This window comes from Triticum aestivum, chromosome 4D, assembly GCF_018294505.1.
Source record: "Triticum aestivum cultivar Chinese Spring chromosome 4D, IWGSC CS RefSeq v2.1, whole genome shotgun sequence".
Lineage (NCBI taxonomy): Eukaryota > Viridiplantae > Streptophyta > Magnoliopsida > Poales > Poaceae > Triticum > Triticum aestivum.
In genome coordinates this window covers 47,081,752-47,205,354 of record NC_057805.1, presented here as the reverse complement: position 1 = coordinate 47,205,354, position 123,603 = coordinate 47,081,752, and the positions used below count along the sequence as shown (strand labels likewise).

Genomic DNA, 123,603 nt, shown 5'->3' with positions numbered 1-123,603 from the left:
CGGGGGCACCACAATGGCTTATACAAAACATCCTGATATGCTTATTAATGAACCATCCAAATGGGTCTGGCGCCAAAGCAAATGTACTATGAAGATCAAGGTTTTTGCATGGTTGTTGCTCTTTGATGCGCTCGATAATAAGGACATATTGCTTAGGAGACATTGAAGATCACCTTAGGAGGACAATTTCCATGTTACGTGCTCTACACAATCTCATGAGGACACGGACCATCTCTTCTTCTCATGTAACTGCAGCGTAAGAATTTGAAACAATTTGCAAATTGAGTGGGGTCATGGGAATAATATCAGGCAATGTTGGTTGCTTCTACCAAGATCAAACTTTCTTTTTGGAGGTTGTCTTCACTTATGCTTGGAACATTTGGATCCTGAGAAATGGTAGAACCTTTAGAGGGATTAGACCATCTTTTTTTTTGCGAAACACTACCTTTTGTTTCTTGGAGATGTAATTTTGTACATGAATTTCTTTGCTTGCTAAAGTGAAGGACTATAATAGGCCAACGCTCTTGGCTTGGATCAATGGTTTGAGACTATATATGTTCTCTCTGTTTTTTCATTAAGGGCTGTGGGTTTGTTGCCCTACTAAATAGTAAAGGGTTGTGGGGTTGTTGCACGAACCGGACAAGCCCGCATGATGTAAGCTCACCAGAGCCGACAATTGTCATTGGGACGTTACTCAACCCAGGCCCGTCGTCGACCAACATGGAGCATCGATTATGCATGATAAACTATCCATCACAAGCGGGCACGAATGGCGCAAGAGAGGCCATGTTAAACGAATCCATTTCATGGACTCGCGCAAGACTGGTCAAAATGGTGGGCGAGAGAAGCAACCATAATGGCACACCTGCATATACAAACAACCCGTGGAGCACATAAGCTCGAATGATCAAAAACACATATAAAAAATGATGTAGCCAATGACAACTCAAACATAAAGGTAACACTGCAATAAATCATAGGGAAATAATCCGTAGCACAATACATCATTTTTGTCAAAGGATTACAAATGCTATGATCGAAGGATAAAGATGGAGATGCAGACGCCGGTGAAGTCATTGGAGGCGGTGGAGGCGACCGTGAAGGCACCCAACGGCGTCCTGGTAACCAGCGGAAGGGGTGGAAAAGGACCCCCAAAGCGACGGCAGAGAAAACACGAAGAGAGACATGACATGCCACGAGAAGCTAACGTGCCGCCGGCCGCCACCAACTGCAAACAAAGCAACATCGCCGAGCAAGCTTGAAGAAGTCATGAGGCAAAAAAGAGAGGGTGATGTGTGAGGCAAAGCAGGGGAGAAGAAGAAAGCCACCCCGTCATATACTAGAACAAACCGACAGACCACACCCTAAGGGCCTACCCGAACGACAGCACCAACCATCAAAAACCGAGCCGGCGCCACGTAAGTTCCTTGTGCCCGGATGGGCAAAGAGCCCTGGCAAGCGCCTCCCAAAAGCGCAAGGCGGCGCGCGTGGAGGGAGGCCGACACACCTATGCACAGCCGGGTTTGTCACCCTAGGCGTTTGGGTACCCTAACCCGCTACTCGAACCCGAACCGAATTCCCGAATTGTTGTGTAATTAGGGTTCGGTTCTCATTTCCTGGCTATTCGGTTTTTAGGTTAAGCTTCGGATTCCGGTCTGTAAAACCCAAAATACCCATATTACCTAAATTATTCAGGCTATCATTACACTGTCATGTTACCCATACTAACTAAAATACTCATACTGCCCGAATTATTCATACCAAAAGCTGATGTGTGCTCCGAATATTTCGGACTTTTTGGGTACCTGAATTACCAGAACCGAAATTTCAAGTAATTTGGGTTCAGGTTTTCTTTTTTTTTGGCCGAAAAAAAAATCGGTTCCCATTTTTTATACCCGAATTGCCCAAACAGAAATGACCTAAATACCCGATCACCCAGGGTGACGGGTATGAACCGAACCGAACCGACCAGCCGCCTCTCCCGACCCGAAGGGCGAACGCACGCACAGCCGGGCAAAGGCAAACTACACGAGGCTCGCGCTAGCGACGCAACACGGCCAGGGCCGAAGGACACCGTCAGCCGGACCCAGCCTGACGCGAGCAAGCCAGCCCCGTGGAGCACATGCCGCTCACAGCAACTTGGCAAATCTCCGCTTCTCCTTCCTTCACTTCTCCTCTCAATTCTTCCGAGCTTTTACCAGGGAGGTAGGGAACACCTACACTCAACCTGTACCTCGTTGGTGCGAACAATGCAAAGAAAATTTAAAGTGCAGATACCAAGGAAAATGCAAAAGAGGAATCTCATCCCAGGCAAAGAAACTAGTCGACTCAACTGAAATTCACCACGACTCGCCGGCGTTACTGGTTCAAATCACATAAGTCTGTTTCAGCAAACACCTGCGCGCGCCATTATGCGACCCCTAATTAACCAGCCAACAAGGACCTCCAACGAACTGACTAACAAAGGAACACACGCTAAACTGAGAGTAAACAGCACCTTCTTAAAGTCTTAACGGCGACACAAAGGATCGGTGGAAACAGAATGAACACTGTTGATCAACAGGCACGCTTTACGCGGCGGACGATGTGGACCTTCATCGTGCACTCCTTGCAGTGCCTCAGCCGCTCGAGGAGGCAGACATCGCCCGGCCGCAGCCCGTTCTCCTTGGCGAACTTTACCCATCCACCCACAACCCTGTTGTTCTGAGGCCCGCGTCCCAGCGTCACTTGGCACCTCTCCCCGTCTCGCTCCAGCCAGATGCTTCGCACCTCGTCCCCCAGATATCTGCGGACATATCTCTTGGAGATGCTCTGGTTGGTTACAGACAGGGAAAAGAAGAATGTCAGATGATGGTGTTCAAGGAAATCAAGAAGTGAAAATTATTACTCCTAGTCAAGTTGAAAAAGGAAGTGAAATAATCAACTACAGGTTATGAATCTGCAGCATTCACAATAGTGTTTTTATCTGTGAGCAAAAGTTCAACAAGGCATATGTTGGTATGAACACTGGATCGAGCATAGATTGATTGGAGTTTGTAGCCACGGCAGCCCGGAGCGTCGATTCTCAGGATAGGAGAATAGACTGGTAAGAGGTACATTGTTGCTTGGTTGATAATGAATTAGGGTCTAGGGTGGCATCATATAGCTATGTGCAAGAGTCTTATTAGATGAAAAACATCGACTTGGGGGCTAAGAAACCTAACAAAATGGAAATATATGTCTAAACTCCAGAAGGAAATAGCAAACCTAACATGGTTACACATCTAGGCAGAGGCTGCTCCTAAATAGCCTTAGCGCGACACTTCTTGTGGCTTTGGGCTAGTGGCCTGTGATGGTATGCGATCATCCCCACATAACAGCAAATGCACTACCTAGTTCTAAAAGAAACATAAGAAATGCACTACCGTAGCACTAGCAGATTATGCACAGAAGAATAAAACATTTGTTTCGAAGGAAATTATATAATAAAATATGGAACTCACTAGAGAGAATCTTCCTGTAACATTGGTCTTCTGCATCACGAGCACACAGATGGGAATTTCAGAACCAATAAGGTCGACCTTCTGCTTCACTACCTTCTTCTGAATTAAAGGTATGCGCCTCAAATGCACACCGATGCAACCAGTCAAAGTGACACTATCCTCTGACATCGAAGAATCTCCTGCACGAAGAAAAGAACAAAACAACTATTCAATATAGCTGTGGAAGATGACGATACCACATATGATTTGGAAGGAACGACTGTGTCTCTAGTAACATGAACTGCATGAATCAGAGAAGGAAGAACTCGTCATACCCTCGTTGCCCGGACTCGAGTTAACCGTTTCAACTCGTATCTTTCTTTCCTTTGAGGGTGATTGCATTTCCATGGGCTGAGGACGAGAATAAGAATCCTCTACACTTGCATTACGTAATTGCATTTGCACGAGCTGAGGACGAGAATGAGAAGGTTCCACAGTTTTAGTAGTAGCTTCTTTACACCGTCCTTCGACACTCCGCCCACCAATTTGGGAGGGTCTACCAAAATCCTTTGCATGGATGATATGGACCTCCATTGTGCACATCTCATCAATCTTCAACAATTCAAAGATGCAGATATCACCGGTCTCTACATCATTGTCTTTCACAAACTTCCGCCAGCCACTAACAATCCTTTTGACTTCACGGCTACTGCTGAATTGCACATCCCACCTCTTGCCAAATCGCTGAAGACATACCCTTCGCTCCTTATCACCCACATGCGTCTGAACATATTTCTTGGAGAAAGTCTAGTGACATAATTGGGGGAAGATAATTAGATAATGGCATTCATGTAAAGTGCAAAATAATAGGAGGTATAGAATCTGGAAGTTTAGTCATGGAAGGGTTAACGAGTGAAAGCATTCAAAACAGTACTTTCAACAGAAAACTATGGTTTACTAATAAGCTTGATGCACAGTTCTAGAAGAATGCTCCTTCAACAGTAAAAATTCAACACTCACTAAAGTGCACGTTCCTGTAACATTGAACCTCCTCATCACAGCCACAAAGATTGGATTGTCCTCATGAATAGATTTGACCTTCTCATCAACTTCCTCCTTCTGCACTGTATTTAGACTGGCATTATGTATGAGCGTGTATCTAGGTGAAGCACAACCTTCAATGTCATGTTCAGAGGACAAAGAATCTCCTGTGAACAAAATGAAAATAACTAATCAATATGTCAATAAAATATGGAAACATCAAGTTTGATTGGAATGGAATTGTATCTCCATAATAAAAAATTGCAAGAAATAACTCACTGGGAGTACCTGAAGGACTCGTCGCTGTCTTGTTGCCCATACTCGAGTAATCCCATTGAAGCTTTGTTTGTCTCAGCTTGGTAGGTCTACAAAACAGTTGCATTTGCATGGTCTGAGCATGACCATTAGAATGATCCACGACCTCGCTAGATGGTTGCATTTGCATGGTCTGAGCATGACCATTAGAATGATCCACAGCCTCGGTAGATGGTTGCATTTGCACAAAATGATCCACAGCCTCAGTAGATGGTTGCATTTGCGTAGGCTGACTATGGCCAAACAAATTGTTCACATTTTCAGTAGGCGGACTAAAACCAACAGGATCATCCAAATTTTCAGTAGGTGGTTGCATTCGCATGGGCTGAGGATGCGCATGAGAAGGGTTTGCATTTTCAGTAGGTGGTTGCATTCGCATGGGCTGAGGACGCCTGTCAGAATGGTTGGCAGTTGCAATAGGCGATTGCACTTCCATGGGCTGAGAATGACCATGAGAACGGTCCAAATTTTCAGTACCGCTGTTGTGACTTTCCTGTACAGGAGGAGCATTGTCTCTAATAACAGAGAATGGTTTCTCGCGACCAAATCGATCAAAAACTATGACATCAAACTGAGAGTTTCCTTTGTATCTGAATACCACACAGTCGTCCATATGTAGATCATAGGTTTTGACGAATGTTCCCCATCCCGCTTGAAGAACTAGTTTATCTGGATACTTGGCAACTCCAATGGTGTAACTGTGACCATTTCGTGTTTCTAGCTTGATCTCCGTTGGGATCTCACCCCTGAAACGTCTCAGAAATTCATCTGGGACGATCTGCAGAAAGAACCAGGATTAATAATACAGTTCAAACTTTAAGAGCATGGTTCTTGTGAGGTCAGTAAACAACGAGCAAGTGTGGCGTAAATAAGATATTTGATATCTCTCTTGAGAACATGACGAAAGAAAAGGCACTAGCTTACTTCTCTACCTTCACTCTCCGGGCATTTAGTGTTTATGCTATCACGCTAATCATTTTGATTCATGAAAAAATGTTGCAGAGGTAATGCATACTTTCACAGTCTGTTCATATCCCTACAATAGTACACTACTATATGGAGTTTCAGCTTCCAAGGTAACTGATTAAACAAAGAATACAATCAATAACATAGAAAGATCGCATGGTAACACAACCGATACTCAATCTCTACTCTCAGCCCTAGGTTAAATCTCAGTTATGAAGACCTTTCAATGCTAACACTGAAATGAACTTTTACAAGAATAAACGTGAGCAGAATATATATCCAAATTTCTAAAGTATTGCATCGCTTGGATTTTTTTTTTCAAGAACATGCATCACTTGGATACAATTCACTGGCATATGCAGTAGTGTACAGAACATATCAAACTTATTCCCCTAAAAAACTGCATTCGCACCATTTTTACTGTGAAACATTAGTTTTTCATTATCCAATCATAGAGATCATTATTATCTCGTAGATTCCAAGGCGTGCCAATTTTACTATAAGCCATTAGTTTCTCACGCGTATGTTTTCGACCCGAATAGTTCTCATGCATATCATTACATAAAGTTTTCGCAAGTGCACAGAGTATTCCAAATGTACAAGTCTGAATTTTTTATTCTCGAAATTATTGAAATGCGAGAAAAGGGGTAAAACTTGCAGACATGACGCAACAAATTATTTGTACAGGTATATACATGTAAAATCAAAGTTCAACAATCGACGAATGGGGTGGAAGTAAAACGGTTGAGAAAATATCATAATAAATAAGAAAGTATTCACCTTCCGATCTATTGTTAATATGTGCTAATTGGGAGCACAAAAGTACATTTTGTTATTTAAATGCTCATGTAGGTACAATTCTTGCAAACTGTATCAATGCCATACAAAAAGGTAGAGGAATTGAGGAAAGTTGTCTTTTCAGTGTTAATGTAGGTGAAATTGAGAAATTATTAATTGGAAAGGAACAATTAAGTACAAATTAAAATGTTCCATTTCTCTTTGCACGAAAGTCTTCCTTTTTTAGTCGGCCAATAGCTAACCATATGTACTCCCTCTGTCCCAAAATTCTTGTCTTAGATTTGTCTAAATACGCATGTATCACACACAAAAAAACAGCAAGTATGTATGGTCAAATGTACCCTTGACCGATGGATGGCTAGGACTAAAAACAGAGGAGGGTGTCTGTGGCTCTGCGCTACATCAAGCAGGTAACCGACCTAGTTATCATCGAACAATAGAATCTGACGGAAAAATCTGATAAACCAGCATGACTAATTTGATCAGAAGCAACAACTTTGTTCATCGACTCCATGACTCTAAACTCCACAGAATAATGGGGGGGAAAGAAGAAACACAAGGAAATGAAAAGAGTAGCGTGGTTGAATGTGATTTACCATCTCCTGACCACAGTCATCGACAATGAACATCAGGAAGTGTTTCTCCCGGTCATCCAAATTGCAGTAGTCGAGTTCATCCCTCCGCTCGCACCTTTCGCACCCCATCTTTCCACTGGACATGCATTGCACAGTCAAAGAAAAACCATCAGCGGCAAAGATTTGGCACTGGAACGCGAGAAATGATAACCCGTTGAGTATGATTAGATATGAATCTCCGCATTTGGGGGTATCCCGTATCCAATCCAACGAAACCGGATCGGAGGGGGGCTCACCTTGAGCGAGTCGACGGGCGAGCCTGGGATCCTGGCCAACGGGAACCTCGGGACGCGCGCCGATCCTAGATCAACAGAAAAACATCGTGAGCGGCGGGTGTCGTCGAGTGGCCGCGCATTGTGCGAGAATGTGCGGAGCTCGGCCTCGGATGCTGCTGGAACTCACTCAACAGTGTCAGCCTAGGAGGTGCCGACGGGGAAAGGGAGAGGGGGAGAATCTCAGCGGGGATGACGAGACCTGTGGACGCGGGGCGGGGCGGCGCGGAAGGACACTTGGCTCCCTCCTGCTGAACGTTGGGTGGGCGGAGACAAGAGGCGATGGAGTGAGTGCCTTTGGCTCTCGCGCCAACCACCGGAGCCACGGTTACTTGACTGCCTGCCAGCACGCGGCGGATCGCGGTAATTGATGGCGAGGATGGGGTAGTTTGGTGCGGCGATAAATTCCGAGACCACGGAGTTGTGGAGATTGATTGACCATGTCACCGCTCGCTAGAGCTACCTCGTTTTTCACGGAATTGTCAATAAAATAATTATTCATGTTTTAGTTTGAGAAACACTAAACACGCACATCATACAATTACGAGTACCTTCCGAGCCGACGAGTCTTGAGATCGATGAAGCCACCATATGCGTCTTGCTATCGACAGAAACATTCCCTAGTGAAAGAATATGGTGTGCATGGACTGTCAAATCTTGTGCAACTCGATCTATGAGGAACTGCAACCAAGATACTGGATTTTGCCTCCAAGTATGTTAACATTTGCCTTTCATTGAACCGACGAGACATCTGTTGACTGTTGTATTGCCTCCCATTATGCTAACATCATTGGGTTCTTGGTATCGAAATCACCATTAATCTAGGATATCGCGAGGTCAGAATCGCCTCGGACCTCGAGCCTCTGGATGTCCATGAACATACCATGCAAAGACCGTGTAGGAGGGCTTCGTACTCGGCAACGTTATTGGAGTCTGCATACATGATTTGCAGCACGTAGCACATCTTGTCGGCAGTTGGAGATATCAGGACTACCCCAGCCCCCAATCCGACCATTATTTTTGATCCATCAAAGAAAATAGTCCAATGCGTATAATCAATGCGTCCACTATGTTAGCCAGGACCTGTGACTTTATGGCCCGGCAAGGATGGTACATAATCTCAAAAGGTAGCAGCTCAATTGTGGCGTCTCTATTGTTGATAATATCTGACACAGGAACCTCGTTTCAACTATAATGGAGCATTCTTAAAAATAGTGCCAGAACTTTTGAGATGCCATGAATGTCGCGTAAGCGATCTTCTCGTAACGAGTGTACCTCGTCTTGCACGACCTAGTTACCATCGAACAATAGCATGATCTTCCTCCCCGCGCTCAAGCACCAGGACAACACTAGTCACTTGATAAGTGGCCGAGATGTATAATATCATTGACTCGCCAATCTAGGGTATTGCAAGGATAGGGTTAGTAGCCAGCAATGTCTTTATTTCCTCCAAGGTTGCTCCTGTTGGGGATCATAGCAGAAATTAAAATTTTCTACGCATCACCAAGATCAATCTATGGAGTTTACTAGCAACGAGAGGGGAGGAGTGCATCTACATACCCTTGTAGATCACGAGCGGAAGCGTTCAAGAGAACGGGGTTGATGGAGTCGTACTCGTCGTGATCCAAATCACCGATGATCCAAGCGCCGAACGGACGGCACCTCCGCGTTCAACACACGTACGGAGCGGTGACGTCTCCCACGCCTTGATCCAGCAAGGAGGAAGGAGAGGTTGAGAAAGAAGGCTCCAACAGCAGCACGACGGCGTGGTGGTGGTGGAGTGACAGTTCTCCGACAGGGCTTCGCCAAGCACACGCGGAGGAGGAGAGGTGTTGGGGAGGGGAGGGGTTGCGCCTTGGGAAAGGTATGGCTGCCCTCCCACCCCTCCACTATATATAGGGGCAAGGGAGAGGGGGGCCGGCCCCCTCAGATCCCATCTGGTGGGAGGGGTGGCGGCCAGGGGGAGGTGGTTTGCCCCCCAAGCAAGGGGGGCGCCCCCCTTTAGGGTTCCCCAAACCCTAGGCGCATGGGCCCTAGGGGGGTTGGCGCCCAGCCCACTTAGGGCTGGTTCCCTTCCACCTACAGCCCATAAGGCCCTCCGGGGCAGGTGGACCCTTCCGGTGGACCCCCGGAACCCCTTCGGTGGTCCCGGCACAATACCGGCATACCCCCGAACACTTCCGGTGACCGTATGGTGACTTCCCATATATAAATCTTTACCTCCAGACCATTCCGAAACTCCTCGTGACGTCCGGGATCTCATCCGGGACTCCGAACAACATTCGGTAATCACATACAAACCTTCCTTATAACCCTAGCGTCATCGAACCTTAAGTGTGTAGACCCTACGGGTTCGGGAATCATGCAGACATGACCGAGACACCTCTCTAGCCAATAACCAACAGCGGGATCTGGATACCCATGTTGGCTCCCACATGTTCCACGATGATCTCATCGGATGAACCACGATGTCGAGGATTCAAGCAATCCCGTATACAATTCCCTTTGTCAATCGGTACTTTACTTGCCCGAGATTCGATCGTCGGTATCCCAATACCTCGTTCAATCTCGTTACCGGCAAGTCACTTTACTCGTTCCGTAATGCATGATCCCGTGACTAACTACTTAGTCACATTGAGCTCATTATGATGATGCAATACCGAGTGGGCCCAGAGATACCTCTCCGTCATACGGAGTGACAAATCCCAGTCTCGATCCGAGCCAACCCAACAGACACTTTCGGAGATACCTGTAGTGCACCTTTATAGCCACCCAGTTACGTTGTGACGTTTGGTACACCCAAAGCATTCCTACGGTATCCGGGAGTTGCACGATCTCATGGTCTAAGGAGAAGATACTTGACATTGGAAAAGCTCTAGCAAACGAACTACACGATCTTTGAGCTATGCTTAGGACTGGGTCTTGTCCATCACATCATTCTCCTAATGATGTGATCCCGTTATCAATGACATCCAATGTCCATGGTCAGGAAACTGTAACCATCTATTGATCAACGAGCTAGTCAACTAGAGGCTCACTAGGGACATGTTATGGTCTATGTATTCACACATGTATTATGATTTCCGGATAACACAATTAAAGCATGAACAACAGACAATTATCATGAACAAGGAAATATAATAATAACCATTTTATTATTGCCTCTAGGGCATATTTCCAACAGTCTCCCACTTGCACTAGAGTCAATAATCTAGTTACATTGTGATGAATCGTACACCCATAGAGTTCTGGTGTTGATCATGTTTTGCTCGTGGAAGAGGTTTAGTCAACGGATCTGCGACATTCAAATCTGTATGCACTTTACAAATATCTATGTCTCCATTTTGAACATTTTCACGAATGGATTTGAAGCGACGCTTGATGTACCTGGTCTTCTTGTGAAACCTGGGCTCCTTGGCAAGGGTAATAGCTCCAGTGTTGTCACAGAAGAGAGTCATCGGCCCCAATGCATTGGGAATAACTCCTAGGTCGGCAATGAACTCCTTCATCCAGATTGCTTCATGTGCTGCCTCCGAGGCTGCCATGTACTCCGCTTCACATGTAGATCCCGCCACGATGCTTTGCTTGCAACTGCACCAGCTGACTGCCCCACCATTCAAAATATACACGTATCCGGTTTGTGACTTAGAGTCATCCAGATCTGTGTCGAAGCTAGCATCGACGTAACCCTTTACGACGAGCTCTTCGTCACCTCCATAAACGAGAAACATATCCTTAGTCCTTTTCAGGTACTTCAGGATGTTCATGACCGCTGTCCAGTGTTCCATGCCGGGATTACTTTGGTACCTTCCTACCAAACTTACGGCAAGGTTTACATCAGGTCTGGTACACAGCATGGCATACATAATAGACCCTATGGCCGAGGCATAGGGGACGACACTCATCTTTTCTCTATCTTCTGCCGTGGTCGGGCATTGAGCCGTGCTCAATCTCACCCCTTGCAATACAGGCAAGAACCCCTTCTTGGACTGATCCATATTGAACTTCTTCAATATCTTGTCAAGGTATGTGCTTTGTGAAAGACCTATGAGGCGTCTCGATCTATCTCTATAGATCTTGATGCCTAATATGTAAGCAGCTTCTCCAAGGTCCTTCATTGAAAAACACTTATTCAAGTAGGCCTTTATACTTTCCAAGAATTCTATATCATTTCCCATCAATAGTATGTCATCCACATATAATAAGAGAAATGCTACAGAGCTCCCACTCACTTTCTTGTAAACACAGCCTTCTCCATAAGTCTGCGTAAACCCAAACGCTTTGATCATCTCATCAAAGCGAATGTTCCAACTCCGAGATGCCTGCACCAGCCCATAGATTGAGCACTGGAGCTTGCATACTTTGTCAGCATTCTTAGGATCGACAAAACCTTCCGGCTGCATCATATACAATTCTTCCTTAAGGAAGCCATTAAGGAATGCCGTTTTGACGTCCATTTGCCATATTTCATAATCGTAGAATGTGGTAATTGCTAACATGATTCGGACGGACTTCAGCTTCGCTACGGGTGAGAAGGTCTCATCGTAGTCAACTCCTTGAACTTGTCGATAACCCTTAGCGACAAGTCGAGCTTTATAGATGGTAACATTTCCATCTGCGTCCGTCTTCTTCTTAAAGATCCATTTATTTTCTATCGCTCGCCGATCATCGGGCAAGTCTGTCAAAGTCCATACTTTGTTTTCATACATGGATCCTATCTCGGGTTGCATGGCTTCAAGCAATTTGTTGGAATCTGGACCCGCCATTGCTTCTTCATAGTTCGAAGGTTCACCGTTGTCCAACAACATGATTTCCAGGACAGGGTTGCCGTACCACTCTGGTGCGGAACGTGTCCTTGTGGACCTACGAAGTTCAGTGGTAACTTGATCATGATCGTCATCATTAACTTCCTCTCTAGTCGGTGCAGGCACCACAGAAACATTTTCTTGTGCTGCGCTACTTTCTGGTTCGAGAGGGGTCATCTCATCAAGTTCCACTTTCCTCCCACTTACTTCTTTCGAGAGAAACTCTTTCTCCAGAAAGGACCCGTTTTTGGCAACGAAGATCTTGCCTTCGGATCTGAGGTAGAAGGTATACCCAATGGTTTCCTTAGGGTATCCTATGAAGACGCATTTTTCCGACTTGGGTTCGAGCTTTTCAGGTTGAAGTTTCTTGACATAAGCATCGCATCCCCAAACTTTAAGAAACAACAGCTTAGGTTTCTTTCCAAACCATAATTCATACGGTGTCGTCTCAACGGATTTCGACGGAGCCCTATTTAAAGTGAATGCGGCAATCTCTAAAGCATAACCCCAGAATGATAGCGGTAGATCGGTAAGAGACATCATAGATCAGACCATATCCAATAGAGTGCGATTACGACGTTCGGACACACCATTACGCTGAGGTGTTCCAGGCGGCGTGAGTTGTGAAACAATTCCACATTTCCTTAAGTGTGTGCCAAATTCGTGACTCAAATATTTCCCTCCATGATCTGATCGTAAGAACTTTATTTTCCTGTCACGTTGATTCTCAACCTCACTCTAAAATTCCTTGAACTTTTCAAAAGTCTTAGACTTGTGTTTCATTAAGTAGACATACCCATATCTACTCAAGTCATCAGTGAGGGTGAGAACATAACGATAGCCACCGCGAGCCTCAACGCTCATTGGACCGCACACATCAGTATGTATGATTTCCAATAAGTTGGTTGCTCGCTCCACTGTTCCGGAGAACGGAGTCTTGGTCATTTTGCCCATGAGGCATGGTTCGCATGTGTCAAATGATTCATAATCAAGAGACTCCAAAAGTCCATCTGCATGGAGTTTCTTCATGCGTTTGACACCAATGTGACCAAGGCGGCAGTGCCACAAGTATGTGGGACTATCATTATCAACCTTACATTTCTTGGCATTCACACTATGAATATGTGTAACATCACGTTCGAGATTCATTAGGAATAAACCATTGACCAGCGGGGCATGACCATAAAACATATCTCTCATATAAATAGAACAACCATTATTCTCAGATTTAAATGAGTAGCCATCTCGCATTAAACGAGATCCAGATACAATGTTCATGCTCAAAGCTGGCACTAAATAACAATTATTGAGGTTTAAAACTAGTCCCGTAGGTAAATGTAGAGGTAGCGTGCCGACGGCTGCACACGCATGAGCTGAGGATGCCCTTGAGAAATATTCACATTTTCAGTAGGAGATTGCGTTTCATGGGGCTGAGAATGACCATGAGCATGGGTGAAAGTTTCAGGAGCACCTCTTTGCCTTTCCTGCACATAAGGATACAGAGGAGCACTGTCTGCAACAACCAACGACGCTTTCTCACGGCCAAATCGATCGAACACTATGACATTGAACTGCGAGTTTCCGTTGTATCTAAATACCACAGAGTCGTCGATCTGTAGATCGTAGGTTTCGGCAAAGGTCTCCCATCCTGCTCTAAGGACTAGTTTATCTGGATACTTGGCAACTGCAACAGTGTAAATATGACCATTCCATGTTTCTAGCTTGATCTCTTTTGGGATCTGTCGTGGAATTGTCACGGCAGATGTCCTCGAGCTAGGACTTAGTCGTGGAGCCATCACTACTAGGAAGCTTGAAGGGGTTAAGCGGGACAAGGAACACGAGGTTTTATACTGGTTCGGCCCCTTACGGTGAAGGTAAAAGCCTACGTCCAGTTTGCGGTGGTATTGATTAGGGTTTCGATGACCAGGGAGCTTAACTGCTATGCCTGGGTCTCGACGAGATTGTTCTTGTCCCTAAACCGCTGCCGGGTCGTCCCTTTATATAGGGAGGCTGACGCCCTGCAGCTCTCAGAGTCCCGGCCGGCTCATAAGAGTGTCCGGCTCGGACTCTTAACTATTCTTGCCTTACACTACAAGTTCTACCATAATAATGATTGTAACTACGGGCCTTAAGCCATATCCGGGTCTTAAGCCCATCTTCGGCCCACCGTCTTTAAGCTTGGCGTCGGGCTTCTGGCAATGACCATTAGAGTAACCCGGCCCCTCCTGGCGGGTGACTCTAAGGTCTATATCCTCAACATTAGGCCCCAGATTGATTTGAGCCGGCTCATGTCAATCTTCAATCCTTTCGACAGAAAATCACCGGCTTACAATTGTGTGAAGGCCATAACCCGGCGTGACGTCATCCTCTGGACTCCAGATAATCCGCCGTGACGTCATCTTCCATTAAGCCCGTTTTTTACTCCGCCAGATCCGCAACGGATCTTTACCTTTACTGTCATCCCGAAAATCGAGGCGTTTCGTGGGAAGATAACCACGCCGTGGTCTCCTTGATTCTCGCGCCCACTTATGAGCTCGCCCTTATAAATAGGCCGGCCCGACGGGCCTTCAGCCACGCTTCTTCCTCCTCGCGCCACTGTTCCTCTGCTCGAGCTCGAACTCCATTGGGCTGATCCACATTAGGGTTCCGTAGTTCATCCTCTGTTCTTCGTAGTTCGTTGCGGCCCTTGGTAGATTTGGTTTTTACTGCCCTTTTTTTGATCTTAGCTCTGTATAGAATCACTGCGGTAGATGTTTAAGACCCATTTCACATGCAAATAGCCCTCTTTTCACTGCATAAGAGCCTTGTTCGAGCTCAAGAACTTCCCCGCGTCTGTTTCTAGGTCTAGAAACTTTTCTTTTGCCCGACCATTTTGATCCAAAATAGTTACTGCAATGTGTGAAACTTGTTTTACCTCACTTAGTAAAAAACTGCAATTATTGAATCACGGCGGTTTATGTTTCCGGTTTAAAGAAACCACGCGCCGTAGAACCTTCCGGCTTAAAGAAAACCATGCGCCATAAAATTTTCCGGCTCAGCTGTGATAAGGCCGTAGACAATCAAATTACTCTCAATCCCTCGGCGGCTTAAATAACCCGATGCACTTAGGTGTATACCATTAGTCCCCTTCATAAGCCGCCACTTTGACATTGAACTGTAGATTTCCTCCGGCTTACAATTAATCCGGACGTTTTCCTTTTATCATAGACTGCCGACTTTCACCATGCCTCCCAAAGCTCCTAAAGCCTCCATCACTTGCAACTGGATGAGGTCCAACGTCACCAATGAGACCCTAGCAGATTTTGTCAAGTCTGGATATCTGCCCAAGAAGGACGTCATGTCCTACCGTGCCCCTGACCCGTCAGAAGAGAGACCACAGCCAAAGGACGGGGAGGTAGTGATTTTTGCGGATCATATGAGCCGGGGCTTCGCACCGCCCGGCTCAAAGTTTTTCAGAGACGTTCTAAATTTCTTCGATCTGCGGCCTCAGGACATAGGACCCAACTCAGTGTCCAATATCTGCAATTTCCAAGTGTTCTGCGAGGTTTACCTTGGAGAAGAACCTAGTCTGCTGCTCTTCAGAGAGATTTTTTACTGGAACCGTCAGAATGAGTGCGCCAATGGGCCAAGTCTGGAGTTAGGCGGCATCTCCATCCAGCGGCGAAGGGACTGCCTTTTCCCATATGCAGAGCCGCCAAGCCACCCCAAAGATTGGAATCTGACGTGGTTCTACTGCCAAGACACGTCGCCGGCTGATGAAAGTCCGTTGCCCGGCTTTCGCCCCTCTCGTCTGGAGTCAACACACCCACTGTCTGACAAACTGACGCAAGCGGAGCGCCAGCCTCTGCTCCCCACCATAAACAAGATCAAGGCTCTTTTAGGCAATGGTCTCAACGGAATTGATCTGGTCCGGGTCTGGATCTCCTGGCGGGTGATCCCATTAAGCCGCCGCCCCGGCTTAATGTGCGAGTACACGGGACGAAAGGATGACCCCCAGAGACATAGCCGCAACGATCTTCCGGAAGATGTTGCAAAGGAGATGACCAAGGCTCTCTTGAACGAGAGCCTGGCAGACTGCGGGAGGACCGGGTTAGCCCCCTTCTGCAAGACCAACCCAGCCCCAGCGGTAAGCCACTGATTTAAACATTTTATCTTTGTCCACAGATAACCTTCATCTGAATCTTTAAGAAATCATCATTGTATTTTTCAGGCTGACGACAAGTTCTGGCGGGTCAAGTATGACCATGACGCGGCCAAGAAGGCCAGAAAGGCGAAGAAAGCCGCCAAGAAAGCCGCTCCCCGTAAGAAGGGAAGTAGGCCCACTGCTTCGGAGCTGTTGCAGCTAAGTGACAGCTCCGAGTCTGAGGTAATTCCTAAACCTGTAAGCTCTTGTTATACTTGTTGTTCATTTCTGTCCGCCTTATCAATGTTGTTTATCAACAGGAGGACACCGGAGCCAGTAACCCGGTGGTTGAAGAGGTAACAATACTTTCCTCCGACTCGGAGCCCTTGCCAAGGCTGAAAACCCGAAGAGTAACCCGGAAAGTAAGTTTTTCCCATCCTTTAGCTTACCAAGATCCTCAATTTATTTTGAAGCGACAGGTTCATGAGAGCCGGCGGCATACCCGGACCAACAAGGACACTGACCTCTCCTCCGGGTTACCTGATGCATCAAGGAAATGCCGGACCGAGGTGATCGCAAAATTGTACCCTTTTCATCCTTTTGCGGGTGTTATACGCCAACCGCTTAATTCTTCTGACTCAAATTATCAGGAGACTTCCCCTTCTTCCGGCGATTCTATGCAGTCGAATCTGCCGGCTTTCAAGACCGTGCCCGGGTAATGATAATCATCTCATGTTGTTCTAATCTTTACTCATACTTTTTGTACTAACCTTTGTTGTTCTTTTAGTGCCCAGGCAAAGCTCACCAAGAGGGCGAAGAAAACCAAGTCGGCCGGAGAGCCGGATTTGCCTGAACCGGAGGTGGCGGTTCAAGAACCGCCAGCTGCCTCCGCCCCCGAAGCTACCGCTCCAATTGACAAGGCACCTGTAGAAGCTTCTGCTGACCCGGAGGCCTCCGGCTCGGCTCAGCCAGCAAATGACCCGGACGTGGAAATCACCCGGACGGAATTTGTTAAGCCGAGGAGGCCTACGGCACTGGCCAAGTGCTCTGCCAAGGGGGAATTACTGCAGCCCCGCCGGGTCAGTCTGGATCTAACTGACTATGCCAACCTGAGCATCGGAGAGCTCGTCTCCGGCTATGTCAGCCAAGTGCACAAGAGCCGGGACGCAGAGGTTGCCATGGTGACCCAGATCCAGCAGAAATCTGAGGTATTATCCTTCTGTCCTCTTACTTACTGCAGAGTTACCTTTACCATGCTAGCCCCCAAGTCGACGACTTATGATTGAATATGTTGTAGACTTAGATTCCGACTTGCTTCCATGAACCGGTAATTTGTAGATAGGAACAGTCGATACACATTAGCCCCCAAGTGCCAAGTGTCTTTGCTTGGAAAACACTTGGGACTTATCTTCCGGCTTACTCGCATGAACCGGAAATTGGTAAATAGAAAAATTGAACATGCATTAGCCCCCAAGTGCCAAGTGTCTTTGCTTGGAAAACACTTGGGACTTTAAATTTGTATAGTAACTGTTCATGCCATAACCCGGACATTTATACAGGCTGCTGGCAAGAAGCTTGAGGCTGACCTCGCTGATCTCAAGAACCGGCTGAAGATGCAAGAGATGGAGACCCGGAAGGCAAATGCCAAGTTCGTGTCCAGCATCGCCGCGCAAGAGAAGCTGAAGACGGAGTTTGACGTTGAGCGGAAGGCGTGGGCTGAAGAAAAGGCCGCATTGGTGAACCGGGCTGAACAGGCGGAGAAGGCTCTCTCCGAGAAGACCGCCGAGCTCTCCGGCCTAAAGCGCCAAGTGTCTCAAATGGTTGCTGCAATCTTCGATAAGTCATCCGCCGGCTTTCATCCAGTTTAAAATTTTGATGCCTCATAACTCACCCTTGTCGGCAGCTTATCCTGTTCTATGAAACAGGTTCCAGAAGTGCCAACCTCAACCAGAGTGTGGTAACCAAGCTAAAGGCCGTGTACACCCTGGTGGAGCAACTCTACACCGGGTCACAGCATGCCCTAGCCGTGGTGGCCTTATCCAACGAGGTGCCGACTCACCTGGCGGAGGTTCTTCGTCGGCTCGCCGTTCTGCCTCAACGTATCCAAGAACTGCGACGGGCCTCTGCAAGATCCGGAGCGATCGCCGCACTGAGCCGGGCCAAGGCTTTCTTGCCGGAGTTAGACCCGGCAGACATCGCCCTCGGCTATCCAAGTCTGAAGGAAGACGGCACGGCTTTCGACCAAAAAGACTTCGCCGCTTGCGTGAAGATCGTGCGCCCGGTGGCAACTCTTATTGGAAACGATACGGATCTGACCAAGTACCAGCCGGGTTATAATGCGGAAAATCAGAGGATCCCGACCCCTCGCTATGAAGCCCTGAGTTTAATCCCGCCGGCTCGTCAGCACACCTTCGCCCCGGAGATTGACCCGGCCGGGTTAATTGACGAGGAAGCCCAATTCGAAGCGCTGAGCGGCATCGACTGGAAGTCGTCGACCTTCCAGACCTTGGGAACAGCCGGAGGAGAAGAAAGAGATGAGCCGGAGACTTCCACCCAGCAGGCGTCTTAACTTCTGCAGCCGGCTTACCAAACAATGCTCCACCCTTTTGGACTCGATGAGTCTTGTAATAGAGTAGGTGCAACACTTTATCTTTGCCGTGCCATCGTGCACGTATTGAATGCTGAAGTCTATTGAAGTTGTCTCTTGATATTTCTCCGGGTCATTCATTCTCCCTAGTCTCAAATAATTGCCTTGAACTATCCTGCATAAAAAGACAAATCGCAAGTCCCTAGGCGGCTTACCGCGCTGAGAATCATAGGTTTTAGATATATAACCCGGATATGAATCAAAAAAGATTGACCCTTAATAATGTCCTTAATATATCCGTGATAACACACTTAGCGGCCTGCAAGCATATTTCCGGTTTAGATGACCCGGGTAATAAGGTTGGTACCTCAACTCCGGTGTACCTGTCTTAATGACACCCATTGTGTTCAACTAACACTGAAAATCAAAATTTAAACCGGCCAAGCGAGACCCGGCCGTACACACTTTGAAATGATCAGAAGAACTCTTTAATGAAGCAGAAGAACTTAGGGGCTTCCAGTTTGAATACAACCAGAGACCCGGCCCAAAGGGGTTAAGCTAAGATTCGGATACGATCATATAGCCCCCAGTGGGTGTGGCGATGCCAATCAAGAGGGTACCGACAGCTATGTTCTCTTTGGTTCGAATACGACCCATGTTTGAACAGGAAGCCCCCAAGTGATTTTAAGAATTGTTTAACGACGCTGATTAGAATACGATCCACGTCGGTTCTCAAAGGGGTTAAGCTATGATTCAAATATGATCAAAGAAAACCTCCCAATGAGCTCGGCACTTTGCCAATCAAATGGGTATCGACAGCTATGTTCTCTTTGGTTCGAATACGACCCATGTTTGAACAGGAAGCCCCCAAGTGACCTTATTACCTGCGGCTAGATTCGAATACGATCATAAGCCGGATCCTCCTTCAAGTTATCATGTTAATCTTGCAAAGAAAACAAACACGTGCACATTTGGAGGAGAAAAAGGACAGAGGTCCTGCTTTATTGCTTATCATAATATATACATGGCTGAGAGAAATATGTACATTATGAGAGCCGGTGGCTCAAGTGTAGTAAGGCCGAAGTTGAGCTATGTTCCACGGCCGACGGGTCTCTTCCTTCGACTTACGTGAATCTTTGTGCTCCCGAATGTCAATGAGGTAATACGACCCGTTGTGCAAGTTCTTGCTGACCACAAAGGGCCCTTCCCAAGGCGGGGATAGCTTGTGCGCATCAGTTTGATCTTGGATGAGCCGGAGCACGAGATCCCCTTCCTGAAAGACCCGGGATTTAACCCGGCGGCTATGATAACGGCGCAGGTCTTGTTGGTAAATCGCTGAACGGGCTGCTGCCACATCACGCTGTTCGTCCAACAAGTCAAGAGCATCTTGGCGCGCCTGTTCATTATCCGCCTCAACGTAAGCCGCCACTCGAGGTGAGTCATGACAGATGTCACTGGGGAGGACTGCTTCTGCCCCATAAACCATGAAGAAAGGTGTAAAACTTGTAGACCTGTTAGGAGTAGTGTTGATGCTCCATAACACGGAGGGCAACTCCTCCACCCAACAACCCGGCGTCCGTTGCAAAGGGACCAAAAGACGGGACTTGATGCCCTTCAGAATCTCCTGATTAGCTCTCTCAGCTTGACCATTGGATTGAGGATGAGCCACTGAGGAAACATCAAGTCGGATATGCTCTCGTTGACAGAACTCTTCCATGGCGCCTTTGGAGAGGTTGGTGCCATTGTCAGTGATAATGCTGTGCGGAAAACCAAAGCGAAAGATCATCTTTTTCATAAACTGAACCGCCGTGGCTGCATCGCACTTGCTAACTGGCTCCGCTTCAACCCACTTGGTAAACTTGTCAACTGCCACCAAAAGGTGGGTCTTCTTATCCTTGGACCTTTTGAAAGGCCCAACCATATCAAGTCCCCAGACCGCAAAGGGCCAAGTAATTGGGATCATCCTCAGCTCTTGAGCCGGTACATGAGCCCGTCGCGAGAACCTCTGGCAACCATCACACTTACTGACCAAGTCCTCTGCATCAGCATGAGCTGTCAACCAATAAAAACCATGACGAAAAGCCTTGGCCACAAGAGACTTTGAGCCGGCGTGATGGCCACAATCCCCTTCATGGATCTCACGCAAGATCTCTTGACCTTCCTCAGGGGAAACACAACGCTGAAACGCTCCCGTAACACTGCGGTGATGCAACTCACCATTGATAACAATCATTGACTTAGCCCGCCGGGTTATTTGCCTGGCCAAAGTTTCGTCCTCGGGCAACTCGCCCCGGGTCATGTAAGCCAGATAGGGCATTGTCCAGTCCGATATGATATGGAGCGCCGCCACCAGCCATGCCTCCGGGTCAGGGACAGCCAAGTCTTCCTCTGTAGGCAACTTAACAGAAGGGCTATACAGGACGTCCAGGAAAGTGTTGGGCGGCACCGGTTTTCGCTGAGAGCCCAGCCGGCTTAAAGCATCAGCCACCTCATTCTTCCTGCGATCGATGTGTTCCACTTGGTATCCCTGAAAGTGCCTAGCAATGGCATCAACTTCGCGGCGATAAGCCGCCATGAGAGGGTCCTTGGAATCCCACTTTCCTGATACTTGTTGAGCCACCAAGTCTGAGTCGCCGAAGCACCTTACCCGGCTTAAGCTCATCTCTTTAGCCAGCCGAAGACCATGGAGCAAGGCCTCGTACTCAGCCGCGTTGTTAGTGCAAGGAAACAGCAGCTGTAGCACATAATGGAATTTGTCACCTTTAGGGGAAGCCAACACGACTCCAGCCCCCGAGCCCTCCAACTGCCTGGACCCATCAAAGTGAATAGTCCAATATGTGTTATCCGGCTTTTGCTCGGGCACTTGTGACTCTGTCCAGTCATTGATGAAATCCACCAGGGCCTGAGATTTAACAGCAGTGCGTGGCACGTACATGAGACCATGAGGTCCAAGCTCTATAACCCACTTAGCCACTCTCCCTGTGGCCTCTCTGTTTTGAATGATATCACCAAGAGGGGCAGAACTGACCACAGTGATGGGATGACCCTGAAAATAATGCTTAAGTTTCCGGCTCGCCATGAACACACCATACACAAGCTTCTGCCAATGCGGATACCGCTGCTTGGACTCAATGAGCACTTCACTGACATAATAAACCGGCCGCTGAACCGGATGCTCCTTACCCTCCTCCTTGCGCTCCACCACCATAGCCACACTGACGGCTCGTGTGTTCGCCGCCACATATAATAATAAGGGCTCCTTATCAACCGGAGCAGCAAGGACTGGAGGCTCTGCTAGCTGTTTCTTCAAATCCTCAAAGGCAGTATTAGCTGCATCATTCCAGACAAAGCTATCAGTTTTCTTCATCAACTGGTATAATGGCATGGCCTTCTCACCCAAACGGCTTATAAACCGGCTTAAAGCAGCGATGCGACCCGCCAAGCGCTGAACATCATTTATACATGTCGGCTTAGCCAGGGAGGTGATGGCCTTGATCTTCTCTGGGTTAGCTTCAATGCCTCTGTCAGAAACCAAAAAACCCAAGAGTTTGCCTGCAGGAACACCAAAGACACACTTGGCCAGGTTAAGCATCATCTTGTAGACCCGGAGATTATCAAAGGTTTCTCTCAAATCATCTATCAGGGTTTCCTCCTTTATGGACTTAACCACAATATCATCTACATAAGCATGAACATTGCGCCCAATCTGTTTATGAAGGCAGTTCTGCACGCAACGCTGATAAGTCGCCTGTGCATACTTGAGTCCAAAGGGCATGGACACATAGCAGAAGGCTCCAAAGGGAGTGATGAACGTCGTCTTCTCCTGGTCCTTAACTGCCATCTTAATCTGATGATATCCGGAATAAGCGTCCAGGAAACTTAAACGCGCACAACCGGCCGTAGCATCAATAATTTGATCAATACAGGGAAGGGCAAAAGGATCAGCCGGACACGCTTTGTTCAAGTCCGTGTAGTCTACACACATCCGCCAAGTGCCGTTCTTCTTGAGTACGAGCACCGGGTTAGCTAACCACTCTGGGTGAAAGACTTCAACAATAAACCCGGCCGCCAAGAGTCGGGCCACCTCTTCACCAATAGCTTTCCGCCTCTCTTCATTAAACCGCCGAAGGAACTGCCTGACCGGCTTAAATTTCGGATCAACATTGAGAGTGTGCTCAGCGAGTTCCCTAGGTACACCTGGCATGTCAGAAGGTTTCCACGCGAAGATGTCCCTATTCTCACGGATGAACTCGATGAGCGCGCCTTCCTATTTTGGATCCAGATTTGCACTGATGCTAAACTGCTGAGATGAATCTCCTGGAACAAAATCAACAAGTTTAGTTTCATCAGCCGACTTAAATTTCATCGCCGGCTCATTTTCCGTAGTCGGCTTTTTCAGAGAGGTCATATCTGTTGGGTCAACATTGTCTTTGTAAAACTTCAACTCCTCTGTTGCACAAACAGATTCTGCATAAGCTGCATCGCCTTCCTCACATTCCAAGGCCACCTTCCAGCTGCCGTGAACCGTAATGGTCCCATTGTGACCTGGCATCTTGAGCTGTAAGTACACATAACACGGTCGTGCCATGAACTTGGCGTAAGCCGGCCGTCCAAATATAGCATGGTATGGGTTTCTTATCTTGACCACCTCAAAGGTCAATTTCTCCACCCTGTAGTTGTTCTCATCTCCAAAGGCCACTTCCAATTCAATCTTGCCGACTGGATAAGCCGACTTACCAGGTACCACACCGTGGAAAATAGTGTTGGACTGGCTGAGGTTTTTATCAATCAACCCCATACGACGGAAAGTCTCATAATAGAGGATGTTGATGCTGTTGCCTCCATCCATGAGCACCTTAGTGAACTTATATCCTCCCACCTGAGGAGCCACCACTAGGGCCAAGTGACCCGGATTATCCACCCGTGGAGGGTGATCCTCCCTACTCCACACTATAGGCTGCTCAGACCACCGCAAGTAGCGTGGAACCGCCGGCTCAACAGCATTCACGGCCCTCTTATGAAGCTTCTGATCTCGCTTACACAGACTGGTGGTAAACACATGATATTGTTCACCGCTAAGCTGCTTTGGATTGGTCTGATAACCCCCCTGCTGCTGTTGATGACCTTGGCCGGACTGTTGATGAAAGCCCCCTTGACCGTTCTGAGGACCAGGATTTGAGCCGCCGCCCGGGCCATGAAAGCCGTCGGCGCCTGAGCCGCCGCCCGGGCCATTGTAGTTCTTAAAGGCCTTCATGATTGCACAATCCTTCCATAGATGAGTCACTGGCTTCTCTCTAGAGCCATGTCTTGGACAAGGCTCATTCAACAGCTGCTCCAGTGTCGGTCCTGACCTGCCGCCTCGGAGAGGGGGCCTCCCCTTGCGTCGCTGGTTATTACCTTGTGCGCTGGCGTTGGCTACAAACTCTAGGCTGCCATCAGCCTTGCGCTTGCCTCCTCCTTGGTTCCCCGGGTTATGCTGAGGACCCTTGCCATTGCCATTCTTCTTTCGCTTCCCTGCCCTTTCATCATCTGAAGGGGATCCTTGGTACCATCAGAATCGGCGTACTTGACAAGAGCCGCCATTAGTGTACCCATATCACTGCAGTCGCGCTTAAGCCGCCCGAGTTTCATCTTCAGGGGCACAAAACGACAATTCTGCTCCAGCATTAAAACTGCTGAGCCGGCATCCATCTTGTCTGACGAGTGTATGATCTCCTTAACCCGGCGAACCCAATGTGTCGTAGACTCACCCTCCTGCTGCTTACAGTTAGTCAAATCCACAATTGACATAGACTGCCTACAGGTATCTTTGAAGTTTTGGATGAACCGGGCTTTCAGCTCAGCCCAAGACCCGATGGAATTCGGTGGTAGCCCTTTTAACCAAGTGCGGGCAGTCCCATCCAACATCATGGTGAAGTACTTGGCCATTGCCGCCTCACTGACCTCCAGTAGTTCCATGGCCATCTCATAACTCTCGATCCAGGCTGCGGGTTGTAAGTCAGCCGTGTAGTTGGGCACCTTCCTAGGGCCTTTGAAGTCCTTGGGTAAACGTTCATTGCGGATAGCTGGCACTAAACAGGGGACACCTCCCGTCCTGGTAGAGATACCCACGTCGACGGAAGTCGTCGGATAAGCCGGGGGGGTCTGGTAAGCCGTCAATTGAGGCACCTGCTCCGCCTCTTGCCGCGCTCTATCTTGGTCTGCTGCGTGACAGGCTCCGTTATAAACCAGGCCATGGCCAGGGGCGGGTCATTGCGTCGGACGTTACTTGAGCCGGTCGCTGAGACCATGTGCTTGCTGTAACTCGGGCTCCGGCCCGGACGAGGGGTCGAGTGGATCCTATCCCGGCTGTAGGAGTACACCTCTTGCTGCGCCAGTGCCATCTGAAGGAGTTCCCTGACCCGGCGGGTTTCAATAGCCGTCGGAGAGTCGCCGTCAACTGGGAGAGCCGCCAGCCGTGCTGCCGCAGCGACCATGTTTTCCAGCGGGTTATTATAATGACCCGGGGGTGTTGGGACATACTGAGGCAGGGCAGGGGGCACCTGGGGAGGCCCCATCACTCGTGGCTGAATAGGGGGCCCAGACCCGGGCGCTATGACCCCTGGTGGGTTACTAGACCCTGCACCTGGCGTGTTGAAGAGGTTGCGTGGATCGTAAACCGGCGGGAGCCGAGATTGGGTCTTTTGATGCCTCCTTCTCATGACCTCATTGGACGCGTTCTAATCCATCGTGAGTTGGAAGGACTGCGCCTGGATCAACTGAGTTTGGGCATCGAGAGTCGCCCTCTCCGCAGCCATCCTGATCCCTTCCGCTGCAAGGTCCTCCTTAGCTTTCACTAGATCCAATTTTAACTGTGCCACCTCCGCATCATGCTGAGCTTGATCCGCCGGGTCAACCGTGGCGGTTAACAGGGCCGTCATCTTGTCCGTGAGATCCATCAGTACCTGAGCCGGAGAAGGCACCGGGTTTCCCGCTCCAGCGGCGGGGTTCTGAACAGGCTGTGCACCGGCCATAAAGATTCCCACCCGGCTTGGCGGCTCAAATAGGTCCGGAATACTGTCACCATCGGAACAACCCATGAGCCTGCCATCTTGAAGTTGATACAACGAGTTTGACTCATCGGTGGCCGACTCGCCGTCAGAGCCGGCGGCCGTCTCATCACCAGATCCAGATCGATCAGAGAGTCCTCCGTGGATATACCCCACAAAAGCATGCCTTAAGGCAGGCCGGGCCCGGGCGGGTCGTGCACGCTGAGCCGTCTCGATGGGATCGGCGCAGAGATCCGGCTCAGGGCCCGGCTCACCAATCTTGCCAATCAAGACATGAATTCCGCCGAAGGGGACCCGGTACCCGTACTCAATTGAGCCGGCGTCGGGGCCCCAGTTTGCATCGTCGATGTAGAGCTTGCCGCGACGACTCTTGGTCATCCGGCCCACAGCGTATCCCTTGAGCCCTTCGAAGCTGCCCTTCAAGAACTCAAATCCACCGTGCGCTGGCCCCACGGTGGGCGCCAACTGTCGTGGAATTGTCACGGCAGATGTCCTCGAGTTAGGACTTAGTCGTGGAGCCATCGCTACTAGGAAGCTTGAAGGGGTTAAGCGGGACAAGGAACACGAGGGTTTATACTGGTTCGGCCCCTTACGGTGAAGGTAAAAGCCTACGTCCAGTTTGCGGTGGTATTGATTAGGGTTTCGATGACCAGGGAGCTTAACTGCTATGCCTGGCTCTCGACGAGATTGTTCTTGTCCCTAAACCGCTGCCGGGTCGTCCCTTTATATAGGGAGGCTGACGCCCTGCAGCTCCCAGAGTCTCGGCCGGCTCATAAGAGTGTCCGGCTCGGACTCTTAACTATTCTTGCCTTACACTACAAGTTCTACCATAATAATGATTGTAACTACGGGCCTTAAGCCATATCCGGGTCTTAAGCCCATTTTCGGCCCACCGTCTTTAAGCTTGGCGTCGGGCTTCTGGCAATGACCATTAGAGTAACCCGGCCCCTCCTGGCGGGTGACTCTAAGGTCTATATCCTCAACAGGATCTCACCCCTGAATCGTTTCAGAAAATCATCTGGGATGGTCTGCATTAACAAGAACCATGAACAAAACATGGTTAAAACCATAGGAACATACAAAGTATGAAGATGATGCAAAATATACTATTTGACATCTGATGTGAAAACAAACCAGGAGAAAGGCCCTAGCTTAATTTCTGTAAATCTACCAGTGTGGCATTTAGTCTCTGTGTTATCATGTTAATGCCTCTGATCCGGCGACCAAATCAACATGCCATAAAATATTTTCCACAGAATATATAGCAAGTTACAAATAAAGTGCTAAATGGAAATTCAAGTTCAACATTAACAGAGGCCAGCTCTAGCCACCAGACCATGATTAAAAGGGCACATTGACACAATTAACACTATAAATCTTTATTCGTCCCCAAGTAAAATCCAGGTAATTCGCAAAAAAAAAAAGTAAAATCCAGGTAAAGGTACTATTCCGTGCTGAAATCATGGGTTTCTTCTTGTAAATTACCACAGGGGCTAGTCCCTGTTGATCTCGTTTTCCTTTGTATTTTGTGCTACTAAAATTGAAAAGTAACAATACACCCTATTTGCAGAGTATCATAACCTCAACATGCAGTATTCTTAGGAACTTGGATCTACAGTAGTACGGATCAGATCCAACTTGGGGATATGCTTATTCTGGCACGAAAACATTAAATCAATAGTCTGCATGTCTGAAGAAAAATGTGGGTAGGTGCTGCATCAAGCAATCGACCTAGTTGCTTGCCATTCGACACAAGAAGGTGACAGAAAATAAACAAGAACCGCTCTAGCTGAACATGTGTTGGGGGCCTACCATCTCACGACCACAGCCATCCACCATAAACATCAGGAATTGCTTCTCCCGGTCATCCAGATTGCAGTAGTCGAGTTCATCCCTCCGCTTGCATCTTTCGCAGCCCATCTTCTCACCCGACATGCGTAGCAAAGGAAGCAGGCATCATTAGCAGTGAAGTTTAGTGCCAAAACGTGTGAAACGATGATGCCAATGCTGCCGAGTTGCGAGGTTCGACCGGGAGAGGCTTTACCTTGGGCCGGCTGAGATCCCGGCGAACGGAAACCTTGGCTAGGTCAAGCGGCGGAAAAAGAATCGGGAGCCCCGGGATTCTGCGAGAGCAGAGGATCTTAGCGGAGAAGACGAGAAGGGGTGAAATGAAGCCTCTCCCGAAGGACACTTGGCTCCCTCCTGCCTCTGGCCGACGATTGGGAGAGAAGAAAGCTCGGCGAGAAGACGGGATGGGCTACCTAGCTAGCTCTGCTCCTGCCACCACGGCATGGCGTGGTAAAGTTCATCGGTTCTCGCGCCTGCCATCATTCCAGCCGAGCCGCCACCGGTCACTTGCTTGCAACCCCGAACGCCGCACTCTGTTCACCCTAATGTCCAGTCGGCGTAAATAGCCTGCAGACCGCGGTGCAGTGCGTGGACTGTACCGCATTTCCCCATGATTCGAGTGTACTTCCGGTAGGTGTGGTTAATTACAGGCCTAGCTAATACGAAAATCCCCTTTGTGCCCGGGCGCAGACGAGCTCGATGAACAGTACAGCGATTAAAAATAGAAAAAATCAAGTAATTCCGAATTACTTTTTTAAGCAAGATGTTCATGCGTGTGTGTGATGTCCGTGCAAAATTTGATGAAATTTGAACATTCGAGGACCGCGCGGCAAAAAAGACAAATTCAAACATGAACAGTGCTGTTTGTAAATGTTTCTTCCTTACCAAAACTTCGCTAAGTTTGGCATGAGTATTACGCTCTGAACATCTTGCATAAAAAAATGATTTTTTTTTACGATTTATTGTTCATGCCCGACATCAAAACGCCGCTCTCTAGCTAATACTACTTTGACTGGCACGAGTTATTTCGGCCAACTCCAACCTCCCTTTGGTGCAAGTGAACAGAAACGGCGGCCCAACGCGCCCGATGCATCTCCAAATGATGTCTCCTTGGCATCTGTTTGAACACATTTTCGGCGCATATTTGGGCTAGGTTTGCATCCACATCGACACGAGACGGACGCACCGTGTGTGTCCTTTCAGTGTCCACTTGAGGCCCGCGTGTTGGCCACCCAACCACCCGCTCTGATTCTATTAAATGCCATGAACGCTCTCGGCCCCACGCGTCGGCCGCACATGCACTTCTGTTGTGGTCTTTTTAATGAGATGGTGGCGTGTTTGGAGGGGTCAGTCCACTTTCACACACATATTCTTCTCCGTCTACTCCCCACAAGCCCGACAAACCCTAGCCAGTGCCGCCGCTCGCTGCCCGCTAGCCACAATGGTGTGGGAGTGGATCTTGGGGAAGCACGACCGGGAGGCCGGGTCGTCACCTCGCTCGTCCGGGCCGAGGAGGGACGCGGCCAGCTTCTCAATCTCGTTGACCGCTATGCCGCGGTAGCGGCCCTACATCAACGTGGTCACCGTCCCCGCCGCGTCAGGCACTGCTGGAGCCACAACAGGTGCCACCCGCCCACCTGTGGTAGTCACTGCCCTTCGTCGGCCTCACCGGGGACGAAATCGACGACTAGGATGGCGGCAACAGCCGAGACTACAAGATCCAGGGATTTCTTGAGTTTAAGTTTTTTTTAATGTTTAAGTTTAATGTACAGCGGCGAGGACAGCCGGGACTTTTGGAATTAATGTAATATATTTTAATTAAGTTCAAGTTTAATTTGTTTTATGTGTTTGTAAGTTTAACTTTAAGTTTTTCTAGATGCACTGTTCGAAATGTGCTTGGCCGTTGGACGCACCTACTAGTGCAGAGGACACAAAACAGTAGCCTGACCGACTCAAACATACAAAAACAGACAAAATCCGCATCTGTTTTGCGTCAGCCGGTTGGAGTTGCCGTTAACATCGGCAAGAAAAACAAATTAGGGTCTCTTTGATTTGGAGGATTCTCGAAACTTAAGAATAGGAAAAAATATAGGTTATAGGGTTAGCAGAGTGTGTCTGATGGCATAAGGTGAATTGTAAAAAAAGGTTGGACATGCTAGATTTTCTATGAAATGTAGTACAAATGATTTCTTAAAAAAATTACAATAGGATCCAATCCTACGAATCAAACGACAAATGTAGAAAAAATTCCTTAGAATTATAGTCCCCCAAAAATCCTATAAAATTTATTTGAATCAAAGGAGCCCATAAAGTGGGTAAATAGCCATTAGAAGAGTTCAAATGAAATAGTTCTAGTTATGGACTTTCGCCCTCCACTTCTACTACCTTGCCTCCCCCAACTCGTCACCATCGGAGGCAATCGCCATGGGAGCCCAGTATACGATTTATGCACGAAGAACATCTAAAAGTACCGGTCACAAAGCATCTTCCGGAGTTGTTGGTTTTTCCAAGTGATAATTGGGAACGCCATGGATGGCGGCGGTTGACCGAGGGTGTCTACCACTTGAGATGATAGCGGAGTAGGAAACATAGAAGGAGTAACGGTCATACCCGTGATAGGGGTTGCCGCTGGCGACTCAAGGATTGCTGATGCCCCCCCAGGTGAGAAGCATCACACCATGGCTTGACTACCCTGTTGAGGTTGCCTTGCGTCGCGGTTGGCGGTGGGGTGTGAGGTGCTCCACCCGTATTCGATATGGCCATAGGGGATGCCACCTGCAATGCAGAGACCGAGAGATCCAGCTTGGCGAAGAGCGCTTTGAGCTCTGGTTTCCATGCGGTGAGGGAGTCGATCTGGGCCATCTGCATGTCAAGCGCCTTGAGAATGAAAGCGGGGATGTTGTCCTACTTGTTGGCATGGTTGATCGGGTTGGAGTTCATCTTGTCGAGGTAGGCACGAAGCTCGCGGTCCATGGACGCGACCAAAGCTTCACGGGCATGTTTCCGACGTCGTTTATCCAATGTTGGTAGTGGCGGAGGCGATGGAAGGGTAGTGGCTGATCTCTAATATCACAATGTTAAGATCTAGTTCCCTCTATTTTGCATTCACTTGATCGAATACAGTGGATGGTCCCTCTCATATACAACTATGCATTAAAGGTAAAAAAGAAATGCAAAATCTGCCTAGCCGCTGTCGTGATCCATTTGATTCCCTCCATCCTCTTGGCTTCTTCTTAAGTAGCATTGATCCAGTTGGGCCCACATAGTTGTGATCAAAATGCACGATCCAAGCTAGACATTGAATGACGCGACCTTCCCCCCTCAATTGGTCCCTACAGATGATGAGGTTGCCATGGTAGCATTTTTGGCTGCCATGGTAGTGTTTCCTTGAACCGGCTGTTTTGCCTTCATGGCAGTGTTTTTGTCTGGAGTTGTCGAGCTTTCAGTTGGGACAATGACACTGCCTTGTTCGTCCGGCAGCTGGAATTACGGTTGTCTTTGTCCACAGCCGCGACCACCTCAGCACACTTATTTTGACACAGGATCGGGATGTCGTCGATGGCCACCGCAGACGGCTCGGAGGCATCCATAGGCGCCTCCTACTCTGTCATCCTCTGCTCCTCACCGGGCACTGATCGTCTCCCCTGCCGTGATATATAGATTGATCTCCCTCCCTCCTCAAGCGCCTCATCCTCCTCCATCACACTCTACTCCTCACTAGGTACCAATCATTTTTCCTGCAGTGATATCTAGATTGATCTCCCCCCTCCTCAAGCGCCTCTTCCTCTGCCATCCTCTACTCCTCGTCAGGCATCAATCGTCTCCTACTACAGTGGATAAACAAATGGACGTAGAATGACCATTGAAAAAATACATAAAAAACATACTAGTCTTCTCCTTCCACCGATGGTACATTGACCGCCGGTGATTAAAAATTGCACTGATCCAACTGCAAAGAAAAGCGATACCTGCAAGCGCCGTCGTCATACCAAGCTTTGAAGACCGCAATAGCCACTCCCCCCTTGAGACAAGAATTATAAATCTCTGAAGCAACATCAGCTGGAGCATCACCCCACGTAAAACAGGTTTGCAATCCATCCCATCACTTCAAAGGGTTGGAGAACAGGTCAAGCCACACAACAACAAAGAAGAAGATGTTGAACTCACCTCACCAACAACCAACCGAAAACCTCTCCTCGAAAGACACATTAACTACCAAGATCTGAAGGAAACAACAAATCTGAAGACACAAACTCTCACAAGCCATTCGCCGGTGTCGGATCGGATGTCGTCGAGGTAGGGAGTGACCGAATAGACCCCAACACACCATCGTCACCACCCACCTCGTCGATGTCACCAGGGAAGCAAAAACCTAAGAAAAATAAAACATAACAGACGTGTCCCCACTTCTCTTGCCGCCGGCGAGTCCATCGGACGGGGAAGAGGAGGAGGACCGTGGAGCACAAGATTCTTTTTTACCAGGATGTCGCCGGGGAATACATATCCTTTTACCATTTCTTATGTTTTTTTAGAATTATCAGAAATTGTTATGTGACAGTGTAGGCCCCATTTTTTGTGCCTTTTGCGCACGTTACAGAACTCGGCCCAGTAGCGGCCCATATTGCCAGCCCGTCTCTCTCCCGAGCGCCACAAGTTTTCACGTACATTTCTAAAATCGCTAAAAAAAACGTACATTTCTAAAAAAATACAAGTTTTCACTTACGAAGATGCTGGCGACGCAGGTCATCCGAGCACTTACCAATTTCTTACTTGCTCAAAAAAAAAAACTAATTTCCTACGGTAAAAGGATATGTATTCGACTTGTTTGCGGTATAAAATACGCGTATTCGACTTGTTTTCGATATACTAGTATAAAGCCGTACCCTAACCCGTCGCCCAGATCGATAATTTGATTTCTCCGTCTTTGCCTCGGCTCAATTCTCTCCTTCCTCCCGCGCTCTCGCTGCTCCAAGCCAGATCTAGGTTTTCGATCGATTTCGACAGCCGTCGCTATGTCGTCCGTCGAGATCCCGCTGCGGGGCGCGAGCGCCATGCTCGTCATGAACGGGTCTTTCACCTTCGTGGATCCCGTCCAGCCGGCGCAGATGCGCGGCCCCGGCGGGAAGAAGAGAGATCGCTGCGGGGATCTCCTTCTCGCCGACGACTCCGAGGCTGCAGGTTGGTCGTCGGCGATCCTGGACCGCAGCCTCGCCCTCCGCCGTCGGCGAGGCCCATCCCCCTCTTCCTTCCACCGCGGCTGCCTCGTCGTGACTGAGGCGCAGAACAGCCGTGACCAGGAGACAGCTCCGGCAGTTGTGGCAGAAGAAATCCTGGATCGGCAAGGGAGTGAAAAGGAGCCGACTGTCGAGGAGCTGGTCTACTGGACAGTCATCTAGTCGTATCAACCAAATCCCCCTGGTCGTGCTGACCAAATCGCCTGAAGAAGGTTCAATCTTTTACCCTGTCCTTGTGTTTATTACAGAGTCTTTTTGAGGCCATATGAATGACTTGCTTTCTTTTGTTTTCCTGTCAATGTCGGAGCACATACAACCGAATTAAACTCACTGATGGCCTTCATGTTGCTGAGTGTTGAGGAGGCAACCAGAAGTAATCGGATTACAAGTCCGAAACATCTAGCAGGATAAGCTGGAAGGCAAAGGCTGGGAAGAGGAGTCGCTGATTGGTGGGGATGGCGAGGAGTTCTTCTACTTAGTTGTCATCTAGTCGGAGTTCTTCTACTTAGTTGTCATCTAGTCGAATCTTTCCTACTTTTGTAGCAAGAGTTCCTCCTATGGTTGTCTATCGATGTGTTTATACCAATTGATGGGCTCTGTTAGGCTGTTACAGAGTCCGGTTCATGTGTTCAAGTCGACAAGTTAGGATGTAATCCGCTTGTTTGATAAATAAATTGATCTACTTAAGCTGAGTTGTGATGTGCACTCACATCAGGCTACTGTTTTGTGTCCTCTGCAGCACTGGCATTGCCTCCACCGTCTCTGTTATCTTTCACTTTATTCCTCCTTCCTATTCCTCAGTAACTGTTTCACCCCGAGTAACTGCCCTTCATACCTCTGCAGCGGCTGTAGCCGCGAGGGATGGGATGCAGTGCCTATGTGCTTCTTGGCTAGTGATTCTGGCATATATGATTATCTCAATGTTTTAGATAAACCCACTGCCTTATTAGATTTATATTAATGTCAATTGGTAGGTCATGGTTATATAATGTTTATTTTCTGTATTTTCAGATTTAGAATTTTCAAAGCATTAGTTGTTTGAGACCTGCAATTTTCTGATGGTTGCAATTAAGATTTCTGTAGTGACAGGCTTGGTGGGTTTTATAAAGTGATCAATTTTTAACTGATTGCTGCGTGAGGTGCCATTAAGGTTCGATCTACTCTAGTATTGTGAACTGTGATGATTTGATGTTTTGTATGTTTTAATTGAAACTTATCCAAGCACTAGGCTGTATGTAGCCATGTGTTTTATATGATGCTGTGTGTTGACAAGGGCACTTCTCTATTTTGTAAGCAAATGCTAATTATTTTAGTCAATCCATGTTGTCTAAGCAAATGTTTCACTTTTCTGTTGGAGTTGGAGTTTTCTTTTTGTTGTTTAAAGTTTATGCACGGTCAAATGTATGAACTAATTAATGATTGCAGTACATATAGGTGCATGCAAAGTTCTAAATTCAGATTGAAAAAGCAGTGGAATGGCTTGATCTTTGCATACCTTTTTTGATGCAGGATGCCTAATTTTCACTAACAAAATCGGAATAAACCTCCCCAAATTCTTAGAGAGGTTTCAGAATTCAGAAATCCTTCATAAGTTGTCCAACATTTTCCGTCTTTTACATGTCTTAAGTCACGATTTGCGCTGTTATATTCATATGACTAAAGAATTACGAGCTTCATATTTCTATGATCCCTGATTTCTCTTCATTTTTTTTCCGGGAAAACACAAAGGACCTTTGCGTTTCATTTCATTGAAAGGGTAGAACTATGGTTACAATCCTCCTAGGAGGCATGGGTTACAGATAGATGGGGGGAAGGCAGTGGACATCCCAGGTTGAGGGTAAGACAGTTCTAGTCCTAGAGCGCCGGCCATTGCCCAAGAAGAAGTTTGGTCCTTGATCCTGCGTACAAGTGTAGCAATAGAAGGACTGGCATTGTCATGTCTTCATTTTGTCCCCGTACAGACTTTGAGCTGCTTTTAGTTATTTTAGTTTATTCCTTGATATGTTCTTTGATGCAACATAAGGTTGATGCTGCAAACTACGAAATTCATCGCCGCATGTAAAAAGATAAATGTATCTATAGTTCTGTCCTAAATGTTAGGTGACCTTATATATGTGAAGTGTATAAGCGTTTTGCTATATTAAGCAATGGCTACATAATATAATATCTTCCTACTGCGTAGATTTATAAACTATCACAGGAAACTTCCAAGTTCTATTTTTCTGAATTATTTTCTTAACCAAAGTATATAGTGGGTTGCGTGTGGTGTAATAACTTGCATTGCGTAGCCGTTTGCTGCTTGCACCATAAGGCTAGATTAGTGCAAGAGCTTTATTGCCTCTGTGAGTAAATTTGTCTGAATTAATCTCTAGTTCTTCCATTTTGTATTACTTTTATATCAAATTGCTCTGGTGAACCTGACGGGCAACATGGAGAGCTTAATGACTCAAGTATGATGAAATTACTTTAAGGTATGTGGCCCTTTTGCCATATTTGGCATACCATATAGTTCATCTGGTTGTAACAAATCTGAATTATTAGCAATACCTTCAGAAATAAAAAAGAGAAAAGGATTAAGATCTTCTAGTCTTTCCTATAAATGGTGCATTATATGAGGACCCAACATTTGAGGCGATTCTCATCCTCAAACTGTATATAATCTCTTGATCATGTACCACTGGTTTAAGGACATTTCAGTTTTACGGTACTGAACATTTCAAGGTGATTTTGAAACTCCTTTTGTGCGGGTCCAATCTACTCGTTAATTCCTCGGTGATCACACTTATAAAAATCATGGAAAAGAAAATATTTGAGTTATATGTGGAAAACCTGAATTGGAAATATTAGCTCATATTTGGAAGTATTTAATAGTCTTTCCTTGTTTACCAAAGGGAAGAAACAGAATTATATTCATAGAGCTAAGTAGTTTCTGCTAGACACATATTTTGTGCATGTCAGCTTCTCTAGTTGTTCTACATGGCTTGATGAGTAATATTATCCATATAAGTAATGTTTTACCCAAAGTTATTGTTTTTTTCATATTTGTACTGAGATATCTGATTCAAATATTAAATTATTATGTAAGATCGACATTTCAATACACACATGACTTATTTTAAATCATGTTTTATTCAGCATTTGTTCAATCCTCGTTGCAGTAGGTGTTCATATTTTGCATATTCTCCTATCCGTGTGTAACAATACAACAATATATGTAACTTCCTTTTCTTGTTTCTTTGTTAACACTGGAGACTTTACAACCATATAATCATAGTGACAGCAGTGGCCGCACCACCTTTGCCAACGTGCAGAACTGATGCGGTGATGGGGCGGTACAAGAAATAACCAGAGAGAATTTAAGATACAAAGCGGACGCAGAAGAGAAAGGCAGGGAAGAGGCACCGGTTGACGCCGACGGTAAATAATTCTTCTCTACCATGCCGTATTATGTTCAGTCAGAAGCCCTGTTCTACAGTTCTTGTGGAAACAAACAGTTAGACAGATCCTTTTTAAAGCAGAGTGATTATGGAATGACTGAATGTGGATTCCAACAGACCTCCACTTCATCCTTCAGACCTTCAAAGTTGCTGTAGCTATCTCTCTATGGAACCAATCCATCGAATCAAACTACATATAGTTTCATGAAGAATTATTTATTCATGTTTGATAGAAACACAGTGGAAGTTTGCGATAATGTGCATAGAAAACAATATTGGATTGATTCAATAACTCAACCTAAAATTAGATAACTCCCTGAATACCAGAAGGCCTCTCGAATAATTCCACAACATAAACATAGGTTTCTCCCTTAGTTTGGAAAGTAGCCACGCCACCACAGAGTTTACAGATAACAGAACTACCAAAAGCACACACAAAATACCAGCAGAACAGCCACCCGAGATTCACTCTCATGTGCTGGGAAGTTAAAACTAACGCTTCTCATTGTGACGAATGATGTCGACCATCATCGTAAGCTTCCTCTGGTCCATCATCAACTGGAACAGACATATGTCTTTGAGTTTCAGATGGTTGTCGTGGGCAAACTCGCGCCAACCTCCCCTGAGCATCTTCGCGTCGCCAATCCTCGGGTTCACCTTGACTTCCCATGTCTTGCTCTTCTCTGCCCTCAGGAGTGTCACAGTCTGCGCTCCAGCTGGTAGATACTCAGCAGCATACTTCCTGCAAATAGTCTGTTACACAAAATGTTGCATTAAAACAACAGGTTAGCTGAAATCTTACCAGGTTTAAGAACACAATGAATAATAACACATCCCATTGGCAGCTGAAATGTGTAAAGAATAGATCTCGATCGACTTACTACGGCGTACAGGCTGTTGTCACCAACACTGCTCTTGTTCATTACTGACGCATAAATGGGAACATCGGACTGAAGGGAGCGAGCTCTCTTGTCGACATTCATCTCCTGCTCCCTGGTCAGACATGCAGTGGACGATATTATGTAGGGACGTTTCCGAGGCCCTCTGGATTTATTAGACTCGACAGGCCCCTGACGTGCTTCGTGGCCATGGCTATGAACCGAAGAAGGCGCATTTCCTCCTGGAAACATTTCTAAAACGAATCAGAAAGGAGAGAACTGGAAGTGCACCAATTTGTTTCAGCCTACTGAGGGCATCTTGATGTACCATCACCTGGTTCTTTCCTAACACTGGCTGTCGAAGTTGCCTTTGCCCTGGTTCTACCATCAGTTGTGCGTGCTCCTTTAGGGGTTGCTGAATTAACCCTTGTTTTGCCATGAGTTAAGCTTACTCTTTTAGGACCAGTTCCGCTTCCACCGGAATGCAGCATTGATTTGCGAAGTAGATGTACTCTAAGTGATGAGAATGTTCTCCCAGTGCCCTTCTTCATCATTCTTTCAAAGATGCAGATATCTCCCACCTGTACTCGAGTGTCGCGAACAAAGTCGAACCAACCAGGCCCACAAAGGATGGACCCGTGTTTATCTTTCCTAATGTGAAATCTGGGATGCCACTTCTTGCTCTTGCCTGGGCGCTGCAGTGTCACAGTTTGACTTTTAGGTGGGAAGTGTTCAACTGCATAGCCCTTGGGAATGACCTAATTCCAGACGGCACAGTATCAGTGACAGATCAACAAATATGACTAGGATCAGTTCATACAGAGAGTAACTCCAGCCTGATGTAAAGTGTTCTATTTGCACAGAAATTTTCCATTGAAGCACATGATTTGTCAAGTAAGTTGACTGCATATCCTAGAGCATATATGCTCTCAGAAAAAAATGTGATGCTACTTCCAACAAATTACCAACTTTACAAGACAATCTGAACACATTGCTTACCTGTACATGATAACTTAAACATCTATCTTGTAGAACTTCGATAACTGCATTTCATGCATATCTAACTTAAAGATGCACAATGTTCCCCGGCTAGATGCTACAATGTACAATATATTTTAGTATCTGAAATAGAACTGTCTTCATTTTACTGAATTCAAATAATTACCAGTGATTCACACTTTCCTTTTTCTTCACGCAATCAATATAAAAGCACAATTATATCAAATATGCAATGGATTAAAATGCTCATGCAGAAATCTAAAAATTAAGCATTTAAACATTATGAACGACAACTTCGGCAAAAGAGAACAGTAAAACATACAAGAGCAGAAGTTTGTGACTTGACATTGCTCGGCTTCATGACAGCCACGAACACAGGAATTTCAGCTCCAACATCCTGGATAAGCGTAGTTACTTTCTCATCCTGTACTCTGGATAGAGTTCTTCCCCGAGCTAAGACATAATCTTGCCGTGAAGGTGTGTGGCCATCATCTAGCTCAAAGGATGATTCGTGTTCCGAAGGAATGTCCTCAGTGCCTTCTTCTGTACAGATGTCAACAGTGAAAACGTCAATAATAAAATCTAATAGAGAATGTATTTTGAACACGTAATTCAGAAAGTAATGCTAATGCAGAACAGAATCAAAATATAACCTGAATCCCTAGATGAGGAGTATTCTATGTCTGTATTTGCAGGCTCAGTGTCTTCTCCTGTACATAATCTCGATGGTGAAAACGGTGACAATAGGATATAATATAAATTCTATTGTGAACACATAATTCAGGAAGTAATGTTAATGCAGAAAAGGATCAGAATGTAACCTGAATCCTCAGACGATGAGTATATCGCGTCTGTATTTTCGTTCTCAGTGTCTTCTCCTGTACATAATCTCAACGGTGAAAACGACGGCAATATAGTTATAATATAAAATGTAATGTGAACAGATAACTGAGAGAACGTCAGTGCAGAAGAGAATCAAAAGGCAACCTGAATTCTCAGGTGAGTAGTAATTTAAGGCTGTCTTCGCTGATTTTCTGGGATGGCTTGAGTTACCCCTTCCACACGTAGCAAACCTTTTGCTTCCTGATGATCTTGTGGCATAATCACGGGAGCTATTTGAAATATTAACAGAATCCGCACCTCTTTCTTCAACATTACTAACAATGTTGATGCCAGGGCAGAAGAACACCTTTTCACAATCATCAGAATCAAGGACCAGAATCTCAAAACGGGATTTCTCAATGTGACGAAACAACAATGAATCATTCTCTTCTATGTGATGTTCATCTATAAATGCCTGCCATCCACGGTGGAGGACTGTATTACCCATGCGCTTGGAAACTTCAAAGACATACATATTACCATTAGAAGATTCTAGTTCGATGGTTCTTGAGATCATTCCTCCGAAATTATCTATGAACTTCTTTGGTATGATCTGAAGGAAAAAAATATGGAAACATGTTGGCATGAAGTATAAACACAACAATTTCATAGTTTCCGACAGTGATGACTGCAGCAAAAAATACGATATAGATGCATTGTGAGAACTATGTTCTAGTAGACAAGTCAGGAAATGATTAATGAATGGAGCTTGATTACATGATTAATATAAACCAAAATTCCATGATGACACAATGCACAATTATAACTACGAAATTAGAAAACACACAATGTTGATCGTCATCTTGAGCTTTGAAGTTTTTTTGCCACAATGTTTCAGCCTTACAGGAATAATAACTGCTGGACTGGAAACCATTAGTTTAACTACAGATTTTGCTCACTAGCAATGTGTTCAGAATCTATTCACTTCTTTCTATTTGTTTAATACCAGAACTATCATTAGTTCAACCAACTAGTAGGCAACTATCATCAGTGTGAAAAAAGGAAAGGCAACTATTCAGCACAAATCTGACTAACCCTGAATGATAACTTTAATATTAACGAAACACAATGGCACAGCGCGCGATTAGCTTCGGAATTAAAAAGCACCGCTCCAATTTTAATTTTCATCTTGAGCCTTGAAGTTCTTTTGCTACAATGTTTCAGCCTTACAGGAATAACTGCTGGACTGGAATCCATGAGTTTAGCTACAGACTTTGCTCACTATCAATGATGTTCAGAATCTATCCACTTCTTTCTGCCTGTTTAAGACCAACTGAACTGCCATCAAGTTTATCCAACTAGCAGGCAACTATCCATCACAAACCTAACCAACCCTGCATGTTAAACTGTGAACAGAAGATATCTGGGCACACTTGAGACACTGAAATTATAACAGGCTTACCATGCCATGTCTAAAATCAGCACCCATGTGCCTGCGGAAACACTTCATCTTTTCATCCAAATGGTCCGCGTATCTCTTGCAACAGTCACAAAGTTTCTCCATCTGGGATGCTGCTAATCCAGTCCCGTGAACTGAAATTTGCAGCTAATGTCAGTTGCACATTCAACAAAGCAATGAAAAATCAAACTCAAATGTCAGTCTCACGGGGGTAATTTCTCCCTCCTAGAGAGTAGAGATTGTTCTTGTGTTATGTCACTCTTCACACATTCTTGTTTATTCTACCTTCAAACCCCAAAAATATGCACAGAATCTTGCGACTGAAAATTTGTAAATAGTACAGAAGAGCTGCCAGCCAACTGAAAACTGTAAATATGCACAGAATGTTTCTGCAGCAAGGAGAGACAGCAAGCAGACTCAGGTGCGAAAGTAGACATACTAGTAGACGATCGAACAAATCAAAGCAAGTAAATATGCTTTTTATATGCTGACATTCAACAACCCGGATTCTTTCTCTCTTTTTTTTGCCAAAAAATAAATCAACAACTCAGATTTTAGTTTTAGAGTAAAAGTGATGAGTAGGACACAGGGCAGAGGAGGAAACACCTTACATTTGCAAAGAAGCTCCAAGAGCTAAAAATGGCGATCGAGAGAGGAAAGCTCAAAGCTACTGATTACTTATGCTGGTAATCATTCATATCGATCTTGAAGAAAGGCAAAAATAATAATCTTGAAATGGAGTACATGCTTTGGCGCAGCAGAGATGACCAATCTTGAAGAAGATCGCCAACAGGTTACCTGGATTATCAAAGATGCCTGCACCAGGATTGCAGTGCTGCTGCTCTAGAGCCAGAGTGCATCCGGCGTTCCAGTCACTCCGTTCAACAAGCCAACAATGTAGCAAGTCAAGTACCTGCACCCGGAGAATAAAAAGGAGCCCAAGCCAACAGTCAGAAGCAATTAAACCTCCAACTGCCCGCCTTCAACTTCCAAGAAGCAAAAGAGCTACTCCCAGCTATAGCTCTGCACTGCAGAGTGATGTCGAGTCACTTCAACTGGTCACTGCAACGGTGCATTAAACACTTGCGTGTATATATAGAGAAGAAAAGGGAGCCTCCGAAGGTCAAAACTCTCACAGGCAACTGAGCCTCCAACTTCCAAGAAGGGGGCAGACAATTAATGAGGGGATACACAAGCATTTGAACTCTGAAATTTCCAAACTGAAAAAGAAACCTCATGAAAACGTAGTATCTCACCTCACCTTAACATAGCACAAGCTCAGCTAAGCACGATGCAATCCCGGCAACCAAACTCGGTGAGATTTTGTTGCTGAAAACCTGAAACTCATCTTGGCAAGAAGCGCCTCCGAATTCCGTGTAATTGTACAATGAACCGCAGCTTCTGCTGAAATTTGAGATGGGCTCTAGGCCCATGTAGCAATTTCTGAAAAATCTCTAAGGGCCCATGTGGGTTATATGGCACTAGGTGTAGTGGGAAGTTTAGTCCCACCCCGGAAGTGGAAGAGGAGTTGGACCTCCTTATAAGGGTTTCTCTTCTACATGCTATTGGAGCTTGAGAAGAGAAGAGGCCCTCGCGCACTCCTCCTCCGCCGCCCGCCGCGCCGCGGGTTGCAGGATTGAGCCGAGCCGAGCTTACACCTACACGCTTATTTTTCCCACGTCTCTCCACGCGGCTGCGCCTATAAGTGTGCGGTGTCTCCTAACCCTAGCCGCCACGAACAGATCACATCTGCTCCACGCGCACGTCCACCATCGTTCCCTTGCTGCTGCCGCCGCCGGTGACTCCATCCCGTCCGCCGCGTACACGGTCGACGGGAGAGCAGGTCTCCGAAACCACGCCCTTCTGGTTCCTGTACGGGGTGAGGGGCGAATAGGTTTTTGGGCAGCGATTACGCGACTGCTCACTTCCGATCGTCTACTTCCTCTACGTCCGCGTCGCCTTCATCATCACCATGTCCACCGACGCCGAACGTGCCGCCGCCGAGAAAGCTGAAGCTGACAAGAAGGCCGCCGAGGACGCCGCTGCTGCCACCAAAGCCGCGGCCTCTGCATGGCCTACTGGAGGGTATAACTCGTTTATCCTGCTCCTACTGTTTTCGGTTTTAGCCATGCTAGCGTTATACGTAGATCTTTCTGCAATTAGCGTAGTATGTGCTACTTTGACTGAATATCAGTATGCGATCATATGTGTCAATGCCATGCTAGTGATTTACTCGTGGATTAATTTAATCGAGAAATTGCCTATTTAGTCAACAGCTTCCCCATGTTTCACAATGGTACACAGAACCTCCAACCGAACCCACTTCCGACGAGCCGTGCGCGCGTCGAATCCATCAACGGGGTCGCCACTGAAGTGCGGATGCCGGATCGCTGCCCCGTTCCCGGATCCATGTAAGATCCTCCTCGGCCATGGCCAGGGGCGCGCTATCCAGGAGCTGAGGCGACGGCGACGGCGACGTAGCGGAGGTTGGTGCAAAGAGAACCGTCGCACGGGAGCGGCGTCGAAGCCCGACGCCCGAGGGCGCCGCCGAGGCAGCAGAGGAACCCCTTCCCTTTCATTTTCTCGCGGGCTGCGACTGCGATACGGCGCGACGGCCGCTGCACGAGGCACGTTGGCCGTGTCTTACATCACGGCGTTATCACGGACACACACTGCTCGGCCTCCCGGCCATCCGACGGCTGCAAGCCCATCGCGAGACCAGGCTTTGCGCCCAACGTTAAGATTACCGTTTTTTCTGTTTTTTTTTTTTTAGGAAACGACTACCGTTTTCTTCAACCAAAGGGTAGCTCAATTATCTTGAGCTGGTGTATGCAACTTTTCTTCTTTTTCTCGGACAATGCCACTCCTTCGGTCCCATAATATCAAAAAATGTCTTGCTAGTGTCAAAAAAACGTCTTACACTATGGGATGGAGTAGTACACTATAGTCCAAGTGAGTTACACATACTCCCTCCGGTCTTTTTTAGTCTGCATATAAGTTTTGTTCGAAGTCAAAATATCTCTACTTCGACCAAGCTTATAGAAAAAAGTAACATTCACAATGCGAAATCTATATTGTTAGGTCCATTGCGCAATGTAGTTTCATAGTATATATATATTTTGTATTATAGATGTTGATATTTTTTAATATAAATTTGGTCAAACTTTGTAAAGTTTGACTTGACAAAAATTTAATACGCAGAGTAAAAAGGACCGAAAGGAGTACAAACAATAATTTTCCGCCTACCCTCCAACAATCCACCTTTATTATTTGCCAGCATTGTTGTAGGAGCATGTTTTGTCTTTTGTTTTTACATGATCATGGATTTTGGATATATATTTAAAAAACACAGTTATATTACACACTTCACATCCCACTATCATGTAAACACGACATAATAGATCTACCCCTGAGTGTGATTGGCTCGATGTAAATGGCCAATCCTCGCCACGAAAATAAAGGTTTTCTTAGGAAACATGGATATCCCACGCATTCACAACCCCCCTCCCCCTCTCCAAAGGATTTAGATGTTTTATTTAATTTCATTGTGTTTGGTGAGTATTTTAAAAAATGTTTGGAAAATAATTATTTTGATCCAATAGACATGTTCCTTTTGTGAATGGACATGGTTTGTTCTTATAGTACTCCCTCCATTTTTATATACAAGGCCACAAACTTAAATTACATGTACCAAAGTAAAATTTAATGCCTTCTTTGCAAGTCAGCTTTCCTTTTCATTTACTGAGATCATTAATACCCCACATGCATGCAAGAAAATTGAGAGGAGGAAGTAGCTGACTGTCATTATGACTGCATGCATGCAACTATTAAACAGGTTGCTAGTATGAGAAAATATCATTAATTTTGTCTCGATTACTGTTGGTGGCCTTGTATAGATGCAAAACGTATATTTCATAATGGCTTTGTATAAGTAAATGGAGGGCGTATTATTTTAATTGTTTTGGCATTCGGGGTAAGAAAATTAAAAGCACGCTCGTCATGTTTGTCTTTGGACTATGGAACAACTAATGAGTTAGGTGTAAACTTATGTGTAATACATGAGCATATTCATGGGCATTAGACATATTAAAATAGTACCTCTTTTACGTACAAATCATGTTTGTGATGTCAAAACATTTTCATGAGTTATTTAGTCATCAGATATACAACCTCTTATGATGTGAAGGCTTTTTACTAGCATGTATGATCATTACAACTATGCCCACCTCATAACAAAAGAGTCTCTTAGCATGCCCATCAGATAACTTAATCGAACTTATCAATTGATATGGGTGACCATAAAACATTTTTACTCAACATGTCTTAAAAAATACTTTCTCTGTATATTTGTTTACGGGAGTACATAATACTCCACTAAACACACTCAATCAATATGTGTTACTATAGAAAATCCCCACTAACATTCGTTAATAGCTATTTTCTACTACGAGGATGAGCCATATCACCCACAAGTATTAGCTATATGATCAAGTAACTCATGTACTTATATCATGTGATTTCTTTGTGTCGCGTTCCTCAGGTGTTATGTTGCATAACTGGAATCCCAGCTCTTACCCTCTACACCCCCCCTTCTAAATTGCTTCTCTCCATCCATAAAACAATGGAATTGCTTCCTATGGGGACCCAGACACCCAGTCCAACTAACTAAATCACCCTTGTGCCTACATTAATGATACCATGACAGTCTATCGATGAGCATAATAGAACTAATATCCTGATGGCATCGGCCGCGCGGTGCCGGATCTCGCCACTCCGGCCATCGTGGAGGAACCTGGACCTGGGGCGGCGGCCCCGTTAGGCATGGCGACGGTGCCCTCGGCTGGCGACGTTCACGGGGGGTGGATGGACGGCGTCTTGACCGCATGGGCGGTGAGTTGCCGGTGGATCGCCTCCGCGCTGCAGGCTCTCTCCCACTGCACTTGGTGGCTTCCGATCGCGGTCGTCGGCCTCGGTGCGTTCGCTGGGGCTGGTAGAGGCGACATCGGACCGGAGAGAACTCTGGATGACTCGTTCATCCCGACGGTGGCGATGACCAGGGTCACCGTTCTCCTCCTTGCAGGCGCCGTCGAGGTCCCTGCCCTCCACCCTGACCCCATGCCCGGGTGAAAACCCAAAATCTCCTTAGATTGGGCGGAGCGGCACTGCGTGTATCGTACCCTTCTTGGAGGCACCGCCTGGGGCATTTGGGTGCTCGATTAGAGGAACTGCAGGCGGAGGGGATGGGACCAGTGGCAACACGTGGTGTTCGCGACGGAGGAGTGGCGTGGCATTTGGCACGTCGACAATGGCGGGTCTCAGCGGCATGGAGCAGCGGGGTCTCGCCGGTGGGCGTGTGTTGATGGACGAGTGCGGGATGGTGGCGTTGTCTGGCATCATGGTGGCGTCAACGGCAGCTAGACCGGGCAAGGTAGATGCAGCAGTATAGCACTGAAGACGGATTGGTGGCAGGTGGCTGCGGCGGCCTCATACCCGGCAGGCATCCTGGTTGAGGAGTGCGACGGACTGGTGGGTGCCCCATACCCGGCAGGCGTCCTGATTGGGACCTCAGGTCTTAGATGTTAGGTTTGGCTGCGAGTTCTGTTTGGTATTAGGCCCAGACTATCAGCATCCCTTCATCAACTGCATAGGAATAGCGACAGATGTTGCCTAGACGGTGGCTTTAGTCTTACTGTTGTATGACTTTGTAAGGTCTTGTGTGAATAATTAATAAAGTGACAATTTGAACAAGTACTAACATAAGCTATATTGCCGATGTTTTCATGGATCAAATGGAAACGGAGGCTCGTTCTTCCTGGACTTTAGTGTGACCAGTCATTCCCGGGAGTCAAGGAGAGTATGCGTTTATTTGTAAGTATCTGAAAAAATGTGTTGCATCAGTCACTTCTCGTATAAACCATCAGATCTTCATCCAACAGCCCAAAATAGATCACATGTTGTTCATCTTCTTCCTCCCACACGTTCTTGCGTCTCCTTCATCGCGACGGTTCCTCCTCCTCCCCTGCGCTTACCAAGGCCTAACCGCCTGCCTCCACCCCCCGCGGCAAGCGGCTGTCGCCGTCTCGTCGTCCCGCCCTTCATCCACCACCGTGTTGGCTGCCGCTCTGGCCATCCCTCTAAGCACCGCACCATTGATGAACAACTCCGGCGATTCCCTGCACCCCTCATCCCTAAAATAGATAATGGAGTCGTGGCTTCCTCCTAAGATAGATAATGAAGCTATGCCTTCCCCGTAAGATATATAATGGCGGCTTCTAAAACGTGTGCATGTGATGTACTATTTATGTTTGCTGCATCGGCTGTAGGTTCTGATATGTTATGTGAATGGATCGGCAATGACACCGGTTTTAGATATGGGAGTAAGAGCACTCCACATTATCGAGTTTGTAGATGTGAGTGGTGGCTTCCGATGGCTTGATGTATGTTCTTATCATATCTTTGTTGAATAATGGCCGTATGCATCGATTGATGCAGAGGCCGGGGGTCTTAACCTCCTTTTCCAAAAAGAAAGATAATGGAGTTGATTCTCTGACGAGGTGCGTTCTGAAAAAAGGAAGGAAGAAGGAAAAAAATGGAGTATTTAACCAAAAACTACCACATTTCACGGAAACGTGACAGAAAACTACCACTTTACGATTTTGTGGGGAAAACTACCAGATTTGTCCTAATCCGTGGCAAAAAACTACCAAGTGTCGAAACTGGCCGCTTCACCCACGCTAAGCACCAAACTGACCAGCCAGTCCCACGTTTCAGGTGCCACGGTGGTCAACCGACGCCCGCCGCGCGTTAACGGCCGTTAACGGCGCGTCCGCGGTCGGAAACGGCTGTTGTCGGTCGGCCAGGTCAAGACCTGATCCAATCCATTCCTCTCTCGCGCTTCACTCTCTCCCTCCTCTCCCTCTGTCCTCTGTCTGACCTAGGTGGTGGCCGCCATGGCGTCGGTGAATCCGGACGGTGGCGGCGGCGATATGGGTGACGGAGACGTCGGCGCCGGTGGCACAAGTTTGGACGCTGTGGGCTCGTTCTCTGAAGTGGATAACTAGTTGGGGAGCAGCAGCTACGCGATGCAGGCAGGGTTTCAGCAGCCGGAGGCACCACTCACCCAGTCATCGCCGGCGCCTGGATGTTGTAAGGGTGGTAGGTATGGAGAATCTCTTGCTTAAATGCACATGTTTTGTTCAATCTGGCAACTTAGTGAGACTTGTTTATGTTTGTTGAACATGTTTAGTAAACTTTATTGCAACTCTAGTTCTGACAATTTCAATTCAATTGATGAGCACATATTTGTGCAATTTGGCTGACCAGAAGTGGGAGATTTGGTTTCATTTAGAAGGAAGAAACCCTGTGAAAAGGGGTATATATGAGTCAGATATATCTTTTCTTACTCTACAATTACTCATTGCTAGTGAAGGGTATGGGGAGAGTGATTACATATACGATGTGAAGGAGGAGGAAATTGGATCTGAAAGAGTAAAGTATTTAGGTAATGAAGCTAGTGCTCATGAAATGTTGGAGTTTTTTCATCATGTCAAGGTTGTGAACATAAAGGTTGTGAGAAATGTTGAACCTGGAATTAGTACACAGGCTAATGAGAATTACATGAACACTCAAGAGAGCTGCTGTGTGAAAAAGGTTGTGGAGCAATCTGAGCTTCAGAATCAGATAGATGATAGAAAGGCTCAGCTTGAGAGGAGCAGGATTCAAAGAGAGGCAGATTTGAACCACTTTGAAGGAGACACCGAAGTGTTTGAATTTTGTTCAAATGATTCAGTTCATTCAGATGGGAGTGCTGAAGCTGTTCAAATGGAAATAGAGTGTGCCTCTGAAGAGGACAGAGCATTGGAAAGTACTGCTATTGTGAAACATGTGAAGAGCCCTCGTCCAACTAGCAGATGTCACAATGAGGTAGAGAAAAAACGTTTTGAAGATTGGTTTCCTGAAGCAGATGAATTTTGTTTTGCTGGTGATGTAGGCATAAGTGATGAGGAAGAAGAAGATGAAGTTGAACTACCGTACCTCATGAAGAAGCCAAAGACAAAGAGTAGTAAGAAAAAGATGAAGGAAAGGGTATATTTTGACCCCAAAATTCCCAATTCACATTTACTGTTGTGCAAGAGCTTGTGTTTTGACAGTGTTTACCAGTTCAGAGAAGCATTAAGGAATTTTCACATAAGGACTTTGAGGTCTTTTCACTACCACAGGAACTCCCCAACAAGAATTATTGTTTGGTGTTCACAGAGAGAGCATGGATGTGAATTTTACATGTGTGCCTCCAGGATAGCTCATGAAAGAACTTTTTGCATTAAGAAGTGTAACATGGAGCACACTTGTTCAGCATCAGCAGAGAACACAAAGGTTACTACTAAGTGGCTTTCAAAAGCAGTTGAGCCTTCTCTTAGAGCAGATCCTAGAGCACCTGTAGATACACTTATTAAAAACAACAAAGTCAAGTTTTCAATTGATGTATCAAGGAGTGTGGCCTATAGGGCAAGGAGGAAGGCTATGAAGGTTGTGCAAGGTGACCAGAAGGAGCAGTACTATAGAATGAGGGCCTACCTGCAAGCAGTTATTGATACAAACCCTGGTAGCAGGTGTATAGTTACAACATTTGAGGACCCAGAAAACCCTACACCAATTCCTAGATTTAAGTACATGTTCTACTGCTTGCATGCATCAAAGCAAGGATTTCTTAATGGTTGCAGGCCCTTTATAGGTAAATCTACAACTGCATTTTGTTCAAAATATCTTGTTCATAAATTTATGCTAGCTAATTTGGGTATGGATGCAGGGCTTGATGGTTGCTTCATCAAGCTAACCACTGGACAGCAAATTCTTGCAGCCATAGGAAGAGATGGCAACAACAACATCTACCCCATAGCCTTTGGTGTGGTTGATAAGGAAGATTCAGAGAGTTGGACATGGTTCCTAACCCATCTTAGATGTTGCATTGGAAGTGGAAGCAAATTTGGAACCTACACCATTATTTCTGACAGGCAAAAGGTATGCACCCTATCTTAGCCAGTAGTTCAGATATATATTGTTATTACTGGCTATATTTCTTTTTGTTCATGACCATGGTTATTAATTTATAATCAGGGTCTTCTTAAGGCTATAAATGAGGTGTTCCCTGATTCCCCTCAGAGATACTGCCTGAGGCACATATATGCAAATTTTCAGTCAGCTGGTTTCAGAGGAGCAGAACTAAAGAAGCTAGTAGATCAGGCTAGCTACTCATTCACCAAACATGGCCATGAATTAGCAATGGCAGAGCTTAAAGCAGAGTGTGAGGATGCCTGGAAGTGGCTTAAAAAATTCCAAAGGAGACTTGGTGTAGGTCTGCAATGGATTACAAATGCAAAACTGATCTTGTTGTGAACAACCTTAGTGAGGTTTTCAACAAAATGATCCTTGATGTTAGGGCCAAACCAACTAGGACTATGTTTGAAGGAATTAGGACTAAGCAGATGATCAAAAGGCAGAAGACTAGGGAAAAGACAGAGACCAGCAGGTGGATGATCACACCCAACTATTCAAAGAAACTGGATGAGAATAAGAAGTATGTCAAATTTTGTGAGGCGCATAGGGCTGGTCCTGACATTTGGCAAGTGTCTAGTGGTGAAAATCAGTACTGTGTGAACATAGCTACTAACTCATGTGACTGCAGGAGGTGGGACATGACATGTGTGACATGCAGTCATGCAATAGCAGCAATGAGCAAGCTTCACATGCACCCAGAGAACTATGTGCATGAATTTCTCAAAAAACCACTATATGTTGAAGAATACAAAGACATAGTGTACCCTGTCCCTGGTCCTGAATCCTGGCCTGACACCCATACTCAGGATATTGAGCCCCCAGTGTTCAAAGAAAAACCAGTGAAGAAACAGACAGCTAGGAGAAAGGGCCAGTTTGAGGTGCCTGCACCAAAGGACACAAGCAGGATGGGAACAATTACATGCAGCAATTGTGGTCTACAGGGCCATAGATATACTAACTGTGGGAAAGCTCTAAAACCAAGTCTTGAGATGAGAAAGAACTTACACCAGGTCATTTAAAAATGTTGCATTCTTTGTTTAATTATTTTAGGTCTGGTCTATTTACTAACTGTTTTAATTTTGTCATGCAGGAGAATAGAGAAATTTTTAGGGGTTCCTCTAGTGCTACACATCCACCTCCACAACCACCACATCAACACCAAACTTCACAGATGCCAGCCTCATCTGCTCCACCTCCTAAAGCAACGAGGAATAGAAAAACAGCAGAAGATAAGAGAGGTTCAGCATCAACAGTTTCAGCGGGAGCAGTCAGGTCTTCACCAGCACCTCCAATAGGATCAACATCAACAAGAGCTCCAAGAGGATCAGCATCAACAAGAACATTCAATGCACCAAGAACATCCACTGGAGAACCAGGGAAATTAGCAGGCAAGAGGAAGAGGAAACCTCCTAGCAAGTTTGCAGCCTATTTCAATGCTAGTGGAAACAAATGAAACTCTATTACTAAGTTTGTGTTCTGCTACTAAGTTTGATTGTGTGCTACTAAGTTTGTGTTCTGCTATTAAGTGTGTGTTAAATTCAGACATGTGAACTTGTGGAGAATGTTGAATGTATGGTACTTAATTTGTGACTCTAATTTGTGATACTTTATTTGTTTTAATTTGCCATTTATACAGTTCATTTTACTTTGTGATACTAGCCTGGTTAAATTCAGATAGTTGAACCAGAAGTTACAGACAAATAGTCTGTGTGCTGCTACTAGCCTGGTTAAATTCAGACAGTTGAACCAGAAGTTAAATTCAGACTCCCAAAAAAACTCTGCAAAAAAATAGTTTGCCCTGGGGCTCGAACCCAGGACCTTAGGGTTGTAACCATGCGTTCAATACCAATGGGCTAGTGCTAGTGATTTGTTTGACCAGCATCAGCTAAACTAATTATATTTTGTTAGCCACGTCGTGTGTTCTGCGTGCGTTGCGGCCGTCAGCGTGGTGAGCGTGCGTTGAGTAACACTAGCCGTTTCGGATTCTCAGCCTTTAATACGTGTCCACCCACCACTCTCTCTGCTCACTCGCCCACTCGCCGCTCGCACCGCCCACTCCACTTCCCCTCTCTCCAGTCAAAATCGCTGCCGACAACCACCCCCGCCGCCGTCGCCATGGACTGGCAGCGGGCCATCGAAGATCTTGCCAGCAACAACCAGGAGGTGCGCGCGCAGTACAGGGAGATCGCGCGCTGGTTCCCCAGTCTGGCGATGATGAGGAACCACGCCCGCGGCCTGGTGAAGGTGATGACAGCTGCTGAAAGCAGCGTGCCTTCCCTGCCGGCCGCACCATCCCGTCGGCGACCATTCTCCTGTGGGCGATGCGCGAGGTGCAGCGCTCCCCTGACCCCAGGCAGCGCGCCCGTTGGTGTATGTACCGCTCGTCCACCACGCCGCCGGCCGCCGCGGATCACATCACCGACGCCGTCCTCGCTCTCCCAGCCCCCATTAACAACGCCTACTAGGAGAGGCGCAATCCATGGGTCCTTGGGCCATCAGACGACTCTGACGACGAGTCCTCTGACGATGATGAGGACGAATCCTCTGACGATGAGGTGGAGGAGGTCGTCGTACTCTCCGACAACGAGCCTGATGTGCAGCTGCTGGCTCCCGTCCTCGACGCCGTGGAGGGGGACAGGAACCTCCCAATCCACATGGATGTGCTGCTGGAGCGCCGATCTGCCAGAGGTCGTCGTCGTGAAGCAAGAAGAAGATGGCGGCGGTGAAGATGTGGTGGAGCCGGCGCCGGGCAAGAAGATGAGGGCGGCCGTGAAGATGACTGCGGTGCGCCGCTCCCAGCGCCTGAAGATGCTGAAGAAGGAGGGTTGAGATGCTGCCTTTAGTTTCGTCAGTGCAAAATATTTCAGTTTCGTCAGTCCTGAACTTTCGTAAGTTAAGTAAGTTCAAATGTTCAGTTTGGTCAGCTATATGTTCAGTTTGAAACCCTACTTGCTATCTATGTATGCCAGCATTATGTCAGACTATGAATGCCAGTACTATCTATGTATGCAGGCACTATGTTTAGTTCTACTTGCTATCTATGTTCAGTTCTAGTGATTATCTACTTGCTATCTATGTTCAGTTATTTGTCAGACTATCTAAGTTGGATATGGGCAACACTGTCTATGTATGTTATCATTTCCAACTATGTCACTACTGTCAGTTAGCCACACATAATATATGCAGAGTAAAACACCCTCATCATAGATAAAACATTCTTCTTATTAACTTAGCATGAGTACTCACTTAGCATAGTAGGTCTTAACATAAAAGTCATTACATCATAGATAAAACCAACTAGTTCTTGAACCATAATAGTACCTCCCTCCCTCATACCATCTTGATTCAGGTTCTGAAAGCACATGAAACTTTCCCAAAATATACACCTAACATGCATGACATTCCAAGGCCGGCTATATATATAGGCCTACTAATTACTTAACCCACACACCAAGCACTTCACTCATCATAATTGCCTTGATCCTCTCCAGCTTATCTTTGCTGGCATGCCCAGCATTGAGCAGATCAGCAATCAGATACTCCAACGTCTTCTTCTCTTGCTTAAGTAGGTCCTTGTCCCCCTCCACTTCCTTCATGGCCTTCCTCATGTTCTGAATGATATCTGCTTGGCTTTAAAGAATGCACCTTTGCTCCTTGGCAAGCTTCAGCTTTTCCATACTTAACTCAATCTTTGCCTGATCCTCAAGTTGTTTCTTCATCTTATTTAGTTCATTGATTGCCTGGCTGGTATAGTCCATGTCATGAGACATCTTGCCATCTTGATAGTCAAAAAGCTTGGATACATCTTCCACCAACTGGCTATAGTTGTTTGACAGGAAATCAATTTCCTTCTTTAGCTTGGCCACCTCTTTCTCATGGGCTTGTTTGTCCTTCACCCTCCCCAAGTTCTGCTCATGGTACATGTCCCAAATCCTTGTTAGGCACCTTTGTAGAATCTCTGGCCAAGGACCATCCACCCACTCCACAACCCCACAGTTGACACCTACATCCTATAGAAGCAATTATTTATAATTAAGCACAAAGCACTTAGTAACAAACTTAGTACATATAACTCAAGTCATAAAGTCATTTCATTTAACTGAAACCCTTTGTTTACATCAATATGCTCTCTGAATTATGCAAACATAATTCTTTGATACTAAGCACACAACACCATATTTAGCAGCAGAGATAAATTCAGTTAACAGCTATATTTAGCAGCAGAGATAAATTCATGTAACTCTGTTCTTTTTCAGTTAACAGCTATATTCAGTTAACAACTATATTCAGTTAACAGCTAACAAATATATTCAGTTCACAGTAGACATTTAACAGGTGTTCTCAGGTTCAGTCATTTATTGAATTCAAATAACTAAAGATCTACTTTCACATATAGGCTTCCATATGTATGGCACTTTCAAGTTTCAGTTCAAAACTAAAGCACACATCTCTGCACAGCACACATCTCTGCACAACTTAATATGCTGCACCACATCTCTGCACACAAAATTCAGTTAACATGCCGCACCACACATCTCCAGCAGCAAAACACATCACACACCACACATCTCCCCCAGCAAAACAAGTAAGCTTGCAAGATTTCATACCTGCTGCACAGGACAACCCAGATATCGCCTCCCAGTCAAGGCTCCTTCAAAAGCTATCATCTTCTTCGGCCTCTGATGATGCATCATGCAAGTCGGCAAAGATTCAGTGTAAGAACCACAGAAAGATGGATACACCACACTGCCAGGGGTTTCCTGCAAAAGAAACTTGGAATCAAACCAAAAGCAACTTTGAAATCTCCAATTTGGACGAACTAACCCTAACCCTAACTCTATTCCACCATTATGCACTTACAAAGATCTGAGGATCCATTGAAACCATGCAGGTGTCCTCGTCCGAGCTCTCCTCGTCATTCCAGGATGGCATCCTCAACTTCTACCGGCAGCAATGGCCGCGGCGGCGACGGCGATATGCTCAGAGCACCAGGGAGAGGGAGAGGATGAGGAGTGAGAGCAAGCGAGGAGGAAGAGGATGAGCGAGTGGTTGAGCTCGCTCTCACTTATTGGCCCACCGACAGCAGCCGTTTCCGACTGCGGATGTGCCATTAACGGCCGTTCACGCGCGGCGGGCGGCGGTTGGCCACCGTGGCACCCGAAACGTGGGACCGGCTGGTCAGTTTGGTGCTTAGCGCGAGCGAAGCGACCGGTTTCGACACTTGGTAGTTTTTTGCCACGGATTAGGACAAATCTGGTAGTTTTCCGCACAAAATCGTAAAGTGGTAGTTTTCTGTCACGTTTCCGTGAAATGTGGTAGTTTTTGGTTAAATACTTGAAAAAATGACTGACACGACAAAAAAAATCAGGGACCTGAGAAATAGCAAAACCGGAAGAGTATTTGATTCTAGTACCACCCCGCTGGCTTGTGCCTTGTGTCGACGGCCTCTTGCGGTCAACAGAGGATTTAATTCGGTTCGGGAGGCGTGCGGTTGATAGTACTCCTGTATTTATGCACCAGTACTTCTACAATGTGGTGGGGGTAGATATAACACTTGTTGCTCAAATTGAAGAGACGCCCATCGGCAGAGCATTTCTTCCTTCCTTCCTTACTGCCCACCGGTGGACTGTTGACAGATCGCCCGCCGACCTCGCTGTGTGTAAGCGCCTCCTTGTCTATTCGTGCCCCATCTTGCTTGCAATTTTAGTCTTGCTGCTCTGAGTTATTCTCTGTCTCCATTAGCGAGGGCATGTACAAATCTAGTACTAGTTGCAAGAGAGCAGGCCTTGGAGCAAGAGGGGTGACATTGCTGCTGCCGCAAATGAACAGGACAATCATTTCTTCAAGGTCATGATTGGTGATTTCCGTGACCGAATGGTAAGATATTTCGATCTGCACTGGGTTTCCTTTCTGCAACCCCATCTTCCTCCTTCTGTGTTCAGTGTCTCCAAAGCCCACTTTTATTTTTAATTAAAGACTCAAAAGCCCAGTTGGTAGAGCAGATTCAACCAGAAGACGAGTTCCTGGAATCTTGCCATGCTGCACTATATCAAGTTTTTCTTTCAGTAGCGTCAAAGAAGAAGTTTTCCTCTTAGTAAACCTGATCTACTCCCTCCATCCCACAATGTAAGACGTTTTTGCAAGCTAAAACAGTCTGCAAAAACACCTTAATATTATGGGACAGAGGGAGTAGTTATTAGGGTTAATATAACATGTACGTACATATGGATGGAACTGCATATAGATTCGAATGCTCCTAGTTTGTTATCTTAGATATGTTCTACACTTAATTGCAAAGAGAATGCACTTTCACCAAATCAACCATACTTGTGTTTATAAAGACAAGACCTTTCTTCCTCTGAGGATGAACACAGCCAAGTGTCGTCACCACCTTCTATGCAAGTCATATTAATGCTTTTATTTGCCTCATCTCCTCAGAACAGCTCTGTCCACACGGTATAAAATGTTCTGTCTATCTTTGCTGCTGCAGACAATACCAGACAAATTTGTGCAAAAATTTAGGGGTCAAATAACAAGAACTGTAAAGTTGGAATCGCGCAATGGAAATACCTTCGATGTCCATGTTACAGAGGACTTGCACAAAGTGGTTCTCCAGTCTGGATGGGAGGTGTTTGTAAGTGCTCATGGCATAAGCATGGGTGATTTCCTGGTATTCAACTATGACGGGAACTCTTGGTTCAAGGTTCTAATATTTGATCCGAGTGGTTGCGAGAGATTGTCGTCAAGCTGCCTCCCGATGAAAACTGCTCCCCATGATGGCCAAGAGTGTGGAGAAAAACTCACTGGAACCTTGAGCATGCGCCATGATCTTCCCATGATGGGATCACCACAAAGTGAAAGGGGGACTATGATACAATGGGATAACTCAAACCATGTGGAAAATAGTATCGTTCTTGGTTCATCAAGCGCTCCATCGTCCGACTCATCAGGTTTGAAGTTAAATATTTGGAGTAGCGTTGCCAATGTAAATTCTACTGGAAATGAGTGTACCTCTAGGCTTCACTTACATCACACTTTAAGTGTAATTTTGTACAGGGGACGGTCTATCTTTGGAAGATAACCAGGAATTGTCTTTTGTTCCAAGCCCAATTCTCCGAAACAGGGCTAATCTAACGGATATTCAGGAGAGGAAGATGAATGAAAAAGTCGATGCCATCCATTCCAAAATACCCATCTATGGGACTGTCATGACAAAGTGTAACATTTTTGGAAGCCCTTGTATTCTGGTGAGTTCTTGGACGATTATTTTTATGTTCAATGTGTAGTCTTTGAAAGTAGGTTACTTACCAGCTTTGCAGTTACTTTATAAACAATAATTTTATCTTCCTCGATTTGTTTGATTTTTTGCTCATTATTTTCTGAATGAGAACTCTAGTAGCATCATACATCCTTTTTGCTAGGCTATTTATTTAAATTAAATTTATGTCAGTGAAAAATGCAACTTTATCTAGTGCATATTAATGCGGCACATGTATGAGCAGCTAGAATTACATGTCTATTTTTAAGCTTATTTGGTTATTTAAGGCCTTCTTCCCTCTGTAATTAGGATTTATCTAGCAAATATGCTGATGAATATCTTCCGCGCGAGGACCAAACATTGATGCTCCAACGCCGCGACAAGAGTTGGAAAGTACAGTTCCATATAAACAAGAACAACACTAAGAGGCTTTTTCAAGGATGGGGAGAATTTGCAGACGACAACAATCTGAAGGTAGGAGACCTTTGTCTCTTCGAGCCCTTGCAAAAGAAAAATCGTGTGATGAATGTCCATATCATACGCAAAGCATGAAGTTTGATGGGGCATCTGCTCTACTAGTGACGACTTCACATTGGCAGCGCTAGAATTTCATCTTAATGTACACAGTACACTTATGATGATGATCTACTATTCCCTGATTAGTTGCTGGTTGTGTGAAAGTTCAGTTGCACCCTTGTTTGCGTTACTATGGAACTGGCTAGTGGAACATGTTTTGTAGTAGTAACCTATTTGTTTTGGTCCTTTATTATGTGGCTGGGACTTTGGCTCATTTGTTTCCACTTTCCTAATATGTTGGCACAAGGGAAGTTTACTTCTAATTGCTTTTGCGAAGTTACTTTTGTTTGTGTCCCATAAAAGTCGAAGCATAAGATAAGGATCATCTCCAGACTCCATAGTGTCTCGGGTAGTGGCATTTTCATCAGTGTCTCATGATTAATCTCTAATTAATTAACCGTTCTTGACCGACAAAAATAAAGCGCATGCATGACATAGGTCTGAACTCGGCTAGGCTCTTTCATGAAACATGACGCGCGGGGGGTGGGGGCAGCTCAGGAGGAGGAGCTCATGCACCACCCCTCTTCTGAAGCTTCAATAGCATGTAGAAGAAAATCCCTTATAAAAAAAGTCTCAACTCTCCTCCACTAACAGCATGGTACTAAACTTCCAGCCATGTCATGACACCCCATATGAGTCTTAGACATTAACCAGGAATTATTGTTTATATGGGCCCAAGGCCCATCTACAATTCAACAATCCCCCATCAGATCTCGGAGACAAATTATGTTGTCCTCTTCCAAACAGTATTTTGAATACCAGAATTTTCAGTGGAGACCTGTTAAGGTTAACATCCACCTAGAGGAAAGGGTTGCACTTCTCCACAACTAAACAATGGACTATGTCTTGAATTATCAGTTTGGTGTAAAGAAATTTCATTGATTATCTTACCAGTATTAGGCTACCTAAGGCTAGCTAACCCCATGGGGGAGCATATTAGTCACACTGGTTACATGTTCATGAGATCCTAGAGATTACCCTATCTCATAGACCGTGACCAACAGTTGGGCTCATATATGTGTGTTCTTAAGATCGCTCTATAGGGCAACATCTTACTTATACAAGCCTCAGAGCACATTTAAGACAAAAGTCAACCTGCCATACTGATTGTGAGAGTATTGCATCGCCAATGGAGTGGGTTAGTAAGATTACTCACCTCAGTTGACCAGTAGCTTGTTTTCCAATGTTCTATTTCACGGGATCTTAGATCACATAGATTGGGTTACCACCATGACAACTCATGTGGGTCTCATACCCATCTCCCTCGATGCATTCTTTATCACAATTCGCTACTGTAAACGGATCTACCAGATTCTTAGCGGATGGATATAATCCAAAGCTATTACTCCGGAGTTTCTTAAATGTCTAACATATTTCAATCTCCTTCTATATGCTTTCTGGATTGCATGTTCTGTTTTGAACTCTTTGCCTAGACAATTACTATCTGATTGTCATAGTTTGTAAGGATAGTCGGAATCAGTTTTTCAACCACTAGCAAGTCCATCAAAAGCTCTTGAAGTCATTCCGCTTCTATACATGATTTATCTAGTGCTGTGAGTTCTGTTTTCATTGTCGACTTTGTTAAGATAGCTTGCTTGCAAGACTTCCACGAAATAGCACCACCACCAAGTATGAACACATATCAACTTGTGGATTTCATCTCATCGGCATTAGAGATCATTCGCAACATTTAACCCTTCAACTACTGTTGGATATCCGATATAGTGAAGTCTATGGCTCACAGTACCTTGCAAATAGCGCATAACTATTCCAACATCATGCCAATGTACATCTCCCGGTTTGGAAACAAACCGGCTCAATTTGTTCAGAGCAAACGTGATGTCATGCCTAGTGAAAGTTAGGTAAATAAGTGAACCAACCAATTGAGAGTATCTCATCAGATCTATAGCGGTGCCTACAAACTTCCGAATTCACCCACTAGAATTATATGGTGTTGGAGAAGGTTTGCAATCTGAATACCCAAAGCGGCTCAGAATCTTCGCAACATAGTGAGATTGCAGAAGTGAAATCCCACCCTCATTATCGCTCAATAACTTGATGTTCAAGATAACATTAGCCACACCTAGGTCTTTCATCTCGAACTTATGATATAGAAAAGCCTTAACCTCCCATTGCTCATAGTCTTTGGTCCAAGCTTACGCTTTTTAGTTATCAGCACATTGACTTTCACCAAACAGCCCCAAGTACATAAGTAAGAGAGTGCAGTTCTTTTCTTCTCCCATTGCTCATAGGGAGTAATTTCATTATCCTTTGTGGGAACCTTATTCAGGAATCAGGCCATGAAATGATGTCGATATAGCCTCCTACACCATGCCTTGGATAAACCTCATGCATCTAACATTGGCATTGACCAAATCCGGAAGAGTGCGGTTTTTCCATTTGGCAACCCTGTTTGACTGGGTGAATATGGATGCATTTTCTCATGAATAATTCCATGGTCCACACATAATAAATTGAACTCATTAGAAAAGTACTCTCCACCATGATCAGACTGAACTTGTTTTTTTAAGTTGATTCTCAACTTCTGCCTTATAAATATTAAAGTAGTGTAGAGCCTCATCCTTAGTATTAAAAAATACACTTGAAAAAATATAGTGGAATCATCTATCAACATCATGAAAAGTTTCTTTCCATCTTTAGCTAACACACCATTCATCTCACAATGATCAGAATGTATGATCTCTAGTGGTGTCAAGGGGCTCTCCTCCGCGGTCTTGTGAGGCTTCAAGGTTGCTTAGCTTGCACACACGCATGACACTTAGAGCTTTTGGCTAAAGTGAAACTCAGGATTAAATATAACTTGGCTAGTAGCGTCATACAACCAAAATTAATGTGACAAAGACGTGAATGCCAAACCTTAGATTCGTTCACGCTTGAATGGATATGGTTCACGACTTTATTACATAAATCCATGAGGGAAAGGTGGAACAAACCCTCGCATTCATATCATTTTCCAACAAACAATCCATATCTTGATATGACTATTTTGTTGGACTCGAATACTAACTTAAATCCTTCTTTGCGTAGAAGGGATCCACTAACGACATTCTTTTTTTAATGGGGACATGTTGCACGTTCTCCAATTGCATGATATTTCACGAAGTAAACTTTAGTTCCACCGTGTCAACATCGTGAATAGAGGCATGTGAGACATTCCCCATCGGGACGGAACAATCTTGTCCGGCCTGGTAAGAAGAGAACAACAACACATCAGCACACACACACATGAATAATTGCACCTGTATCAACACACAAATCAGTGGACTGGCAAACTAAAAGTATAGTAAATCGATTTACAATACCCAGATGCCCCATTATCATTGTTGCTCATGGTCACATTGCAGACTTGGGAGTCCTGTCCTGACTTCTTAAACTTGTTCGGGCACCTGTTGGCCTAGTGACCATCTACACCACAAGTGAAGCAACCAACTTTCTTCTTGCCTTTCCTCTTACGCTTCTTCTTGAAGGTAGTATTCTGCTAGACCGTGTTCTTTCCCTTTAACTCATGGAAATTCTTCGGCACCATATTTGCGCTAGAAGGCCCATCATTCTCTTTCACGTGTAAGTCATTTGCTCTTGAATCTGCTCAACACTCAGATGATCGATGACATCCTCAATAGAGAATTCACGTCTCAAATGCTGAAGAGAAGTAGCAAAGTTCCTCCAAGAGGAAGAAGTTCACCAATTATGCATCCCATGACAAACTTGTCCGGTAACTCACACTTCAGGAGCTCGAGCACTGTATCCCATGAGCTTGTTCCAATACAAGACGGCTATCAACCATCCTATAATCGTGGAACTGCTCCATCGCATGCACCTCGCTTCCAGCATCGGTTGCGCTGAACTTAGCTTCGAGCGCACCCCACAAGTTCTTGGCAACACGCATATGCAGATATGTCATATGTGTCAACTAATATGTCTCCGATCACACTCAGAACGACTCCCACAAAGACGAGGGTGTCCTCCTTAAATGTCTTCTCCTGTTCAGAAGCAATCGTTCCAGCGGGAGTGCTACCAATGACCCAAAACACGTTCATCCCTGTGAGACACAAGATAGTCTTGGTCTGCAAACGCTTAAAATGTGTATCCGTAAACGGGCCCAATTTCAATGTAGCAGCAAATGCTTGAATCGAGAAAATCCTATGAAAGTAAGGTTTTAGATTGCTAAATATATTAGCACTTTTTTGATTAATTTAATCCACAAATAAACCATGAGGCTAGCAATAACAATATGGAGCTCATATCGATATCTAAACATGTGAGGACGTATCGAACATAGAACCAAAACATCTATGAACAAAGTAAATACATCTAGCACATGAACGAGTAAATAGGGGATGAAAGATCATACCCTTTAGTAGGCCAGGCTAAGGCCGCGGCAGTGGCTACCACTTCGTCTACACCTTGGCGGTGGCGGCAGCCATTGGGTCGGTGTTGGGGAAGTAGTCGAAGCAAAGGAGGAGGACGAAGACAAACAGGGAGCAATCGTATCAAGACTGACGCTCTCGAAAAACCTTATCGCCCTCCTATTGGTGCAGGATCGCAAGTACGAAGTTCCGGAGGCCTGCTCTCTCGAACGACAGTGCACGCGGGCGACGTGATGGGAAGAAATCAACAACAGTGAATGGAACAGTAAAGTGGTAGGGTTGAGTGCAAGAAGGAACCGAGTGTGCTAGGGGTAGAGAGTCTTGGGCCTGGGCTTAGGCCCACGACTAGTCCGCAAACAGCATACGGCCCAACATCTCGGACAATAGCAATTTCATTAGTGACTCATAATTAATCTCTAATTAATTAACCGTTCTTGACCGGCTAAAATAAAATGCACACATGACGTAGGTCTGAGCTCGGCTCGTCCACGGAACACAAAGCAAATGAGGCAAGCGGCGATAGGAGCGCACGTGTATCACTCCTCTTCTCAAGGTTTAATAGCATGCAGAAGAGAATTTCTTATAGAGGTCTCAACTCTCCTTCACTGACGGTATGGTACTGAACTTCCCACCATGGCATGACGGCCCACATGAGCCTTAGAGATTAACCAGAAATTATTGTTTATATGAGCCCAAGACACATCTATAATTCAACACAATTTGCCTAGGCATAAAATTTAATTTGACAGGCAAAAATACAGTATGGCAATGTGTGAAAACTCCATTTTTTTGTTCTAAAGCTCGTCTCAATACTGGTGTAAATGCTTCCAATAATTATTATTTTTAATAATCCGGGTTGCATTTCGTTTCCGATACGAAAAGACAGGTGAAGAAGCAACCTTCCGACAGTTGTTACCCTGCCTAGCAACGTGTCACCCTGTCAGCTGGTCTACACATCGCCACACACTGCCTAGACTGGAGTAGTGACTAGTGTGCCGACATGCCGTAGTGCATTCCAGAGTCCAGTGCCCATAGGAAGCACCTCCGACTGCACACCTCCATCCATCCATCCTCTGTGATCTTTCCCTGATATCCTCCCCGATGCAGAAGATGGGCAAGAACTGCGAGCGCTGCGCGGAGTGGCAAGAGCATTGCTACTGGAGCCACATGGCTGATGAGAAGAAGCACTTCTTCAAGCTCATGGTTGGGGACTTCACCGAAAGCATGGTCAGGAATCTTCCTTTTGCCTCCCAGCCTGCACTGCAGAGCTTTCTCTTTGCATTTGCTTACATTGCCTTTGTAAACTCAAGCGTGGATCTCGATTTATTTTATCGTTTTGTATTTATGTTCATGACACTACCTGTTCTTCCTGTAGAGCTTACCTGGTAGGTTTGCAAAGAACTTCAACGGGCACATCTCTGAGGTAATCAATCTGAAGCCCCCTACTGGCAAATCTTGGAGCATCAAAGTAGCCGGCGACACCGACGAAGTGGTCCTCCGGTCTGGGTGGAAGGAGTTTGTCGACGGTCACGGTATCGGGGAAGGAGACCGCCTTCTATTCAAATACAGTGGAGCGTCCTCCTTTGATGTCTTGATGTTCGACTCGACCGGCTGCCAGAAACCACCACCTCCTCGTCCCGTCAAACGTCGCGGCTGTGATGACGACATAACAGAGAACTCTGCCAGAGCTAAAGGACGGCGATGCGGCTACCAGGCTTCCAATAAAACTGAAGAACGCGCTCCGCATCCGCCACCGGCGGCGAAGGGCGATGGTGCTGGCCTGGAGCTGACGCTTTACAGAGGCACCGGCAAGAGCATTGCCCGAGCAGGTAAACATGATATAGGCATGCCATACAGTACTAATTCGAATGCACCAGTTGGAATTTTATGTGTAACTGATATTGTAGATGCATGTATGTAGGTCTTGAGATGGACCATGGTGAGGCGGCTGCCAAGAATAGGTACTACTTCTGCAAGAATGGGCCCGTCAGCGAGTTCCATCTGACAGAGGAAGACAAGGAGGAGATATCAAGCATCCCTGTCCCGGTCGAGCCAAGGAACCCGGTGTTCGTGAATGTGATGCACGTGAGCCATGTCCGCGGCACCACCCGGACCAGCATTGTGGTAAGTGACCTTCCTTCTGAAACCCCAAACCAAGGTTGCAGATTGCAATGCCAGTATATTCACCAAATATGGTGAACTTTGTAGGAACTTGAGAGCAGAATGCTAAGCTTTGTTCGGATCGCGCTATGTTGCTTCCTTCTGCAGGGCGTGTCCTCGGAATTTGCAGGTAAGTACCTGGGAGCGATCGGCAGAGAGATCGTTCTGCGGAGAGCCGGCAGGAAAGGGGGGTGGCACGTCCGCTACATAAGCGGAGACAACTGCCAGGGCTTCTGCGGACGCGGGTGGCGCGACTTCGCCCGCCACAATGGCCTCCTTGCACATGACATCTGCATTTTTGAGTTCATGGAGGATGCACGGCGACCGGCGGCCAACGTTCACGTACTGCGGAGGCTGCACGGCCGCTTCGTCCTGGTGCGCTGAACCTGATCTCTGCCTGTGTGAACTTATGTGCTCGCCTGTACCCGTAGAACTGGCAGCTGTGTCACTGGAATAATAATAGAGGTTGGTGGTACGAGCTTATCCCAGTAATCGTGATGTATTTCATACCTCCTACGGTGTATGTCCCAAGTTCAGTTTTATCTATGTAAAACGTTATCCAGGTGCACGGAAGAAGCTTGCTATTGAACCTATAGGACAAAGATGTCACTGAGTTCCCTTAACTGTTGAAACATGAGAAAACCATACTTGATAAGGGAAAAGGATATAGTTACAAGGAAAATGATTACAAACATGTCAAGCCCAGCTATTTATAAATTACAAACGAGAATTTTAGATTCATAAATTTAAACGGTTGAAGGCAGGCACAACACGATCTACAGTTTGGCCATCAATAACGATAATACTGACAGGTCACATGTGGGTTTTCTTTGATTACTGAACTCTCAGTTACAAATTCGCTGCGAGTGTGGACTCATGGATACCGATTATGAATTAAAGATTTCAACACGCATCGCAAACAAGAAGCATCCAATGAAACATGTGCTGATCAAAAGGACGTTATTCATCATATATAAATATCAAGTGGAATGTCCGTTTGTCTAGGAGACAAAAGCTAGCACCGGGAGTGGGGAGTTTCTTGTAACTTTGCAGAATCCAGGAAAAGGAACTTAACCCAGAAGAGCTTCCAGAGAGATGCACCCAAAAGAACTGTTGTATCCTTGCGAAGGGCAGCAACTCGTCCTTTAAGTACCTGCAAAATAAGGTTGCATGCCAAGAGGTTCGACATGAAAATCATAAAAGAAAACATTGGCAGTACAAGAGCAAAAGGGTAATGTTCAGATAGGTCAGTGCATTTTACAACATGCCAGGGAATGAAAACCATAGCACATACTAGCAGGACATAAATTCTAACTAACAATACTTGACAGTAAACATAAGCTGCATTCTTGGAATAAACAGAACTGGAAAACCTTGGCTTCAAAGATTATCGGTTTCCATTGTCAAATCGTCATATTTAAAAGATAGCACCCCCCTAATCATGAAAGTTATGATGCAGCTTTTCTAGGATATCCGACAATTTCAAGCCAGAATGAGGATAATAGAACGGATGATAATTAGGAAATGAATATGTGAAAACACAGAATGATTTTGAATTCCACATACTAGCAAATACTGCCGACAGCCCAGATGTCCCACATCATATACACAGAACATGAGGCAGTACATAAAGTTAAAAGCTATAATTTTCATGACCACGTCTAGTTATACAGCCATTTATTTCATCGCGGCTATTCAATTCGCATTAACCATTTCTTACAGACACAAGATTGACAAAATAACAGAAGTACACTGCTTCAACATCAGCACCTTCACCATGCTTTAAATTGGTCGCTCAACCGTCATTCATCATCTCCATTTCCTAACAGCCCAACCACTGAATCCTCAAATCAAAATTTTCACAATGCACTGTTATTTACTACTTTATGTGGAGATTAGTTAGAAAAAGAGTTTTTTGCACATTTTTTACAGTCTAACATAATCCGAAGAGCAGTGCGGAAGAATTGGGACCTGGCACACATTCATACTGTACATGAGGACATAGTTCAAAATGGAAGACGAAATAAAATTTAATGTGAGAATCAATGCACTAATAGAATGGTTAACATTTTGGCCCAGTGGACCACTTAAGTGATAATTTACATTCAGGATCTTGAGACATAAGCCAAACATCCATATGTACTGTCTGCAAGAATTTAAAACAGATTTCAGAAATTTATCAAACCAAGGCGCATGATTACCGGTCTATCCCGGTTTGCTATTTCCATTTTTTGTTATACATTTTCCATCATACTATAGTTTCTATTCGTGTTCTATGCGCATTAATACCAAGGTTCCATTTAAGAACCTCCCTCCCTTCCAAACAAACAATTTTCAGGGAAAAAGTGTGCCTAGGCACAACAGAACACCAAGTGCTTAATCGTGCTAGGTGTGCACTTAAGCATGCCTAGGCATGCGCTTAGGCGAGATGCACACTAGGCAGTGGCAAAATGCACAATTAACGCCTAGCGCTTTTTTCCTTGCTATTTTCTACAGGTCAGGTGCAAATTTCGTCTCCCTCGGAGAAGCCATTTGTGCTTGGCCATCCTCTCTGGGATGTTTACCCTGTAATTTAACAATCCTTACATGACTATAAACTATTTCATGGTTATCCTTAACAATGATTAAGAGTCGCTCAACTAAACATGATTAACCACGAGACTAGTCTATGAGTCTTTTTTGGCTTCCAAACCTCGACTAGTCGTGTTGCGACTAGTTCATGAGTCAGCACCCCAGCAACTAACTCAGATGTTTTCGACTCTTAATCTCTGATGATCCTTACTACACAATTCCTTTATTTTCTTGCTAACAAAAACAGTCATGGGAATAGAGAGACCTACATTATTTGACGCAATGGGTCCCAAAATTAATCTGCCTGCCCTCTGCGTCAACCATCTTTCCCATTTTTCCCTATCAAATCCCAATTTTGTATGCCCTTATATTAGTTGTATTGCTGCAATATAAATTCATCAAAGAACAAAAAATGGAGAGTTGGATATATCATCAGGCAAACACAATTCTCCACATCAATGCCAATTATGTCACTTAATAATAAATCTTTAGCGAGGAAAATCATTTTTCATCCTATAAGCCATCAGTAGATCATACCACTGTTCTAAAGGTGGACGCCTAGCCTGAGAACTCGGGTATTAGCTGGTTAGGTGCAAGGTGCCAACCCATCGTCCAGTCGAAAAACATCGTTGCGCACAAACAGCACCACGGAAAAACAAGGAAAACAATTTGGCACACTTCAGGGAACAAAAAGCACACACACGACCAACTGAAGTCTGTCTGATGAAAAAATGGATAAGCACAAATTTAAGATTAGTTCAGGTTTGTAACGGATTATGAGGTGGGGTTATGTGCTTACATCAACCCCGTCAAAGTCTTCTAATCACCCTAACCAAAGATTAAGCTATCCTAATGGGCAATAAGCTAATGCACATAATCCAGAAAAATACAATTTCGCATTTTAAAGTAAATAATGACCAAGGTTTATTATGATGTAAGATAGTTATTTACTTATGTCAACCTCGTCAAAGCCTTCTAATCGCCCCCAACCAAGGATTAAGATAGACTAATGTGCAATAAGCTAACCCACGTAATCCAGCCAAACAGCATTTTACATGTAAGGATATGCTTCTGATCAAGATTGCTCCTAGAGGTTAGTAATGACTAATGAGTGTCGAAACAACACTGCAACAGATACAATTCATTCATTATGTGGACAAACGCATCTTGCATTTTAACCCCTTGAATTCAGTAGGAAAAATCATTTCCAAATAATTCCAACACTGAACTATATTCTTACCATGACTATAGTCAGCAAGCAATTTCAACTCAACATGACTTAGTCAAATACAAATCACACTGTACATATACATACTTCCATATTAAAGCCTATTAGTACCAAAATGCACCATTGCAGTGATAGAGCGAAAACAATGGTCCGAAGACCACAACCCTCCAACCAGGAGAAATTTCAAGCCATGATAGCAATCCTCCCAATGCACACACATAACAAATCATCACGCAAATAATGATTGCATAAACATTATTTTCACATCTAGAACATTCCCCAAAAATAATTATGCATCTAGAATGTTAAAGGGGTAGCTTGTGATGCAGGCAGGTACGATGTTTTCATGATAACTAACTTGTTAGCGATCCTGACAAGTGCGGCAGAAGGGGGTACCCTGGGAGAGCTCACAGCACGCCCGCGCGCTCGACGCGCAGTGCCCCGTCAGCCTTGCGGCAACCAGCGCCGGCGACCCCATCAACGCCGCCAATGGCCTGCATCGGATTAAGACCACTTGTTACAGTCACATCACATCACCGATTTCTGGCGTATCGGGGAGGCATTTCGTCCCGACTACCTTGCGGCGGCGAGAGGGGAGGAGGGCGCCGAGGCAGGGATGCGACGGGGAGGGGCGGCGGGAATGGGGGCCGCGCGTACGCGCGGGGCAGTGGAAGCGGTGCGACCGCGGACGGCGGCGAGGAAGGAGCGGGAGGCTGCGCCGCGGAACGCCATCGCTAGGGTTTCGTCGGAGAAGGTGGGGACGGCGGTGGTGGCGTGGTGGGGAATTAGAAATGGCGAGGTTTAGGGTTTTAGAAAAATGCTGCAGTTCTGGGCTTCTGGCCCATCTACCCCTGCAATAATTTTACGAAGGGAAGCCTCGCGTCAGGGGGGGCGCCAAATGGCCCGCTAGGCGCGCGGGAGGCCACGGCCTCGTTTCTATGTTTTTTTCCAAGTTAAATGTGTATAGAGAAACTGTTTCTCATGTATACGAAAAAATGTATAAAAAAAATACAAAGGGTGTGAAAAAAAGTTGATCATGTATTTAAAAAATGTTAATAAAGCATTTGGAAAAACTTAAAAAAGCATTTGTAAAATGTTAATCAATCATTTGAGAAATGTTAATTATGTATAAGAAATCTTGACCATGTATTAAAAAAGTTAATCATGTATTGTTATTCAAAAATTTATTAAAATTCTATTTTAAAAATGTTAATCAAGCATTTGAACAATGTTAAATGTATATAGAAAAAATATTGACCATGTATTCAAAAAATAATAATCGTGCATTTAAAAAATATGTTAATCAAGCATTTGAAAGAATGTTAAATGTGTATAGAAAAAATGTTTATCATGTATAAAAATGTAATCTTGTATTTGAAAAATGTTACTAAAGAATTTGATTTTTTTAAATGTGTATAAAAAAATGTTGACCATGTATTAAAAAAATTGTTAATCTTGTATTTAATAAATGTTAATCAAGCATTTGAAAAAAATAAAAATGTGTGCAGAAAACATATTGACCTTGTATTCAAAAAATGATAACTTGTATTTGAAAAATGTTAAACTTGTATTAGAAAAATGTTCCTGGCCTATACGGAAGATGAAGAATGAATACCAAAAGAAACAAAGGAAAACGAAAAATTAATGGCAAACGAAAAGGAAAAAGAAAAGAAACCAAAGGAAAAAAGGAGAGAAAAAAAAACCCAAAGTAAGAAGAAACAAAAGCAACAAAATGAAAACCAACAAAAAAACAAATAAAAATGAAGAAAAACCCCAGTGAAATCTAATGAAAGAAAAAAAGAAAACTAATGAAAAAGCAAAGAAAACAAAGAAAATCGCGAAGAAAAAAGAAAGAAAAAATGGAAAAGGAAACGGAAAGGAAAATAACGAGCAAGACCCAACGAATTCAGAAAAAAGGAAAATGAAACCCAGTGAAGGGAAAAAAATATAACAGGCCATCCGAGTAGCTACAGCACGGGGGTAAAACCTTCAGCGACACCTATGCTAGTATTGCTATAAGAAAGATATAACCTCCGAGAATATAGGTCGCGTCTCTTTGGTAATAAGGGAGAAAATATGGATGCAGTTATATTCCATAAAAAATTATATTCCCTCTTGGCTAAAAATCTTGATATGATAACCTTATATGTCAAACTTTTTCTTTTCTAGTTTATTATTTTTCAGTCTATTCTTATTGATTCTTTTTTCCCTACTAATTTCTTCATATCATTTTGAGATGAGCACAATACAATATAACTGGTGTAAGGCCCGCACTTTGTTGCAGGTATTATTGGATGTTTTTAGTAAGTTTGTTTTAAACATTTATATAAAAATACCTTTATTAAGCATAGATTTGTAAATTTCATATATCTTTAAAGTGCATAAATGAAATGAAATCTTAAATTTATGTATATTGTGTTTTTTGGCATAGTTAATGTAATTTCAATGGTTGTGTCTTTTAGGGATAGACTGAATTCTGTAACTTATCAATCTAAAAATAAGTATGTTTTTATTCTTTTCAAATATGTTTTCCAGTAACGGACATCTTTTCACCAAGGAACATGTCTTTTTATGAAGAGACATCTTTTCATCAAGGGACATGTCTTTCCATGAAGAGATGTCTTTTTCATCAATGGGGTTTTGTTTTCCCATGAAGAGATGTCGTTTCACCAAGTTACATGTCTTTCCACGAAGAGATGTTTCTTTCAAATAAAAGGACGCGATTGTTCAGAGGCCCAAACTGACAATATCTAATGGACTTGATTGATCCTCGTACAATCCAACAGTTGTTCTTTTGAGGGTGATGTGCCTTAATGTAGATCTTTCATTAGGAGGGGGATTTAATTAGTAGTCATAAACAATCCTTAGTTGTTTTGTTTCGCACCGCCCGACAATTTTTGGCATCACATCGCCTAATGGATTGGCCCGAGCACACAAACACGTTTTAACCTCCACTTCTTCAATCTTCAAATGTTTTGCACTACTCTTGATCAAGCTAGTGTTGGGTTTCTGGTTCAGGTAAGGGGTTCTCGGCGGGGTTCACCAGCATCGGAGGAAAACAAGTTATCTTGGAATCGTAGTTGGATGGCCGTGGCAGTAGACATCCAGTAAGGGTGAGGCTGATCGGACGGAGACATGTGATTCCTAATCCCCTCTCATAGCGATAGGGAGCAGCACTCTGCGTGGTCTCTCCATGATGGTTTGCTCGCCCATCGAGCGTTTTTCTTTTAATTTTCCTTTATTTGTTTTTATGTCTCTTTTCCAAAAAAAAACATGTTTTTCTCTTTCCTTTACATTCCTTTTTTCCATTTTTATTTATTTTACTTCAATTTTCGTTTTTATATTAATATTTTTATTTTATATTCATTATCCCTAGTTCTTCATACTTATACCTTTTATTTTCTCTGTTGTATCTAAGTTTTAGTTATTATTAACATCATTTATGTTCCAATGTTTGTCTTATTTATATTTTCATGTTCCTTCTTGTTTTTTGTTCTCTTTCTTTATTTAGTTTTATTTATGTTCTTTATATATTTTAATATATTTTATGTTTACAAAATTGTTCAACTTGTAGTTATTTCTTTGTTCATTGGTATATTTTTCTGACCGTTTGTTTTTAAAAACTAACATGATGAAGTGTATCATCTATTGAAATACATAACATTTTGGACAAGTTACATGAATATTTAAAAACAAATTGTATGGCATACGTGATCAATTTATGAGTCTATTTTTTTTCATGGACGATAAAACATCTTTCAATAAAAAGTTTTTTGATGAAATAAATAATCTATATAGCTTTGAAGTTTCAAAGGAGTTCAAGGGAAGCACTTACAAGTATTTGTTTCATTTTTTACCTGCATTCTGAACAAATATATGAAACTTTTTTCTTCAGGCCAAGTCCTACAAATATCCCTTTATGATTTGTAAGAATAAGTGATAAATATTAGCTAATTCTTATTTAGTTGTTAACATAAAAAAATACTTGAATGCATGAACCTTTTTCGCTTTCGAGCAAAAATTATGATGAAATAAATAATAATTTTTAGCATGATTGAATCCTCATATTTGGCAGGAAGAAACCTATAAGAAGATGTCCATAGTTGAACAAGCACCGCGGAGGGGGGGGGGGAGGGAAGTGCACCGACCACTAACCACGGAATGCACCACGATGGAATTGATGTTGTTGGCAGATAGCTATGTGCATAATCATGATGTGCCTTCATGGTGTCATAGAGCATGAACAAGAAACAAAGAAAGAACACACAAAGAAGAAACCGAAATAATGAGCCCAAGTGCAAGAAGGGGCATGAGCGGGTACGCAAAGTTCTCATTCCCTCCCGCATAAGGCGAGAAACTGATGGAACTTCTGATGGAGACAAGTAGTGGTGTAGTGTGGTGGTGAGAATGCGATTTACAAGGGTGAGGGAGCGTGGCATGGTTACGTCGTCGGTCGCCCGAGGAAGATGCAAGAAGAGTATCAACGAGTAACTCATGTGGTAAAGGTGGGCAAGGGAGGGGAGGGGGGAGAAGGGGGAAGAGACGGCGGTGCACGTCGTGAATGAGGAGGCTAGGGTGCAACCAACCATTGCTCTCACTGAGAAACGGAAATTCGACAAACGAAAAGGTCAAACAAATAAATCATTATGCAGACCAGATCCCATAGACCTCATCACATGCTTGTCTATGGACTGTTTACCCCACATGAGGTTGAGACATCTTTTCTTCTTTTTGTCCCTGTTATTTTTGCAAAGAGCCAAATGCATGTAAGTCTTTGCAAAGAACCAAATGCATCAACAAATTTCTCAGTGTGATCATATTTAGTGCATTGAGTTGTTTGTTCCCTCCATCATATAAACCATGAGAAGCCATAGATTGGGCCTTGCCTATATATGACTCAGATGTAAATCTTGTGACGTGACAGATCTCCGTGCCCTCTAAAATTGCCCAGTAAATAATAATTTTGAGATCAGGTCAACTTTGATTCGTCGTCAGATGAAGTCTCTGAATATATGTATTTTGGTGTATTGCACATGTTTTACTAACCAAACTGAAGATCTAAAAACTCGTGTCCGACTTATATACCCAACGGAAGGAAGTATATATCAATGATTGAGATTTTCTTTTTGGCGAGAAAACAATTGAGAAAGTAAAAATGCAACTATATTGATTTTTTTGGGCGAGAAAACAATTGACGGACACGGATCTGCATGCACGCACGCTGCATGGCCCTCTACGCACGCGTGCGATCTCCTCGTTCGGGCTGCCGGCCGGCTCTTCCCTTTCTCTACCGGCTTCACACCACTTCTGTTGTTCCTCAGATAGTTTTCTCGAACTGAATCACTGAAGTAGACCCGTTTGCTCGATGTATGTAGGGACAGTTCGGGGGTGCATGGCATGCACGCGGTCGGCTTCGCGTGACTAGTAGGGTTCTCTGCCTGCCTTGCATATTTGTTTTCTCCTTTGAGGTTGCTTGCCTGTGGGGTGTGGGCTGTGTGGCTGGCCTTCTCTCGTTTGGAAAAGCTAATCAATCCCGGGTCGTCAATGATTGGCATATCAAGGAGACATCAACATATACACAATCTCCCTCTCTTTCTATGTAAACCATATATTTGAACTCTAGTACTGGAAATTGGAAATCAAACATAAACGACGATCTGATCCACTGTAAAAATAGACTATGCGGTGCTCTCCGTAATTCCACCACAATTTAGTTAAACCGCGACAGGTAAGACGAACTAAACCGTGATGAGTAACACAATCATATATTAACCCTTATTCGATCTTATTTAGGGCCAGTTCTTTTGGTGGCTTCTAGAATAAGCTGCAAAAAGCTGCCCCTATTCAGCTTATTCTAGAAGCCCAACCAAGTTTATTTTTTTAGAAGCCTAGTAGTTAAGACTTGACTAGTAGGCTTCTAAAAAGAAAATTTTGGTTGAGCTTCTAGAATAAGCTGGGTAGGGGGCAGCTTATTCTGGAAGCCCAAAAAAGCTAGCAAAAGAACTGGCCCTTAACCATGCCCTAACCGTGCCACCCTCACCTCCCTCCATGTCTTTCTACACTCATGTTCACAAGTCACAATAGCTCCCTTCCCCTCACTTGACCAATATCACGAATTGAACCGTGATGAGTTCCGCTAGTCTCCATACATTGATTCCAATCCTAGATAGTTTGATGCGTGGTGCTAAACGACCACCAGGTGGAGGTTGGCTCTGATCATCCAGCTCCCCTGCCGTCCGATCTCACTTAAGTATGAGAACTGGACCGTCCAACCACAGCAGCATAAACCTCATCATTGCAGCATTTTTTTATACATTTGCAACATCCCCACTTGTGGTCTCTAGCAAGAAGTCGTAGCATTTTCTTCGCAAAAAAAAGGAGTCATAGCATTTAAAATACACACATGCAATAAATAATTGTGTGTAAGCAAAAAATAATAATACCCCCATTGGCTGCGATAACTGTCATCGAGAAAATCATTGTATGCGTGTAGCAGGGAGGCCGACACTTGCTTTACCATGAAAAGACACCCACAATTATCGCATTATGTCTATGTTTTTGCAGCAAAACACACATGAGTTTGCAGCTTGCCAAATTAACATATGCAATACCGGTGATCACAATAGCACTAAACTTCATTTTGGAGCGTCGATCTCGCCTCATAGTCTGAGGGCCTTACTGGAGCTTGATGGTGTGAAGAGCTTTTGGTTGAGTGTCGGCGTTCTGAGAACCAGGGTACCCAGACTTGCCTGCCTGCGGCCCATGGCGTGGCTCCATCGACGCCCTGGTACGGCCCATCTGCAACACCTACAAGACCAGACCCTTGCGAGGCGGACAACAGCAAGACCTCCAGAGGGAGCGGCCACCCCTGGGCTGCTCCTGAGGAGCGGAGTTTCCTATGCAAGTGCCCAACTTCATGAGGTTGCGGTGACGCAAGCCATGACAACCAATGCCAGGCGGGCGCAGAGGAGCAGGTTTCCTCTTTGGTGCTAAGGAGGCAAGCGCATGCGCGGGGTCCCGAGGAATCAGCTAAAGGTTTTCATTCCCGTGCAACGAGACCAAGACCGCCAGGACGGCAGGACGGATGTCATCGCCGAGCCCACCGCAGCGTCACGACCAGGAGCTTTGCAGGAGAAGACCACCTTTTGTCAGGATAAGATGTACTACTTGTCCCCGTTCAAATTGGCCACTGTGGAATCCCTTCCCGCCTACGTTTCGGGGGAAGAGGACCAAGGTCACTATTAGTATAGGTTAGCCACCACCATGGACGGGGCCCGAGCCCGGTCGACTCATTCCCTCACCAGAGCAGACCTCGCAAGGTTGTTCTCCCCTTGCACTAGTTCATCCTCAGCCCCCCGCGAGGCAAATCCACCACAAAACAGGAGTAGGGTCTTACACCGCAAGGTGGCCCGAACCTGGGTACACTGCCGAGTCCATCTTCTTTCTTGTTCATCGAGCTAGGTCGTGGGGTGACGGGTTGGTTGGCCGGAGAGGTTGAGTTCTTCGCACACGCCCAAGAGTTCGAACCTTTCTCGGGTCTGCGGAGCCCTGAATCTGACATTGGGCGCGCCAACTAGGGGCGTGTCGAAGTCCTGCTTCCTCGTCAACCTCGCCTCGCCAGCGCCTCGTTGTCCCCATGGCGGATGCCGCTCTGCCCGCCGCACTGCCAGGCGCTTACGGAAGTGCTGCAGGCCTCCGCACGTTCACCCCTAGCTTGCGGCGTGTGTAGTGGTCGCCGAAGTTCAGGCCGGAGCTGCCCCCGCGGTACGACGGCGTGGCGGATCCCACAGAGTTCCTCCAGGCGGCGGGCGGCGACGACCAAGTCATGGCGAACTGGCTCCCAATGGCCTTTACGAGCTAGCCGTGCTCCTGGCTGCTCAACCTGCCAGAGTCCTCGGTGGCCTCTTGGGAGGGGTTGCGCGATCTGTTCATCGCGCGCTTCACGGCGCCGGCGCCCCACGCTGCCGCGGGCATTCTCGGCGGGTCAGAGGCGCCAGCCTCGCGCTGCCACATCAAGCAGCTCTTCTGGCAGGTCGGGGTCGCCCAGCCGTGGCAGGGGGCTCCCCTAGGTCGGGTAGCGCCTGAAGCCGACATCATCTTTGATTCCAGGGATCACCCCAAGACTATGGTCGGCGCCGACGCGCTCCCCATGCTCTGCACTCCCACCATCTAGAACGTTGCAGTCACCAGGACCCTCATCGACGGTGGTGCTGGCCTCAACGTCCTCTCTGTGGAAGCCTTCGATCAGCTTCATCTGCCTTGCGACCTGCTCACCCCACCAAACCCTTCTCAGGGGTGGTCGACGGCTCCACCATCCCTCTGGGGAAGATCAGCCTCCCCGTCACCTTGGGCACGCGCTACAACTACCGCACCGAACTCATCGACTTCGATGTCGCCCACATCAGCCTCCCGTACAACGCCATCCTTGGGTATCCAGCCCTTGCCAAGTTCATGGCGGCGACGCACCCGGGCTACAACATCATCAAGATGCCTGGGAGCAGCGGCGTCCTTACTGTGGCGGGAAACACCAAGGATGCACTCCTGGCCCTCAGGCTCGCCTTCAAGGCCTCGGCGGACGCACGGCCGGACGCGAAGGGCGCTCCGAAGACCCCAGAGGCCGCACCGCGAAGAAGAAGCAGTTGTTCTCCCAAGACCGGGCCGAGATGAAGCAGGTGCCAGTCGACGACGGGGGCTCAGGCCCCACCTTCACCGTAGGCGCCGGCCGGCCTTCCCCCAGGTCAAGAAGAGGCGTTAATCAACTTCCTGTGCAAACAAAGCTATATTTGCATGGGAGGCGATGGACCTAGTGGCGTCCCGCGGGGTGTAATTGAGCATCATTTGATAGTGTGCCCCAGCGCGCGCTTAGTGAAGCAAAAGGCACGGCGGCAAGCCCCGGAGAAGCAGTCATTCATCGCTCGGGAGGTCCACAAGCTGCAAGAAGTCGGCGTCATCCGGGAAGTATGGCACCCGGATTGGTTGGCTAACCCGGTCATCGTTCCCAAGAAGGGGGAAAGGAGTGCATGTGCGTCGACTTGATGAGCCTCAACAAGGCTTGCCCTCAGGACCCTTTCCCTCTTCCGCAGATTGACTAGATCGTCGACTCCACCGTTGAGTGCGATTTGTTGTGCTTTCTGGACGTCTTCTCGGGCTACCACCAAATCAAGATGGTGGTGCAGGACATCGAGAAGACAACCTTCCTGACCCCATGCGGGATGTATTGCTACAACTGCATGCCGTTCGGGCTGCGCAATGCCGGTGCAACCTTCCAGAGGCTGATGCATATCGCCCTAGGCCGACAGCTCGGGAGGAATGCCGAGGCGTACGTCGACGACATAGTGTTCAAGTCACGGGAAGGAAGGACCCTCATCGAGGACCTGGAAGAGGCGTTCGCCAACCTGCGCAAGGTAAACCCGCGCCTCAACCCGGAGAAGTGCGTGTTCGGCGTCCCGTCCGGCAAGCTGCTAGGTTTCCTGGTGTCACACAGAGGGATCGAGGCTAACCCAGAGAAGATCAAGGCAATAGAGAGGATGAGCCCGCCGTAGACCCTCAAGGAGATGTAGAATCTCGTGAGCTGCGTGACCTCGCTGGGGCGTTTCATCTCCAAGCTCAGCGAGCGCGCCCTTCCGTTCTTCAAGCTCATGAAAAAGAATGGCCCGTTCAAATGGACTCCGGAGGCCGAGGCTGCCTTTCAAGACCTCAAGAGGTACCTTACCAGCCCTCCGGTGATGGTGGCACCTCGACCTCGTGAGCCCCTGGTGCTTTACCTGGCCGCCACACCCCACTCGGCTAGCGCAGCACTCGTGGCGGTCCGGGAAGAGTGCGCAGGCGCGCAGCGCACCTTCTGCAGCCACACCATCACCACCTCAGGACAACGCTCCTGAGGTCACGACTACCTCATCAGATGGTAAGGCTCCTGAGGCCCCAGTGTCTTAGGAAGGGCTGGACTCCGTCAACAACTCTTCCGTCGTCGAGCACCCCGTGTACTTCATCAACATGGTGATGCGTGACACGCGCGCATGCTACCCCATGCAGCAGAAACTGCTGCTCGTGCTCCTCGTCGCCTCCAGGAAGCTGCGCTTCTACTTCCAAGGCCACCCCATCAAGGTCGTCTTGGCATACCCCCTGGAGAAGGTGCTCCGGAGCCCCAACGCCACGGGCAGGGTTGCTGAGTGGAACATCGAGCTACAGGCATTTCAGCTGGAGTTCAGCACCACCAGGGTCATCAAAGGAGCGGCCCTCACTGACTTTGTGGCGGAATGGACTGACGCCCCTGACCAAGGGGTGGGAGAAGACCGTTCCCTTGCGCCTGGAGACGAGGCACCGGATGGCTGGGTCATGTACTTCGATGGCGCGTTCGCACGACAGGGTGCAGGGGCTGGAGCCATGCTCATCTCACCTACTCAGGACAAGCTCTACTACGCTGTGCGGCTCTGTTTCTAGCATGGTGAGAAGGTCTCCAACAAGATCGCGGAATACGAGGGCCTGATCGCCGGCCTCAAAGGCACGGCGGCTCTTGGGGTCAGGCGGCTCACCATCAAGGGCGACTCTCAGCTCCTCGTCAAATTCTCCAACAAGGAGTACAAGCTGAAAGATGAGCACATGGAGGCATATCTAGAGGAGGTACGCAAAATTGAAAAATGATTCTTGGGCTTAGAATTGCAGCACGTACCATGCGGCACAAACAAGGAAGCGGACGACATCGCCAAGAGGGTGTCCCGGTGCGAATGCCAGAAACCTGGCATCTTCGAAGAGCGGCTCTTCAAGCCATCGGCGGCTCCCCCCCCACACTACGGGACCGGCGCTGCTTCGGGAGGAACCGCCCATGGCACCCACCTCGGGCGCCCCAGCCTACGGTCAGACCTCTGGAGCACGCCTGCTCCTCGCGTTCGAACCTCAGGAGGGGTGCTGGAACGAGGAGTTCAAGACGTACTTGCTTCGGGGCACCTTGCCAGAGAAGGAGGAAGATGCAGAACGCGTGGCCCGCCAGGCCACCGCCTACTGTATCCAGGACGACGAGCTTTACCGAAGGCGCCCGAACGACGTCTCTTTGTGGTGCATCTCCAAGGAGCAGGGGTGCATGCTGCTGGCTGACATTCACAGCGGGGATTGTGGGCATCACTCCTCATCGCGCACCCTCATGGGCAAGGTGTTTTGCAGCGGGTTCTACTGGCCCACGGCGCTCAGCGACGCCGCTGAGCTGGTGAGGTCCTGCGAGGCGTGCCAATTCCATGCCAAACAGATCCAACAGCCCGCTCAGGGCCTCCAAACCATCCCGCTCTCATGGCCGTTCATGGTCTGGGGGCTGGATATCATGGGTCCGTTCCCTCGAGCGGCCGGGGGCTACCGCTACCTCTTCGTCGCCATCGACAAGTTCACCAAGTGGACGGAGGTGGAGCCAATGCGCACCATCCAGCTGGCTCGACCGTCGAGTTCATCAAGGGCCTTGTGAGCTGCTTCGGGGTCCCCAACCATATCATCACTGACAATGGCTCTCAGTTCATGAGCAACCTCTTCAAAACATATTGTGCTAACCTTGGAACGCAGATATGCTACGCTTCGGTGGCGCACCAATGCGGAGGTCCTGAGGGGCCTCAAGGCGAGGAGCTTCAAGAAGAAACTCGAGGCCTGCGGCAGGGGTTGGCTCGATGAGCTTCAGTCCGTGTTGTGGTCCTTCCGCACCACCGCGACTAAGCCCACCGGTGAGACCCCGTTCTTCCTCGTCTACGGGGCTGAGGCGGTCCTCCCTCATGAGGTCAAACACCGCTCCCCGTGGGTCTTGGCGTTTGACGAGGCATGCCAGGACGCCTCACGGGGGATGGACCTTGTCCTCGGAGAGGAGAGCCACCGCCAAGCCTCGCTCCATGCCGTGAGGTACCAGCAGGCGCTGCGGCGGTATCACTGCCGTAGCGGCCGCTCCAGGACCCTCAAGGTTGGTGACCTCGTCCTGAGATAGGTGCTCTCCAGGGAGGGGCTTCACAAGCTCTCGCCCATGTGGGAGGGCCTGATGCAGCTTGAACTATGTCGATAGTTCCCCAAAGAGGAAGGGATGATGCAGCACAGCAACGGTAGGTATTTCCCTCAGTGATGAGACCAAGGTTATCGAACCAGTAGGAAAACCAAGCAACACTATGTAAACGGTACCTGCACACAAAGAACAAATACTTGCAACCCGACGTGTTAAAAGGGTTGTCAATCCCTATCGGGTAACGGCACCAGCACTTGGCACGTGGACGTGAGATTAATTATAGTAAATTGGATAGATAGATCTCGAACAAACGCAAAATAAAATAAAGTGCAGCAAGGTATTTTTGGGTTTTTGGAAATATAGCTCTGAAAATAAAAGCGAATAAAAGTATATCTCGAAGGCAAATATGATAAAGAAGAGACCCGGGGGTCGTAGATTTCACTAGTGGCTTCTCTCGAGAAAAATAGCATACGGTGGGTAAACAAATTACTGTCGGGCGATAGAACTTCAAATAATTATGACGATATCCAGGCAATGATCATTATATAGGCATCACATCCAAGATTAGTAGAACGACTCCTGCCTGCATCTACTACTATTACTCCACACATCAACCGCTATCCAGCATGCATCTAGTGTATTAAGTTCATGGAGAAACGGAGTAATGCAATAAGAACGATGACATGATGTAGACAAGATATATTCATGTAGGAATAGACCCCATCTTGTTATCCTTTATAGCAACGATACATACGTGTCATTTCCCTTTCTATCACTGGGATTGAGCATCGTAAGATCGAACCCATCACAAAGCACCTCTTCCCATGGCAAGAAAAATTGATCTAGTCGGCCTAACTAAACCAAAGATTTGAAGAAGAAATACGAGGCTATAAGTAATCATGCATATACGAGATCAAAGACTCAAATAACTTTCATGGATAAAAACATAGATCTAATCATAAACTCAAAGTTCATCGGACCCCAACAAACACACCGCAAGAAGAGTTACATCAAATATATCTCCAAGAGACCATTGTATTGAGAATCAAAAGAGAGAGAGGAAGCCATCTAGCTACTAACTATGGACCCGTAGGTCTACAATGAACTACTCACGCATCAGCGGAGAGGCACCAATGAGGATGATGAACCCCTCCGTGATGGTGTCTAGATTGGATCTGTGGTTTCTAGAACTTGCAGCGGCTGGAATTGCTTTTTGTCGACTCCCCTAGGATTTCTGGAATATTGGAGTATTTATAGAGCAAAGAGGTGGTGCGGGAGGCCACTGAGGTGGGCACAACCCACTAGGGCGTGCCTGGGCCCCCAGGCGCGCCCAGGTGGGTTGTGCCCCCCTCTGGGCACCCCTATGGTACGTCTTTGGCCCATCCCGTGTCTTCTGGCCCAGAAAAATTCTCCAAAAAGTTTCACTCCGTTTGGTATTGATTTTCTACGAAGTAAAAAACAAGCAAAAAACAGCAACTGACGCTGGGCACTATGTCAATAGGTTAGTCCCAAAAAATGATATAAAGTTGCTATAAAATGATTGTAAAACATCCAAGAATGATAATATAACAGCATGGAACAATAAAAAATTGTAGATACATTGGAGACGTATCAACATCCCCAAGCTTAATTCCTGCTCGTCCTCGAGTAGGTAAATGATAAAAACATAATTTTTGATGTGGAATGCTGCCTAACATGTTCATCACATATTCTTTTGTTTGTAGAATGTACATTTGGACTTTTATATGATTCAAAGTAATAGTCTAGTTTTGACACGAAGATTTCAATACTCAAGCATATCAACAAGCAACCATGTCTTTCAAAATATCAATACTAAAGAAAGTTATCCCTAGCCCATTATGCTCAATCATTGATCCATTCATGAAACACACTCGCATATTAGCTACACCCAATGCTCAAGTATGATCATAGTGCCCCTTAGTTGGTGCTTTATAAGAGAAGATGGAGACTAAAATAAAAATTGCATAAAGTAAATAGAAAGGCCCTTCGCAGAGGGAAGTAGGGATTTGTAGAGGTGCCAGAGCCCAAAGCAAAAAGATAGAGATAAAACATTTTAGGTGGCATGCTTTTCCTGTCAACGAAAATGATGGAGTCACTACAGCAGGATGCTGCTAACGCGGCACTACGATCAGAGACCCTTCGACGAAACTGTGTGCGATGCCATAATCGCAAATGGTGGTGTAAAAACCCGTCAAAAAAGGTGCAAAACGTTTGCGATGGAGGATGCATCAAACACGGTTCAGATTTTAGTTGCGTGTGCGATTAAGGGCATACGGTTCAGTTCAATTAACTGTTTGCGATGAGGAGGAACAAAAGAAACGGGTAGCTAGATGAAGGTGTGTGCGATATACATCATACAGTTCACTCGGATGAACTATTTGTGATTAGGCAACACAAAAGAAACGGTTAGCCAGATCAAGGTGTGTGCGATATACGTCATGCAGTTCACTCAGATGAACTGTTTGCGTTGAGACTTGAGAACAGAAACGGTTCAACTTAACAAGATGTGTGTGATACGCGACAAACAGGTCTGTAATCGGAAACGTGTGCAAAGACCGATAACAACACAGACAATTACTGCTAACAAGTCGTGTGTGTTGTGAGCAAACGATTGCTGGTATACAATTGTGACTGATTGATGAAAACATCACCGACGGGTTCCATTGTTTAGTCCGTGTACAATGTGATTTTCTTTGTCCGCACAACATCTACGCTCTGTCTACAGAGCATCAACATATATACTTAAAAAGACAGCATTGGATAACCAAATTGAGCATACAATTACACAAGTGACTACACACATAACATTTCCACACACCAAAGTAAGCAATTACAAGCATACTAAAGTAGGAGAAACGAGGATCTAATCATCTACTTATTGTTGCGATGACGCTTGCCATTGCTTTGCTTCCGGCTGGATCCCTGGCTGTTTTGGGGAAGGAGGCACTTCCTCATGTCAACGATCCGCCTGTACATGTCGTAGCTCGTGTACGCCTCCTTGGCAGCATACACGACATGAGCTTTGTCGAGTTTCTCCATCCAGTCCGAGTGTCAGGCATGCTTGTCCTTGTTGCATGAATCCTTCATGTCTCTGTAGTAGGGGTCGATGATGGCCTCGGCGAGGTGAGCCAATGAGTCCTTCTCATGCTCCTTGCTGCCCCAGATCTTGTATTGGCCCTGGATGTCGACAAGATTCTGGCAGGCGATGCCTGAATTCTCAAGCTCCTTTACATCGTTGGTGATGTCCACCACAGCGAACATGTAGTGGGGGCTGTTGACAAACCTAGCGAAACGCTGCTACCTCTTGAGCACTGCGTTGGTTTTCCCTTGAAGAGGAAAGGGTGATGCAGTAAAGTAGTGTAAGTATTTCCCTCAGTTTTTGAGAACCAAGGTATCAATCCAGTAGGAGGCTACGCTTGAGTCCCACGCACCTACACAAACAAATAAGAACCTCGCAACCAACACGATAAAGGGGTTGTCAATCCCTTCACGGTCACTTACGAGAGTGAGATCTGATAGATATGATAAGATAATATTTTTGGTATTTTCGTGATAAAGACTAAAAGTAAAGAAAGCAAAATAAACGGCGCCAGAAATAGCTTGTTGATGGGAGATTAATATGATAGAAAATAGACCCGGGGGCCATAGGTTTCACTAGTGGCTTCTCTCAAGATAGCATAAGTATTACGGTGGGTAAACGAATTACTGCCGAGCAATTGATAAAAAAGCGAATAATTATGAGAATATATAGGTATGATCATGTATATAGGCATCACGTCTGTGACAAGTAGACCGAAACGATTCTGCATCTACTACTATTACTCCACACATCGACCGCTATCCAGCATGCATCTAGAGTATTAAGTTCATAAGAACAGAGTAACGCTTTAAGCAAGATGACATGATGTAGAGGGATAAACTCATGCAATATGATATAAACCCCATCTTTTTATCCTCGATGGCAACAATACAATACGTGCCTTGCTGCCCCTGCTGTCACTGGGAAAGGACACCGCAAGATTGAACCCAAAGCTAAGCACTTCTCCCATTGCAAGAAAGATCAATCTAGTAGGCCAAACCAAACTGATAATTCGAAGAGACTTGCAGAGATAACCAATCATACATAAAATAATTTAGAGAAGATTCAAATATTGTTCATAGATAATCTTGATCATAAACCCACAATTCATCGGATCTCGACAAACACACCGCAAAGAAGATTACATCAAATAGATCTCCAAGAGAATCGAGGAGAACTTTGTATTGATCTCCAAAGAGAGAGAAGAAGCCATCTAGCTAATAACTATGTACCCGAAGGTCTGAGGTAAACTACTCACACATCATCGGAGAGGCTATGGTGTTGATGTAAAAGCCCACCGTGATCAATGCCCCCTCCGGCAGGACGCCGGAAAAGGCCCCAAGATGGGATCTCACGGGTACAGAAGGTTGCGGCGGTGGAATTAGGTTTTCGTGGTCGCTTCTGATGGTTTGGGGGTACGTAGGTATATATAGGAGGAAGAAGTAGGTCGGTGGAGCCACAAGGGGCCCACGAGGGTGGAGGGCGCGCCGGGGGGGGGGGGGGGGTAGGCGCGCCCCCTACCTTGTGGCCTCCTCGTCTGTTGCTTGACGTCCACTCCAAGTCCTCTGGATCACGTTTGTTCCAAAAATCATGTTCCCGAAGGTTTCATTCCGTTTGGACTCCGTTTGATATTCTTTTTCTGCGAAACACTGAAATAGAAAAAAAAACAGCAATTTGGGCTGGGTCTCCGGTTGATAGGTTAGTCCCCAAAATAATATAAAAGTGTATAAATAAGCCCAGTAAACATCCAAAACAGAATATATAATAGCATGGAACAATAAAAAATTATAGATACATTGGAGACGTATCAAGCATCCCCAAGCTTAATTCCTGCTCGTCCTCGAGTAGGTAAATGATAAAAACAGAATTTTTGATGTGGAATGCTTCTTAGCATAATTCTCAATGTAAATCTTTTTATTGTGGTATGAATATTTAGATCCGAAAGATTCAAGATAAAAGTTTAATGTTGACATAAAACAATAATACTTCAAACATGCTAACCAAGCAATTATGTCTTATCAAAATAACATAGCCAAAGAAAGCTTATCCCTACAAAATCATATAGTTAGGCTATGTTTCAATATTGTCACACAAACATTCTCATCATGCATAACCCCGATGACAAGCCGAGCAATTGGTTCATACTTTTAACGCGCTTCAGCCTTTTCAACTCTTACGCAATACATGAGCGCAAGCCATGGATATAGCACTATGGGTGGAGTAAAGTATAATGATGGGGGTTATGAGAGAAGATAAAAAAGGTAGAAAGTCCCACATTGATGCGGCTAATCAATAGGCTATGGAGATGCCCATCAATTTATGTCAATGAGAGGAGTAGGGATTGCCATGCAACAGATGCACTAGAGCTATAAATATATGAAAGCTCAACAAAAGAAACTAAGTGGGTGTGCATCCAACTTGCTTTCTCACGAAGACCTAGGGCATTTTGAGGAAGCCCATCATTGGAATATGCAAGCCAAGTTCTGTAATGAAAAATTCCCACTAGTATATGAAAGTGACAACATAGGAGACTCTCTATCATGAAGATCATGGTGCTATTTTGAAGCACAAGTGTGGAAAAAGGATAGTAACATTGTCCCTTCTCTCTTTTTCTCTCATTTTTTCTTTGGGCCTTTTTTTTCTCTGGCCTCTTTTTTTAGTCCGGAATCTCATCCCGACTTATGGGGGAATCATAGTCTCCATCATCCTTTCCTCACATGGGACAATGGTCTAATAATGATGATCATCACACTTTTATTATTTACATCTCAACAATTACAACTCAATACTTAGAACAAAATGTGACTCTATGTGAATGCCTCCGGTGGTGTACCGGGATATGCAATGAATCAAGAGTGACATGTATGAAATAATGAAATGTGGCTTTGCCACAAATACGATGTCAACTACATGATCATGCAAAGCAATATGACAATGATGGAGCGTGTCATAATAAACGGAACGGTGGTAAGTTGCATGGCAATATATCTCGGAATGGCTATGGAAATGCCATGATAGGTAGGTATGGTGGCTGTTTTGAGGAAGGAATACGGTGGGTTTATGATACCGGCGAAAAGTGTGCGGTATTAGAGAGGCTAGCAATGGTGGAAGGATGAGAGTGCGTATAATCCATGGACTCAACATTAGTCATAAAGAACTCATACACTTGTTGCAAAAATCTACAAGTTATCAAAGCAAAGTATTACGCGCATGCTCCTAGGGGGATAGATTGGTAGGAAAATACCATCGCTCGTCCCCGACCGCCACTCATAAGGAAGACAATCAATAAATAAATCATGCTCCGGCTTCATCACATAACGGTTCACCATACGTGCATGCTACGTGAATCACAAACTTTAACACAAGTATTTCTCAAATTCATAACCACTCAACTTGCATGACTCTAATATCATCATCTTCATATCTCAAAACAATTATCAAGCATCAAACTTCTCATAGTATCCAACACACTCATAAGAAAGTTTTTACTAATCTTGGATACCTATCATATTGGGACTAATTTTATGATTAAAGCAAATTACCATGCTGTTTTGTAGGACTCTCAAAATAATATAAGTGAAGCATGAGAGAACAATAGTTTCTATAAAACAAACCACCACCGTGCTCTAAAAGATATAAGTGAAGCACTAGAGCAAAAACTATATAGCTCAAAAGATATAAGTGAAGCACATAGAGTATTCTAACAAATTCCAAATCATATGTGTCTCTCTCAAAAGGTGTGTACAGCAAGGATGATTGTGGTAAACTAAAAGCAAAGACTCAAATCATACAAGACGCTCCAAGCAAAATACTTATCATGTGGTGAATAAAAATATAGCTCCAAGTAAAGTTACCGATAGACGAAGACGAAAGAGGGGATGCCTACCGGGGCATCCCCGAGCTTTGGCTTTTTGGTGTCCTTGGATTTACCTTGGGGTGCCTTGGGCATCCCCAAGCTTAGGCTCTTGCCACTCCTTGTTCCATAATCCATCAAATCTTTACCCAAAACTTGAAAACTTCACAACACAAAACTTAACAGAAAATCTCATGAGCTCCGTTAGCGAAAGAAAACAAAACACCACTTCAAGGTACTGTATTGAACTCATTCTTTATTTATATTGGTGTTAAACCTACTGTATTCCAACTTCTCTATGGTTTATAAACTATTTTACTAGCCATATATTCATCAAAATAAGCAAAGAACACACGAAAAACAGAATCTGTCAAAAACAGAACAGTCTGTAGTAATCTGTATCTAACGCAAACTTCTGGAACTCAGAAAAATCTACAAAAATAGGACGACCTAGACAATTTGTTTATTGATCTACTGCAATTGTAATCAATATTTTATCACGTTCTGGTGATTTTTAACAATTGTTTTTGTGAACAGAAAGTTTCTGGAATTTTCAGCAAGATCAAATAACTATCATCCAAGAAGATCCTATAGGTTTAACTTGGCACAAACACTAATTAAAACATAAAAACCAATATAACCAGAGGCTAGATCAAAGATTTATTCCTAAACAGAAGCAAAAAGCAAAAAACCAAAATAAAATTGGGTTGCCTCCCAACAAGCGCTATCGTTTAACGCCCCTAGCTAGGCATTGATAATTTTAATGATGCTCACATCAAAGACAAGAATTAAAGCGCAAAGAGAGCATCATAGAACACGTGACAAACACATATAAGTATAACATACTTCCTATGCATAGGCATATTATAAGATAACAAATTTGTAGGGCAAGCAAAAACTAGCATATGCAAGGAAGAAGAAAGTGACGATAGCAATCTCAACATGAAGAGAGGTAATTTGGTAACATGAAAACTTCTACAACCATATTTCCCTCTCTCATAATAATTACATGTAAGATCATATTCAAATTCAACAATATAGCTATCACAAAACATATTCTTAACACGATCCACATGTATGCAAAGTTGACACTCTTCCAAAATAGTGGGATTATCATTAACTAAAGTCATGACCTCTCCAAACCCACTTTTATCAAAAACACCATAAGATTGAACATACTCCAAATATGTGGGATCTAAAGTTGACACTCTTCCAAACCCACTTTCAATATTATTGCAAACACTGTTATCAATCTCATATTCATCATGGGGCTTAAATAAATTTTCAAGATCATAAGAAGAATCACCCCAATCATGATCATTGCAACAAATAGTAGTCATAGAAAAACTAGCATCCCCAAGCTTGAGGTTTTGCATATCATTGACACAATTGACATTAAGAGAATTTATAGTAAAATCATTGCAATCATGCTTTTTATTCAAGGAGCTATCGTGAATCTCTTCATAAAGTACTTCATCACAATTTTCAGATTCACAAATTTCAAGCAAAACTTCATAAATATAATCTAGTGCACAAAACTCACTAGCATTTGGTTCTCTTAAAAAGATTAGCAAGGGGATGAGGATCCATATCAATAGATTTTTAGCAAGCGAAGATCCAAGCACATAGAAGGCATATGGCAACACAAGCAAACGAAAAAGACGAACGGAAGAGGGGCGAAGAAAAGGCAAAGGTGAAGTGGGGGAGAGGAAAACGAGAGGCAAATTGCAAATAATGTAATGCGAGGGATAAGAGTTTGTGATGGGTACTTGGTATGTCTTGACTTGAGCGTAGACTCCCCGGCAACGGCGCCAGAAATCCTTCTTGCTACCTCTTGAGCACTGCGTTGGTTTTCCCTTGAAGAGGAAAGGGTGATGCAGTAAAGTAGCGTAAGTATTTCCCTCAGTTTTTGAGAACCAAGGTATCAATCCAGTAGGAGGCTACGCTCGAGTCCCACGCACCTACACAAACAAATAAGAACCTCGCAACCAAAGCGATAAAGGGGTTGTCAATCCCTTCACGGTCACTTACGAGAGTGAGATCTGAAAGATATGATAAGATAATATTTTTGGTATTTTCGTGATAAAGACTAAAAGTAAAGAACGCAAAATAAACGGCGCCAGAAATAGCTTGTTGATGGGAGATTAATATGATAGAAAATAGACCCGGGGGCCATAGGTTTCACTAGTGGCTTCTCTCAAGATAGCATAAGTATTACGGTGGGTAAACGAATTACTGTCGAGCAATTGATAGAAAAGCGAATAATTATGAGAATATCTAGGTATGATCATGTATATAGGCATCACGTCCGTGACAAGTAGACCGAAACGATTCTGCATCTACTACTATTACTCCACACATCGACCGCTATCCAGCATGCATCTAGAGTATTAAGTTCATAAGAACAGAGTAACGCTTTAAGCAAGATGACATGATGTAGAGGGATAAACTCATGCAATATGATATAAACCCCATCTTTTTATCCTCGATGGCAACAATACAATACGTGCCTTGCTGCCCCTGCTGTCACTGGGAAAGGACACCGCAAGATTGAACCCAAAGCTAAGCACTTCTCCCATTGCAAGAAAGATCAATCTAGTAGGCCAAACCAAACTGATAATTCGAAGAGACTTGCAGAGATAACCAATCATACATAAAATAATTTAGAGAAGATTCAAATATTGTTCATAGATAATCTTGATCATAAACCCACAATTCATCGGATCTCGACAAACACACCGCAAAGAAGATTACATCAAATAGATCTCCAAGAGAATCGAGGAGAACTTTGTATTGATCTCCAAAGAGAGAGAAGAAGCCATCTAGCTAATAACTATGTACCCGAAGGTCTGAGGTAAACTACTCACACATCATCGGAGAGGCTATGGTGTTGATGTAAAAGCCCACCGTGATCAATGCCCCCTCCGGCAGGACGCCGGAAAAGGCCCCAAGATGGGATCTCACGGGTACAGAAGGTTGCGGCGGTGGAATTAGGTTTTCGTGGTCGCTTCTGATGGTTTGGGGGTACGTAGGTATATATAGGAGGAAGAAGTAGGTCGGTGGAGCCACGAGGGGCCCACGAGGGTGGAGGGCGCGCTGGGGGGGGGGGGTAGGCGCGCCCCCTACCTTGTGGCCTCCTCTTCTGTTGCTTGACGTCCACTCCAAGTCCTCTGGATCACGTTTGTTCCAAAAATCATGTTCCCGAAGGTTTCATTCCGTTTAGACTCCGTTTGATATTCTTTTTCTGCGAAACACTGAAATAGAAAAAAAACAGCAATTTGGGCTGGGTCTCCGGTTGATAGGTTAGTCCCCAAAATAATATAAAAGTGTATAAATAAGCCCATTAAACATCCAAAACAAAATATATAATAGCATGGAACAATAAAAAATTATAGATACGTTGGAGACGTATCAAACGCTCGCAAGGCCTTGTGGCCAGGCAGTAGTGGTAGACGGGGTGGTGGTGGCGCACACACATCTGGGCGACAACGACCTTGGGACGAGACCCGGCACGAGCGCGGGTGTACTCGAGGTCGAACCCGACCACCTTGTACTTATCCTCGGCAAGCAACATCTCCATGAGGTGGATGGAGTGCTCCACCCAGACCGGGTCGTTGGTGTACACCACTTAGAGGTCCATGAACCTTCTGTGGGTGTCCACCACGGCATGCATGGTGAACTGCTGCTCATCATCGGCAGTAGATCGGAGCACCATTGGAGCCGCGCAGGATACCCTCTAAGAATTTGTCGTGGCGGGTCTGCTTCTTGCAATGGTGGGGCGCGATCGAAAGGTTGGCCGCTATAATAAATGGGGGCCGGCCGGCCTGTAATCATCACATCTTGTCACGACGTTCATAGCGGAGGATTCCAGTGCATGCTTGACAACACCGCACCGCACGTGTGGGCTCGAAGAGGCGCCAAATGTATCGTCGGTGAGCCTGATCCCACGCTACCACGCATTTTACCGCGCAAGGTGATGGGGAACGCAGTAATTTCAAAAAAATTCCTACGCACACGCAAGATCTATCATGGTGATGCATAGCAACGAGGGGGGAGAGTGTAGTCCACGTACCCTCGTAGACCGTAAGCGGAAGCGTTATGACAACGCGGTTGATGTAGTCGTACGTCTTCATGATTCGACCGACCCTAGTACCGAAAGTACGACACCTCCGCCATCTGCACACGTTCGGCTCGGTGACGTCCCACGAACTCTCGATCCAGCTGAGTGTCGAGGGAGAGCTTCGTCAGCACGACGGCATGATGATGGTGATGATGAAGTTACTAGCGCAGGGCTTCGCCTAAGCACTACAACGATATGACCGAGGTGGATTACGGTGGAGGGGGGCACCGCACACGGCTAAGACAATGTCTGTTGTTGTGTTCTAGGGTGCCCCCTGCCCCCGTATATAAAGGAGCAAGGGGGAGGCCGGCCGGCCCTAGGAAGCGCCAAGGAGGGGAGGAATCCTCCTCCTAGTAGGAGTAGGATTCCTCCTTTCCTAGTCCAACTAGGAGGAGAAGGGGAAAGAGGGAAAGGAGAGGAAGAGGAGAAGGAAAGGGCGGGCGCGCCCCCCTCCCTAGTCCAATTCGGACTCCCTATAGGGAGTAGGCGTGGCTGCCCCTTGTGGGCTGCCTCCCCTCTTCCCTATGGCCCATGTAGTCCCAATCTTTCCGGGGGGGGGGGGAGGTTCCGGTAACCCTCTGGCACTCCGGTTTTCTCCCAAATCACCCAGAACACTTCCGGTGTCCGAATATAGCCGTCCAATATATCAATCTTTATGTCTCGACCATTTCGAGACTCCTCGTCATGTTCGTGATCATATCCGGGACTTCGAACTACCGTCGATACATCAAAACACATAAACTCATAATACCGATCGTCACCGAACTTTAAGCGTGCGGACCCTACGGGTTCGAGAACTACGTAGACATGACCGAGACACGTCTCCGGTCAATAACCAATAGTGAAACCTGGATGTTCGTATTGGCTCCCACATATTCTACGAAGATCTTTATCGGTCAAACCGCATAACAACATACGTTGTTCCCTTGCTCATCTGTATGTTACTTGCCCGAGATTCGATTGTCGGTATCTCAATACCTAGTTCAATCTCGTTACCGAGAAGTCTCTTTACTCGTTCCGTAATGCATCATCCCGTAACTAACTCCTTAGTCACATTGCTTGCAATGCTTATAGTGTTGTGCATTACCGAGAGGGCCCAGAGATACCTCTCCGACAATCGGAGTGGCAAATCCCAATCTCGATCTATGCCAACTCAACAAACACCATCAGAGACACCTATAGAGCTCCTTTATAATCACCCAGTTACGTTGTGACGTTTGGTTGCACACTAAGTGTTCCTCCGGTATTCGGGAGTTGCATAATCTCATAGTCATAGGAACATGTATAAGTCATGAAGAAAGCAATAGCAACATACTAAACGATCAAGTGCTAAGCTAACGGAATGGGTCAAGTCAATCACATCATTCTCTAATGATGTGATCCTGTTAATCAAATGACAACTCATGTCTATGGCTAGGAAACTTAACCATCTTTGATTCAACGAGCTAGTCATGTAGAGGCATACTAGTGACACTCTGTTTGTCTATGTATTCACACATGTACTAAGTTTCCGGTTAATACAATTCTAGCATGAATAATAAACATTTATCATGATATAAGGAAATATAAATAACAACTTTATGATTGCCTCTAGGGCATATTTCCTTCAGTCTCCCACTTGCACTAGAGTCAATAATCTAGATTACACATTAATGATTCTAACACCCATGGAGTCTTGGTGCTGATCATGTTTAATTTTGCTCGTGAGAGAGGCTTAGTCAATGGGTCTGCAACATTCAGATCCGTATGTATCTTGCAAATCTCTATGTCTCCCTCCTTGACTTGATCGCTGATGGAATTGAAACGTCTCTTGATGTGCTTGGTTCTCTTGTGAAATCTGGATTCCTTTGCCAAGGCAATTGCACTAGTATTGTCACAAAAGATTTTCATTGGACCTGATGCACTAGGTATGACACCTTGATCGGATATGAACTCCTTCATCTAGACTCCTTCATTTGCTGCTTCCGAAGCGGCTATGTACTCCGCTTCACACGTAGATCCCGCCACGACGCTTTGCTTAGAACTGCACCAATTGACAGCTCCACCGTTCAATATAAATATGTATCTGGTTTGTGACTTAGAGTCATCCGGATCAGTGTCAAAGCTTGCATCGACATAACCATTTATGACGAGCTCTTTGTCACCTCCATAAACGAGAAACATATCCTTAGTCCTTTTCAGGTATTTCAAGATGTTCTTGACCGCTATCCAGTGATCCACTCCTGGATTACTTTGGTACCTCCCTGCTAAACTAATAGCAAGGCACACATCAGGTCTGGTACACAGCATTGCATACATGATAGAACCTATGGCTGAAGCATAGGGAATGACTTTCATTTTCTCTCTATCTTCTGCAGTGGTCGGGCATTGAGTCTGACTCAACTTCTCACCTTGTAACACAGGCAAGAACCCTTTCTTTGCTTGATCCATTTTGAACTTCTTCAAAACTTTATCCAGGTATGTGCTTTGTGAAAGTCCAATTAAGCGTCTTGATCTATCTCTATAGATCTTGATGCCCAATATATAAGCAGCTTCACCGAGGTCTTTCATTGAAAAACTCTTATTCAAGTATCGTTTTATGCTATCCAGAAATTCTATATCATTTCCAATCAACAATATGTCATCCACATATAATATAAAAAATGCTACAGAGCTCCCACTCACTTTCTTGTAAATACAGGCTTCTCCGAAAGTCTGTATAAAACCATATTCTTTGATCACACTATCAAAATGTTTATTCCAACTCCAAGATGCTTGCACCAGTCCATAAATGGATCGCTGGAGCTTGCACACTTTGTTAGCATCCTTTGGATCGATAAAACCTTCAGGTTGCATCATATACAACTCTTCTTCCAGAAATCCATTCAGGAATGCAGTCTTTACATCCATTTGCCAAATTTCATAATCATAAAATGCAGCAATTGCTAACATGATTCGGATGGACTTAAGCGTCGCTACGGGTGTGAATGTCTCATCGTAGTCAACTCCTTGAACTTGTCGAAAACCTTTCGCAACAAGTCAAGCTTTGTAGACAGTAACATTACCGTCAGCGTCAGTCTTCTTCTTGAAGATCCATTTATTCTTGATGGCTTGCCGATCATCGGGTAAGTCAACCAAAGTCCATACTTTGTTCTCATACATGGATCCCATCTCAGATTTCATGACCACAAGCCAATTCGCGGAATCTGGGCTCATCATCGCTTCCTCATAGTTCGTAGGTTCGTCATGGTCAAGTAACATGACCTCCAGAACAGGATTACCGTACCACTCTGGTGCGGATCTTACTCTGGTTGACCTACGAGGTTCGGTAGTAACTTGATATGAAGTTACATGATCATCATCATTAGCTTCCTCACTAATTGGTGTAGGAGTCACAGGAACAGATTTCTGTGATGAACTACTTTCCAATAAGGGAGCAGGTACAGTTACCTCATCAAGTTCTACTTTCCTCCCACTCACTTCTTTCGGGAGAAACTCCTTCTCTAGAAAGGATCCATTCTTAGCAACGAATGTCTTGCCTTCGGATCTATGATAGAAGGTGTACCCAATAGTCTCCTTTGGGTATCCTATGAAGACACATTTCTCCGATTTGGGTTCGAGCTTATCGGGTTGAAGGTTTTTCACATAAGCATCGCAGCCCCAAACTTTAAGAAACGACAACTTGGGTTTCTTGCCAAACCACAGCTCATAAGGTGTCGTCTCAACGGATTTAGATGGTGCCCTATTTAATGTGAATGCAGCCGTCTCTAAAGCATAACCCCAAAACGATAGCGGTAAATCAGTAAGAGACATCATAGATCGCCCCATATCTAGTAAAGTACGATTACGACGTTCGGACACACCATTACGCTCTGGTGTTCCGGGTGGCGTGAGTTGCGAAACTATTCCGCTGTGTTTCAAATGAAGACCAAACTCATAACTCAAATATTCTCCTCCATGATCAGATCTTAGAAACTTTATTTTCTTGTTACGATGATTTTCCACTTCACTTTGAAATTCTTTGAACTTTTCAAATGTTTCAGACTTATGTTTCATTAAGTAGATATACCCATATCTGCTCAAGTCATCTGTGAAGGTGAGAAAATAACGATACCCGCCGCGAGCCTCAATATTCATTGGACCACATACATCAGTATGTATGATTTCCAACAAATCTGTTGCTCGCTCCATTGTTCCAGAGAACGGAGTTTTAGTCATCTTGCCCATGAGGCATGGTTCGCAAGTACCAAGTGATTCATAATCAAGTGATTCCAAAAGTCCATCAGAATGGAATTTCTTCATGCGCTTTACACAAATATGACCTAAATGGCAGTGCCACAAATAAGTTGCACTATCATTATCAACTCTGCATCTTTTGGCTTCAATATTATGAATATATGTGTCACTACTATCGATATTCAACAAAACTAGACCACTCTTCAAGGGTGCATGACCATAAAAGATATTACTCATATAAATAGAACAACCATTATTCTCTGATTTAAATGAATAACCGTCTCGCATCAAACAATATCCAGGTATAATGTTCATGCTTAACGCTGGCACCAAATAACAATTATTAAGGTCTAAAACTAATCCCGAAGGTAGATGTAGAGGTAGTGTGCCGACTGCGATCACATCGACTTTGGAACCATTTCCCACGCGCATCGTCACCTCGTCCTTAGCCAATCTTCGCTTAATCCGTAGTCCCTGTTTTGAGTTGCAAATATTAGCAACAGAACCAGTATCAAATACACAGGCACTACTGCGAGCATTAGTAAGGAACACACATCAATAACATGTATATCACATATACCTTTGTTCACCTTGCCATCCTTCATATCCGCCAAATACTTGGGGCAGTTCCGCTTCCAGTGACCAGTCCCTTTGTAGTAGAAGCACTTAGCCTCAGGTTTAGGTCCAGACTTGGGCTTCTTCACTTGAGCAGCAACTTGCTTGCTGTTCTTCTTGAAGTTCCCCTTCTTCCCTTTACCCTTTTTCTTGAAACTGGTGGTCTTGTTGACCATCAACACTTGATGCTCCTTCTTGATTTCTACCTCCGCAGCCTTTAGCATCGCGAAGAGCTCAGGAATTGTCTTATCCATCCCTTGCATATTATAGTTCATCAAGAAGCTCTTGTAGCTTGGTGGCAGTGATTGAAGAATTCTGTCAATGACACTATCATCAGGAAGATTAACTCCCAGTTGAATCAAGTGATGGTTATACCCAGACATTTTGAGTATATGCTCACTGACAGAACTATTCTTCTCCATTTTGCATCTGTAGAACTTAGTGGAGACTTCATATCTCTCAATCCGGGCATTTTCTTGAAATATTAACTCCAACTCCTGGAACATCTCATATGCTCCATGACGTTCAAAACGTCGTTGAAGTCCCGGTTCTAAGCCGTAAAGCATGGCACACTGAACTATCGAGTAGTCATCAGCTTTGCTCTGCCAGACGTTCATAACATCTGGTGTTGCTCCTGCAGCGGGTTTGGCACCTAGCGGTGCTTCCAGGACGTAATTCTTCTGTGCAGCAATGAGGATAATCCTCAAGTTACGGACCCAGTCCGTGTAGTTGCTACCATCATATTTCAACTTAGCTTTTTCTAGGAACACATTAAAATTCAATGGAACAACAACACGGGCCATCTATCTACAACAACATAGACATGCAAAATACTATCAGGTACTAAGTTCATGATAAATTAAAGTTCAATTAATCATATTACTAAAGAACTCCCACTTAGATAGACATCCCTCTAATCATCTAAGTGATCACGTGATCCATATCAACTAAACCATGTCCGATCATCACGTGAGATGGAGTAGTTTTCAATGGTGAACATCACCATGTTGATCATATCTACTATATGATTCACGCTCGACCTTTCGGTCTCAGTGTTCCGAGGCCATATCTGCATATGCTAGGCTCGTCAAGTTTAACTCAAGTATTCTGCATGTGCAAAACTGGCTTGCACCCATTGTATGTGAACGTAGAGCTTATCACACCCGATCATCACGTGGTGTCTCGGCACGACGAACTTTCGCAACGGTGCATACTCAGGGAGAACACTTGTACCTTGAAATTTAGTGAGAGATCATCTTATAATGCTACCGCAGAACTAAGAAAAATAAGATGCATAAAGGATAAACATCACATGCAATCAATATAAGTGATATGATATGGCCATCATCATCTTGTGCCTTTGATCTCCATCTCCAAAGCACCGTCATGATCACCATCGTCACCGGCTTGACACCTTGATCTCCATCGAAGCATCGCTGTCGTCTCGCCAACTATTGCTTCTACGACTATCGCTACCGCTTAGTGATAAAGTAAAGCAATTACATGGCGATTGCATTTCATATAATAAAGCGACAACCATATGGCTCCTGCTAGTTTCCGATAACTCTGTTACAAAACATGATCATCTCATACGATAAAATTTAGCATCATGTCTTGACCATATCACATCACAATATGCCCTGCAAAAACAAGTTAGATGTCCTCTACTTTGTTGTTGCAACTTTTTACGTGGCTGCTACGGGCTGAGCAAGAACCGTTCTTACCTACGCATCAAAACCACAACGATTTTTTGTCAAGTGTGCTGTTTTAACCTTCAACAAGGACCGGGCGTAGCCACACTCGATTCAACTAAAGTTGGAGAAACGGACACCCGCTAGCCACCTATGTGCGAAGCACGTCGGTAGAACCAGTCTCGCGTAAGCGTACGCGTATTGTCGGTCCGGGCCGCTTCATCCAACAATACCGCCGAATCAAAGTATGACATGCTGGTAAGCAGTATGACTATTATCGCCCACAACTCATTTGTGTTCTACTCGTGCATATAACATCTATGCATAGACCTAGCTCGGATGCCACTGATGGGGAACGCAGTAATTTCAAAAAAATTCCTACGCACACGCAAGATCTATCATGGTGATGCATGGCAACGAGGGGGGGAGAGTATAGTCCACGTACCCTCGTAGACCGTAAGAGGAAGCTTTATGAAAACGCGGTTGATGTAGTCGTACGTCTTCACGATCCGACCGATCCTAGTACCAAAAGTACGGCACCTCCACGATCTGCACACGTTCGGCTCGGTGACGTCCCACGAACTCTCGATCTAGCTGAGTGTCGAGGGCGAGCTTCGTCAGCATGAGGGCATGATGACGGTGATGATGAAGTTACCGGCGCAGGGCTTCGCCTATGCACAGCAACGATATGACCGAGGTGGATTATGGTGGAGGGGGGCACCGCACACGGCTAAGACAATGTCTGTTGTTGTGTTCTAGGGTGCCCCCTGCCCCTGCATATAAAGGAGCAAGGGGGGAGGCCGGCCGGCCCTAGGGCGCGCCAAGGAGGGGAGGAATCCTCCTCCTAGTAGGAGTAGGATTCCTCCTTTCCTAGTCCAACTAGGAGGAGAAGGGGAAAGAGGGAAAGGAGAGGAAGAGGAGAAGGAAAGGGGGGGCGCCCCTTCCCTTGTCCAATTCGGACTCCCTATAGGGAGGGGGCGCGGCTGCCCCTTGTGGGCTGCCCCCCCTCTTCCCTATGGCCCATGTAGGCCCAATCTTTCCCCGAGGGGCTTCCGGTAATCCTCCGGCACTCCGGTTTTCTCTGAAATCACCCGGAACACTTTCGGTGTCCGAATATAGCCATCCAATATATCAATCTTTATGTCTCGACCATTTCAAGACTCCTCATCATGTCCGTGATCATATCCGGGACTCCGAACTACCTTCGGTACATCAAAACACATAAACTCATAATACAGATCGTCACCGAACTTTAAGCGTGCGGACCCTACGGGTTCGAGAACTATGTAGACATGACCGAGACACGTCTCCAGTCAATAACCAATAGCGGAACCTGGATGTTCATATTGGCTCCCACATATTCTACGAAGATCTTTATCGGTCAACCCGCATAACAACATACGTTGTTCCCTTTGTCATCGGTATGTTACTTGCCCGAGATTCGATCGTCGGTATCTCAATACCTAGTTCAATCTCGTTACTGACAAGTCTCTTTACTCGTTCCGTAATGCATCATCCCGCAACTAACTCCTTAGTCACATTGCTTGCAAGGCTTATAGTGATGTGCATTACCGAGAGGGCCCAGAGATACCTCTCCGACAATCGGAGTGACAAATCCTAATCTCGATCTATGCCAACTCAACAAACACCATCGGAGACACCTATAGAGCACCTTTATAATCACCCAGTTACATTGTGACATTTGGTAGCACACTAAGTGTTCCTTCGGTATTCGGGAGTTGCATAATCTCATAGTCATAGGAACATGTATAAGTCATGAAGAAAGCAATAGCAACATACTAAACGATCAAGTGCTAAGCTAACGGAATGGGTCAAGTCAATCACATCATTCTCTAATGATGTGATCCTGTAAATCAAATGACAACTCATGTCTATGGCTAGGAAACTTAACCATCTTTGATTCAATGAGCTAGTCAATAGAGGCATACTAGTGACACTCTGTTTGTCTATGTATTCACACATGTACTAAGTTTCCGGTTAATACAATTCTAGCATGAATAAGAAACATTTATCATGAGATAAGGAAATATAAATAACAACTTTATTATTGCCTCTAGGGCATATTTCCTTCACAAGGTTCCCGCCCGGCTAGTTTGGCCACCCGTCGGCTAGAAGAGGGACAAATCGTGGGCGTTTATTGGCAAAAAGCTTTGTAAAAATGAAGTGTGTGGAATGACTTCGGTCATAATTTTACCCATGGGTGATAAGGTCACAGTTACACAGAAGGGTGATGATGGACACTCGAGTGTGATAATTAATTCTGCGCTCTACAGGGCACACGATGGAAGAAACCAACTTTGTGCAATAATGTCGAAGATCACAGTCGAGTTAGCTATACAGATCGTGTGCTGTGAGATTGACAAGGTAAATAGATTCGAGAATGGTTAATAAAATCTAAGATCATTGCATATTAAGGTCAAAATAGTGCTACCAATATACGAGTCTCATACGATGCCATTTCAACGATTGTACCACAAAAGCTCGAAATATTACAAGGTTCAAGTACCAGCGTTATATGGCTCAAATTCGAAGATTACAAGGTTCAAACTGATATTAGAAATGAAATTCAGCTCATCAGCTGCAAACGCTCGCGCTGATCGGCTGAACATGGATATCAGAGAGGTTCAAACTAATATTACCACTTCTAAGTCTGGTATTGAAACCTCACAATTTTTGCAAAGGGGTCAGCCATTGAGAAGTCATGTATGGGGTTGACACGATGACTTCCGATTACTCTGTCATCTGAAGTTCCAAAATGAAATTCAGCATTTTTGGAGCCTATTCCATTCTGCCGCAGGCGCCGGCGCTGATCAACAAACCATTCATTTTTACGAAATAAATGTAGGGTAAACCTCATTTCCTTCAGCACCCTTGCTCTGAGAACAAAGAACCTGGCGAATATAATCTCCGGTAAGGTCCCTCGGTAGGAGTTCAAAGTAATTTCTGAGAGATGCAGATCTAGGCATTCCACGTGATTGTTATATTGTATCACATTATCCACCACTGGGCCTAATCTTATCTGCAAAAGAAGAAAACGTGTTAATGCCTACATGCAGTTTTGAACATTACTACAGTCCTATTTGGTTTGCAGGATTTGTAAAATGCACTAACATGCCATCTTCGATCTGGCATGATTAACATGGGCATTTGATTACATTCTAGAAAAATGTAGCCTTCTTCACAAGAGGTTGGAGTGGATGAAAAGTTCCCTAAAAAAACTAGTACAGATGAATCCAAAGGAGAAATGCTTATTGATTGTAACCATATGGATCAAGCAACCAATATGGGGGGGGGGACATGTATGTACTGAAATCCTCCAAAAGAATCCTTCAGAAATCGTAGTATCACTACTGCAGGATGCTGCTAACGCAACACTACGATCAGAGACCCTTCGACGAAACTGTGTGCGATGCAATAATCGCAAACGGTGGTGTAAAAAACCCGTCAAAAAAGGTGCAAAACATTTGCGATGATGGATGCATCAAACATAGTTCGGATTTTAGTTGCGTGTGCGATGCAGGGCATACGGTTCAGTTCAATTAACTATTTGCGATGAGAAGGAACAAAAGAAACGGGCAGCCAGATGAAGGTGTGTGCGATATCAAGCATACAGTTCACTCGGATGAACTGTTTGTGATTAGGCAACACAAAAGAAACGGGCAACCAGATGAAGGTGTGTGCGATGTACAACACACGGTTCACTCGGATGAACTGTTTGTGATTAGGAAACACAAAAGGAATGGCCAGCCAGATCAAGGCGTGTGTGATATATGGCATGCGGTTCACTCGGCCTTGTTGCCAGTGTCTGACCTATGTGGCAACCGTTCGCTCCCCACTAGCCTCTTCTTGTACCGTGGCAACCGTCTACCGCCTCTTCGCTTTTCCCTCTCTATTTGGAACTGCTGTCGCACGCTCTTCCTCCCTCCATTTTCCTTCACCCTTCCTTCTACCATTGTTCGATCATCTTCTCCATGGAGGGAACAGGCCGGAAACGACCCCGTTATTCTTGCCCTGATATGAAAGATGACGTGGTGGAGGAACTCATTGATCGGTGCGACGTCATCACCTCGGTTAGCATGGCAGGTTTGTTCAAGACCATTCTTGACTCAACTAATAACATCATTACAAGGAACCCAAGGGTCTAGGAGCGGTTTGATCTCCCCTATCTTCTTCGCCATGACCCTGCTGACTGGCGCGTGGACGACGGAAGTCTCGCCTTGTGCAAGTTGATGCCGCTTGATAATGATACGTGTGATGTTAAGATGCCATCGCTTGAGCGTAAGGCTTGGGCGGGCGCAAATGGAGATTGGGTTGTTTATATTGGGTACAAATGCGAGTGGGAACTTGTGAATGTGTACACTCGTCACCGGGTTCCACTTCCAAAAATCTTAGACTGCCCTGAAGTTGAGCACACCGGTATTCTACGTATGTTCAAATACGATCATGGTGATTGTCGTCTACGGAAGATAGCAATTTGTCGAGTTCCCAACCGCTCTTAGAATTACACGAACTATGAAGTCGTTGCTATCTTCGGCAAGCTTTTTGCCGTCCTTGCTTCCACGACTCGATGGATATTGCTCAAAAATCAATTTTCTTACACGGATGAGTACTGTGATGCAATTCAATACGAGGGTCTTGTGTTTGCTGCCACCACTCGTGGCACTATTTTTTGCATGGAATCCTTATGGTTTCGGTACGTTTGTCTTCCAGCGTAATTATAATTGTTTCATCCACATGTATGCGGGTTAGCTAGTTAGTTTCCCTTTACTAATTAACCTTCTTGTGTTTCCAAGGTCCTGTGAACATTTCACCACCTATACTTGAAAAAATTTATAACCAAGGGGGAGATGAAGATGGTGAAGATCATGAGCATGAGGATGAGTAGGACCCATATACTCAGTGGCGCCTGGCAACTTATTCCGATGGATCACCTCTTCTTGACTGTATACAGGGCACTACTGATGTTAGTAAGGAAGCAGGTGTTGTCTCGCATGGTCGCACTCTTCGGACCTATTCCAACATCCGTTGCAGGGTATTCAGGATGGATACTAGTGTGCTAGCGCCAACACCTTCTCCCTGGTTCAGTATTGATAGTCTTGGAGAAAACTCGCTCTTCCTTGGATAAAACTATCCAATGATGGTGAAAGGCGATCCAGCTGCTGTTGACACAACGTTACTACCATTTATGAGAAGCACCTGTATCTATAACTCGGACATTGCTATGCTTCCCTACCGTGGCTATCACAATATGGTATTGAAATAGGCCGCTTCAGCCTGGATGGTCAGTCCTGCGTTGGTCTCGAGATTGATAGTAGCTGGCCCTTCCCAGAGAATCACTTCTGGTTCAAAGCAAGCGTTTCCAACGCCGACGAGTGGTTGAGCTGAAGTTCATTTCATCGCTTTCTTATTTGTTGTGTGAGAAAAACTTTACTTTACTAGAATGTTTTGTTGGAAATGATCTATAATCCAACATGTATCCTCGTTGTCGTTGTGGGTTGATGACTTGTTGTATGCAATCAATGGTACATTTGCATATGCGTCCATCAACTCACGCCTGCTAGTGGTGTCCATATGAACAGTGCTAGTGATTTTAGTTGCAAAAATGAGATAGAGCTAGTGATTTTTAGCTACATATTTTGACAAATCGCAGTGTTACAAGGTTGACAAATGGCAATGTTACTAGATAAACAAATGTCAATCTTTCCAGTTTGACAAATGGCAACATACCGAATATGACAGATATGCAAATCTTATCCAATTGTTTGTACGTGGTTGCACACGGGTCATGCAAAACAACCGTTTGCGTTGAAGGGATGCACAAATCCTGCACTGTGCGAGGGAAGACCATAGCTCTCACTTTGCATATGGGTGTTCTATCTAAAACGTTTGCGATCAAGAACTGCAGAAATCCTGCTCGGCACATTTTCCCTTGGCTTCCTGGGGAAGCTGTCGGTTTGCATACGGGTGTTCTAACTAAAATGTTTGTGATGAGTGTTTTATATTTAAATACCATTGACATTTTTTCAAAAGAAAATCGTTTGATAAGTCCGTACATTAAGAGAGAAAAACGCAAGTTCGTTCAAACCATATCTTTCATCCAGTCACACTACGAATTTATATTCATATGATCGAGAATTCGAGATACAGTATTAAACCCCCAAAAAAACTATTTTTGGCGGCAGCCGAGGTGGCGTGCCGCGCCGTCGTTGTCGTTGTCGTCCTCCGGGACGCCGTTGTTGAAGTCTTCAAGGCAGCACAAAATGTTCTTCACTTGTAAATCAAACATCATGTCGTCGCGCGATCGACGGGCGGGGCGCGGGAGGACGGCAACTGGCGCCGCTGAGAGGTAGCGGTCGACGGCAGCGTCCCATGCCGCTGAGGGGGGTGTGCGCACGGTAACGACACGGGCGCGGCGGGTGCAGCCAAACGCACGGGGACCGGCGCCGCGGTGGGTGGAGGGGGCGCACGGCAGGGGCACGAGTGCGGCGGGTGCAGCCAAACGCACGGGGGCCGGCGCCACGGTGGGTGGAGGGGCGCGCACAGGCACGGGTGCTGGCATGTACAAGAGCTCGCGCGGGTCCGCGGAGACCTCGCTCATGCCCGCGGCTTCCAGCTCTGCGATAGTGCTCGGCGACCAGCCCGTCAATGCTACGGGGATGGTCGCTGGCGCGGGCGCGGTGATGGGAGCTGGGAAGGGAGCGGGGGCAGCAACCGCCGCGGCCAGCTCGTTCTGGGGCATGTCCATGAGGCCCCATTCCTCCTTAATTTCTATCTCCTCCGGCTCGGAGTCGACTTCACCAAACTTGAAGACTACTGGCAGATGATCATTCTGCGCCATGGTGTTGGTGGAGGTCTGCCGGGGGGGGGGGAGGGGAGGGGAATGGGAGGCGAACAGTAAGGCCGCCCATATTAAACAGCGGCTCGGGCGCCATTAATGGAGAGGAAGGGGGCGGCCATGGAAGTCAAAGGCTCGCTTCCCAGTGAGCCTGCGCAGCGTACAACTCGCATGCTTCTCGGTGAGCCTATGCATTCGAGGACAGCTTGCACGCCTCTCGGTCAGCCTGCACATCGGACTGCGCTCGCACGCCTCCCGTTCAGTCAAGGTCCAGCAGCTGTCCGCACGGCACCTCCTACAGGCATTAAAACCAAGACACGTTGCGTCACGTGAATGGTTAACATAATGCACACGGTTTGAATTATACATACGTTTGAGATATTAAAGTGGCAGCTATTTTTTAAAAATGCCTTTGCTGGCTGTCATTATTCGAGTGCGCCTTCTCTCAAAATGGACACGAAAAATACCACAGCATGTCGGGTGCCATTCCATGATAGCATGCCAAGTTTCATCAATTTCAGACGAGTTTTGGATTTACTAGAATTTAAAAATAAAGTATCTCAACGTTTTGCCTGCAATCAACGGTGCCCTGGTGTTTGAAATTCATTCCCATTTCTTGCATGGGACCTAAGCATGCACCCAAGGACACAGATTTGATTTTTCAACCAATTTATATGCACAGGACCATGTGCAAGTAGTTCAAATTTGAATTATGCACATAAATGCATTGAAAACTCAGGTAATGCATAAAAATGTCCAAACGAACCCCGAAAAATCACAAAAATTGACACAACACTCATGTTGTTCTATGTTCACACGAGAAATTTTTTGAAAGCAATAAGAGGCAATGGATATCATTTCGTCCCCAAAGGTGGGACGTTCCCTACCAAGACCATCATGCTTGTTGTGAGAAGCTCTGGTTTGTGAGAAGCATATACCCAAACCTGCCCCAAATGGGACAAAATTTTTACCACGGCATGTTGATGCCGCTCCATGATAGCATGCCAAGTTTCATGAATTTCAGACGATTTTTGGATTTACTAGAATTTAAAAGCCAGGTATCTCAATGTTGTGCCGGCAATCAAGGTGCCCTGGTGATTGAAATTCATTACCATTTATTGCATGGGACCTAAGCATGCACCCAAGGAAACATATTTGATTTTTCAACCAATTTATATGCACTGGAGCATGTGCATGTAGTTCAAATTTGAATTAGGCACATAAATGCATTGAAAACTCAGTTAATGCATAAAAATGTGCAAACGAACCCCAAAAAATCACAAAAATTGACACAACACTCCTGTTGTTCTATGTTGACAAGAGAAATTTTTTGAAAGCAATAAGAGGCAATGGATATCGTTTCGTCCCCAAAGGTGGGACGTTCCCTACCGAAAACATCATGCCTGTTGTGAGAGCTCTCGTTTGTGAGAAGCATATCCCCAAACCTGCCCCAAATGGGACAAAAAAATTACCACGACATGTTGATGCCGCTCCATGATAGCATGCCAAGTTTCATGAATTTCAGACGAGCTTTGGATTTACTAGAATTTAAAAACTAGGTATCTCAATGTTTGCGGCCGAGTGACCGTGGGAGGGTGTTTGACATTCATTCCCATTTCTTGCATGGGACCTAAGCATGCAACCAAGGAAACAGATTTGATTTTTCAACCAATTTATATGCATTAGAGCATGTGCATGTAGTTCAAATTTGAATTATGCACATAAATGCATTGAAAACTCAGTTAATGCATAAAAATGTCTAAACGAACCCCGAAAAATCCCAAAAATTGACACAACACTCCTGTTGTTCTATGTTGACACGAGAATTTTTTTGAAAGCAATAAGAGGCAATGGATATCGTTTCGTCCCCAAAGGTGGGACGTTCCCTACCGAAACCATCACGCTTGTTGTGAGAAGCTCTCGTTTGTGAGAAGCATATCCCCAAACCTGCCCCAAATGAGACAAAAAATTTACCACGGGACGTTGATGCCACTCCATGATAGCATGACAAGTTTCATGAATTTCAGACTAGCTTTGGATTTACTAGAATTTAAAACTAGGTATCTCAATGTTTGCGGCTGAGTGACCGTGGGAGGGTGTTTGACATTCATTCCCATTTCTTGCATGGGACCTAAGCATGCACCCAAGGAAACAGATTTGATGTTTCAACCAATTTATATGCATTAGAGCGTGTGTATGTAGTTCAAATTTGAATTATGCACATAATGCATTGAAAACTCAGTTAATGCATAAAAATGTCCAAACGAACCCCGAAAAATCCCAAAAATTGACACAAGACTCCTGTTGTTCTATGTTGACACGAGAAATTTTTTGAAAGCAATAAGAGGCAATGGATATCGTTTTGTCCCCAAAGGTGGGACGTTCCCTACCGAAACCATCAGGCTTGTTGTGAGAAGCTCTGGTTTGTCAGAAGCATATCCCCAAACCTGCCCCAAATAGGGCAAAAAATTTACCATGGCATGTTGATGCCGCTCCATGATAGCATGCCAAGTTTCATGAATTTCAGAGGAGCTTTGGATTTACTAGAATTTAAAAACCAGGTATCTCAATGTTTGCGGCCGAGTGACCGTGGTAGGGTGTTTGACGTTCATTCCCATTTCTTGCATGGGACCTAAGCATGCAACCAAGGACACAAATTTGATTTTCAACCAATTTATATGCATTAGAGCATGTGCATGTAGTTCAAATTTGAATTATGCACACAAATGCATTGAAAACTCAGTTAATGAATAAAAATGTCCAAACAAACCCCGAAAAATCCCAAAAATTGACACAACACTCCTGTTGTTCTATGTTGACACGAGAAATTTTTTGAAAGTAATAAGAGGCAATGGATATCGTTTCGTCCCCAAAGGTGGGACGTTCCCTACCGAAACCATCAGGCTTGTTGTGAGAAGCTCTGGTTTGTGAGAAGCATATCCCCAAGCCTACCCCAAATGGGACAAAAAAGTTACCACGGCATCTTGATGCCGCTCCATGATAGCATGCCAAGTTTCATGAAATTCAGACGAGCTTTGGATTTACTAGAATTAAAAAACCTGGTATCTCAATGTTTGCGGCCGAGTAACTTTGGCAGGGTGTTTGACATTCATTCCCATTTCTTGCATGGGACCTAAGCATGCAACCAAGGACACATATTTGAATTTTCAACCAATTTATATGCATTAGAGCATGTGCATGTAGTTCAAATTTGAATTATGCACACAAATGCATTGAAAACTCAGTTAATGAATAAAAATGTACAAACGAACCCCGAAAAATCCCAAAAATGGACACAACACTCCTGTTGTTCTATGTTGACACGAGAAATTTTTTGAATGCAATAAGAGGCAATGGTTATCGTTTCGTCCCCAAAGGTGGGACATTCCCTACCGAAACCATCAGGCTTGTTGCGAGAAGCTCTGGTTTGTGAGAAGCATATCCCCAAACCTGCCCCAAATGGGACAAAAAATTTACCACGACATGTTGATGCCGCTCCACGATAGAATGCCAAGTTTCATGAAATTCAGACGAGCTTTGGATTTACTAGAATTTAAAAACAAGGTATCTCAATGTTTGCGGCCGAGTAACTTTGGCAGGGTGTTTGACATTCATTCCCATTTCTTGCATGGGACCTAAGCATGCAACCAAGGACACAAATTTGAATTTTCAACCAATTTATATGCATTAGAGCATGTGCATGTAGTTCAAATTTGAATTATGCACATGAATGCATTGAAAACTTAGTTAATGCATAAAAATGTCCAAACGAACCCCGAAAAATCCCAAAAATTGACACAACACTCCTGTTGTTCTATGTTGACATGAGAAATTTTTTGAAAGCAATAAGAGGCAGTGGATATCGTTTCGTCCCCAAAGGTGGGACGTTCCCTAGCGAAACCATCAGGCTTGTTGTGAGAAGCTCTGGTTTGTGAGAAACATATCCCCAAACCTGCCCCAAATGGGACAAGAAATTTACCACGACATGTTGATGCCGCTCCACGATAGCATGCCAAGTTTCATGAATTTCAGAAGAGCTTTGGATTTACTAGAATTTGAAAACCAGGTATCTCAATGTTTGCCGCCGAGTAATTGTGGCAGGGTGTTTGACATTCATTCCCATTTCTTGCATGGGACCTAAGCATGCAACCAAGGACACAAATTTGAGTTTTCAACCAATTTATATGCATTAGACCATGTGCATGTAGTTCAAATTTTAATTATGCACATGAATGCATTGAAAACTCAGTTAATTCCAATTCTTTTACGACACACATATAGTTGCATGTTCACTGCAGATAAAAGGTATAGCAATTCAAACACCGTCCATTGCCGTTGTGACCCCATTATGTAATTCAAATCAAGATGAAAAATCAAGTAGATTGCACACAATTTATTATCAGCAACCGTGTGAGATGCAGCACAAAATATCCTGGAGCACCGTCGGTGTATAGTACGCCTATGGCTTACGCGAGAAGGTGCGTCCGCTACTGTCGGGGATATACCCCGCGGTATGACCCAGCTGGAGTTATGACCCAGCTGGGACTTGGTATTTCATTGGTAAACCGCCCGAGGACTGATGACTCACGGATGACCCGGCTGAGCCTGGTGACCCATTGGTAAGCCAACAGACAGCTGTAAGCCGGCAGACAGTGGTAAGCCAGCCGACAGTGGTAAGCCGGCAGACAGTGGTAAGCCGGTAGGCAGTTATAACCCGGCAGATAGTTATGACCCGAAGACAGTTATAACCCGGTAGAAAGAGTCGCCTGGGGTTAATAAGACCGAGACGTTAAGAAGCCCAATACGTTAAGAAGCCCATGGAGAGAAGCCCGTGACAAGAGGTCAGAATAGTTAAGTCTTAATCGGACTAGGACTCTACATGTAGCCCACCCCTTCAACTTATATAAGGAGGGGCAGGGCACCCCAAGAGGGACATGCTGAATAATCTCTAAGGCTAGATACAACAAAGGGGAGCCGGCTTATGCGGCGACTCCCTCATGAGCATAATGAGACCTAGCCACAAATAGTATGTAGGGTTATTATCGGATGATGTTTCCCGGGGCCCGAGGCTGTCTAAACCCTTGTCTTGTGTGTTAATCCACTTCGCGTCTCTCATCCCGATCAACCCCTCTCAAGCTACTACCTAATTGCATTGGCCTCACGACTAATTCCTCACACTAGGACATTTGCCGTGACAATTCCACGACAGTTGGCGCCCACCGTGGGGCCTGCGCACGATGGTGTTGAGTTCTTGGAGGGATTTCTCTAAAAGGATCGAGAAGTTTGCAACTTTCGAGATGAAGGAAAGATTGGTTTCAAAAGGATCTACATCGGCTTTAAGTTCACTAGATCAAGATCAACAATTTTTCATGGGCATCAGTTCAATTGACAAAGATCATCGGGGAAAATCCCGAAGGTTTAGCGTCAAGCCGCCACGTTCATCAGCGGGATCGATCTGCCGTCATCAGACGAACTAAACCAAGAGTACTTGGAATGGGACCCGGACGTGGGGGAGTCAAAACTGCCACGACTCAAAAATAGGCCACGACCTAGACTCCTCACTAGGCCGCCGGGCCAAGCCGCCGTCGACCGCGCGAGGCCGACATCGCCACTGTTCCGAGCCACCCTGTTGAGCCACGCGGCACCTCGCGCCTCCGCCGCCGTTTTCGCCCTTGCGGAAAGTCACCATCACATGAACCGGAGTCAGATGAGAATTCCAATTGTGCAAACACAGGATAAGTCTCAATCGGGCCATCAAATCATGAGTCGGAGATTGTTTATGAAAAAAAGAGATCAGAGAGATTAATTGTTAGCTCCATGACAGATGGATCAGGCGGTCAAAGCAACCACGACCACAACCAGACTGGAGCTCCGTCTTCAATTCCGTTTCCGAGTCACTGTCCGGATTACCTTCGCCTCGATACTCACCACTGCTGCAGCCCTGATACATCTCCAACGTATCTATAATTTTTGATTGCTCCATGCTATTATATATTCTGTTTTGGATGTTTAATGGGATTTATTATACACTTTTATATTATTTTTGGGACTAACCTATTAACCCAAGGCCAAGTGCAAATTGCTGTTTTTTTGCCTATTTCAGTGTTTCGCAGAAAAGGAATATCAAACGGAGTCCAAACGGAATGAAACCTTCGGGAGCGTGATTTTTGGAACAAACGTGATCCAGAGGACTTGGAGTGGACATCAAGCAATCAACGAGGAGGCCACGAAGCAGGGGGGCGCGCCTAGCCCCCTGGGTGCGCCCTCCACCCTCGTGGGCCCCTCGTGGCTGCACCTACCTACTTCTTCCTCCTATATATACCTACGTACCCCGAAACCATCGAGGAGCACCACGAAAACCTAATTCCACCGCCGCAACCTTCTGTACCCGTGAGATCCCATCTTAAGGCCTTTTCCGGCGCTCCGCTGGAGGGGGCATCGATCACGGAGGGCTTCTACATCAACACCATAGCCTTTCCGATGATGTGTGAGTAGTTTACCGCAGACCTTTGGCTCCATAGTTATTAGCTAGATGGCTTCTTCTCTCTCTTTGGATCTCAATACAAAGTTCTCCTCGATCTTCTTGGAGATCTATTCGATGTAACTCGTTTTGCGGTGTGTTTGACGAGATCCGATGAATTGTGGGTTTATGATCAAGATTATCTATGAACAATATTTGAATCTTCTCTGAATTCTTTTATGTATGATTGGTTAGCTTTGCAAGTCTCTTCGAATTATCAGTTTGGTTTTGCCTACTAGATTGATCTTCCTTGCAATGGGAGAAGTGCTTAGCTTTGGGTTCAATCATGCGGTGCTCGATCCCAGTGATAGTAGGGGAAACAACACCTATTGTATTGTTGCCATCGAGGATAAAAAGATGGGGTTTATATCATATTGCTTGAGTTTATCCCTCTACATCATGTAATCTTACCTAATGCGTTACTCTGTTCTTATGAACTTAATACTCTAGATGCATGCTGGATAGCGGTCGATGTGTGGAGTAATAGTAGTAGATGCAGGCAGGAGTCGGTCTACTTGTCACGGACGTGATGCCTATATACATGATCATGCCTAGATATTCTCATAATTATGCACTTTTCTATCAATTGCTCGACAGTAATTTGTTCACCCACCATAATACTTATGCTATCTTGAGAGAAGCCACTAGTGAAACCTATGGCCCTCGGGTCTATTTTCCATCATATTAATCTCCCGACAACTAACTATTTCTGTCACCGTTTATTTTGCAATCTTTACTTGTAATCTTTATCATAAAAATACCAAAAATATTATCTTATCATCTCTATCAGATCTCACTTTTGCAAGTGGTCGTGAAGGGATTGACAACCCCTTTATCGCGTTGGTTGCAAGGTTCTTATTTGTTTGTGTAGGTACGAGGGACTTGCGTGTGGCCTCCTACTGGATTGATACCTTGGTTCTCAAAACCTGAGGGAAATACTTACGCTACTTTGCTGCATCACCCTTTCCTCTTCAAGGGAAAACCAACACATGCTCAAGAGGTAGCAAGAAGGATTTCTGGCACCGTTGCCGGGGAGAGTCTACGCACCAGTCAAGACATACCAAGTACCTAGCACAAACTCTTATCCCTCGCATTACATTATTTGCCATTTGCCTCTCGTTTTCCTCCCCCCACTTCACCTGTGCCGTTTTCTTCGCCCTTCTTCTATTCGTCTTTTCGTTTGCCTTGATGTCTTACTTGGCTCGTTTGGTTGGAATAGTTGTGTATTTATTGCTAAACAGAGAATGTAAGATCTATGGATCCTCATCCGCTTGCCAATCTTTTTAAGAGATCCAATTATGATGAACCAATTTCTAGTGATTTGAGTGCACTAGATTATCTTTATGAGGTTTTTCTTGAAATTCGTGAATCTGAAAATTGTGACGAAGAAATTTATGAAGAGAGTCATGATAGCTCGAATAAAAAGCATGATTGCGATGATTTTACTATAAATTCTCTTGATGTCAATAATATGCAAAACCCTAAGCTTGGGGATGCTAGTTTTGCTATGTCTACTATTTGTTGCAATGATCATGATTGGGGTGATTCTTCTTGTGATCTTGAAAATTTATTTAAGCCCCATGATGAATATGAGATTGATAATAATAATATTGAAAGTGGGTTTGGAAGAGTGTCGACTTTAGATCCCACATATTTGGAGAATGTTCAATCTTGTGATTTTTTTTGATAAAAGTGGGTTTGGAGAGGTCATGACTTTAGTTAATGTTAATCCCACTATTTTGGAAGAGTGTCAAGTTTACATGCATGTGGATCATGTTGAGAATATTGTATGTGATAGCTATTTTGTTGAATTTGCTTATGATCCCACATGTAATTATTATGAGAGAGGAAAATATGGTTGTAGAAATTTTCATGTTACTAAATTACCTCTCGTCATGTTGAGGTTGCTATCATCTCTTTCTTCTTCCTTCCATATGCTAATTTTTGCTTGCTCTGATAATTTGTTTGCCTATAAGATGCCTATGCATAGGAAGTATGTTAGACTTAGATGTGTTTGTCACGTGTTTTATGATGCTCTCTTTGTGCTTCAATTCTTGTCTTTCATGTGAGCATCGTTGAAATCTCAATGCCTAGCTAAAAAGGCTTTAAATAAAAGCGCTTGTTGGGAGACAACCCAATATTTATCCTTGCTATTTAGTAATAAATCTTTGATCTAGCCTCTGGTTAGATTTGTTTTTATGTTTTAATTAGTGTTTGTGCCAAGTAGAACCTATAGGATCTTCTTGGATGATAGTTATTTGATCTTGCTGAAAAAGTCAGAAACTTTCTGCTCACGAAAAAAATTGTTAAAAATCACCAGAACGTGATAAAATACTGATTCCAAATGCAGTAGATCAATAAAAAAATTATATAGGTCGTCCTAGTTTGGTAGATTTTTCTGAGTTACACAAGTTTGCGTTAGATACAGATTACTACAGACTGTTCTGTTTTTGACAGATTCTGTTTTTCATGTGTTGTTTGCTTATTTTGATGAATCTATGGCTAGTATCGGAGGTTATGAGCCATAGAGAAGTTGGAATACAGTAGGTTTAACACCAATATAAATAAATAATGAGTTCATTACAGTACCTTGAAGTGGTGTTTTGTTTTCTTTCGCTAACGGAGCTCATGAGATTTTCTGTTAAGTTTTGTGTTGTGAAGTTTTCAAGTTTTGGGTAAAGATTTGATGGATTATGAAACAAGGAGTGGCAAGAGCCTAATCTTGGGGATGCGCAATGCACCGCAAGGTAAAATCCAAGGACACCAAAAAGCCTAAGCTTGGGGATGCCCCGGAAGGCATCCCCTCTTTTGTCTTCGTCCATCGGTAACTTTACTTGGAGCTATATTTTTATTCACCACATGATATGTGTTTTGCTTGGAGCGTCTTGTATGATTTGAGTCTTTGCTTTTTAGTTACCACAATCATCCTTGCTGTACACACCTTTTGAGAGAGACACACATTATTCGGAATTTATTAGAATACTCTATGTGCTTCACTTATATCTTTTGAGCTAAACAATTTTGCTCTAGTACTTCACTTATATATTTTAGAGCACGGCGGTGGTTCTATTTTATAGAAATAATTGATCTCTCATGCTTCACTTATATTATTTTGAGAGTCCCTTAGAACAGCATGGTAATTTGCTTTGGTTATAAAATTAGTCCTAATATGATAGGCATCCAAGATAAGAACTTTAAAGTGCATTGAATACTAAGAGAAGTTTGATACTTGATGATTGTTTTGAGATATGGAGATAGTGATATTAAAGTTGTGCTAGTTGAGTAGTTGTGAATTTGAGAAATACATGTGTTGAAATTTGCAAGTTCCGTAGCATGCACGTATGGTGAACGTTGTGTAACAAATTTGAAACATGAGGTGTTCTTTGATTGTCATCCTTATGAGTGGCGGTCGGGGACGAGCGATGGTCTTTTCCTACCAATCTATCCCCCTAGGAGCATACGCGTAGATCTTGGTTTTTGATGAACTGTAGACTTTTGCAATAAGTATATGAGTTCTTTATGACTAATGTTGAGTCCATGGATTATACGCAGTCTCAACCTTCCACCATTGCTAGCCTCTTCGGTACCGTGCATTGCCCTTTCTCACCTTGAGAGTTGGTGCAAACTTCGCCGGTGCATCCAAACCTCGTGATACGATATGCTCAATCACACATAAACCTCCTTATATCTTCCTCAAAACAGCCACCATACCTACCTATTATGGCATTTCCATAGCCATTCCGAGATATATTGCCATGCAACTTTCCACCGTTCCGTTTATTATGACACGCTTCATCATTGTCATATTGCCTTGCATGATCATGTAGTTGACATCGTATTTGTGGCAAACCCACCATGCATATTATTTCATACATGTCACTCTTGATTCATTGCCCATCCCGGTACACCGCCGGAGGCATTCATATAGAGTCATACTTTTGTTCTAGTATCGAGTTGTAATCATTGAGTTGTAAATAAATAGAGGTGTGATGATCATTATTAATAGAGCATTGTCCCAAAAAAAGAGAGAAAGGCCAAATAAAAAAATAAGCCCCCCCCCCCCCAAAAAAAGGGACAATGCTACTATCCTTTTTCCACATTTGTGCTTCATGGTAGCACCATGGTCTTTATGATAGAGAGTCTCTTGTTTTGTCACTTTCATATACTAGTAGGAATTTTTCATTATAGAACCTGGCTTGTATATTCCAACGATGGGCTTCCTCAAATGCCCTAGGTCTTCATGAGCAAGCAAGTTGGATGCACACCCACTTAGTTTGTTTTGTTGAGCTTTCATATATTTATAGCTCTAGTGCATCCGTTGCATGGCAATCCCTACTCCTTGCATTGACATCAATTGATGGGAATCTCCCTAGCCCATTGATTAGTCGCGTCAATGTGAGACTTTCTCCTTTCTTGTCTTCTCCACACAAACCCCATCATTATATTCTATTCCACCCATAGTGCTATGTCCATGGCTCACGCTCATGTATTGCGTGAAAGTTGAAAAAAGTTTGAGATTACAAAATATGAAACAATTGCTTGGCTTGTCATCGGGGTTGTGCAAGATGAGAGCATTTTTGTGTGACGAAAATGAAGCATGGCCAAACTATATGATTTTGTAGGGATGAGCTTTCTTTGGCTATGTTATTTTGAGAAGACATAATTGCTTGGTTAGTATGCTTGAAGTATTATTATTTTTATGTCAATACTAAACTTTTATCTTGAATCTTTCGGATCTGAACATTCATGCCACAATAAAGAAAATTACATTGAAGAATGTGCTAAGTAGCATTCCACATAAAAAATTCTGTTTTTATCATTTACCTACTCGAGGACAAGCAGGAATTAAGCTTGGGGATGCTTGATACGTCTCCACCGTATCTATAATTTTTGATTGCTCCATGCTATTATATATTCTGTTTTGGATGTTTAATGGGCTTTATTATACACTTTTGTATTATTTTTGGGACTAACCTATTAACCCAAGGCCCAGTGCAAATTGCTATTTTTTTTGCCTATTTTAGTGTTTCGCAGAAAAGGAATATCAAACGGAGTCCAAACAGAATGAAACCGTTGGGGCGTGATTTTTGGAACAAACGTGATCCAGAGGACTTGGAGTGGACGTCAAGCAATCAACAAGGAGGCCACAAGGCAGGGGGCGCCTACCCCCTGGGTGTGCCCTCCACCCTCGTGGGCCCCTCGTGGCTCCACCGACCTACTTCTTCCTCCTATATATACCTACGTACCCCGAAACCATCGAGGAGCACCACGAAAACCTAATTCCACCGCCGCAACCTTCTATACCCGTGAGATCCCATCTTGGGGCCTTTTCCGGCGCTCCGCCGGAGGGGGATTCAATCATGGAGGGCTTCTACGTCAACACCATAGCCTCTCCGATGATGTGTGAGTAGTTTACCGCAGACCTTCGGGTCCATAATTATTAGCTAGATGGCTTCTTCACTCTCTTTGGATCTCAATACAAAGTTCTCCTCGATCTTCTTGGAGATCTATTCGATGTAACTCTTTTTGCGGTGTGTTTGTCGAGATCCGATGAATTGTGGGTTTATGATCAAGATTATCTATGAACAATATTTGAATCTTCTCTGAATTCTTTTATGTCTGATTGGTTATCTTTGCAAGTCTCTTCGAATTATCACTTTGGTTTGGCCTACTAGATTGATCTTTCTTGCAATGGGGAAGTGCTTAGCTTTGGGTTCAATCATGCGGTGCTCGATCCCAGTGACCGTAGGGGAAACGACACGTATTGTATTGTTGCCATCGAGGATAAAAAGATGGGGTTTATATCATATCGCTTGAGTTTATCCCTCTACATCATGTCATCTTACCTAATGCGTTACTCTGTTCTTATGAACTTAATACTCTAGATGCATGTTGGACAGCGGTCGATGTGTGGAGTAATAGTAGTAGATGCAGGCAGGAGTTGGTCTACTTGTCACGGACGTGATGCCTATATATATGATCATGCCTAGATATTCTCATAATTATGCACTTTTCTATCAATTGCTCGACAGTAATTTGTTCACCCACCATAATACTTATGCTATCTTGAGAGAAGCCACTAGTGAAACCTATGTTCCCCGGGTCTATTTTCCATCATATTAATCTCCCGACAACTATCTATTTCTGTCACCGTTTATTTTGCAATCTTTACTTTTAATCTTTATCATAAAAATACAAAAAATATTATCTCATCATCTCTATCAGATATCACTTTTGCAAGTGGCCGTGAAGGGATTGATAACCCCTTTATTGCATTGGTTGCAAGGTTCTTATTTGTTTGTGTAGGTACGAGGGACTTGCGTGTGGCCTCCTACTGGATTGATACCTTGGTTCTCAAAACCTGAGGGAAATACTTACGCTACTTTGCTGCATCACCCTTTCCTCTTCAAGGGAAAACCAACGCATGCTCAAGAGGTAGCAGGCCCGTCCCTGCGTGACTTGGCGGACGAGTCATTGGTCTTCACCAAGTTGCTGTTCTAAGCGCCTCTGAGTCATCCTCGCTCGTTTTTCTGCCATAAGCCCTTCTCCTGCTGCCGCGCTTCGCCAGCGCACCTCTGCGTCGCCTTGAGCTGCCGTCGGACTCCACTTTAAACCGCCATCGATGCCACGGCCTTCCAGCTCCGGCAAGCCTCGCCGGCCTCTGCTCTGGGCCGCATCCGCACCCCTAAGTCGCCCAGTGGCCTTGCCTTGGCTCTGAGCAACCTCGCCGCCAAGTTGCCATGGCCGGGTTTACCGATGTTGCGAGCCGGCCTGCTGCCTCCGCTGGCGCTGCCCTTGCCACTCCAGACCGTCGCTGTTTCCCCCTCTGCCACCTCCGCGCATGAGCCGGCTTTCGTTGTCTTCACTAAATTGAGCCGCGGAGCCTCTGTTGAGCCGCTTGTCTGAGCGCTTCGCCACCTCCGTGAGCCGCCTATCAATTGCAGTGGCCCGTGAGCCACCGTCACCAAATCGTCACCTCCACGACCTTGTTTGGAACCGCCCCGCCTCGTCTCCATTGCTGTGGATTCGGTCGCGTGCGGAGCCGGCCCGTGCAAAAATCGTCGGGGCACTACCGTTGCTGCCTTGCCCTGCGCGAGACTCGTCCGCACTGGCTCCACCACCACGGCCGATGCACCGAACCAACCCTCACTCCAAAGCCGGCCCTGTTAGCCGCCTCTCCACCGCGCTGAGCCGCCGTTTCTTCACCTCCGACATGGTTTACTTTGTCGACCCGCCGGCGCCGTGCCATCTCTGCTACCACCATTGCTGTGAGCCAGCCAGCCGTCGTCTCTCCTCGATGAAGGCCTCCCTGAGCCGCTACCTGATTGCTGCTCACCTCTACCTCTGTAGGCCGGCCCTCGCCGGGGCTCGCTGACTCGCGTGTCGCTGCTCACCGGGGCTCGCTGACCCACCCGCCACCGCTCGCCCGCGGGCTCCGACCCGTCGCCAGGCTCAGTGCCCACGCACCCGTCTCCCGAGCCGCTGGGTGGCTCTGCCTCGCTAGAACCTGACCTCCGTAGCAGTAGTTTTCCCCCTCGACCAGGTTCATCAAACAAACCAACCGCGGAATTGCCAAGTCACCATCGTGTCTACCAGCGCCTGAGAGCCGGCCCGTCCGACAGCACTATGAGCCGCCCGGCCTCATGCTACAGCCGCTACCGCTGGCACATGCCGAGCCGTCAGGGATTGCCTTCCGCCTTGCCTCGCGGGATTCTTCCACTGTCGGGTTTTTAAGCCGCTGCAGAGATCCGTCTCCACCTCACTCCCACACCGTGGGCTTCTTCTATTGCAGTTCATCACTGTTATCACCTCCGTCCGCCAGATGCAGACCCGAGTCGCCGGTCTCTGTCGTCGCTGCCAAGGCCTCGTTTCCCCTGAGCCGCGGTCGCACCTTGTTTCCTCTGAGTCGTCGCTCGACCCTGCCGGCTGTACCCGTACTTCGTTTCTTTTCCGTCACCTCGCGCCCTGCGCTGGTTTCCCACGCCAGCCACCTCCGCCTTGGTTGGCCCACTCCGAGCCGCCTAGGTCTCATTCCGCCTCGCTAGCGGGGCCTTACCGCGCCTACGTGGCCTCCGAGATGCCCTCTTCATCGCCAGCGAGCCGCCATGGGATTCAACTGCTGCTCCGTGCTGTTGAACCGCCGGCCATGGCCCGCCAACGCGTCTTCTGCTACCACAAGTTGCTGGATTGAGCTAGCCCTGGCCTCAAACATTGCTACCGTGGCTCACCTCTTGTGAAAGAAGAGGTTGACCCGGTGGGGTAAAGAGAGACCTCAGAGGCCATGAAAAAGAAAGGGGGTCAACATGACCCAGAGGATCACTTCTGAGCCGCCCGGTGCCGTGCTTTTAGCTGCCACCTCTGGCATCATTGCTGCAACCCTATGGCTGATAATTTTCGGTCAAACATATCAGGTGAAATCCATCCTGTCAAGTTTCTATTGATACATTTTTATTTTCTTCGAGAACAATTACTCTCGTTTGTGCAAATTCTTATGCAGAATTCACAATTGCAAAGGAGACCATCAAGCTATGGCCCTTGCCTACATCGGATGGATCAATGGATAGGGTCATTTATAACCCGTCGATATTCAACATATTCCAGCAATCCGCTATTCAACTATACACCGGTTCATATCACTGTCAAATATGAAGAGTCTCAAGCCAACTAATCAAAGTCGCCTTAAGACTCGGGGGCTACAATGATATGACTCAGCAAATCTTTCCAGTTTCAGGAAAATTAAGAACATCGGGCTGTTGGAGGGAAGATAACCCGATCCTGGAGGCTACTGCTATATTGATGAAAATTTAAAGGCCGTCAAAAAGTTTCCGGCTTAAAATGAAGGATTCCGGTTTAAAATCTGGTTCAAGAGAAATCTATTTCTCACAAAGCGTTGAAGCTCTCAATATCCGGTTTAAGAATTCCGGCTCAAAAATAATTAATCTCTCGCAAGTTTGAGTTCCCAGGAAAAATTAAAGGTTGCCAAAGAGAACTTGCTGCCATGATGCGCGGTTCAAACATGGGCATCCTACCTTATGGGCTCATTTTATTATGGTCACTTGGGGGCTTCCTGCTCATTGAACATAGCTATGACTACCCTCTTGATCTGGCTTACACGCCTTGTTACAAATTATGTGGGGGTTTCTTACTCATTGAGCAACCCAAGTTCAAGGTTACCAAAGAGAACTTGTTGCACTGCACGGTTCAAACATAGGTATCCTGCCTTCGGGCTTATTATATGTCATCTGAGAGCTTCATGTTCAAACATAGGTGTATTCACCAAAGAGAACATAGCCTCTTATTCGGCTTGGAAGGCCAGGTGTATTCACCAAAATTTCTGGGTTATCCTGTTCAAACATAGGTGTATTCACCAAAGAGGACATAACCTTTTTGGCTTGGAATGCCAGGTGTATTCACCGAAATTTCTGGGTTATCCTGCTTTGTAGAGTCTGCCACTCCGCCCAGGTAATCCTGGAATGACCCGCCGAACTCTTGATAGTCAATCTTATAGACCCTGAACTTGTCAACGTTAAAACGGCGGTTTGTCATGTGAGGCCCAGCTTACAAGGTGTAAAAGGTTAACTCAGTGGCTTGGCGGCCCATGAAAGCACTTGAGATTTAGGTTTGGTGGCCAATGAAAGCCTTGTTTTTCTGATTTGTTATTTCCTCAGAGCATTTTTTCGATTCATATCCTTGTTCCATATTAACATATGGTTTAAAACAATTCAGGCCATGTAGCCTTAATCTTTATGACTCATATTTGAGCATATTTGGGGTTTTGATAACCCGCCCTGGCTTTTGACGTTAAGTCGCCAGGGCATATGTTGTTTAAACTCTGTGCGGGATTTGCAGAGCTATGACTTACATAAATGATTAAGTTCATGTAACGCCCACGATGCGGCTATATCTCCCACGTGTCGAGGCACGACTTAGAGGCATAACCGCATAGTGGTTTTGTCGCAAGAAGGGTCATCTTCACACAATCCCATGTAATGAACAAGAATGGGATAAAGAGTTGGCTTACAATCGCCACTTCACGCAATACATAAATATTATTCATACATCATCCAAAATACAATCATATAGACCGACTACGGTCAAAATCCAGATGAAAATAAGACAACCCCAAATGCTAGATCCCCGATCGTCCCAACTGGGCTCCACTACTGATCATCAGGAAAAGACACATAGTAACGACCACGTTCCTCGTCGAACTCCCACTTGAGATCGACGCCATCATCTGCACTGGCATCGTCGGCACCTGCAACTGTTTTGGTAGAATCTGTGAGTCACAGGGACTCAGAAATCTCACACCCGCGAGATCAAGACTATTTAAGCTTGTAGGGAAAAGGGGTGTAATAAGGTGGAGCTGCAGAGACAAGCATATATGGTGGCTAACTTGCGCAAAATAGAGCGAGAAGAGAAGCAACGGAACGGACGTCATCTAGCAATGACCAAGAAGTGATCCTGAACACCTACTTACGTCATACATAACACAGACCGTGTTCACTTCCCGGACTCCGCCGAGAAGAGACCATCACGGCTACACACGCAGTTGATGTATTTTAATTGGGTCAAGTGACAAGTTATCTACAACCAGACATTAACAAATTCCCATCTGCCTCATAACCGCGGGCACGGCTTTCGAAAGATAATACCCTGCAGGGGTGTCCCAACTTAGCCCATCATAAGCTCTCACGGTCAACGAAGGATAAACCTTCTCCCGGAAAGACCCGATCAGTCTCGGAATCCCGGTTTACAAGACATCTCGACAATGGTAAAACAAGACCAGCAAAGCCGCCCGAATGTGCCGACAAATCCCGATAGGAGCTGCACATATCTCGTTCTCAGGGCACACCGGATGAACACTACGTACAGCTAAAACCAATCCTCGAGTTTCCCCAAGGTGGCGCTGCAAGTGGCTCTAGTTTGGACCAGCACTCAGAGGAACACTGGCCCGGGGGTTTAAATAAAGATGACCCTCGGGCTCGCGAAAACCCGGGGGAAAAGGCTTAGGCGGCAAATGGTAAAACCAAAGTTGGGCCTTGCTGGAGGAGTTTTATTCAAGGCGAACTGTCAAGGGGGTCCCATAAATCACCCGACCGTGTAAGGAACGCAAACTCAAGGAACATAATCCCGGTATAACAGTAACTAGGGCGGCAAGAGTGGAACAAAACACCAGGCATAAGGCCGAGCCTTCCACCCTTTACCAAATATATATAGATGCATTAATTAAATAAGAGATATTGTGATATCCCAACATATCCATGTTCCGACATGGAACAACTTCAACTTCACCTGCAACTAGCAACGCTATAAGAAGGGCTGAGCAAAAGCGGTAACTTAGCCAAACAACGGTTTGCTAGGAAAGGATGGTTAGAGGCTGACATGGCTAAAATGGGAGACATGATATAGCAAGTGATAGGTAGCGGAGCATGGCAATAGAGCGAACAACTAGCATAGCAAAGATAGAAGTGATTTCGAGGGGTGGTCATCTTGCCTGCAAGATTCTCAGAGTTGTCGAAAGCTTGATCCTCGTAAGCGTACTCGACAGGTTCCTCGTTCACGAACTCGTCTCCCGGCTCTACCCAAGACAAGAACACAAACAAACGGAACCACAATCAACAACGAGAAATGCACAAGCAACATGATGCAAAACATATATGATATGCAAGATATGATATGCGATGCATATGCGTGCTCCGGAAGGAAAATGATGAACATGGTAGTAACTTGGCAAATCAAGCATGCCACTGGAAAGATGAGGTGATTTCGGTCGAAATCGATATAAAGATCACCGGAAACGGATGCACGGTTTGCAAATGGCAAGCAAAACAAGAATGACACGAATCTGCGATAAACAGCAAGATAGCACTCAAAATGCAACAAACAACAATGCTACAGCACCCCAGCATAGCAACAAAGAACATGGCAGTAATCTACAGGAGATGCTTGACAAAAGATGAACACTGAGCTATGGCTAATTCACAACATATCAAGCTCAAACAAGCATGGCAAAAGTGCAAAAGATTACAGGTTCACAGACTTGGTGAAAAACTGGACATGGCAGTAAACAGCATCAGGTAGCAATGTTCAGAGCACGAAATCAACATGCTACAGGCATTTAACATAGAAAAACAAGGCATGGAAGAGTTGTACTAAATGCACATGACAAAAGTCTTTTACTTACCATAAGCTAAAAAGGACCAGAAGATATGATGGCAAGCATGTAAACATAGCAAGTTTCGTTATCAGGTTTCAGACTTAGCAGAAAACAAAGCATGGCAGAAATATAAATATGTAGGCCTCTTTGTGAGCTTGATTCACTCACTACAGAGCAATGCACTACAAACCAAGCACACTTACAGCAAGATGGCATGTTTATGAAGCTATCCATGGCAAGTAAAAAAGCATAGCATGTATGGATCAACTACAATAAGCTTGGCAAAATTGCATATCATGTTAAGAATCTGCCAGAAATATTTTATAGCAAAAGTAAATCAAGATTAAGTCATGCTATGGCACTCTATAATTTCCAACAATTGAAGGAATGGATCAATTACACCTATAGCTACAAAACATCCTTACTGAACATCTCCAAAATATGCATGGATCTCTCTGTAGCATCAAGTTTACATGGCAACAAAATTACAGCAGACAAGGACTTGGAGAAATCACTAAGTCCCTGAAATCAGAAATATTACAGG

At 45.3% G+C, this 123,603-nt stretch overlaps 5 protein-coding genes and 1 long non-coding RNA gene across 11 annotated transcripts; 2 read left to right on the top strand and 4 right to left on the bottom strand.

The window, feature by feature from the left end:
• Positions 1–2,286: 2,286 nt before the first annotated feature.
• Positions 2,287–7,816, bottom strand: LOC123096646 (B3 domain-containing protein LOC_Os12g40080; the record flags this gene model as incomplete). The annotated part of the gene is made up of 8 exons (XM_044518407.1): positions 2,287–2,811; positions 3,483–3,661; positions 3,797–4,268; positions 4,482–4,669; positions 4,791–5,595; positions 7,178–7,292; positions 7,453–7,517; positions 7,691–7,816. Coding segments are annotated over 8 exons (2,205 nt in total), but the record flags the coding sequence as incomplete, so codon positions are not given.
• A 19,102-nt stretch (positions 7,817–26,918) lies between these two features.
• On the bottom strand, positions 26,919–28,416 carry LOC123099561 (uncharacterized). Its single transcript, XR_006448182.1, has 3 exons — positions 28,097–28,416; positions 27,865–27,972; positions 26,919–27,080 (listed from the first exon to the last, which is right to left on the bottom strand). It is a non-coding gene; the product is annotated as an uncharacterized lncRNA (long non-coding RNA).
• An 8,421-nt stretch (positions 28,417–36,837) lies between these two features.
• On the bottom strand, positions 36,838–43,308 carry LOC123096645 (B3 domain-containing protein Os03g0620400). Its single transcript, XM_044518406.1, has 10 exons — positions 43,186–43,308; positions 41,528–41,642; positions 40,733–40,863; positions 39,436–39,883; positions 39,270–39,326; positions 39,102–39,158; positions 38,771–38,991; positions 37,784–38,207; positions 37,453–37,691; positions 36,838–37,324 (listed from the first exon to the last, which is right to left on the bottom strand). Exons 1-10 carry the CDS (start codon positions 43,306–43,308, stop codon positions 37,064–37,066), a joined length of 2,076 nt encoding a protein of 691 aa, XP_044374341.1. The 3' UTR covers positions 36,838–37,063.
• An 11,974-nt stretch (positions 43,309–55,282) lies between these two features.
• On the top strand, positions 55,283–57,810 carry LOC123099559 (putative B3 domain-containing protein Os03g0621600). Of its 3 annotated transcripts, none has more exons than XM_044521698.1 (5): positions 55,283–55,442; positions 55,526–55,660; positions 56,274–56,733; positions 56,840–57,030; positions 57,393–57,810. In XM_044521698.1, the coding sequence occupies exons 2-5, from the start codon at positions 55,634–55,636 to the stop codon at positions 57,591–57,593; spliced, it is 879 nt and encodes a 292-aa protein (XP_044377633.1). In that variant the 5' UTR covers positions 55,283–55,442; positions 55,526–55,633; the 3' UTR covers positions 57,594–57,810. The 3 variants fall into 3 exon arrangements, with proteins under 3 accessions (XP_044377633.1, XP_044377631.1, XP_044377632.1); XM_044521696.1 differs by having other exon boundaries at positions 57,351–57,810; XM_044521697.1 differs by lacking the exon at positions 55,283–55,442 and having other exon boundaries at positions 55,460–55,660; positions 57,351–57,810.
• A 5,208-nt stretch (positions 57,811–63,018) lies between these two features.
• Positions 63,019–64,782, top strand: LOC123096088 (B3 domain-containing protein Os03g0622200-like). Its single transcript, XM_044517688.1, has 4 exons — positions 63,019–63,232; positions 63,381–63,834; positions 63,927–64,129; positions 64,274–64,782. Exons 1-4 carry the CDS (start codon positions 63,107–63,109, stop codon positions 64,547–64,549), a joined length of 1,059 nt encoding a protein of 352 aa, XP_044373623.1. The 5' UTR covers positions 63,019–63,106; the 3' UTR covers positions 64,550–64,782.
• A 160-nt stretch (positions 64,783–64,942) lies between these two features.
• Positions 64,943–68,772, bottom strand: LOC123096089 (uncharacterized). Of its 4 annotated transcripts, none has more exons than XR_006446461.1 (4): positions 68,542–68,768; positions 68,323–68,458; positions 67,006–67,075; positions 64,943–65,318 (listed from the first exon to the last, which is right to left on the bottom strand). XR_006446461.1 is itself a non-coding variant. In XM_044517690.1 (4 exons), exons 1-3 carry the CDS (start codon positions 68,694–68,696, stop codon positions 67,053–67,055), a joined length of 276 nt encoding a protein of 91 aa, XP_044373625.1. In that variant the 5' UTR covers positions 68,697–68,772; the 3' UTR covers positions 64,943–65,318; positions 67,006–67,052. The 4 variants fall into 4 exon arrangements, 3 of the variants coding, with proteins under 3 accessions (XP_044373625.1, XP_044373624.1, XP_044373626.1); XM_044517690.1 differs by having other exon boundaries at positions 68,361–68,458; positions 68,542–68,772; XM_044517689.1 differs by lacking the exon at positions 67,006–67,075.
• Positions 68,773–123,603: the final 54,831 nt, after the last annotated feature.

Coding starts and splice junctions, on each gene's coding strand:
- LOC123096645 (XM_044518406.1), bottom strand. CDS start 43,308: ATGAAAGGGAAGGGGTTCCTCTGCTGCCTCGGCGGCGCCCTCGGGCGT. Junction 40,864..41,527: donor AGGCATCTTTGATAATCCAG/GTAACCTGTTGG, acceptor TGCAAATTTCAG/TTCACGGGACTGGATTAGCA. Junction 39,884..40,732: donor CTGATTTTAGACATGGCATG/GTAAGCCTGTTA, acceptor TTTTTCCTTCAG/ATCATACCAAAGAAGTTCAT.
- LOC123099559 (XM_044521696.1), top strand. CDS start 55,634: ATGATTGGTGATTTCCGTGACCGAATG. Junction 55,661..56,273: donor GTGATTTCCGTGACCGAATG/GTAAGATATTTC, acceptor TTGCTGCTGCAG/ACAATACCAGACAAATTTGT. Junction 57,031..57,350: donor TTGGAAGCCCTTGTATTCTG/GTGAGTTCTTGG, acceptor CTCTGTAATTAG/GATTTATCTAGCAAATATGC.
- LOC123096088 (XM_044517688.1), top strand. CDS start 63,107: ATGCAGAAGATGGGCAAGAACTGCGAGCGCTGCGCGGAGTGGCAAGAG. Junction 63,835..63,926: donor CAAGAGCATTGCCCGAGCAG/GTAAACATGATA, acceptor GCATGTATGTAG/GTCTTGAGATGGACCATGGT. Junction 64,130..64,273: donor CCACCCGGACCAGCATTGTG/GTAAGTGACCTT, acceptor TTCCTTCTGCAG/GGCGTGTCCTCGGAATTTGC.
- LOC123096089 (XM_044517689.1), bottom strand. CDS start 68,696: ATGGCGTTCCGCGGCGCAGCCTCCCGCTCCTTCCTCGCCGCCGTCCGC. Junction 68,459..68,541: donor TCCCCTCTCGCCGCCGCAAG/GTAGTCGGGACG, acceptor AATCCGATGCAG/GCCATTGGCGGCGTTGATGG.